The sequence below is a fragment of the Lissotriton vulgaris genome, unplaced genomic scaffold (genome assembly GCF_964263255.1).
Source record: "Lissotriton vulgaris unplaced genomic scaffold, aLisVul1.2 SCAFFOLD_720, whole genome shotgun sequence".
Classification (NCBI taxonomy): Eukaryota; Metazoa; Chordata; class Amphibia; order Caudata; family Salamandridae; genus Lissotriton; species Lissotriton vulgaris.
Window position 1 is genome coordinate 799,098 of NW_028252060.1, and position 144,179 is coordinate 943,276.

Genomic DNA, 144,179 nt, shown 5'->3' on the forward strand with positions numbered 1-144,179 from the left:
CCTGATTGAAATCCTGATTTGAATCCACCTCTGGAGAAAGAACCTCTGGAAATGCCAATACTACGGCCGGGGAATCGGCCCGCATCCTCCCGGCCGTGCCAAAAACCCGTTTGATGTCCTTTTGGACCTTCTGAATAGAATTGAAGGCCCCTGCGAATTTGGCCATCTCCTTTACAAACTCTTCCCCAAAGAGCATACCATCAGCCTTTTGACCTGATTCTTTAGAGGCTAACTCAGCTAGCTTGGGATCTATTTTCATTAATAAACTTTTCCTCCTCTCAACGCACAAGGAGGCATTGGCATTGCCTAATAAGCAAATGGCCCTCTGGATCCACTGTTGTAGATCCCCAGAATTAATGATACCATTCTGTAAGTATGCTTCCTCGAAAAGATCGAAAAACTTAGTTAAGGGACCAAATACATCCAAGAGGCGGTCTTGGAACCCCTTAAGGCCTTTATCGAGCCCCCTTCTAGCGTCTCTCCCCATCTTATTAAGGAAGGTCAACATTTTCGAGTTGAGTTCGGGGTAAGCCCAACTTTGTTAGCCAAAGAGAGCCTCGGACACTCAGATCTCATTCTGGTCCTCACCTCCTTAGGCATTTCCCTCCTGATCCAAAACTCAACATACTTGGCAACATGTTTTATGGGTTTCCACTGAGGGATAGAGAGGGTGTTGGATGGAATTTGGGTTGAACATCTGTTCCCCTAGAGGATCCAAAACCTGATCCGAGGTATCATCCGCCTCTCTCTTAGATCTTTTACCCTTAGTCTCCTCTTCCTCTTCCGGGGATTCAAAATCAGACGAACATGAAATGAGAATATCGCCACTACTTGAAGATTCGTCGCAGATAATCACCTTGCGATCACCCTTTTTGGCCTTTATAGCCTGTCCATTATTCTCTTTACAAGGAGATTTCTCCACGCCTTTCATTATAAAGGCCCCATTACCTTGACCTTCCCTTTCCATAGTCAGATATCTCCTCTTTCGACTGGCCTTTACGCCACTACCAAGGCTACGTTACCAACCGAGCCTTCGTCCACAGAGCAAAACTGTCCTTCAGCATTCTTATCCCTTGAAAACCTTTCCTCCATCCTATCAGTGTAGTCATTCAGTTTCGTACCAAGTTGAGAGGCCAGTGCTGAGACTGCCTTATCAACAGACTCCTTAATTCTGACGTCAACCGAATCCCCACTCAAAGTTATTTGGTCCATTCTTGGACTATCAGGGGATAAGTAAGTGTAACAGCGTAAGGCACTAGGGTACAGCAAGGAGCGTTTAACAGAGAGTCAAACAACGCAATTCTAAACAATGTATATACTGGGTCACACTCTTAAAAGTTAGCAGAGGAAAAAGCACTAAAGGGCAGATAACTTCCAGAAAAACATAAAACACCACTAAATTTCGTCAAAGACTCAAGTGACAGCAAAAAACACCACTAAAATTCGTCAAACACGGACCACTATCGAAATCCAAACGACCAATGTCTGTTGCCACATAGGGAAACTGTCAACCGGCTCTTTTGCGTGTCCAAAAGATGGCCCCCAGAAATCCCTTCAGTAAAAGCAAGGGAGACCAATTCAAGATGGCCGCCAGGTCACCTGATGTGAATACGGCGGCCTCAAGGGATGAAGAAACCCTCGACATAGTCGAAATCGATTCCCGGAACGAAGGGGGAATATAAGAGTCCCATTTGGAGGTAAGAGTAATTGTTAGTATTTGTCAAAGCAGCATTTATCAAAGCAGTGTGTCTAAGCGTGAGATCGGGTGGGCTCGGAGCGTTCGTGCTTGTGTGAGACAAAATTCAAACAAGCCCCAGGGTAGGAGCCGACAAAAGATAATTTAAAAAGAAAAGAATTTATGAAAAAAATGCGTGGGTAATCTCAGAGTTTGTCATGAGCACGTTACCAAGTCGCTTGCACAAACGTGAACACTCAGAAACAGGCTGGAATGTGAAAGTAACGGCCACAGCCGGTGCGTGTTTCAAATCCTGCCAGGGTTGGAGGAACGCACAGTTCGTGCGGGTAGAATCTAAATCTTTGGGGAAAGAGCTCGTGTGTGCCAGCAAGGGGGAGCATCAGAAAGCGTCCACAAATAAACATAACAGGGGCTCTTAGATACATCATGTAAATATAAATAACGATTTAAGGTGTCAAAAACGTACCAAAACAAACTAAGCATTCTTAAAACACATTCAACATACTCAAAATTCAAAACATAGCGCTTAACACCCTTATTCATGCAGTTCAATGGTAACTACAGACACACAGATAGTAAATGAACTTATCTTGGCTGTGAGCAGTAACAAAGAAGGAATATGGCTGCCTCTCACAGGATTTTGTTAAGATTATTTTCTAAATTCTTTACATTGTTCGGTGTTGCCGCTGTGAGCACAACATTTTTTTTAAAATACATTTTTAGCCAATTCTGCATTGGACAGCCACACAAGTGTGGTATCATTTTACTCGGGACACAAAGGAGAACGCTGTGGGGTAGGACATTTGTGCCCGCAAGGTGGTTCCACACAAACATATCTGAAAAATGTAGTTTTTTACAGATAAATTTGAGGTTTCCATGTCATTCTGGGTAGGAAATCGTTGGGGGATCCACGCAAGACATACCTCATTGGACTTCCCCGGGTGTCTAGTTTTCAAAAATGTTTGGGTTTGGCCGGGGGCCAACATCTCAGGTGCCCCTCCCAAAACCAGGTAGTTTTCTTATAGGTAATTTTGAAGTCTCCACAGTATGATTTGGGCCATTTCCTGTTGCAGCCACTATGCCTACCCACACAAGTGAGGTACCATTTTTATCGGGAGAGCTGGGGGAACGCTGTGTGGGAGGAAATTTGTGGATCCACGCAGATTCCAGAACCTTCCCACCCAGAAATTTGAGAACAAAGTGATTTTTTAAACGAAATTTGCGGTTTGCAGGGGATTCTGGGTAGGGAAATGTTTGGGGACCCATGCAAGCCATGCCTTGCTAGACTCCCCCGGGTGTCTAGTTTTCAGAAATGTGTGGGTTTGGTAGGTTTCCCAAGATGGCCGCCGAGCCTGGGGACAAAAACTCATGAGCCCCCTCGCGAAACCAGGTTGTTTTGTGATAGGTGATTTGTATGCTGTCTCAATACGTTTTGGGCGCTTGCCTGTTGCGGGTACTTGACCCACCCACGCGAGTGAGGTATCATTTTTATCGGGAGACCTGGTGGAACGCTGGGTGGTAGGAAATTTGTGGATCCACGAAGATTCCAGAACTTTCTCACACAGAAATTAGAGAAAAAGTGATTTTTTTAGCTACATTTGAAGTTTGCAAAGAGTTCTGAGTAGGGAAACATTGGGAGACCCACGCAAGTCATACCTTGCTGGACTCCCCTGTGTGTCTAGTTTTCAGAAATGTGTGGGTTTGGTAGGTTTCCCTAGATAGCCGCTGACCCCGGGGCCAAAAACTCATGGGACCCCTCTTGCAAAACAAGGTTGTTTTGTGATTGGTAATTTTGATGTTGTCTCAATACGTTTTGGGAGCTTACCTGTCGCAGGTACTTGACCCACCCACACAAGTGAGGTACCATTTTTCTCGGAAGACTTTGGGGAATGCGGGGTGGGTGGAATTTTGTGGATCCAATCAGATTCCAGAACTTTCCACCCAGTGCTTAATTTGTGCCGGTGCTTTCCGGTGCTTAGCACCGGCACTTATTTGACAGGGCCGGGTCTACAAATCACCACCACACGTCTGCAACTCTGCCTCCTCTGCACGTCATAATTGGTCATATCTGGAAGGCAATGTGAATGTCTGTCAGTATATACAATTAATTACCTAAGACTAGGCTCTTGGCATGCATCACATATGTAATTTATTAATATTACCGACTCCAGCGACGGTCCGTCCGACTCAATTTACTTATTGAAATGATGCAGATGATGACGCATTTCAAATTTCCTTTAGGCGCCGCGGCGCCGTGGCGAATGTGTTGCTGACTGTCAATGGGTGGGCCGCAAGCACAGGACACTGATTGGGCAGGGGGCTGAATTTGGTCATGTGGGGGTAGGGCTGTGCGTGTTTTTTTTCAGTATGCCACGCCCCAGCACACGCGCACGCACGTCCTCGCCATCACCCACCAGCACCCTTACAGCCCGCGATCGATGCACTTTCACTTTTTGACCCTGCTTTACGGTTTCATGCTCTTTGCAAACCTGCACCACAGTCCTAACTTGCTTTATCTTTCAATCAATTTAGTGGTATCACCTTCTTTACTATTAAACTTCCCCTCATTTACAAGCAGGCATGTGTGAGGCATTATGCGGCTCATCCCCTTCGCCAGTTAGAAATGTGTTCCGCTGGAACTGGAAGCTGTGGACAGAAACTTGCTCTTCGGAAATGAGGTAATTTCCAGTAGATCCCTTTGCATCTTGAGCGGTTATGACATCGAGTCATGTTCAAGGGCTGCTTGCAGGTCGTGTTTTAACTGTATTAGAACTTTCCTTTAATGTTACCACCAATTTTTCGGCAAGGAATGAGTGCAAGGTTGACAAGCTGTTTGAATCCCACCAAGGCTAACCCCGCACTTAAGCCGATCAACCGAGAGTCGATCAACCGAGCGCATTACCTGTGGTAGTAGTTCCACCTGTTTGCAGAGCTTTAACACCAAACCTGATCTTAAGCGCTTGTGGTTATTTGTTTTTCCACCGCACACAAATAGCCTATTGTTGGAGACACTTCTAAATGCTCGTGACCTTAATGCAGGCTCTTGTAATCTGCCCAGCAAAGCCCCGCCCTAGGGATGTGAGCAATGTTCGTCCTTGAGACCCCTGCAGATGCCCCCATCAGCCTCCACCCTCAATCCCCGTGTCCTCTTCCTATGACGTGGGGTCTGTAATTAAAGCCCATTGCGTTGCGCTCTACTCTCAAAGGCCCAGAGCAGGGGGTCTGTTGTTGTTATCATTTCCCAGTCCCTCTGCCCCCAGAACTCTTACACCCCACGCTCAGGGGCTATTTCCACGACCCCTTCATATGCAGATGTTTTATTTATTTATTTGGACAGTGCGGACTGCGGAGGCATGATTGCTCAGGGCAGGCCTTGGAGAGTGGACTTCACAATTCATGTCATGCGAGTCCAAGGCCTGCGCTTGAGCAATCATGCCTCCGGCGCAGCACTGTCCATGTTCAAGTACAATGTAAAGGTCTACTGTTGCGAGACCCATGGTAGTAGGGGCCCCCAGTAGTCCTATATATTCTAAAGTGTATGTTACAAAAGGGAAAATGCCGCGTTTGGATGATTTCCTCTGTAGTTATTTTTTTTCTGTCACTTTTTTCTTAATTTTTTTTTACCTAGAAATGAAAATCCCAACAATGCCTATAAAATATTGCCCACAAGAGTACAACACCTGTGTTTAATAAGTCAAAATATATAAAAAATAGTCTGAATTGTATCACTTTTAGGACTGAGATTGTATGTAGTTGTGCTGATACTATCACTGGCAGCGCTGGCAGGGGTAATGAGTGGTGTAGGCTGTAGTGATCTCCCAAAAAGGGCCCTGGCACTTATTTTTATTCACAAATTAAGCACTGGGGTGGCCCAACTAGAGTAAGTGGGTGGAGCCACTGATGGAAGTGGGTGGAGCTGAGGGAAGTGGGTGTGGCCTCCTAAAAAGAATTTGAGCACCTGCACTTCATATTTTACAAATTAAGCACTGTTTCCACCACAGAAATGTGAGGAAAATGTGTTTGAACCTGGTGAGAGCCAGACAAGTCACCCAATCCTGGATTTCCCTGGGTGTCTAGTTTTCAAAAATGTATAGGTTTGCTAGGTTTCCCTAGGTGCCGTCAGGGCTAGGGTTCAAAATCTACAGCAAGGCACTGTGCAAAAAAAGAGTCAGTTTTCACTGTGAAAATGTGGTGTGTCCAGGTTGCATTTTCGGCCGTTTCCTGTCACGGGCCTACCCACACAAGTGAGGTACCATTTTTATCAGAAGACTTTGGGGAATACGGGGTGAGTGGAATTTTGTGGATCCACACAGATTCCAGAACTTTCCACCACAGAAATGTTTGTCAATTGTTTAGGTTTGCAAAGAATTCTGGGTAACAGAACCTGGTGAGAGCCAGTCAAGTCACCCCATCCTGGATTTCCCTGGGTGTCTAGTTTAAACAAGCATTAGAAATGCAATAGGTCTCGCAGCATTAGAGTTAGTGCTTTTAGAATTGTTAATGGGTTTTTTTGTAAATCTTTAGCATGAGGTTGAGGGTGAGTGAGGGTGAGTGTGAGGGTGAGTGAGGGTGAGGGTGGGTGTGAGGGTGAGTGAGGGTGGGTGAGGGTGAGTGAGGGTGAGTGAGGGTGAGTGAGGGTGAGTGAGGGTGAGTGAGGGTGAGTGAGGGTGGGTGAGTGTGAGTGTGGGTGAGTGTGGGTGAGGGATTGAGGGTGAGGGGTTGAGGGTGAGGGAGGGTGAGGGGTTGAGGGTGAGTGAGGGTGAGGGGTTGAGGGTGAGTGAGGGTGAGGGGTTGAGGGTGAGTGAGGGTGAGGGGTTGAGGGTGAGTGAGGGTGAGTGGGGGTGGGGTGAGTGAGGGTGAGGGTGAGTGAGGGTGAGTGTGGGTGAGTGTGGGTGAGTGTGGGTGAGGGTGAGGGGTTGAGGGTGAGGGGTTTAGGGTGAGTGAAGGTGGGTGAGGGGTTGAGGGTGATTGAGGGTGAGGGGTTGAGGGTGAGTGAGGGTGAGGGGTTGAGGGTGAGTGAAGGTGAGGGGTTGAGGGTGAGTGAGGGTGAGGGGTTGAGGGTGAGTGAGGGTGAGGGGTTGAGGGTGAGTGAGGATGAGTGAGAGTGAGGGTGAGTGAGGGGTTGAGGGTGAGGGGTTGAGGGTGAGTGAGGGTGAGGGGTTGAGGGTGAGTGAGGGTGAGGTGTTGAGGGTGAGTGAGGGTGAGGGTAGGTGAGGGGTTGAGGGTGAGTGAGGGTGAGGGTGAGTGAGGGGTTGAGGGTGAGTGAGGGGTTGAGGGTGAGTGTGGGTGAGGGTGAGTGTGGGTGAGGGTGAGTGAGGGTGAGGGGTTGAGGGTGAGTGAGGGTGAGTGAGGGTGAGGGGGTGAGGGGTTGAGGGTGAGGGGTTGAGGGTGAGGGGTTGAGGGGTTGAGGGTGAGGGGTTGAGGGTGACATGGGCGTCCCAAAAGTGGGGACCCCGGTCAATTGCAGCCTCTTATGTGCCGTTGGAGGACGATGAAGGCATCCCACGGGACAGGTTGTTCAACGTCCTCAGCCCAAGAGGGTCAGCAGCTGTTTGCGCTCACACGTGGGAAATGGGGCCTCCTCTGCCACAAAACGCTTAGAAGATCAAACAAGCAGCTCAGCTAGTATTCTAGCACTGATCAGTACCTCATGTCAACACTTTGACTGCGGGTGACATGCCTGGCCGCCATCTTGAATTGTCGTGTATTCCGATGAGCTGCAATACAAGTACGCCTACTTCTCGGGTCTACATCACAAAAGCATAACGTTCGTACTATCGGCAGGGCTCGGCACTACGTAATACATATGAGGCGAAACCTACTATTTTAACATAATGTATTTACTGTTATACCTAACAATTATTAACTAAGATCTTAAGAGTAATTTCAATGATTTAGTAACGTTTGTAGTACTTTACGCTAATGTGCTCAAGAAGTACCCCATTCTAAAATGGCCGCTAGATTTGCAGTTTTCGGTCATCAAACCCACGATAACCAACATCAAATTGGTTTCTATCTCAGTTAAGGCTCATTGAAGTACAACCTTTGTATTCCTAGTTAATATATGTTTATGCAATCAAGAGCATTTCGAAGCGGCCGTCACAGGTTATCAACTTCAACTTTAGCCTCTCCTCAACCGCGCCTTCCCTCTATCTGCAATCCATTCAGATCGAGTAAGACACAATCCATGTGGCTCGGGGAGTACTATAAAACTGAAAGCGTTTGTGATTGGCTGTGGTAGAGCGAGCGCTCACTGTCCGGCTATCCGATTTGCTGGCATTGTGCGTAATTAAATATGCTTTGCTACTGTGTTTGTGACTGGCTCAATATTCCATGAGCAGCTGTGCCATTAATACAAAACTTTTGAGGAAGGACTGATGAGTAATGGAGCCTGCCGTTAATAATCGCGCTCCTAATTTTGAAGGGATGTCCTCCCCTATAGGGGGTGGCCCGTGTGCCCTGTGCATGACAGTCCCTTCGCGCTATACCTGCCCCCGATGTAACGTGTCTTACTGTGGCTTGAGCTGTTACCGTGGCGTGCGGCATCGTACTTGTTCCGAGGCTTTCTACCGGGATGAGGTGCTTCGGGGACTACAGGAGGCAGCTAGGAGCGAAGGGCGAAAAGGGGATATAGAAGGTATATTAACAAGGTGGAGATGAGGGTGAGCGAGGAGGGGACGGGGGGCGGGGGGGGGGAGGACTTTCACATCGAAGGGCGGTGGGGCCAGGGAGACGAGAAAGGAGCAGCGAATGGAAACTAGCGGCAGGCAGGCAGGGGAGGAGAGGAGGAGGGGGGAGGAGAGTAGGGGAGGCACGGCTCATGACCATAGCCGTGTTCGGGTAGTCAAGTAATGGCCGTCAGCCAGGCAGGATTAGATGAGGGCCGGGGGTGACATTCCTGTGCGGTTTGGGGTTTAATCGCGTCATTGTTGTCTCCATCGCGGCCATCAGAAGCACAGATATTTCTGCTCGCCATTGGAGCCGGCTCCGACATGGAGATCAAAGCAAGGTGGGGGGAGGAAGCAGAGGGGGCGCCCGAATGCAGCATTGTAACACGGCGGGCAGGGGAGGGGGCGGAGAGGGGAGAGGTGCGACACGGCAGGAAGACGGAAGGAAGAGAGGGGAGGGGGTGGAGAAATGTAAGTGCAGGGGAGAGTGGGTGTGGACGAATTTATTTGGCATGTCTGCAGAGCACATTACCTCCTGCACCTCGTGTATATGGAGAGTGCAATCTGTTGTCACTAAATGTGCTATTTGATGGTAAAAATGAAGTGTGCTGGGGAAACAAAAAAGAAGCCGGAGGGAAGAGAGGGGAGGGGGGAGGAGAGCGAAAGGATCGGAGACACGGCGGGTAAAATAAACAAAAAAAAAGCCGGAGGGGAGGGGGGAGGAGAAATGCGACACGGCGGGAAGGGGAGGGGGCGGAACGGGGGCGACACGATGGGTGATTGCCAGTGGTCCACAAAACCAGCCTCTCTTGAGTGGTAAAGATCTACGATGTCATACGATGTACCCCCCAGATAAATCTCACAGCTAACGCTAGTTAGTAAAGTCCTGCCGTGAGGGCTATTAAATGGTTCAGCATATTGGGTACTGTCCCAGGGCATCCTCTAACGTGAAATGTGCACAACTGCCTTCTTACTGGGATAATAAACATGGCCGACGCTTCTCACGTGCGCTTGGTGCCCTCAGCAACGTTACCCAAGGGCTCCTGCAACCAGCCGCATGCCAGAGACTGTTCGGTCGCGTTCATTAATTGGTGCGGGCGCAGTAGTATATTGCATGGCGGGATTACTGGCCGCTTTGTTTCCTGAGAGGTTGCGGCGGCTTTGTGTTGGAGGCCGCTCCATCGACGGGAGAAGGTATTTACCATGATTAGCAGTGTCTGAAGATTACAGGTTGGGCCCGTCGGTATCATGCTTTCGGGGCGAGCTTCAGTATGCCGTAAATGCAGGATCCAGCCAAAGTGTACGTCTTGGCAGAGAGCTTAAGAACAGTTGTTTGCCATGGAGCCTGAGTCAGACCTCGGGAGGAGGAGAGGAGACCTAGCTAATAAAATACAGGCTTTCAAATCAGAGTGCAGGCATGATCTGCCAAAGACAGTGCAGGCATCTGTTGTCACTAAATCGGCGGGTAAAATAAACAAAAAAAAAAAAAAAAGCCGGAGGGAAGAGAGGGGAGGGGGGAGGAGAAATGCGACACGGCGGGAAGGGGAGGGGGCGGAACGGGGGCGGAGAGGGGAGAGAGAGAGAGTAGGCAAGGGTAAACAAACACGGACGTGCACGCGCCCGTGACTTTTAAGGTCAATGCGCATGCGCATAAGCTTAATGCGCATGCGCATTGACCTTAAAAGTCACGGGCACTGCAAGGAATCGCCACGATTCCTTGCAGTTGGATAAAGAGTGGATGAGCCCCTATAGTCTCGCTTGCTCGATGCGCATGCGCATCGACAGGCGAGACCTAAAAAATGTATGGGTTTGCTAGGTTTCCCTAGTTGCAGGCAGAGCTAGGGTTCAAAAACTACAGGTAGGCACTTTGCAAAAAAAAGGGTAATTTTTCACTGTTGCGTTTTGCGCCGTTTCCTGTTGCGGGCACTAGGCCTACTCACACAGGTGAGGTACCATTTTTCTCGGAAGACTTTGGGAAACGCGGGGTGGGTAGAATTTTTTAGATCCACGCAGATTCCAGAACTTTCCACACACAGAAATGTGAAGAAATTGTGTTTTTTGACAATTTTTTAGGTTTTCATGGGATTGTGGGTAACTTGACTGGCTCTCACCAGGTACTGTCACCCCAGCCTGGATTGCCCTTGGTGTCTAGTTTTTTAAAATGTACAGGTTTGCTAGGTTTCCCTATGTGCCAGCTGCGCTAAGGCCCAAAATCCACATGTGGGCACATTGCCAAAAAAAAGTCGGTGCCTAGTGGGTTTTCTGACATCTTGGGGGGGAATGAGGGGAAGGAGGATTCGCCCTGATAGGCCTCTAGTTGGCAGAAAGACTGTGGCTATCTTTTTGTGGGGATGGGAGCATTGGTATGCCCATTTTGGGCAGCCCCCGCATAAAAAAAGCCAGCGTAATCGCTGGCGCCTAGTGGGCTTTCTGCCCCCCAGGGGGCAGATCAGGGGCCACTGCCCCCATCTGCCCTACGGGGGAAAAAAGACTGGAATTTCTTAGGGGGGTATTGTCATGCCCATTTTGGGCAGTCCCTACCCCTGCACGAATAAAAATAGAAATCCCTGGCGTCAAGTGGGGGGCTTTCTGCCTCCCTGGGGGGTGCAGATTGGGGGCTGCTGCCCCCATCTGTCCCCCAGGGGGGACAGAAAGGCTGTAATGGTAGCGGGGTGGGGGCATTGGGGTGCCCGTTTTGGGAAGCCCCCACCCAAAAAAAAAATGCGCCCAAAAATCACTGGTGTTTAGTGGCCTTTAGCTCCCCGGGGGGCAGGAATGCTGTAATGGTGGCCGGGGATAGGGGCATTGGTGTGCCCGTTTTGGGCAGCCCCCACACTCATTAAAATGACACACAAAAAAATCCCTGGCGTCCAGTGGGCTTCCTGCCCCCCGGGCGGATAGAATGGGGGCTTCTGCCCCCATCTGCCCCCTAGGGGGGCAGAAAGGCTGTAATGGTAGTGGGGGTGGGGGCATTGGGGATCCCGTTTCAGGCAGCCCTCACTCTAAAAACAAATGCACCCAAAAAAATCCCCGGTGTTTAGTGGGCTTTCTGCCCCCCGGGGGATAGAAAGGCTGTAATGGTGGCAGAGGTGTGGGGGCATTGGCATGCCCGTCTTGGGCAGCACCCACCCTCATTTTTATTTCTCAGAAATAATCCCTGGTGTCCAGTGGGCTTCCTGCCCCCGGGGGGGGGGGGGGGGCAGAAAGACTATGGCCCCCAAAAAATTGGGGGGAGCAAAGGCCTCCTGGGGCGATCCCCAAGCAGGGATCCACTGGGGAGAAGTACCATTGGAAAGGGGAGATTACCAGCTTTCTACGTGCTCAGGGGGCTGAGATAGCCCCCTGAGCACATAGAAAGTGAAACTGAAATGAGCCTAAAGGCTCATTTCAGTTTCGGTTTCAGTGAAATGACGTCAGCGCGACGTGCGCTCGGATCGTCATTTCACTGAAACGGGGGGTCTCAGGAGCTGGAAAAGCTCTTCCCCAGCTCCCGAGGTCACAGGGGAGAAATAGAAATCCCTCTTGTGCCTGAACCAGAAGGATTTCTGGGTCAGGAAGGCCAGGAGCCGCCATGAGCACACGCCCACTGTGTCTCATGATGGCTCCCGGCGGTCATGAGCACAGAAGGGGTTAAATGAGCAAACAGCCTAAAAGACTGCCTGATCTCGACACGCCCCAGACTGACTACAAAACCAAAAGATACATCAGTACTTAATGCGTGGGGCCTTCCCAGTGTCACAAGCCACTTCCTCTGTGGAGGCTGCTGCGTATGCCACCTAACTACAACCACTAAAACCCTGGAACTTGAACCAGGAAAGACCTGGTGCTTGAGGAAACACACAAATTGCAACTCTACACTTGTGGTATACATGATCGAGTGCCCATGTGGCCTAAGATGCATCTGCATGACAAGCAGGAAAGTAAAAATATGAATTGGTGAACACAGGAGCAATATTCGTTGCAACAGGAACACCACCAGAATGACTGCCCACTTCCTCAAATCAGGACACACACTGAATAACATGAAATGGGTCGTCATAGAACAGATCGATGTTACATTTGGAACAGTAGAGAACTTGTTACTAAAAAAGGAACAACGTTGGATCTACCGACTCTCGACCCACAAAAAGGGATTGAATGACAACATCACTTGGAAATCACTTCACGATACATAAAACTACGAAGAATGTCAAGAGAGACACACGTCCTCCTATGAGATCCTAGCCTTCTAGTTATCTAAATGCGCCTTCCATAACATTTTCTAACAAAAAACATCTGAGTAACATATAACATAAATTTAGCATCCAATTTCCATCATGCACAATCCAATGGGGTTCCACTACCCATAAATATATAACAAGCGAGCTACTTGTCCAGTTACAAGTTAGGCTTCTGGCAGAAAATATGGGTAATTGTTTAATATACTACTATGTATTTCTGGGGCACCATAAATCTAATCCCCACACATGAGAACATGTACCTGAGCAAAACAACCCGCTTGTGCATGTACCTGCTCACCCAGGCATGCCCCCGAAAGAAACATCCTATCCGAATATACTTCTTACTGTATAAAATTCCCGCTTTGCTCCCCTTCTTTATTAATTTGTATTCATTTTTTGCTCATTAATATTAGCCAGCATATTTAACCACTCACTTGACATTAAAAATAGTTGAGAGAATCCTTACAGTACAGACATATGTAAGACGGACCCTGATAGAGTCTTTTTTCTAGGTCCCACAACGAAACCACGCCCCACGTGATGGCATCACGACGCAGACACCGAGGACGGGTCCCTGGAAACTCAGCGTTAAATGCTGGTCTCCCATGCAGCCACACATCCTTAGGATCCCGAATGGAGGCCGCAACAGGTATAAGTGGAGGGCAGTGGACCTTGATGATGTAAGTAGAGCTCCGGGTCTCATCTACAGGGACCGCACCGCGCTGTGTGCACTAAGCACATACCGGAGTGCTAATCCTTTACCCTTGTGATTTCAGCTTGTGACTACAGGCATTGCCCCCGGCGGGATCCATGTCGTAAAATTTAAAAAACGCAGTTGTAAGCATGTAGCTACGTTTTTAAGCCAATCACACCACTCTGCTGTAGGCACAGGGTTCAGTCCTCACAGATAACAATACCAAAGCTTTCTTCTCCCCACATATTGCGATGCACACATGGGTGTACATTTTGTCACCACCTCATAAGAAAAATGCGTGCGACATACATGAGTGCATGCCTGTCTCTTGGTTTTTATTAGGTCTCGTAGAGAGACCTATTGCGGTGAAACCAGAAAATTAAACCAGGCGAATTGCGAGTGCGGATTTCCAACAGTTCACGTGAAATCACGAGACCACAAGCACGCGCATTTCCCCACCTCAAAGCCATCAGCCTCCCTCCCACAGGCTTCCCCAGCATGTGCAGTGCGTGCTGGCTTCCCTTCTCCTCCCCCTAATTGCTTGTTTTCACGGCCGCGCTACATCAAAGGGTTCGGCTCCCCGCCCCCTGCTTCACGGACGCTTCTCAGGCCATCTGTTTTTCTCCTCTAAGCAGGCTCGAGGCTTCATCCTGCCACTGATTACCCGTTCCCACCCAGGCAAGTCTTTTGTATCTCACTTCCGTTCCCTTTCTTTTGGAGGCATGACACCTTCTGGTAAAGTCCGCACTATATCAAAATGCATAAATAAACAAATCTCGGAATGGTAACAAAAAGTCCCTCCATTGCCCGCACCCATATGCTTATCTCTCTGCATTCATTGTCCTGGACGGACCCCTCCCCCAACTCTTCTCATCCCTCCTTTACCCTGCAATCCGACCCTATTATCCCTCCTCCATGGTCACCTAATTGGCGCCCTTTCTCTATCCTTAACGTGGCCTTGAGGGGACGTTCTCGCTCATCCCATATTCACTTGGCCGCACTAACCGAGCAAGTTACCTCTCTTTGTCCCTCGACCTCCCAGAACTATGAATGAAACAGTTACCACGTGAAGTTTCTTCTTTACCAGGAGTTCCTGCACTTTCCCTATTCTAATCGGCACTTGAATGGCGATCATCTTTAAGAGGTGAAATCGCCCTCTTACTCGCATGACGTTACCCCTCTGTGCAACAGCAACCAAGACCCCTCCCGCAGCTCTTGCATCACCATCCCTATTCTCCAAAACCGCACTTTTCGTCTAGAGCCCCCCACTGTTACCTTCCTCCACTGCCACGTGCTCCCGACCCGCACCCCCCCATCCATCCCTCCCTTTTCCTTGACCCCCGCAGTCCGGGACACCCTCCACCTCACCAGTGCCTGCCATGCAGCTATCCACCTTTTGTCTCCACCCCAGTCCTCCCTCCACAAACAGAGCCCCCCGCCGACCTTTGCGCACCTCTCAACACCTCTCCAGCAAACTTGACTCTCTCTGTGTCCCGCCTGCCCTGCAAACTTCCACCACCTGCCTGCATCACCATCCACCTCCTTATTGTCCTTGTCCTTATTGTCCTTGAGCCCCCACCCCAGCCCGCCCCGTGACAGAGCGCACCCCGACTCCTGGCCCACCTGCCCTTATCCACTTTCTTCCCCTTATTGTTGAGGGCAACTGTCTGCATGGCCCCCCCGCACACCTCACCACACCTTTCCCGCAAACCTGTCCCACTCCTTGGCAGCATGCCCCACTCGAATGCTGAACCAACTGACTTGCCTCCCCCCACCCCCTTGTCCTTGAGCCCCCACTGCGCCACCGCCACCCAGCCTGCCCTGTGACAGACCACCCTCCTACTCCTTGCCAACCCCTCTGCCCCGGCCTTTCTGCCCCTGGCTGAGCAGTGAGGCGGGCACTGCATAAGGCCGTGAAGCCGCTGCATTATTTGCCGCTTATGCTGAAAGCGTTCTTCCCTGGGGCATTTCTCTTCGTTGACGTCTCATGCTCTCTGAGCCCCCTGGTCCGGGCTGCAGGGAGGGGGCCAGGCGGGAGCAACAGGGGTCCCAGAGATGCCTTCGTACGTTGTCTCGGCCTCGCAGGGCCGGGCATCTTTCCAGACATCGAAAGTCGCTTACTCTGGCTTAAGCAGCGCTTAGTTATAATTTAATATTTTAATGGCGTTGCGTATTACCGACCCCCGAGCAGCTAATGAGGCCGGGATCGGAGATGTGTCTTTTTAACAGAAAGTAATGCAGAGCCTTTTATTCCAACAGAAGTTCTCTTACATTTAGAGACCGTTTCAAACTATCCCCCTCCCCCTGGGGAGTAGGGGGGCCTAACCAAGGGGCATAGTATTTATTTTCCATATTGTGGGTGGTGGGTTCCTGTTCCTTTCAGAAAAAGTAAGGAAATGCTACGGTAAAATTGGACCACGTTCGCAGTGTTTCTTTTTCCATTCTGTGCACGGTGGCGGCGCAAATGTCCGTTGTGTTTTATCTTTGACATCAACTTTAGATATCTGCTGTTGTTTGTTGTTTTACAGTGAAAATATTCCACTTCTATTATTAAACTTTAGATTTTTGTGATTGTTTTCTTAGGGAGCAAATGGACCAATATCAATGGACTCGCATTTTGTTTATTTAATTATGTGCGGTGCCTGCTTTACGGCTGTAGCACTGTATTTGTTTTCTTCCCATTGCCTCCTACTTTTTAGGGCTCGCTAGTGAAGACCTATTGCTGCCGCTTTGGTGGTGGAAGGGAGACAGAAGGTGGCACGCGCAGACAGGAGATGTGCACTCCGTACTCGTGCACATCTCCTGTCCGCCCGCGCGCTTTCACTTTCCCCGTCGGCTCCACGGAGACAGATTGTTGTCTGTTTTTTCAAGCCAAACTGCACTGGGAGGGATTAAGCTTTGTGAGTTTCATTTCCCACACCACTGTTTCGCCATGCAAGCAGCCAGGCATTCCCTGCCCTCGTCTCGACACTTGGCCTCTCGGTTGTCAGGGGCTGCAAGCTTGCACTGGTTGAGAGGGAGATCAGCTTGTAGTGGGCATGCATTTTATACATTGAATCTTCTGAAAGTGTTTAATGTTGGTGCCATTCATTGTTTTCAGTGAACGTCTTGTACCGAGAAAGTGCTGCTAGTGCTTCGCACAGTGTTCCGGCTAAATTTGTATACTACGTTGAACCGATGAGCATTTCTCCATAATCTAATGGTGGGTAGCGAATTACTCCTGTTGAGGGTAGTGTTCAATATTGGATGGGTGCAGGATTCATCACTGCTCTGATTGTTACGTAGTTAATGATGCTAACAATGCTGCTGAGGAACAGTGTTCGGTACTGGGCATTGCATTATCCTGCAGTGCTAGTATAAATGCTGCCTTGCACACTGCCTTTTAAAACTAACACCACCCTGCGTCTGTAGAAGTACTGTGACAATCCATTGCTTCTGATGTACTCTTCTCCTGTATTAGGGATAGCTCTCTGCTTTCGCTGTGCTTGTAGTCCGTGGTTGTGCAGTGTTCTTGGTGAGGAATGTCTTCGGTGTTCACGCCAGCTTTTATAATGAAAGCCTGAGTTGAGAGCGTCCCTCTTTATTAGTCTCCCTGTATTCCGTCACATGTCTTTAGGTGTTTCACTGTGCTTTAAGGTAGTCCTGATCCTTCCCCCACTCCATCCATTCATCCCACTCCATCCATCCATCCATCCTACTCCATCCATCCATCCATCCCACTCCATCCATCCATCCCCCCACTCCATCCATCCATCCCACTCCAGTGTAATTAGGGGCATGGCTTTAAAGCACTTACATTTAAAATCTGTGCTCAGCATAGTGTGCTGCCCGACTTGTATTTTGTTGTTTCTGTCATTGCATCCAGATATGTGATACAGCAAGTAACATACCTACAACAAGTCAGGACTATTGGCTTTTTGTGCCTTTCTGCCCCCTGTTAGACTCGTTTTTTGTGCCCTTCTGCCCTCTGTTAGACTCGTTTTCGCTTGTTTTTCTGCCCTTCTCCCCTCTGTTAGACTAGCTTTTTGTGCCTTTCTGCCCTCCGCATCACCACATCATCACTCAGCACCACTACAGCACCACTCAGCACCACCACAGCATCACTCAGCACCACCACTGCACCACTCAGCACCACTCAGCACCACCACAGCATCACTCAGCACCACCACAGCACCACTCAGCACCACCACAGCATCACTCAGCACCACCACATTATCACTCAGCACCACCACATTATCACTCAGCACCACTACAGCACCACTCAGCACCACCACAGCATCAATCAGCGCCACCACAGCACCAATACAGCACCACTCAGCACCAACACAGCACCACTCAGCACCGCCACAGCACCACTCAGCAGCACCACCACATTATCACTCAGCACCACCAATTATCACTCAGCACCACCACAGCACCACCACAGCACCACTCAGCACCACCACAGCACCACCACAGCACCACTCAGCACAACCACAGCATCACTCAGCAGAACCACAGCACCACTCAGCATAGTGTGCTGCCTGACTTGTATTTTGTTGTTTCTGTCATTGCATCCAGATATGTGATACAGCAAGTAACATACCTACAACAAGTCAGGACAATTGGCTTTTTGTGCCTTTCTTCCCCCTGTTAGACTCGTTTTTTGTGCCCTTCTGCCCTCTGTTAGACTCGTTGTTCCCTTGTTTTTCTGCCCTTCTGCCCTCTGTTAGACTAGCTTTTTGTGCCTTTCTGCCCTCCGCATCACCACATCATCACTCAGCACCACTACAGCACCACTCAGCACCACCACAGCATCACTCAGCACCACCACTGCACCACTCAGCACCACCACAGCATCACTCAGCACCACCACAGCATCACTCAGCACCACCACATTATCACTCAGCACCACCACATTATCACTCAGCACCACTACAGCACCATTCAGCACCACAACAGCATCAATCAGCGCCACCACAGCACCACTCAGCACCAATACAGCACCACTCAGCACCAACACAGCACCACTCAGCAGCACCACCACATTATCACTCAGCAGCACCACCACATTATCACTCAGCACCACCACATTATCACTCAGCACCACCAATTATCACTCAGCACCACCACAGCACCACTCAGCACCACCACAGCACCACTCAGCACCACCACAGCACCACTCAGCACAACCACAGCATCACTCAGCAGAACCACAGCACCACTCAGCACCACCACAGCATCACTCGGCGCAACCCCAGGTTATAGGTGTCACATTTGCGAAAGTTATAACTATCGATATTGTAAATGACAAAGCTATTAATTTAGCTATTTTCAAAATCAACACATCAATAAAAAAATTGTCATTTACAAGACTGTGGGCGTGGGAGGGGGTGTGGTAGTGGGCTCTGGTTCAGTAAGAGGCAGTACACCGGTATATCTCTTCAAGCTGGGTTTTATTGTTATGGTACGCTTTGTCCTGAAAGTTAGTCTTTCCCTTGCGAACTCCAGGTTGTTCGTGGTTGCGATGTCTTCGGCGTGTTGGATGTCCGGGCTGTCCTGGCAGGCGTCGGTTTCTTCCGCTTCAGTTCTCCGTTGCAGGCATACCGAGGGAAAAGGAGACCAACAGAGGGAGCCGTTAGAGTAAGGTTAGGATACGTCGTACTCTTCAGGGGCCGAGTGAAAGTGAAGGGACACCCGTGTTTCTCGTTAACTAGCTGTGCTCGTGAAAAGGGGAGGGGTAAACTCGTGAGGGTTACCGGACGGGTAGGGAGGGAAGACGGGTATCGGGGCACACACAGGAAAGGCACGCACAAGGATATCTACAAATTTACACAGGGGCGTTCTTCTTCCCCACCCAAGCCGCCCAACGTCTCTGTACCTGGGAAAGCCACACTCCTCCCTCGGGAGTGTGGCACGGCGGTGCACGGGGTCGTTGGCCTCCTGGCTTTCCCTCACTCTCGGTTCTCCCGTCCTCCTCGTCAGCTCCGCACTTCCTCTCTCGCTCGCCTTCTCCGCTTCCGACCTCCGGGGTGTGAACACACCCCCCATACAGGATTTCCTGCTCTTTGTCCAGTCCGTGATCACTGACGTCAGAGAGGGGCGGAGTCGCGTCCTGCTCAATGAAGGTCCAGTTAAAGGCGCCGCAATCTTTTTCCTCTTCCTGCTCCGAACACCAGTTAGTGCGTCTCTCCACCCCGACCTCGCTACAAAGACCAATAGCTCAAACTTTCCTAATGCGAGACCTATTGCATTGCAAATGCTTGTAGATGTTCCATGTGTGTCATGATGATAATTGAGTTTTTGTCCCTTTTCCTTTACAGAATTCATAAAGAAACAGTAGGAGGAAACAAGTAGTTTCTCTCCAGCTTATCGCACCTTAGCGCATGCACATTTTTTTCAACCCAGTCTTGGAAACCTCCCACTGACTGAGTCACCCACTTTCTTTATGCCTGGTCCTGACAAAAGCCAGCACAGGATATAGTCTGGCTGAAACATGTAGACCTATATTTAGGATACTTGGCACAAAACATAATACTCTACACGTAGTCGCCAATCTTTTTAACCCTGTCATAGGGCCCCACTATTAAAGCTGCTTCCACTTTCCGAACGGGACCCTATTGATAGTTTTAACATCACTAATCACTGCACCACTCACAAAACACACCAAAAAAACGGCTCCGCTGTAGTCCAGGCGTTGAAGCACACCCAGGGTGCACTCTGCACCTTGGGTGGGACCCGATGATGAAGCATGCCACAAACTAGGTTGGTGGGTGAGGGTTTTTTTAAGAAACATATCGGTTTCCCAAACACAAACTTCAGGCTTTTAGCTATGAGCCAGTTCTTCTTGATTACACGTTTATATGAGGAGGTCTTTATTCAACTACCACATTAATATAAGGTTCAAGGAAGTGCGATCACATCATTCCCATCATGTTGTCACTAAACAATTGAAGCAAGATTTATTCAGATACTGGCTTACATTATTCACAAATCCTTCACACAAAGATCCTTATTGATTTGTCTGTGAAACTGGTAATTTTGGGAGGTCAACGTATCCTTCGCACCAACACCCTCCTCTCGAACTTCCCTCCTGCCAAGGAAAAGGAACCCTTGTTCTCAGGGTGTGCTTCCAGGTTGTGGAACCCCATTCCATCAGTCGTCTCTTGAGACCTTCATGTTAGAGATGAAAACTCTACTCTTCTAACAATTCCTCGCTCCCAGTAACTTTCTGCATAGAGCTTACTTATCAGAGCAACTTGGGACATTCTCTACCTTAGTTCTTTTCTGTCACTCAAGCTGGATTTGTTAGGACCATGTCCTTACGTACGCCTCCTTTCATCTATTGATTTGGGAGAAGTTTCTGTGCATAATATTGTACATCCTATGCATGTTTCCTTTGTTAATTGATTGTTGTTACATCTTGCTTATGTCTTGCATTTCCCTTGCTTAGATTTCCCCATTGCCTAGCCACTGTATCTGGTAGAATGTTTGATGACACCTTAGAATGTTTGGTACCTGACTGATCTGTGGAGAGGCAGTTGATGGCAGGCAGGCTGAGCGACAGAACAACTGCTCCTGGTGGGGTCTACATTTACATCTTATGCTTCAATAAATGATACCTATTCATACATACTGGATTCAAGGAACTTTATTTACTACAATTGTCCTTTTCGCTCCCCTACTTGAACTGATGCGATTCACATTCTCTTCAGTTCAGTTGCATTTTGCATACAGTACATCATTCTTTCTAGTTATCTAATGTATGCTGCATATCATATGTTTTCTTTAGCTGTTGATCCCACAAAGCCTTGCACTGCTCCTCTCCTTGCTACCTGGCGAACAAACTGAAACTCTCTGGAGGCTCTAGACCATCACGTAATGCGGAAAATTTACTGCTTGAACTTCACACTTTCAAGAAGGAAAGATCGATGGCCCAATCCTTTGCAGGCAACGCGGTGAGAATCTGGAACTCACTTCCGCCTCAGCTCCGGACCACCACCTCCCCTAGGCCTTCAAAACTGACCTCAAAGTGCTCCTCCTTCAAAGACACTTCCAAATGTAATTCACACCCTTTCTATTATCTGAAGGAAGACCCTTCATTATAGAGAATCCTTTTCTCCATGACTATGGAAGTGCCTTCCCAGTGAGCTCTACCAGTTATCGCAGTATTATCCTTCTACCTGTGTTTGGTACTCGTTTGTAACATGCACACGTCACTTTTCTCTTGTAACACACTGTTTGCTACCTCTTACATTTTGTTTGCTTTAGATACTTGCACAAGTGCCACCATTGCCTACGTAACGTTTGTTCTTGTGCTTGAGTGTCTGCCATGTATTGCAGTATTATACCTCTATTTGTACTTTGTACGCTTTTGTAACCTGCACACGTCACTTTTTCCTCCTGTAATGCACCTTTTTTTTACCTCTTGCATTTTGTTTGCTCACAATTGTCATTTTTGCCTCATGTAACTTTCTTTTGTAATTTGTTCATTTGTAATGTTTCTCCTCATGTATCAGTTCTGTTCCTACTGTGACGCGCTCCAACACCTTAGGGTAAAGTCCGCGCTATATAAAAACGCATAAAATAAATAAATAAATAAATAAAGTGGTCTGTCAACCTTTAGAGTCGAGTTCCCCGCTCCATAAAACCCTCAATAAAAAAAAATTATAAGCACATCAAACTAAGTGATATGGGTGGCAATAATGAAACGTGTATGAAAGACATGAGACCTGTAATGTCTGTCAAAGTAGCAGCAGGATGCGAATAGAAGCACAGTCACACAACAAAGGGGCTATTCAAGTCAGTAAATGATAGATATGCCACGTGTGCCCACGACAGGCACCGTCCCGTATCCTACGGACCCCGGTCTCACCTAGAACGGCTACATTCCCAGCCTGAGCCGCAGGATCAAATGCCAAAAGTGCCTAACCAGCTGTGAGCAGAGAACAGACAGCACCAGGGTCGCACCATCGCTCACAACTATCATATTTGGCCAGTTCCACGTTGCTAACACTTACTTCCCTATCACCTACCCCGCCCCACTGTCGCGCCTGAATGAGCCAACAGTCAGCAACCTAGCCTGACTAAAAGAAGCTTCTGCTGAGCTGCACTACCTCGCTCCACCATGGGCGGCCCCCGCCGACTGTAATAATACAGGCCGCCGGTCGAAGGTACCTGTGGGCTACACAGCCAATCAGTACTTCGGATTATTTTAGAGCACACTGTGATTGGCTGAAGGCCCCTAACGCTCCAATCAGAGGTCCTTTTACACATTGTCAACACAGCACACTCTAGAGGACGCACCGAATTTGTTCAGCCGTGGGATTGGTTGTTATGTGACGCTAAAGTCCTAAATTACAGACGAATTATATCAGTTAAAAGAACAGCGACCTACAACGGATATGAGGCTGGGCAGACGGACGGTCCATGTAAGTAGAGTGCAGGTAGCCCACATAATGTAGAGTGTCATTCGCTATGTTGTGTTTTTGGGGATCTACTTACGAGCATGGCTTTCTAGTTCAAGCTGCCGCGCCTCTGTTGTATCGAGGCTGCTTTATCTTTTGTATTCTAGTGATAATAACAATAACAGCACCTTATTTTTATGTGGCCCTTCACGTCACTCTTCAGCCGTTTGTAAGCACTGTAAGTCCCTGGTGTCAATGTTACATAATTTACCGTACTGGTGTTGGGGACCCTTGTTGCTTTGCTTCTCCAATCGCCTAGAGCTGTAGTCGTAAACCCGGTAGCAGTGTAGGGATGCAGTCTCGAATATAGTACTTTGCTGACGTTTGACCGTAGATAGATCATGCTTGCTTTTTATTATCTATATGAACTCGTTTTTTCTGCTTCATGAAAATCTATCTGTTTTAACACAGAGCTCTCTGTGGCTCGCTTTATGGACCGCACGATGGCAACAGCTAGAGGTCTAGCTTGTACTGGTTTGGTGATGATGTGGCTTAGACTTGTTGGCAGCTAAGGTGTGTGCCTCTCCAAGTGAAGGCATGGAGATCTTGTTTCGGTTGTTCCACTCTGCACTGCAAATGTATAAGATGATCAAATTCACTTGATTTACATTTCTTTTCTTATGGATCATATAAGTATACCTACAAATTATATTCTGCGTCACAGCTGTGAAGCACGCAGTACGTATTTCCAACTTTAAATATTTTGCTGCTCGTGATAACAAAATGTTTTATTCAGTCACAGCATGTCATTAAATTACTTTTTGGAGAGGTCTATTGTGCTGTCACATGACACCACTCGAAGAGAGTTGCCAATAGTGTGATCACAGTGCAGCGTGGTATACGTAATCTTCACAATTGTATTTTTGTATTTGTTGCGTGGAATGGAGATAAGGGATCTACTGCCATGTTTCGCATTATTTTCTGATCACCATAGGAACTCTGAGTTAATTTTTCCAATTATGTTGCTGTGCTCCTTCATGATCCACTCGGACGTGGGGATGTGCGTGTGAAAGCGACTACTTAAAGACATTAGTTAATTATTAAAGCTTTGTATTTCGGTAGGTACACCCTACTCCAGGGTTAAGTAGAGCGGGTTATTATGGGTTATTATGCTTGCTTTTTTTGAAATGATTTGTATTTGTATTGCCTTAATTTTGTATATGGTATTTTAAACGCATTTGCAGTTTTGATGTTCTTATGGATACGCTGGGTTATGTATGTACATATGTATCCTATGTTATGTTTTATTGTCTCATTGTTTCTTTGTATGACTTGTAATAAGTCGAATAAAGATATCCTGACTGACAAAGTAGAGCGGGTCTTATGACTTTAAATGGGTCCTTTTATTCATGTCCTTAACTTTATATGCAAAACCACTATCAGATTTTTCAACTATGACTTGAAAAAAACCTAAATTAATTCAAGTAAATAATGCAGTCAAGTCAGTCCCTTTTTACATTTCACATGTTTTACTGCTTCTTGTTTTCCCTTAGTGCGTTTTGCTTTTCCCCAGAAGTTTTGCATGCGCATTGAGAAGAGCGAGACTATAGGGGCTTAAACAGACTTTACCCAACTGGCGATTTGGTATTGTGCCCATGCGCTTTTAGGTCAATGTGCAAGCGCATTGACCTAAAATGCGCGTGCACAGCATCAAATTGCCAGCCATCTGTTCCCCAGCACCTCTTCCCGCTCTGCCCCACAAGCTTCCCCCAGCGTGCGCTCTGCCTTAGCAGCACTCCTCCCACACCTTTGAAGTGCACTTCAAAGGCCGCTCTCCCTGCTCCGCCCCCTGCTGCGGCTGTGTCTCATTTCTACTCCCCCCCCCCCCCCCCTCCCCACAGCAATGCCCTCCGTCTTGTTTTGTTTTATCTCTCTCCATTGAGCGCTCTTCATGTGCTGGCACCCCTGCTGTGTATTTTCAACCCCTCTACATTTCTGTCTAATTTCTTTCCTTGTTTTTCTTTTCCATACGTTTGTATGCTACGTGTATACATTTTTCCATGTTAAATCTGTTCCAATAAAATTAGTTATAGGATTTGGGTTTGAACAGTAAACTTTGGTCAGTCTGCATCAATAGCATTTTTCTTTGTGCACAGTAAGACACTCCCGGAGTTTTAGCTTTTTACTTCGAAAGGCCTCATGAGAGCGCCCGGCTGGCAGCGATAATACTCACGGCGGTAATTAGATTACCACGTCGCTTCTGTGCGATTCTCTCCCCCATGCTCCGAGTGGCTCTTTCTCGCCCGTTTGCTTTCCCGCCGTACTTCGTTTTGCTCTCGCCCATGCTTTCACAACGCCCCTACAGCAGTGGTTCACCTCACTCCTTAGGCACATTCTTTTCCTTTTGAACAGCACAGTGTTGCTAACAATGCTGGTAAATGTTAGCACAGTTTGGATAAGATAAACAGGCATTTTACTGTCTAAAATTTGAAACGCAGTAAACTCCGACACCGCCCTTCATGTTTCGAGCAGCACAGTGCTAGCAATGCTTGTTTAATTTAGCACAGCTGATGACTTTTACTGGCTGTACCTTAAATCCTCATTATTTACAGCTAGCATACTCCACTGCATTCACTATTCAGGCTGGAAAAAGCTCGAGTTCGCAAAGCGCATTGCAGCCTTTTCATGGCAGCAGGAATCTGCTGGAACTCAACAGCTAGCAGAACTAAAATCACGTCTTTGCTATCAGGTAAGAAATGTGGAGTCCAGACCTATGTTGCCTCCACTTTGCAAAACTGGGATTATTTCTTGTGCAAAAAACGAAATCTTAAATTTCATTCCAGGTCCTTAAACGTGTGTTAATTCTTCCTGGGAGGTGTGAATAATCATCCCTCAACATGATATGCAATCCGCCACTTCACCGCCCCCAACATCATTTTTCTTTTCCATACGTTTGTATGCTACGTGTATACATTTTTCCATGTTAAATCGGTTCCAATAAAATGAGTTATAGGATTTGGGTTTGAACAGTAAACTTTGGTCAGTCAGCATCAATAGCATTTTTCTTTGTGCACAGTAAGACACTCCCGGAGTTTTTGCTTTTTACTTTGAAAGGCCACATGAGAGCGCCCGGCTGGCAGCGGTAATACCCACAGCGGTAATTAGATTACCACGAGGCGAATTATGACCCATGATTTATGCTATTTCACCCACAAATGGTAAAGTACCCGTGGTATGATTCTAATTGCTAGGCTCTGGCCTGTATCCGGGGCGCAGCTCAGAGAAGGGCTCCCACTTGACTGTCTTGACAGATTTGTGGGCTTTGCAGGAGGGCTTGTCAGGTGAGTGTTAACAACAAAATAAAAGCACTCCAGGCACCCCAAATGTCTATAGGCTGGAACAAGAGGGAGGGGACGGGCTTCCATGATGGTAAAAGCTTTACTGTTTACCTTGTGCAGTCTGATTTACCTCCAACCCCCTAATTAATAAAGACAGAAGAAGAATTCTGCACCACATTGGGTCTATTCTCTTAGGAGAACAAGGGTCTGAGTTTGGGTAATCCCCTTGTCCGGTCACTGGGCCTGCCGGGCTGCTGTGTGGATGCTCAAAAGTCTTGGAATTCAAAATCTCTCAACTCAAGGAGAGGATGTGGCACCAACCCCTCTTTACACCCCTCTCTCTCTCTACACCCCTCTCTCTCTCTACACCCCTCTCTCTCTACACCCCCTCTCTCTCGCCACACCCCCTCTCTCTCTACACCCCCTCTCTCTCGCCACACCCCCCCTCTCTCGCCACTCCCCCCTCTCTTGCCACCCCCCCTCTCGCCACACCCCCCCCTCTCGCCACACCCCCCCCTCTCGCCACACCCCCCCCTCTCGCCACACCCCCCTTTCTCGCCACACCCCCCTTTCTCTCTACACACCCCCCTTTCTCTCTACACACCCCCCTTTCTCTCTACATACCCCCTCTCTCTCTACATACCCCCTCTCTCTCTACATACCCCCTCTCTCTCTACATACCCCCTCTCTCTCTACATACCCCCTCTCTCTCTACATACCCTCCTCTCTCTCTACATACCCCCCTCTCTCTCTCTCTCTCTACATACCCCCCTCTCTCTCTACATACCCCTCTCTCTACCTCTATCGCCCTCTCTCTATCTGTCTATCGCATGACCACAGCATCACTCAGCACCACCACAGCATCACTATGCACTACCACAGCATCACTGAATGCCAGAGCATCACTCGTCGCCACCACAACATCACTCAGCGCCACCAGAGCACCAGTCTGTGCAACCATTCAACAACAACTGGTTCAAATATGTTCTCTCCATGTTTCAAGGTTTATTACAAATGTCACAGAAAGATGTTAATATTTCACTTCTGTTCTTGGATTTTCGTCACAATAAAATACACTGAACATAATCTTCACAAAAGTTATTTACAAAAGTTTAAGCTATTGCCATTATAAATTACAATAACTTTTTATTTAAGTATTAATTATAAAAAAAAAAGGCCATTGTTATTTGTAATATGAATACATCTAAGTCACGTAAATAAAACGTATTGCATTACAAATGCTATAGGTGTCACATTTGCAAAAGTTATAACTATTGGCATTGTAAATGACAAAGCTATCAATTTAGCTTTTTTAAAAACCAACACATAAATAAAATGTGCCATTTACAAGACCAATAGCTCCAACTTTTCTAATGCGAGACCTATTGCATTTCCAATGCTGGTTTGTATTTGTTTACTGATTTTGCCCCAGCCCTTCTGCTGAAAGTGGCTTACTGCCCTTTCTGTCAAACTGAACTCCTTTGTGTTCCTACTGGCAAGTTCTTTCATGAATCCTTTTCTAAAACCAAACCATCATACTATCTCTGAAACATGCTGTCTCCTTTCACTGGTGTATTTTTATGTTGTGTATTGCACATGCTACGCTCTAGGTCCTTGTACTCCTTACTTCGCATCTTTAAGCCTCTTGCATCTCTTGATACGATTTTTTGGTCCATGCCAACTCTCCTCTTGTTACCTCTTCTGCACAGTTTGAAATTTAGGGGTGTATTCTGAAGGGAGATGTCTCCAGAACTGTTCACCATAATTCCAACTAAGCCATAAGGAATTATTGCTACAGTGGTGAAAAACAAATTAACTTTTTCTGATTCTAAAAACATGTGCCTATTCTCCTTGCATTCCTTTCCACAATATTTGGAAATACAGAGGTTCTTTTATCAGCTTTACTAGGGCTCTCAGTAGCACCCCAGCCTCTAACTTATACACTCGTCCTTGATTTCTCTCTCTAAAATGTGCTCTTTATTTTGTACTTATCCAACCCTTGATATGGAAACACATAAACATAGTGGTCGCTACACAATCCTAGAGTAGCATCTTTGCTTCTAAAAGGTGCTGGTGCTATCTCATAATAAATATTGAACTCCTGCTGAGAAGTGCTGGCATTCTTCTTTACAGATTAATGAAGTGCTGGTACTCCGTTCCTGACAGAATCTGCCAATGTAAAAAGCTGCATTGTGTCCTAGATGACACCTCTCCAAACAATCTTCGTGTCTTTTCCAGTCCTGCTTCAAGATTATTCACTATTGTTGCATTGTTTACTAATAATTTGTGGCTGCAGGCTTCATATAATAATATTATTAGTGCAGGAAATGAGGGACATCCAGGCCAGGCCAGCCCCAGGGGAATATGCAGATTTTCTTCTGGTATTATTTGCAGAAACTGGGGCTTTTCTTCTGTAGCACCTGCACGTGGTCTGCTTCCATTGGGGCTGCCACCCACAAGGAGTACGCAGGGTTTCTTATTTTTTTTTCAGCTGGGTACAACAGAAAGGCCTTTCTTATATGGCCCTCAGCCCTCCTTTTGTGGAAGTCTTATCCTGGTTTGATGCTGTCTGGAGCCAAACACCTAGATGCCAATGCAATGGAGGGAAAGAAAGACACTCTACTTGTTATTACTTCACAAGTGCTTAAGAGAAGCTACAATTTGGATGCACGTTTTTGTTCACCCGCCCCCCTCAAATGTGATGTAGCTATATTAGCAGATTTAGGACTTATGAACTGCAGGGAACAAATGTAGTAGTATTATAATTTGAATTTGTAATGCGCACAGCTACCCCAAGGGGTTTCCCGGCCCACATCAGGTAGGGGGATTCCTAAGTTCAACAGGCTAAAGGAGCCAAGTTTTTAAACCTCTGCGAAAAGCAAGACGGTCTCGCACACCTACACAGTGACTCTGGAAGGGAATTCTGAAGTTTTAGGCCTAAATATGTAAAGGAGCACCCTTTCTTACCAGTCACGCGGAACCTAGGCACACTAAACAAGGTGGGATTCATAGAACTCCGAGATCGAGAAGGATGATGGGATGACACCAAATCCTGAGTTTCTGCTATACCCTTGAACGGATGTATGACGTTAGAACGCATACATTGACAACGGGTACCTTTACAACACGTTCGTAACAACGAAAGTTGTTACCACGCGTTGCGCTGGGGGGAGCAAAATTGATTAATTTAATTTACTATTCCAACACCAGTCCCCGTGGATAGTAGGGAAGGTGTTGGGATAGTAAATTAAATCATTTACTATCCTTGAGCGCCCCCCAGTGCAATGCGTGGTAACAACTTTCGTTGTTACGCCCGCGTTGTAAAGGTATTCCGTGGTAATGCTTGCGTTCTAAACGCTGCATACCCCCTTGAACATATAGCTTAAAGCTTTGAACTTGTTGTGGGTAGGAATCGTGAGCTAGTCAGACCCTCCAGGATTTCGCGATTTGCCGCAAAATCGGCACCTTTGTAAAAATGCCGCGATTTTTGCAAAAGTGCCTGCGAAATCGGCACTTTTGTAGAAATCGCGGCATTTTGACAAAAGCCGCTATATCCTGGGGGGTCTGACTAGTGTTCCATTTTTGGGGTTGCTCTACAAAGTCATATAACATCACCCCTCTTGAAGCTCAGGGGTTTGGTGGGGGTGAAGTGTGTGTATGGCTGTGCGGCTAGCCATAGCTGCTTCCTTCATCTGCCCTAGTGTGCCCTAATGAAAACTATTAGCAGCTTTGTCCCCTCCTGCCCTCTTCTCCTCACCTGCCCGTGCTGTCACACGGCAGTAAACTGTACTACATGTGCCCCAATAATCACCATGGTCTTTCTCCGACTCCTTGCATCCTGTCTGCAAAAATAAAGGGTCACTCTGTTACAGTACAAGATATTTTCTGGATGTTGGAGTCTGGCAAGTGCCGATATCCTGCATAATGTTAGTGTGGAAAAAGGGCATTAATCAATTACAATTACCGTGCCCATCGTAACTGTGGGCATAGATTCCTCATCAGCCTGAGCAGTTTCAAGCATAGGGGCGCAAGCATGCAGAGACTGTTCGAGGGGAAGCCATATCTTTAGGTAGAGACCGTAGAGACCGGAGTTCCCAAAAGGCAGGTCACAAGAGGCAGGGTGCGGCCGCCACACCGCATCGCGACTCTACGTTTTGTGAGCAGGACAGGAGTAGATTGCCATTGGCTTGTGCACCTCAGCAGGTACCTCTCTCTTTAACGTAGCCCAACAGCGCAACTCCGGGGGAGTGCTTAAGACGATGTCCTGAAAGGATAACGGATCTGAGCAACGCAGTTCTGTCATTTTTCATCAGACAAGGAGATTGGGGGGCCGTATGTCCATATCCTAAGCGCTTTTGCTAGTTGGTCTGTATGGGCGCTGAAGAATGCATTCCTGTGTATAACGGAGTTCTAAGTTTAGGTGAGGGGGTAGTTAGAAAAGATTCAAGCACAGGAGATGTGGGTGGTGCATCTGGGAAGATGTATGCAATGCTCGGGTCGCGGCACGTAGTTGGTAGTACGTAAAAGAATCGATGCACTATCAGTTTATTGGGGCGGGCAGGAAGGACACAGAAGCACTAAAGAAACACTGTCCGGGCATAATGGGGCATTAGCAGCTCACTGTGACGGGCTTTGAAGTGCCTCTGGCTCCCCGCTGGTTTCTCTCCCGGTGACTGGGGCGAGGCGCCGCCCTCTCCCCTGGAGCCGAGGGTCATACAACATGTGCAGCCAACATTCCAAAGGGGAAAATCTACATGGCAATCGCATTTCAATCAGTCACAGGCCTGCTCTTTACATGAGTCCGGGCCTAAATTTGCCCAAATCACTCCTGACCAGCCACATTCCGCAAGGAAAAAATCATACCAAATAGAACAAACCGAGTCCGATTACTAAATGTCCAGGAAAGAAGATCAAGGCAGATGTAGTGCAGACTTTCTACTTATTTAGAAGCATAACATTTCAATATAAAATGGTGTACATAACGCCTGTGACAGCACATGAGAAAGGAAAGTTAGCTTATTTTTTTTTTTTTTACAAATATCCAGAACGTACCTCAATGGATATGATAAACATGCCATCCTGACCCTTGTTGAGTGTACCAGCGCTGAGACTGAGATTTTGTTCTACAATGCTACTCCTGCGAGATCCCGACAGACACTTTCCTCATAGTAAAGCTGAGGGAACAGACAAACTACTGCTACATGCATCGTTCAAAAAAAGATAAAGTGCATGGTTAACGAAAAGCTCATGTGCAGAGGTTATTGAGAGAATGCATGCATGACTATTAGAGAAGTGGAGAAGTGTGGCTCAGGGGTTAGAGGCGGCAGACCCGGAAGCTGAGATCGGCCCTGGACCAGGGTTCAATTCCCCGCCCCGACGGGGGTTGGGCTCAATAATTCCACGGACTCGATAATTCTCACTCCGGTGCCTACTCGACTCACGGGTTCACACTCTGCGACTCTGGGCAATAGCTTGCTTAATCTCCACAACGGCCCCTCGCGGCGGGATGCCTGGCTTTCACCTTGTGGATACCCTGCTGGGGTATCTCACAGGGGAATACCAGGACGGGTTCCCTAAGCAAGCGCATAGATGACTGCGATGTGGGCGATTTGCGCTATATAAATACATGTACATTTACATTTAGAGAGAACAAGCAATTGATTGACAGATGCATGCTGCCAAGACATAACAGGTGTGCAGAGTGATGTCATCATGTGGCCTAAGTTTAAATCAAGAGGCGGCAAGCAAATTAAACATAGCCACAGGTTCACAAGTGGGCTGTTATCTTTAAGCATGTGAATTACTTAAACCTACAATCAAGAGTGTTTCTATGGAGGAATGCTTACATTAGTATACATACACAGCTTCATGTTGTTAAATAACTAAAAAAATGAAGATATCTGTGTTTGGTGTAGGAAAAATGGCCAAATAAAATGCCGCAAAATTGCCGCTAAATTTCCATATTTGTGCCGCTAAATTTCCATTTTTGTGCCGCTAAATTTGCTAATCCATGCCGCTATATCCTGGGGGGTCTGGCTAGTGAAGGTCGCAAAGAAGGTTGGAGGCTGAAGACGTCTTTGGAAGCTGGTAGAGTAACTTTGCAGCTGCGTTCTGCACTAGTTGCAGCCAGGGGGTTGTAGCTTTATCAACTACCAGATATAGCACACTGCCATAGTCCAATCTGGGTATAATTAAAGCCTGGATAAAAGTCCTTTGAGCGGGAGTAGGGATCATCCAAATGATATTTTTTAGCTATTTAAGTACTGTATAACAAGTGGCAGTAACCATAGCCACTTGATGCTTCATAGTTTGTCATCCAGGAGGAATCCCTGATTTTTAACTTTCTGAGATGGAGTGGGCAGAGTCTCTAGAGAGTCGGGCCAGTGAAATGAGCCTCAGAGAGAAGAGTTCCCCCCCCCCCCCCCCCCAAACTTGACCTGAGCTTTGTCGCCATTGAGCCTGAGATCTGTGATCATCCCTAAAACAGTTATCTTTCTGTTACTATCTCCCCATGAAAAATGCTGGGTACGCAAAGATCTCTGCAGCAGGTGCATTCATTCCATAAGATATTTTAAAATCCAGCCCTTTAGGACCACGTAGCCAGAACAGATTTTACTTTCGCATTTGTCCTTCGTGCCAATTTCTTTAACGCAGAGTTCTTAAAAAAATAAAAATATATATTTGCTACTGTCGAATTCCGTTTTTTATGTCTCTGCTCGTGACTTCACCTCCTTCATGTTGCCACGCGTTTGCGACCAATTTATGATACCCCGGAGTGAATAAAATGTTTCAATTTCCAATACTAATTTTTGTATAATATTTGTTATCCATGGAATGTGTGTCCAAGGTTTGGATGCAAGCGTCTTACTGTTACTGGTACTATCCTTTTGCGAGTCTTGCCGCGTTGAGAGCTTTTTTTACCCTGAATACAGCCAGCCCAGGTTTGAAGGTGGCAGTAACATTCTTCTCTCACGCGCCCTTAAGATTAGATGTCACTGTGGTTTCATGGTATGCCCTGTAAGAGGTGAGGTTTGTGTTGCCTTAAATAAAATATAACGTGCACTCAGTTGCGGAAAACTCTCTCTAGTTCGGACATCCGAGCATTCCAACCTTTTTGGTATTTTTCAGTTTTTGAATTTTTTTTAGAATAGCTTGTAAAAGAGATCAGACAGTTTTGCGCGACATTGTGCCTATTCACTTTTATCATGTACTGTGTGAAGAGGGCTTTATTTTGAGAAGTGCATGACGGTTGAGTGCACACAATAAAAAAGCAGTATCTGTTAAAGTACACCCGACATTTACTGCAGGAATGATACGGGTGGAGGAGTTAAACCGGTTACTAAATGTTGGTGACTCCGATAAACCTGTATGTACCTCAGCCAGGACATTGTTCTGATGTTTGCTTTGGTTTACAGCGAACAATAAGATGGTAACTCAAAGCGCGTTGAAGATATACTAATTAAATCAGCAAGAACTAATCGCCCACTCTGTGGTATAGCTCAGTGTGACTTTGACCTGTAGTTGGTGTAGTCTGGGTCTCCTGGTAACGCGGCCTTCGCTTTATTTGTGCTTGTGTGTATATACACTTACCTTGCAAACATTTCTAGGTGATTGATGCAGACTAACTGCGCAAAAGTGTAACTCTTGCAGGACCACAAGGCTGAATTTAACATCCGTAGTTGCCAAGTAAGCTTTTATCTTGTGTCATCTATTCAACCAATAGTGCTTTACGTTCTGGTGCTTTTTCTCTCTTTTTTTGTTTCAAAGCTTTATTTCATGCTTCTAAAGATTTACTGTTTCAAAAGTGTTAAAGACACTGGAATCGAGAAGGTGAAGTGGGAATAGACATAGCTGAGTCATGTTGTTGGTATGGAGGCTCTACTTTGGTGAGGTGCTGGGCCAATAGTGTATCATAGCAACAGTTTTTCTGTCGGGGTTCTCGATGTTTGTTAATAACCTTTCATTAAGTCTCAAGAAATCTTCAAGTCCAAGTTGTGGGTGGTGGGAATATTCCTAGGAAAGAACCTTGGAGATAAATGGTCCTTCCTTCAAACATTTAGTATTTTGGCAGGTAAGGTGGCAAGCTTTTTAATGGATGGTGATCTCTCGAATGTGGGTGTTTATTTTATTTTTTTTTCTTCTTTTTTTTTTTGTAAGTCCTTGTGTTGGTGATCCAGGTGTCGCCTATTCAAAGGTCCTGATGGACAATGTAAAAATTTGAACACTGCTTACCTTTATCGATAGCCTGTGCAGGGCCTTCAAAGCTAGGGCCATGTGGCTCAGGGAGCACATTGTGAGGCTCGGCAATGTGTCATGGTAGTGAGGCTTAATTCGTTTGCTGACTGACTTAACCGAGAGTCCTAATTAAATGGCTTTGTAGGAGTCCACTCTGGATGCAGTTGCCACAAGGAACATTGCAATATGGTGAGTGGGGGTGTGTGAGACACTAATGCCCCATAGATCATGCAGCTGGTGGAAGATTCACTTATCTGCCTTGTGTTTTTTTCTTCCTTTTAAAAAAAAAAAAAAACCTTTATTTTCGGATTGCACAGTACACAGCGTCTGCCTACAACCCAATTGGGCCGGCCGCTATGACAAGAAACATCTGGATACCAGACAGCGAGGCATTACAATGAAACCATAAGTAGCAACGTATTGGTGCACCGGCATCAAAACCCAATAAAGAAAGGATAAACCAGGTTTCGTTTTTATGATTTTGGTGAAAACGAATAACAAACATCACATACACTCACATGGTAGGAGTAATACCTAGGGTTCGGGGTGGAGAGGAGGAGGAAGCCAGACTCTAAAGAATTTAGCGACTCATATCTAGGGGCGGGGAAATGGTGAAAAGGATTACAAAGAGGTTTTATTTGCCAGTCTTCAGGAACGTCAATTACGGGGAGGAGAGAACATCAATGGTATAATCGAGTGGAGGGGTGCAAATATCTCCAACTTATCTGCCTTGTTGACATTGATAATGGTTGTCCGATTAGAGTAAAATGTAACTCATAGGTGTACTTGCTGTACATATTTATTTAGTTTCTTGAATGAGTGGGGCAGGCGGTTTGTTTTGGTTCATCGAGATTTAGTTCCTCATTAGGCAAGTGCCAGTGTGGTTTCCGTCACAGGAGACTTCCTGGAACTTAAGGTCTATGTGCATGTCCTCTGCTTGTAAGTGAAACTGAATATAAGAGTCTAGTATCTTGACCAATGGGAACCGATACTGTAGGAAAGTGGATATTATGTAGTGATGCTGGTTAGGCTTCATGTAACACTCTCAAAACCCCTTGGATTTACAATAATACATGTTTTGCTCAGTCCTGGTAGCGTGGCAAAGAGTAGTCAGATGTTACTAGAAGAACATGTGTTAAACATTTCAGAGTATTACAATGGACGAAAAGTAATTGACATAATTCGAAAGAAATCCGACACTAATTTATCAGAATAAAGCTGATTTTTATATAAATTTAGACACCCAAACGAAGACAATCTGATACATATAATGGAAGTTATGGATTTTAGAAGGAAAAATAAATCAGTGCAATTCAGTACTGCAGAATTTCTGCATTGTGGTCCATGGTAAAAAGCACTTGTGACAATCTGTCATTTGAAGGCCGAGTTGTGTGGAACCCACTGGAGGTTAAGGTGTTGCGGGTCCCAGGCCATGACAGTCAGTTTGTTTTAACCTGGCTCGTAGGACCTGGGCGCAGTGTTGCTCTGGGTGTCCCAGGTGCTGAAGCAAGAGCCACGGAGGAGCTGGTTTTATCGCTTACGTGGTGCTGGTAAGGAAACTGGTGCAAAAAGTCTACAACAGGACCACGGGTGTAGTTTGGTTGAAGGTACTGCGGAGTTCCCTCTGATTATAGTGTAGAGTGTGGTTGCCGGACTAGTCACTACCAAGCCTTGTCAGCAGTAAGGTCAGTTAGAAGTTGTTTCAATGTTCGGGGGAAAGTTGTAGCCACCTGAAACTTGCTGGTCAGGACTATTCAGGTAATAGAGGATGATGTGGAGGGATAGGTGTCGGGGATCGCCTTCTGAGTCTAGTTATCAAAAAGTGATACAAGCCATTTTATGGCAGTGCTTATGATACTGTACCAGGTGAGGAAAGCTCCAATAGACAGTACGAGGGCACATGCATGGCTTAAGCCATTAAAGCAAATATTTCTTCCCTTATGTTGATAGTATAGTCTCCTTTACCCTTTGAAAGTATGGATGTAATACTCTCACCATGCAACATTTAATGTGCTAAAATGTTGGTAAAAGATCAAGGTTTTGTACATAGCATGAACAGACTTGGCAGTTATGGACAACTTTTAATTAATTGTTTATGAAGAATAAACAGCATTAGGCTTTTGGTAACATTGTCTTGGTGATAAGTGAACTGTTTCAATCTTGTGTTGTGCTCTCATTATTGGTTGAGACCTGCATTTGTCATTGTCCAAAAAGCATTGTTTTGTTTGCCTCTTGCCTCCACATTGAAAGAGAGCTTGCAACAGTCAATTCGCCATTACCAATTGAAGCTTCTTCTTCCTCTATCTCCAGGGGATCGTCTTTAGTAGTTTACCAAACTGTTGCTTCCTCCCTGCCTCTCCCCTCCACTGCCTTCTTGACCACAGAATGAATCCTTCCCCCATCTTTAGGATGAGGACGTCTCTGGTTGCGGGAGGGTCTTGGTATCCAGGGTTGATTGGTAGAGCTCCAGGAGCCAAGGTCCTTGAATCCTTATAAAAATCAATAGTAAGGCCATCTGACCTAGGCGCCATGCTGCTTGAGAAGCTAAGCTAAGCTATCTATGGCCTGAAGAATGTCCTTTAGTGTAATTGTAGAAACTAGAAGAAACTCCATCACCCCGCCCTCCACCTACACCAAAGTAATGTCTTCAAGGAACATCTATATTCGATCAGTGGGGTGTGATGGCTTCGATGTATAGAAAGCATGAAATGTCTGCGAAGTGGGCTCCACGCCCGCAACCAGGACCAGCATTCCTAGGCTAGCACCCCACAAAAGCCAGGCAAGGGTCCCGCTGGGCTTCTCCACCGCACCAAACACCTGTGCCCGAGCATGTGCCCCAGATAGAGCGGCAGAATGGTTAGAGCGGCAGACCCTGATGCAGAGGTCTAGCCCGGGACCAGGGTTCAATTCCCCGGCCCGGCGGGTCTTGGGCTCAAAAATTCCACGGACCTGATAATTCTCACCTCGTGCCTATTCCAATCATGGAGACCCACTCTGCAACTCTGGGCAATAGCTTGCTTAATCTCCACAACGGCCCCACAACGCTAAGGATGCCTGGCTTCCTCCTTGGGGGTGCCCAGGAGTGGACGCCTCACAGGGAAAGCCAGGATGGGTTCCACAGCGGTATTCGTACAAGTGCTTTGAGACCCTTGCGGGTGAGTAGTGCGCTATACAAGTATCAATTTACATAGGCCGTTTTACGATATGCAGTCTCTTAATACTAGGGCTAGTAATCCATCAGTAACTGCCAGCAAAGCAGCATCTCTGGAGGATTCATATTGTCATTGAGTCTCTATAGAGTGAAGCTGTATTCAGAGGGACCTAAGAACACCGAATTGCTTGGCAAGGGCACTTTGTACTTTTGAAGGTCTCCCAAACTGTCAAGTAGGAGGGGACCGATCGAAAAATTCCTCAGTTGCCCTTTCCATTTATGACTTAAAGACATGTTTATAGAAGAGCAGCTGATGGAAAACACCACGGTTTAAGGAATGTCCACAGGGCATGGGATCTCAAGCTGGAGTAGCACTGAGGAATGGTCGCCGAGAGTGTGTCACTGGTAGGTAATCTACACATGATGAGTGTATCAGGGGAGAGCAGTTACAGATTCAGTTGGGAGTGTGATTTGTTTGCAGTGGAATAGAAAGAAAAGGCAGGATTACTGTCCCTCAGTGTCCGCCACCCATCTGCCGTGCCACCTGAGGACATCAATTGTTTTAAGGCACACTCTGTGTTCGGTTAACCACCCTCTGAGTATTAGTGGAGCCAGGGAGACGACCTATGCGGGTGTCATTTCTTGGGGCTCCACAGGATGCCGATTATTTCAAGTAATCAAGTTTACTTAGAAGGGCCTATTAGGCATGAGGTGGAGTGGGTCAGGTGCCAGTGTCCCGATGGGCCGTAGGCATCTAGAGTGAGTGTGTACATAGACTAATTTAAATCTAAAGCCTAATGCAAGGAGGATACCAACACCAGGACAGATCATGAACCGAATCAAACCTATCTATTCCCCCTTCCCCTCCCCGCTACTCTCCCACAATGATTTCCTCAACAATCAGTGAATGAATCCAACTAACTAAGCTTACCCAAATTAGTGCAAACCACGCAAGAAACATTAAAAAGTGCCATCCAGCCCACCAGCAACATCAAAATGGCAGCCAGGGGGCATAAACTACCGAATACCTCGAGTGGAGTCTCATTTGGCCACACTGACATTAGCACAAGGCAGCAGGTGCTTAAAGTTTCAACTGTGAAAGATGCAAGGGAAGTAGGAGGCATATGAAATGCAAATGGAGAGGAGATGGGGGCGGGGGGGGCGGGGAATGGGAAGCAGGCCAACCGGACCAACTCCAAAGGAGCTGAAGAGAGGTGGGGAGGCAACATGCAAAAAGAAATGAAAGACCCTAGTTACTAAACATCATTGTACAGTTCTCTGGAGGATGCATCCATGTCAGTGGAGTGGTTCGCTGAGCAATGCTGTTTCCTCCCCTGCACCCCAGGTGGACTGGAACTGCCCTTGCGGCCTTCTTGGGCGGTGTGAAAAACAGTGCGACTACTCATCTGGGGCCTCAGTTTGGTAGGGAAAACATGGGATGGGGGATCTTGTTGGCCCAAAGTAACTTCTTAAACTCTGTGAAGGCCTGTCTGGCCTCCTGCACTGTCACAGAAAAATCCAGGTAGCTGTTGATGTCCATGACCTGGTGAGAGTGGCGACCCTTCTACCGGGCTAGACTAAAATCTGCATCCCTGTTTGGATAATTGAGGCGGGGGGAATTGAGGAGCTCCGGCAGTAGGACAGGGACCCAATGACACAATGAAGCAGGAAGAGAAGCTTTTCCCACCAAAGATCTTTCGGAAGCTGCTTGTCGTGGGTTTCCATCATGTTGGTGTTGATAGTGTTAGCTATTCCAAGGAGGCAAAGGTTGTTGATCCTGGAGCGGGATTTTAAATCTTCGGTTTTGACTACAACTTTTGATATGTCAAGTGTTAGGTTGGTGATCTTAGCAGTGAAGTCGGTAGTGTTCTACTCGATGGTGGCAATCCTGCCCTCCGCCTCCTTAAAGCCATTGTCAAGCTTGTCAATGCAGGCCTGCATGCGGTAAAGGCTTGTAGTGAGCGTATTCAGTTTACCGTCCATTTGATGCAAGCTGGCGTTCATCTGGAGTATTAAGTCCGGGCTCTATATCCCCTCAGCAGTATTGTGGGGGCGGGGGCCTAGTCTCTGTATTTAGTTCCACTCTGACCTGGACCCCTCTCGAGTATTGAAGGTCAGCCACGGCTGCTTGGGGTCATTCTTACCCATGGTAGATAGGGTGGTGGAGGCAGTCCAGGGCTGCTGCACTCAGAATCCGCCAGAATTTGTGCCAAGCTAAAGGACACAGCAGGCGGTGGTGGTGGCAATTAGTAACCCCCTCACCCGCAGCAGAGAGGGAGTGGACCAGTACTTGCTGTGTCTGGTGAGGAATAGAGGTGCCCCCCACCAATGGTTCAAAAGTTCCTCCCATCACCAGAGGGCACAGACAGGTCTAGTAGGCAGCGGTCTCCGGAGCACCTGCCAAGCAGCTCTGTAAGTTATGGAAGGGGCAGCTAAAATGGACACAGGCAGATAGTCAAATGGTGGCAGTCACCACCTCCAGGTGGAAACCAAGGCACACGGTATGGTGCAATCACTATCCCTACCTACCCATCCACCTCCTGACGAAGTGCCCTGCGGATGAGAGAGGGAGGAAGGCATGCTTGTCCAGGCCACCATGCCCCGGAAAGGGGGAGGACTTCTGGACAAGTGGCACAGATCAGGAGTGTGATGGGCTGGGCACCCCCTCTGTTTCGTTGCTACGACACTGCACCAGTCACTGGTACTCCACATCCAGTCACAGCTCAGAGAAGGCCGCACAGTGCATGCTGCGGGTAGGTTGCTTCCTGGCCGCATGCCTCGCAGATGACAGCAAGCCTCTCTGAGACAGAGCAAGGACAGCTTTGGCCCCATTGATGTCCAGGAGGGGCAGTGACTCCCTCGATTGCTGGAGATGGGCTGCCAGGGGGAGAGAGGATGAAATGTGCAGTGTTATCCGGCTGGGGAGACATTCCCAGACAGCAATCTAGGTTAGCAGCCGACCATGCACATTTTGAGGGAAAAAACACACTGTCTTCCACAGCACATTTGCCCCCTCCTCCCTTTAAAAAAAATAATTAAATCCAACCGTTTACCTAAAATTTGGTTCCTTTTTGAGCTCCAGCTCCTTCCAGAGTAACCCGTGGGTATCCTTGGAATACCTAACGTGGGGTAGAGGAAGGATGCAGATTTGCCGTGGATACCTATTGTGGGGGGAAACGTTACGAAGACTAAAAGCTCATACCCAAACATCAAAAAAGGGCTCCACATTGGTAAGAAAATGCCTCAACACTCAAGGGGTTAAAGTGTGCAGTACCTTTATTTGTATTGAGACATCCTTGGGACCGCTGAAGGGTTTTGTCTAGGTTACTGACGAAAATGGAAGACTAATTTAGGCACACTGAACCTGAAGTGGCTAATAAACTGTTTTTGAAAGCGACCCTAACGCTGAAAATAGTCCAGAGTGCAGAAAAACCGGGAAGGCTGGCCTAGCACAACTGCGAATACGTTTCTAGGCTGCATTCAGGAGCTGATAAAGCTGGCAGGTTGCCAACTTGGGTACCTGAAATTGTAGAAACCCCTTCGAATAATAATCTACGATCACCAAGGATTCAGATTGAAATCAACAATATACTTACTACGTTTTCTATAATGAGCTATACTGTCTTCCGTTTGCTTATGAGGTAACCCACACTACTGAGTATCTGCAAGCCCTAGATCTGAATCCATTAACCCCCAAGCAAAGTAAAGCCCGTGCCAATCCAATCACATCAGAAATTAAATTTGTGATATCCTGACTGGAATCAAACTAGAGTCCCAGCAGAGATGGTTTGCACTTATTTTACATCACCTTTCATGAACAGCTGGTGAAACCTTTACCAAATATGTATTAAGTTACTAAAGATGTTGGCTACTTACCTCAAATATTGATGGTCTAAATCGGTCCTTCTATTATTCCCTTTCTATGATCAATCTACAATTGCAAATTTCGCAAGAAAGTTCTGGCCAGAAAACGTTTGATGTACCAGAGTCTTCTGAATTAAGGTCAATTTGTACCTGGTGGAAGCACTTCCCTGAACATCAAAAACTTTTCCATGTCATGATCTGGATGAGTGAGTAGTCCATTGAATCAGCGGTAGACTCCATAAACCGAGGAGGTGTTTGATATGCTAAACTGGGAATAACTTTTCTGGGATTTGTAGCAGATAGGATTTGGCAAAGGAATACCGGACTGGCTACCGTACCCCTTCACTACGGCACACTTTAAAAATTGAGATTATTTCAGATCACATAGTAACGTAACACTGTACACAAACTTGCTCTTCTTTGTCCTCACTTTTATGTACCTTTGTTGTGAAGCTATTGGCAAATCAAATTGGACAGACTTTGGAATCCAACATCAAAGGGGTCTCGTGTGGCATCTCCCTGTATGTGAACAATGCTCTTCTTTATTTGCACAACTTTAATGTAGTCTTTGAGCTAACACTAGAAAACCTACACATTTTTGGGATTGTTCCAGAACTAGTAAGTAAAGAAAAGTCTTGTTTAGTTATCCGCAAGTAACCTAGTGCTGCGGCCCCCTAAACAACAAGCCCTATATTACAATGGAAAGTCTCTGCCTATATGTACATAATTGTAATGGTCTATAGGGGACTGAAGGAGATCATATATGGCTCCATTGTTAGGGCTGTTGTGGCTGCTGGCTGCCCATGCCTCGATGGCCTTTTGGAAACCTTTCCCTTTATCCACCCTTGGCAGTCACCATATCTAAAATGCCCTCCTCCCCTGCACACTTGTTACTGTATTATTTACCCTCTGTTCATGCAATCTTAAGCAGCAGTCATTTCAAGAACTCAGTTCAGTGCTGGCCAAACTCTATTGCGGACCAGGTTAGATGTAGAGTTCGATTACGTACATGACATTAGCCCATGTTGGGGTAATTTATTTTGAGGCCTTTTACTTGACTGCACAGCTTCAGTGAGCAGCTCAGTAGTTGCAACCTGGAGGTAAGATTGAAGAGGGCTACTAAATACATATTTTAAAATGACCTTGATAGCACAGGAGTTCTTTCATGGTCTAAGTCCCTTGTGCCCTATACTGCTGAGTGTGACAATCCACTGTTGGAATCCGTAACTAACAAAAAATAAGTTCTCACTAGCGTTTTTTTAAACTGCTCCTCTGTGGATTCTTTGGGATTGCCACATAGGAGCACTTGGTCATGAATTGATGCCAATTTAACCAAAGTAGGCGATTGATTATGTCTAATTGATAAAGGTGATTATCTTTGTGCACTGAAGGCCACATCAGTCTATTGGCTGGGGAAGAGGCAACTTTCTTGCGTGTGGGCTGGACTTGCCCTGTCTTGCAATGGTTCTAGGTTACAGTGGTAAATGAGTTCAAGGCCTTCACATGTGAACACATTCCAAACAACTCAAGGGTCTTCCCTTTGGTCTAATGCCTTGACCCAAGACTGAGAAGATGACTTCTAAAGTCATTGACTTAGCGATGCTCCTGGTCAAGCATTCTATAGCTTTGGCCTGCTTATCTCCATGTGCTCCCAGTATACCTGAGTCTCGATCAGAATTGTACAAATGCCCAACTGTCGAAATGAGGTATTTATCACACATCGCAGGAGACCCGGTAGAGACTCAGTGAATCTGGACTCGGATACCCTCCTGCTTGAGTTTACCCTGAAAAACCTCCATGGTGTGCTAATATTCAATTTTGTACCTCTGTTTCTACCCCATGGCATGTCACAGTAACATCAATTAACCCCCATTCATTGTCCTAGTGTCACATGAGTAATACAACCTAGTAGTACGAGCTCATGTAAATTGTTAAATAAATTACCACTATTTATTGAAATTATGGACTTCATTATCTCCCTACACGCAAATTCTCTTTGTAACCTAATCTGGAAGCTTTGACTAGTTAGATCTTGTCGCCTTTTAATTTAATTTCCAGTATTCTGTCAACATCTACATCCGCAAAATGATGTGGTAACCTGTACGGGAGCATTTAAAGATTTTCAAATGCCTCTCTAAAGATTGTCTGCCTGCTACTACTTTCCTACTCTGAATCCTGGTAATTCCAAGAATTGGACGAGGTCGGTTCACTCGCGTAATGTGATATGCTAAGGAGTGAGAAACCTTGGATCGTGTGTCCCGAAGCCATTTTCAAGCTTGTGAAAAGAGGTCATTGTAATCGCACTCCTGGACTATTTTAGTAAGCCTTGCAGGCCAATTTGTGGAATCCGAATTCGACTTTTAGATTTCACACCTATTTAACCCATGACACTCTGGTTTTTCAAGTCACATGTGCGGACGTTTCACTTCTAATGAGTCAGGTAGGCTGTAATGAATTGTCTGAAGTTGGCACAAAGTGACGTTTGGCGTGTGTTAACCAATGGTTTTATTTAGATGTCCTGTGGGGAACTACAGTTGCAGATGATTAAAAATACTCGTTTTGCAGACGCACTAAGATAGAAGTTTGGGTGTCAAAGTAATGAATAAGTCAGGTGAACCTGGCTCAAAGTACGGGTTCGGCCACACCTATGTGCATTTTGTTCCTAAACCATTAGAACAGCCATTGGACGTCAGCCAGCTGTTGTGAATAGTCGTGTTGTTTGCTTAGTGCCTGAGCTTCATATTCTGTTACAGACCATGCTGAATAAGATTCACGTGGACTTTCTGTGTAATAGTTATTAGGTAGGTTATGCCTTTGTCACCCATTGTAGTCCCTGCTTGATACTGAGGTATAGAGGCTTGCTTCGCACAGCAGAAATTCGTGCTTGGATTTACTACCAAGTTATTCCTTTGCAGGAACCTTTGTGGAAAGGACGTTTTTAATAAAGAAGGAAAAGCTTCAATTGCCAGCTTCCAAGGGACTGCCTTTGTCCTATCCTACTCCTACTGTTTCATACACTGCAAAGCAGTTGTAGCACTATCCTGAATGTGGCTTTTTGGGCTGGAAAGGGCTATAGGTCAGAACTCTTACTGCAGCATTTGATACCCTGTCCCCTTCAATCCTGGTAGATCGGCTGAAGGGGATAGGGGTGGGGGGGGGAAGTGCCCTGAGTCTCCTATCCTCCTTCCTCAGTCAGAGACCGCAAAGGGTCAAGCTCGGTAGCTTTCTATCTCCCTTTCAGGCCATGCAATGTGGGGTCCCTCAGGGCTCCTCCCTGAGTCCTCTGTTATTCAACGTCTATGTAATCCCACTTGCCGAGGTAATAAGATCTTTTGGGTATCAAATACTGTCCTATGCAGACGATACCCAAATTATCATTTCCACCACCTCTCCGACCAAAGAGGCTGCCTTCAAATTTCGAACGTGCATGGAAGCAGTCTCGCAATTGATGGTGCGTAACTACCTAAAGCTCAACTGGGAGAAGACTGAGGTCCTAATCTTTGGAGGAAACCACAACATCTGGTCGGAAGATTGGTGGCCCCCCTCTTTGGAAGACTGCCCTCAACCTACCAACTCGGCTAGGAACCTTGGCGTCCTTATAGATTCTGCCCTCTCCTTTGACCTTCAGGTAAACAGAACAGTATCCACCTGCTGTAACACCATCCGGATGCTGAAAAAGATCGCCCCCTACCTGTCACCTGACGCCCGCAAGCAGTCAACAGTTGCCCTGATATCTTGCAGGCTTGACTATTGCAACGCGCTTTATGGGGGCATAAATAAGTAATCTCTCCATCGCCTCCAGATGGTAAAAAATTCTGCAGCTAGGAAGGTCCTAAATCTACCCAGGTTATCATCTGCAACTCGGGCTAGGAAGGATCTCCATTGGCTATCTATACATGCCAGGATGTCCTTCAAGCTCATCTGTTTGGCTCACAGGGCTATGTTTGGACCTGGTCCTGAAGGTATAAAGACTCTTCTTAGTTCCTATTCTCCCAAGAGAACCCTCCGTTCGTCCTCAAGTAATCTGTTTGCCATGCCCAGATTTAACAAACATTTACAATGCAATGGTTTCGCCTTTGTAAAAGTTAGAGCTATTGGCATTGTAAATGACAAATTTTTTATGTATGTGTTGGTTTTGAAAACCGATAAATGGCATTGCCATTTACAATGCCAATAGCTTAATCTCTCGCAAACAGTAAAAATGATTAATAATAACTAACCTCCTTCTTATCAAAGGACCAGAAACCCTGCCTTAAGTTGCAGTCATTAAAGAGCTTGCTGACAATTAGGAGCTCCCTGAGTGATGGTGTGTGTTTGTGTGTGTGTGTGTGTGTGTGTGCACACGTGTGTATTGCTGACATGCAATGCTCACATTCAATTAGGAGCTCCCTGAGTGATGGTGTGTGTGTTTGTAGGTGTGTGTGTGCACGTGAGTATGCACATGTACACGGGTGTGTGTGCATGATCATTGTGTGAATGAACGTTCACGAGTGTATGAATGTGCGCATGTGAGTGAGTGTGCATATGCATAGATCCACAAGGCATGAAAATGTATGTGCCACTCTAGTTCGTTGGTCTGCAAGGATTTTTTCATCATGCCCTCTAAGGCAATCGTGGACCAGAAACAATGTTTACTGCATGTGTGAGTGAAAGCAAATGAATGTCAGAATGCATATGTTTGTATCTGTGGTAATGTGTTGAAAGTGGTGCGTGCAGGTGTGAGGGTAAGTGTGTGAAAGAGAGAGATAGTGTGCAAAAGGCCTTGAAAGGCTGGTGTTAATATGCAACAAACGTCCGCAACTCATTCTCCTGCTCATCTATGCAATCATAAACCAAAATGTACGTGTGTGTTACTGCATGTGCACTCGTGTAAGTGTGTGTTTGTGCTCCTTTGTGGAAGAATGCACAAGTGTATTAGAGTTTGAATGTGTGAATAATGCGTACACCACTCTAGCTAGGTGGTCTGGCATATTCGGCCTCCCATTAACATACTCACTGAAGCAAACCTAAACTAAACCAAATCTTGTGTGTGAGCTGTAGGGTCTGTTTCCCTTGTGAAAGTAAGAGGTGTGAAGCAAATTACCACATGGGAGTCAACCCCGAGCTCCCAAAGTGTCATTGCCTGCTGTGGAATGAAATCAAATCGTGATGCTTATTACCCCTGTCCCTAATCTTAACATTCCCTGGTCCACTCCATAAGCAATCCATTGTGTCCTTGTTATCGCGTTTCCTTAAACCAATTGAGATGGACCGAGCAAACCCAATTACACAGATAATGCCTGCGGTAATGTCAGCTCTGGGGTGGTGTCAAGGGTTTGCAGGGCCAGAAACCAGGCCAGCTCTGCTGCCCCTGGGCCGAGGCACACCTCATCCCTGCTCCCGCGTCACTTTCTCTGCCACATACACACACACGCACACACAAACAGGGCCACAGAAGCAAGGCGCTCAAACAGCACAACCCCAGCATGAACACCCAACATTCACGCAAACACGTACACCCACTCAAAAGGACGTGTGCGCCCAAAACACAATTACTGGAATACTTCACCGAAGCACACACATACAGCAATCAAACCATGCACGCCTATAACAATACAAACTCCTGTGCATTTGGGGTAGGCACACAACCACAAAACACAAACAAAAACTTAGAAACATATGTAACACAAATCACAGCGATAGAAGCACAACCAATCACTCGTACATAATGCATACATTCGACACACACGGAACACTCATGTCACATAGACATGTACATATCAAAACGACATGTGCACATACCCAAAACATACATTGAACACAAAAGGCGCACCAATGCAGTTTAGCATACAAGACATATATGGCAAAATACCAAATGCAAACTAAACACACGCACCAAACACACACACATATCTACCAAAAGTAACAAACAGGTAACACAAAACCACTGGCCCAGAGCACACTGCGCCCCTCCAGCTTATGGCTTTGCAACGGACAGGATCGACTTCCGCAGGTACTAGGGGAGGGGCAGCGGGGTCGGAGATCCGAAAGGACCAGCACAGCAGTATTTATTTATTTTTATTTAGGGCATTTTTATATAGCGCGGACATTACCCAAAGGAACATTAAAAAAGCAATGGAGGGGGGTTGGGAACAGAGACACGGACAGCGGGAGGGGGGCGGGGGAAGGCAGGACAGCAAGCACGAACAGGGGGGGGGGGGCAGGACAGCAGCAAGCACTCACCAGAGGACGACTTCTTCCGGCGGCGGTCGGGGCAAGTGACAAAATAAAAGGCTGCGCAAAAAAAAAAAGTAAACGCCCACCCCTGCATGACGTTTTAAAGGGGCGGAGAGGGAAAAAATGTACGGAACGCCCACGAATCGCCTCGGACAATGACGGACCGATCTCTCTTCCAATGGCTAGCCTCCATTTATGGAGCTAGCCAATGGAAGAGAGGCGGGACAAAGCCACATATGTTCTAACATAAGATTTCGCCTGCGCGAACGCTGCTGCGCAGCTGACGCCAGGCGAAACCTAAAAAGGCGAAATGGGGAGGAAGAGCCTTCTCTACTCTGGCCCCTAAACTGAAGAACAACCTCCCCCCTGAACTCTCCAGCCAACCCTCTTAGGTGATTTTCCGGAAGCTCCTGAAGACTTGGCTCTTGTCTCAGGCTTATTAATTCATCCTTTTCTTTTATTCTCATATACTTTTATGTGTGGACTGCGCCTTGATGCCCTTTGGGTTAAGTTTGCGCAATATAAATAAACTTTCATTCATTCATATCATCCTCCCACTCGGTTTGTAAGGGTGCTGGGTCTTAGGGAGGTTCTGGTGCGACTTCAGATTGCCCTATAGAGCCATGTAATCAAACGACCGCCCTCTTCCCATGGTGAGGAGCATCTGTAATACAGCTTGTGTAGGAGGTTCTTCATCTCTCTTCAACTATGTCTGACAAATGTTATGCAGTTGGTGGCCGGTGAGGAACTTCCCAGCCGGAAGGTCATAGTCCGTCTGGAGCTGTTCAAAGGAGATATGACCAGGTGATGGTACTAGAAAACATGAAATGGGATTGCACCATGTTCTGCATGCAAGATCCAGTTGTCCTCATTTGCAGTGCTATACCAAAATTGCACATGAGGAGTTATTAAAGCAAATATGGTGTCCATGACTAGTGACATGGAAGTCAAACCTCTCCCATCCTTTTTTTTCCCCACGACCTTCAATCAGCTGCCATGTGCCAACTGCCCTGCGCTTGTTACTGATTTGGAAGAGCTTAAGTACTTGCACGGGACTTCACATTGCAAGTCTGTTATCTGATCGTGAATGAATACCAAAACCAGTGAAGCACGGAGAAACAGTTAACAAGTCAGGAAGTACAGTACAGTGGAACCCAAAACATGAGCAGAAATGCCAAATAATACAAACTAGCATTGGCAAAGCCAATAGGCCAGGCTTGCTTTTTGTTGAATCTTGACTAATGTTTTTTGAAAGCCTGATGTACAGACTGCTTTTTGTATTTGATGCATCCATAAGATAAATACATGTAAATAATATCCGTTGATTAGGGGACTTCTGAGATCTAAAATTGTCCTAAATGCTTTTAGTGGTTGCCATCATAGGAGAGACTAAATGAGGCACTAAACAGCCAATAAATAACACGTTACGAGAAAGAAAAAAAACACAGGCTATTCAAATCCTGTAATAAAAGTACCTGGCAATGAAAGCCTCTTACTTTCGGTGCCGTACAGACTGTCCCCAGACTGCTTATAGAGCATGGAGGACAACAAAAAAATATGGGTAGGTACACATGGGCTTAATTATTGTATCTTGCAACGGTATAACAGCTTGAAGACTCGACAAGGAACGCCTATCCGGACATAGTTCAACCCCTCTGTAAATTTCTGATGGAATGATGCATGCTGCTCTTGTGTTTGTGTTATCTGTATTGCCATGGCTCCTGGAAGATACATAGGTACACAGACCGGAATCTCTTAATAGCAGTGCTCCAAAAACAAATGAAAGGTTAAAAAAAATGAAGAGTTTGTACGAAAAAGAGCAGGGGTATACATATGCACGTCTACATTGGAAGGCGCTTATCAGAGGACGGACTTTTTTTTCCTGAAGGAGGAAACGGATAGTTTTCGTCTTTGGTTAAAACGTGGTAATGGAAGAGTAAATGCAGGTTTTTTTTGTGTTTTTTTGCGGAAGTATTTTTAGTTTGAAATTTACAAAATGTGTAAATTCGGAGCTGCTTCGGTCACTAACCCTGTATTGCGGGGTCTTTGAACGGTTCCGTTAAGAAGTGCAGCCTTGTGAGCGGGTAGGAGTGATCGAGAAGTAACCGATGCGGTTAATGTTACAGGTTGCGCGGCTGTAGTTATACGATTTACAGAGCCCCTTTCATGCGTCTGCCATTCCGTGACTCAGCAGTTTCAATGAAACTGTAATTTCTTTGTGTTTACATGTGCACTCACGCCTCTCCTCTTAATATCACGTATTAAGTGGAGGCATCTAGAATGTCGTTGAAAAGAAAGTTCCTTGTCGGTTCCACCTTGTAACAAGTAAAACCGGCTAATGCAATTTTTGTGAGGTTGTGTAATTACTTTTTTGTAATGCTTGTTTCTCAACATGGGCAATCCAACTGTCTTGGCAAAGATGAAATGGGGGACTATGCAATGTACATACATAGGAAATTTAGATATTAGTAGTATTAAGAACCTGCACAAACCGCTTTGTATCCTGTTTCACCGCTCCAAGAGGACTAACTGGGTCGCCTTTTGTTTACGCCTAGAAATGTCTGTTACTACTATCAAGCCTGGGGGTTTGCTGTGCCCTAACTCAGTATTTCAGCAAAGCATAATGATTACATTTTAATTGTAGCACATTGGGCCGCAAATCGGGTTTTACGAACTTTAATTTAGAAATCTGCCGTCCACCACTTTCTTTTGTAACAACCATAGGCTTGTATATTCCAAGAGTAATTTAAATATTGGAAAATATAGTGTCAATCCAGTCACCTTGTCAATGCCTTGTCGTCTGTTAGAGGCAGCTGCTCCTTTCCTGACTCGGATAAGGCCTTCCTTGCACTTCCTTCACTTCCCCCGAGATTCCAGATTAAGAAAAAACAACGAAACAACAAGCCATTGCCGCACTTTAAGAATCTCCGACCAGGAAGTTATATCCTACCTGAAACTGACGACTCTGTACCCCTGAGTAAAATTGATCGTGGAATATGCTGAGGTGATAGTAAGTGCTTTATAGATTTCATATTACCATCATGCCCTCTAGAACTGTCCACTTTAGTTTCAATGTTGCACTTGGTTGGTGCCTTGGGCCTATAGGTGCACGTTGAAGTTCAGGGTCTGCTTAGTCAATAGGAACCTTGTCTGCGGCATGGCTACTGTGTAGTGCTTGATAGTTGTCCAACTGGCCAGTTCTTGCTCAAAATGTCTCATTTCAAACACACAAAACAGACCAGATGCTTTATTTTTTATTGCTCACTTGGTCTCCAAAGCAGTTATATATACAACGAAAAAGCCATTTTGTATGCAGCTTATTTGGTAAACACATTAAAAGCTATTTGAATGTTTCAGACAAGTTAGTCCCGTCCATATGCCCATTTTGCAGTATGCAAATTGTGGGCGATGACAGTAAGACTTTCCTGGTTCGAAGAAATTGCCTTCCACCTCTAAAAAAATGTTATGCTCTACAATTTTACAGAAAGATCTTGTAAATTACTCTAGAAGTAAATTGTAGATGGATTGGAGGGTAAAAAAATTAACAAAAAACCTTCCAGCCACTTCAGGCTACTAACCAGACGAACATCAAAGCTATTCTATGGGACGACGTCAAAAACCATTCTCAAACAAATCTACAGAGAGAGCAAGGAGCCAAACAAGTAAAAATTGCCAAGCAACGTGAATCCAGATAAGTCTACTTTTGTACTGTTAGTTCAGGAATTGACTCCCTACTTACAGTTTTGGAATAAAACCTGGAATTGATTATTTGCTAAAACAGAATTGCTAAAGCAAATAAACTTTTACTTAAAAAAAAAAGTGCTCCTAAGTACCAGTGATAGTACACAGATGACAAAGGTACCAAATTGCTATAATTACTTACCGGTAATCCCCATTACTCTTAGTCCTACTTGTCCTCAATCCAGTCCTCACAAATGAGGTATTCCAATTGACGCAAAACACTTTTAGGCTCCACCCACCCTTTTGCCAGGGACTATAAGTACCTAGCCAACAGAAAGCCCTTCCTGACCTACCCAGCAACAAAGGCCTGAACAGGGAGGGTGGGTGGGAAGTATGACGGGGTCGAAGATGAGTAGGACTAAGAGTAATGGGATTACCAGTAAGTAATCATAGCATTACCTCTACGTCCCTCGACCCAGTCATCATGAATGAGGCATACCAAAGCAACCACACAAGCAGGCCGTTGGCAAACCACACAGAAAACGCAGACCGATCACAAAAGTGGAGTGCAGCTAGTGAAAAACGTTAATAAACACAAAGAATCAGGGGGCAGGGGAACAACCACCACAGCACGTAACACATCACAACTGCAGGCCATTTTCAGACGTCACACGGGGAAAAAGCCAGAGCACACATGGGGCTGGTGGTACGGATGGGTGTGATCTGACTGGCTTAATTTGGCGAACAGGCGGTTGCTCGAGAGGAACACTTGTCATAGAAGGAGGAGTTGGCCTAACGGCTACAGCGGTTGACCTAAAATCTGGGGAACCTGGTTCGAGTCTCGTCAAGGACGCGCGACATCCTGTGATTCTGGGCAAATCACTTAATCTCCCCGTGTCTAACCAAAAAATGAATGTGTCCTCCTGTAACACAACTGGTGCTTGTGTAAATCTCACTGATACCAAATACCTTCTGGTCCAGTTTGCGCTATATAAAACTTTGTTAAAAAAATTTAAATGTCACGTCATTGCTAGTGCTGCCTGTAATTCATTCGGTCCAAGCAGGAGGACAGCATCTGTGTCCACTGCTCAGATTGCTCTACCCCTTCCTGTGACAGCACATGCATTGTCCCCAGCCGTAATGCTGCCAATGCCAGTGAGTGCGGCTGTTGCGGCTTGCTTGACCTACCAATGCTTCGCAGTTGGTTTGCTAGGAGGCAGCATACTGTTACAAACAGTGACTCTATGGAGCATTAAAGTTGCAGTGGGCCACATCCGCATTGAGTTTGTTGAGGATAGTACCAATACAGGCTATACTGGTTTGGCTAGGTAGCAAGTGCACATTCTGCACTTTCCTTTATTCTGCCTCATGTGCCTTAACCAAGTTCGGCCTGTCTCCCAGCCTGCCTTGCCCCAACTCTGCTATGAGCCAGCTACAATTATCTAATGGGAAGGCTTAGGTTCAGGCAGGGGTAGGGTGTAGCAAATTCGTTATGGGGGCTGGGGGAGGGTGAATAACGATACAAGTCATTGATTGATGACTTATTGGAATCATGACAGGCAAGATGACCTCATTACTAACATGACGATACGTGTTCATGCCTGCTTGGATTGGGTGGTCCAGCCTGTGAAGATATATTAGGAAGTCACCCTGCGAGGTATAGAATTCTTTTTATTTTGAAGTTGAGTGATTAATATTGAAACCACCACCTGCAGGGTCAGAAATCGTAGTCTAGGCCCTGTGAAATAAGTGCTGAGACCGAGCGCCAGATACCACAGGCTCAAATTAAGCAGTGGTCGTCACGGTGCTACGGGTCTTGCTTAATCGGGCACCTATTCATTACAATACAAAGTCAGATAGCTCTCAGCACGAAACGGGCCACTGTAGAAATCACTGCCTCACCACTCAACATACCTCTCAGCTTACATTCCATCCATACATCTGTGCACCCCATCTACAGTATCTTGGAAGTTTTGAAGCTTTTTTATGCTTCATCCTGTGCCTGCAATTTATTCAGTCCATCTCCGCCGGAGCTTACTTACAACACACCCAAGAGCAGTTATTTTCCTTTCTGTCTTCATGGCTTTTTTTGAAAGTCCATCTCTTTCAATGCGACCAACAATATGGGTATAAACTCTGCACACTTAACCTATACTAGGAAGCATGTACTTCTACTACCGCCTTCTTGGGGCTTATCATGAAAGCGAGGAACGTTTGTTACTGCTTGGCATAATGTGTGCCAGCGAATATCGAAAAAACGCATTGGAATAGTTTTTATAGATCTCCATTTTTGTGCAATAAATAGTAATATTTTTATGCTGAGCTAATACGCAAATGACTAATGTTTTTCGAGTTGAAACGATTTTAGTATGATGAGTGTTTATTAATAATATTTATTTATGCCACATCTATGTGACACCATCTTGGATCACATGGATGCTGTTTCTGTCATTCTCTTCTGTATTCACACCCCCTTCATCTTTCCCCCTGTGTATCTCCTCTCCTCCCAAACCCATCAGAACTAAGACTGCTAATGCAAAGGTTTATTCCTGGAATTACGAATACAAAGCTGTCAATTCATTTTCTAGTGTTCCTGATATGTTGCAACTTCCAATGTCCTTCCGCTGGAGTTACATTGCTTAGATGGGTCTTATTCACCAGTGTGAAGAGCTATTGTTGAAATGTTTGAGCAAAATATGAAACCTTCCCGGATGGCAGTAACACGGAAAATGCTGGATCCTTTCTAAAAATTGTATATTGTTTATATGTTAAGGTAATGATGTTTACGTCTCTGATTTGCTACAGAGTTGTTACTTAGGATCCTGCCTTAATCAATTGCTATTTAACTAATTTGTTATGCAAGAATGGTGTAGAAGAACCCCTTGATTCTGGAGTGAGCCAGAAGATCTTTGAATACCTTCCTATTCTACTAGGGATGCGATCCAATTTCTTTCTGATTTTACTGCTCATCTGAGAAAAATTCTGACTTTACTTGCTCTGTATGACTTTCCAGTTGAGCCCCATTATGGCATTATTTCTGTACTGCCTATGAATTTTGTAAGAACTTTTCCCTGATATTGAACTCCCATTATTGTGTAGTCCCTGTTAATTGTCTTTGCTACTCTGCTAAATTGATGTTGGGGAGGGTGCTTTTTTGCGCAATTATTTCAAGTGAGAGAACCATATGAGGTAACCTGTTGGAGTTCCTAAATTTTTGAGTAATTAGAATATTGGGGTACGGTTTTGCTCTCGCGTCTAAAACTATTGTTTTTCTTGCTGCAGTTTTTTTTCCCTCTCAGAATGTTGAAATGCGTTTTGCTCCCAGAGTGGGGTTATTTGCGTATCGTGTGCTTATTTGTATGTTCAATACTACCAGTTTTTTGTGTACTTAGGGGCCGATTAGGATTGCAGTGAATCCGCATCCTCCGGGCTGGCGGAAGCCACCGCCGGCCCGGAGGATGCGGATTCACCGCTGCGGTGATTGAAAAGACCCCCCCGCTAGATTAGGATGACAGGGGGGTCGGGAAGACCGTCCGCAGCTTTTCCGCCGTGGTCCTGCGGGGGAAAAGCTCTAATATGGTGGCGGTGTCTATCCGACACCGCCAGCCATATTTGGATGCATGCGTAAACATGCTTTTCAACTGCAGCTTTTCCGCTGTGGAAAAGCATGTGGTCTTTTCAGTTTGGGGGCCCGTTGCGGGCCCCCAGGGTGTCAGGGGGTGGGGGGTGCACATGAGGGGTACCTATGGTACCCCCCCTGCATTTACATGAACAAAGCGTCAGGCACCGCGCTGTGCCTGCCACTTTGTGCATGTAAATGCTATACATGCATTTTTAACCTTGTGGCTGGTGCTGCTTCAAGCAGCACCCGCCACAAGGTTAAAAATATGGGATGTGACCGCCAGGGTGGCGGACACATCCTAATTTGCTTGGAGGGACCGCCGCTGCCCATGCAGGCGGTCCCTCTACCTCGGGGGTGGCGGACGGACGCAGGTCCGTCCGCCATCCTAATGACCCCCTTAATTTGGGTTCCATCTACTATTTTCCTTTTTTTTTTTTTTGCTCCAAAGTTAGTGTTAGTTTTTGTTTGAAATTGAGGATGGTAAATTTTTTTGTTTTCAGTGCCTGTTTGATTTTAGTGCAGCAAAGTTGTTTTATTTGATTTTTAGGTTTCGCCTATTATCATTCGCTCGCGAATGTAATAGGCGAAAATTCAAGTGCTTGATCGACTCGTGAAACCACTGCGGTTTTTCCACAGTGCATGTGAGTCACGTGACCACAAAAGCGGGTCACGTGACCACAGAAGCACGCGCATCTCCCTAATCCGCCTGCCACACTTCTCCTCCCCTCGCTCGCATTCCCGCCCCCCCCCCCCCCCCACCAGGCTCTCCCGCCCCCATCCGGCTTCCCTCCGGCCATTTGCCAGGAGCTCTCTCCCGCCCGCAGCTTGTTGTATTGTTGGAGGGCTGAGCGATGGAACCGGTGCCATGCTAATTACCCACTGACTCCTGTGATTACGCCGTTTCAAACTTCCTCATGTTATTCTGTATTTTGGACTCCACCACTGAGTGTGCATATTTTCTGAACCGCAACTCTTGAGGCTTGAAATGCTACTGCTGATATAAAAATGTGCTCTGTGTGGCAATCTGCGTTTCCTTTAGTTACGTTTTATTTGAAATCGAACATACTTAATAAAAAATAGGAACAGCCTTGAAATTGTACACACGTACATGTGTGCACCAACACATGTACGGGTGCATACACATAGACTCACTGATACACGCATTAGCCCCCCCGAGATCCCTCACTGCCTTAAAAACGATTACCTTAAATTGTTACACACCAATTACTTTAGTAGATTCTCAGTCTTCATCATTATGAGGGGAAACTGTAAACTGCGTTCGAAAGTTACCAGAGATTGTGTCTAACTCTCCAATCTTCAGCCAGCTGTTAAGCTCATCCAATAAAGCATGCAATAGTTATAATGACTTGAAGGGCTTTGAAGAAATGTCATTACTTTTTAGAGTATCACCCTCCCTGTCTTTGACACCCTTACCAGCCAAATCTTACCTTACCGTCCCAATACTTTCCATTCAGCTCTGCAAACCCTGCCTGATGCCGCCATCTTTTCTCGTTGGGTGTACTATGGTACTATCGAGATTGTTGGGAATTTTCAGGTTCACACCGCCTGAATTTCAGGGACTAAGTAAGCTATGCCCCTGCTTGCACATATGTTAAGTGAAGTGCGTAACAAGCAAAAAGTCAGGTCTGCAGTCACAGCCCTCCTGCCCCCTGTTAACGTCTACTTTCACTTTCCTTGTGACAGTGGCATACTCACATCTGCATAGTACAAAGAGCCAGCATGTTAACTAGCCTCTATTTTCACAAGTTTCCCTCTACGAGCGTGTAAATTGCAGGGCTACGGCCGCTTTCCCTCCAGACAAAATGATCGGGGTAGGCCATTGTATGCTTCTCTTAACCACCACACCCTCAGGCTCTCCATCACTCCTATACCATGTGATTCTGTGCACTCGTTGCTGCACAACGTCGTCTTTCCTGTGTGACTGTTCCTCACCTGTATTGCTGTCTCTGCAGAGACCACATACAAATAACACCACCCACTCTCAACACACACACACACACTCCTCAGCAGAAGACTCACAAAACGCATCACTGTGATAGAAGACCAGACACAGACATGCAAGCACACAGACTTGAGCATCACTCTTCCGGGGGCATGCACGCGCTACCACAGCGGGAGGCACAGGACCAGCATAGGTGCTCGCACCAATCACTGCATGAGGCGCACACTCCTCTGCAGGATGCGCCAGCGCCGCTTCCAGAGGCGGCTCAGGGGACAGCACCAGTTTTAGGGGGCAGCCCGTAGTATCAGGTCGTGGTGTTGGCTGTAACTAGGTAGCAGCACTGTTATAAGCTCTGTGGTGTATGTCGCCGTAACTGAGTGTGATTGTAAAAAGGTAAGAATTCTGCCACCTACTATGGGGTGCAACGCACTGCTCTCTGTGCTGCTGCATGTTGTGTTGCAGTCCATATCATTTGTTTTCTAACAGTACATACCTCGGTCATTCGGATACCGGGACTCCTAGGCCTTAGCTTTGCAGCTGTCTGTTTGTGCCCTACTGCTGCTATTTGTTGTGTTGCTCTCTGTGTGTGCCCTGCAGCTGTCTGTATTTGCTGTGTTGCTCTCTGCGTGCGACGTGCTGATAAATGTATTTGTTGTGTTGCTCTCTGTGTGTGACCTGCTGCTATCTGTATTTGTTGTGTTGCTATCTGCATGTGCCCTGCTGTTGCCTGTATTTGTTATGTTGTTCTTTGTGTGTGCATGACACCTGTCTGTATGTGTCTAGCTGCTATCTGAATCTGTTGTGGTGCTCTCTGTATGTGCCCTAATGTTGTCTGCATTTGCCTTGCTGCCACATATTTTTGCTGTGCTACTCGGTTTGTGCCCTGCAGCTGTCTATATTTTTTGTTTGTATGTTCGCTGTTGCTGACTTTATGTGCCCTGCTGACTGTAGTTGTTGTGTTGCTGTCTCTGTGAGTCCTGCTGCTACCTTTCTTTTGTTGTGTTACTGTCTTTATGTCCTCTGCTGCTGTCTGTGTGCACCCTGCTGCTGCCTGTATTTGTCTTGCTACTGTCTGTAGTGGCCTGCTGCTAACTGTATTTGTTGTGTTGCTGTCTGTGTGCGTCCCACTGGTATTTATATATTTACGCAGCCTGACACAAAATGGATTTCGGGATTTACTAAACCATGCAAAACTCAATTTGCGGGGCTTAGTGAAAAAAATGTACCTGCCTAATGGGGGGAAAAAAGTACCACGTCCATAGGTCTGCCTAAAATTACCTTGCATTGGGGTAGTATTCCATCAGTGGACCATGGGCGTTCCTTTTCCTCCACACATGAATTTTGACACAAACCCAGATTTACTAGAGTCTGTAAACCTAGCGTAGCAAAGGGAAACATCTTTATTTCTCCTTGTCGCCTCTTTGTACATGGCTGCATTTTGCAGCACACATGCAAAGAGGAATAAGCGTCAGTTTTTGTGGAGGAAGGAATCCCTTCCTGCACAAAAACTATTCTGACCACAACGCAGGCACTCTTGCATCATGGTGCAAGGGTGCCTGCATTGTCGCTATGCTCCCACAAGTGCGCCTGCGCAAGGTATTCACGGGCGGGGCCTTGTAGTACGCTTTACACACTAGATACACCACTCCCCTCGGCCCCTCCCCTACAGGAAGGCTCTGACACGCGCCACACCCCCTCCCGGGAGCTCCTGCCCGGCCTGTGGTGTAGGCGAGAGGCAGTCTTGACTTCTTCGCCAGTCTCTGGGCCACTTAGATTTCTGTGGGAATCCAAAAAGGCCTTAAGCAAAACGAGCACTGCCGTTGCCAATAGGTTTTGCATTTGGAAAGTTGGAGCTATTGGTTTTGTAAATGACATTTTATATTTATATATCGTTATTGGCATTGTCAATAATAATATATAAATATAAAATGTCATTTACAAAACCAATAGCTCCAACTTTCCAAATGCGAAACCTATTGGCAACGCCAGTGCTTGTTTTTTCTGCCTCCTCCACATATGGTCTACTTTTTAGCTAAAAGTTATTTTTTTTTGTGCACAGTAGTGTGGTATGTTTGGATGCTTTTAGGTTGTTGTTGTTTTTTTTCTTTTTTTTCACCATTTTATTAGGGTTTTGACATGTATACAGTCTGATATTACATACATCAATTCGGGCCCCCACCACCCACCCTCAGTACCCCACCCACAACTCTACCCTCCCCACTAACCCATAACCATAACCATAAACTTAGCCGCTGCTGCTGCCCTCCAGACAGTCTCGTCGGGATAGGCTCCTGAGGATCAATACAGGTCACACTCTGCTAGTGTGACCCAGGTTGGGGTGGATGGTCCGGGGGGGGGGAGGGGGACAAAAAGAGGAGGGCCCCTCCCAATCCCACCTGCCCATAATGTATGGATCCAGTAGTTGTTTCTAAGGTAACAGTGGGTCCCGGGCGTCCATGACATCTTTGTCTGTTTCCGCTTTGAACTTCTCCAGTACTTGGGCCCATTCTAGGGAAATTGGTATTTTCCTTATTCTCCTATATTCTTCACGACTGAGCGCCTCCCCCTCTGCCACTGCCCATCTAATGACCTCCTCTCTCCATTTGCCCTCACGTGGTGCAGTGCGAAATTTCCAACGCTGCTTTATTAATCGTTTGGCAAGCATCAAAGCTACCTCTGTAAAGCGACGTAGCAGTTTTGCCTTCTTCGGGAGTGGAAAGAGACCCAACAGGCACACCTCCATGGTATCCCAACAGGTGTGTCCTCCAAGTCCAGAGAGTCCTTGGGTAACCTCCAAACAAAACCTCCCCAAGGTATGGCATGATCACAGCATATAAGGGAGTCGGCAGTGTGATGGACACATCTGGGACATTGTGCAGAGGACGGGGGATACATGTCGTGAATAGCCTGCAGTGTAAGATAAGCCCTGTGGAATATTAGTAACTGTATTGTCTTCAGTCCAAAATTACGAGACACTCGTCGGGGATGTTCTAGGGCTGCGTCCCATTCCCTATCATCAAACTCCCTTGACAGTGCTAGTTGCCACTTCTGACGGAGAGGCAATAGTGATACTTGTAGATGTTCCAGCAGTCCGCGGTACAACCAGCGTACAAGGTGGCGTCCATGGCCCATAATGTGGAGAGACCGCAGTAATTGAAATGTAGGGGGTTCGTTCTGTGCCGCCAACCAGTACCTCCGGACATAGTGCACCACTGCTGCATGCGTGAGAAACCGAGTGTCTGGCACCGCATTAGTGCGGACAAAGGTGTTATTCAGAATTAACGTACCATCAAGGAAGAAAGCCCCAATCGTGGACGTGCCCGCCTGCATCCAGTCTCCTACCCTAGCAGCAGATAAAACACCACAGCGGATAGGTAGATCACAGAGGGGGGATGATGGGTGCGTACAGACTCAATACCTTTGCGGATATCTGGGCTTACTTCCAGTAGTGTATGCGTAGAAAGGGAGGGTCTCGTGCCTTGTCAGCCCTGGGACACAGCAGTGCCTGCAACCTCCCCCTGCGCAGGTGTGTTGAGGTGTATCCTAGTTCGAACAACTTGTGTCCCGCCAACCAATATGCCAGCTGTTAGAACTGGCTATTTCTTGTTGGCTAAGGCTGACGCCAAAGCTAGGCAGAAACCACCATTCTAGTCAGGGCAAGGGAGTCCCACGCCAAGATAACCCTTGCTCACCCCCTGGTAGCTTGGCACGAGCAGTAAGGCTAAACTCGGAGGCAATGTGTAAAGCATTTGCGCCAGCACACAACAGCAACAACATACTAGGCACACCACAAAAGGAACTCCACACAAGGTTATTATAAAATAACTTTTGTATTGTAAAAACACATCAGATAGTATCACACAAAATACATGGTGCCAACTGGCACGGGCAATATTCACAAGGGATTATGTACAGGACAGGACCACATGGGCCACTGTCCGAATCAGAAATAGCACTTTTAGAATAAAGAATAATAAAGAATAAAAATCATAGTAGCACAAATTAACAACTATGGCACACAACCAGTAACCACTGGTAACAGGTACCAGGACCTCACTAGGACCACCTGTACTAACAGAACAACCACCTAAGAATAAAATACATTTAGGGGTATAAACAAGAACACATTACCCATGATGCATGAAACACATTCAGAGGAGTAGTAAAGGAAAAACACATTACCCATGATGCATAAATATACATTCAGAGGAGTAGTAAAGAGAAACACATGATGCATAAACCTACACATCCAGCAGTGTTAAGAACAAGCACATCATGCAATAAAATATATTCAGAGGTGCAGCGCAAGAAGACACATGATGCCTAAAAACATTCAGAGGTGCCAGAACAATACAATAGCGCAAAAACACACAGTAGGCAATTACCATCCTAAACATAGCAGGTAACCACATTGCGCAAAACTCACATTAGCAATTACTATTAAAAACCTAGAAATCACATTGCGCAGAAATCACATACCAGCCCCCATCTATTAAAGGGACTAAAAGAGCCCTGTGTCCAGAATGTCAGGGCGCGCTGCCATGCAGCGCCAGTCAGGGGTGCGCCACTGGCGCAAAACCTAAACGTAGCAGGTGCCCACTACTTGCTGGGCACCTGGGAACCACACCAGACCTAAACGGTGCAGCTGCCCACTAATTGCTGGGCAGCTGGGAACTTCAAACTGCGACAGGGTCCTCACTGACCCTTAGGTGCGAACTGCGCCCACTGCTGGAGCCACACAGGCTCTGAAAACACACGTTGGAGCCACACAGGCTCTTAAACAATTATGGCCCCGTCGTTGGAGCCATCTGGGCTCGGGAAACGCAGCTTCCCTCAGGGAGCCTCTCGGGGCTCTAGCCAACATGCCCCCAGGGAGCCTTCTCAGGGCTCTCCAACGTTGGGGCGACCCGCTGCCAATCGGGGCCGCCCTGGCTCTGTGCCTCTCAACCGGCACCCCAAGGCTTTCTCTGCTCCCATGGGGAGCGAAAACAGATATGCCCCTTCAGAGCCTCTCTGGGCTCTACCTCCACGTTGGGGCGACCCTCTGCCAACCGGGGCCGCCCTTGAAGCCCTAGTGGCTTCATACTGACAATCGTGAGCTCGCGCTACTGGGGGGGCGGACACCGACAATGTGTCCCGGCGCCCCTCCCTTCTCTTCTGCCCCACTCACCGGTTCTCTGGCGCGCTGCGGCTCTCCTCACTCTGGGCTTCCTCAGCACACGGGAGCCCCAGCAGCAGGCCACGCTTCTTCTCTCGGGGATCCCTCTCGGTCACGGAAGCCCCGCAGCGGCCACCGCCATCTTCCTCTCTCTCCCCGGTCCGGCAGCCAATCACGGTGCGGCCCGGGGACGCGTCCTAGGGAATCCCGGGCCGGTCAGCCAATCACGGCGCGGCAAGTCTACTTGGGGCCAGCGAATGGCAGCGCGGCCCTCCTGACGAGCCCACTGGCTCTGGTCGCGCTGTCGAGGCCAAAAATGCGGCGATTTCTGCGCCAAAGCACGGGGTGAGCTCCCGTTGTATATTACCTAATCAAGCGATGCGGGACTCGCTCGGGGGCACAACACGCAGGGTGGGCACCTGCTAAAGCACATGAAGCGCTCCCAAGCGCTAGAGACCCAAAAACGAGCTCCAGCGCTAGCGGACAGAAAAACAGAGCTTCCCGGCATTAGAGGAACCAAAGTAAAGTGCTATTAAGCGCTGGGGGCCAAAGTCAAGCACTCCATGGCGCTAGAGCACAAGTAAAGGCCCATAAATCTAGCAAAGTCCTCCAGGGGATGCAGCAAAGTCCTTCCAGGGACTTTAGGCTATAATAAGCCTTGGCAAAAGCAAGAGAAAGTTCCCAGAAGTCTGCAGCAGGGGACCACAGGCAAAGGTCCCCAGGGAAAGTCCATCAGGTGTCCAGGGGCTGGGCAGGGCCCAGGGATTCCCCTGGGCCCAAGCAGCAGCACGCCCCTGGCAGGATTCAAGTCAAAAACAAGAACAAATTGGAAGGGGACACAGTCCCTTCTTATACAGAGAAAAGTCTTTGGAGTCTTTGTGCAGGCAGTGTGAGAACCAGCTAGAACTTGTTTTAGGGAACTCTCTTCAGTGTCCGGGAAAGAGGTGACAGTCGCCCAGCGGGAGGCGGAGCCAGCATTGTGGTCAGGCAGGCACAGCCCTAGTCACTCCCAGGTGCCATCTCCTCCCACTTCCCTGGCAGCAGATGCAGCCTTTCATCCACGGGCTGACTCAGACAACCTCCTGGGGCTCCCCAGCCCCTGCCATCCTCAAACCAGACAGTCAATACACAAGCAGGCCCAGGCACTCCTGGGCCAGGCTCACCAGCCAATCGCACGCCAGACAATCGCACGCCAGACACAAATTACACAAATATGCCAACCTCTAAAAGTGGCACTTCTACACTAGACAGTCATGTCGCATATATCATTTCGCAGCATTCAATCTCACGAGTTCGTACATATCAAACTCGACCCTGCACTCCCCACACATCAGGATCTACCATGGGCATACATATTCCCCATTCATTCCTATGGGAGGGCAGGTCACTCACCACACATACACAGAGAGCTCAAGCACTTTACACTGTACCACAGTGAAAAAGTGCGCAGAGGCCTAAAATCACCAACACCAGGTCACAGAAACAGGCTAGGAAAAAGCAAAAAGTCTCGGGGTGAACCTGCCAAAAATGCCGGGTCCAACACCAGCTATTGCAGCTGCCCAACAATACAGTACGTTTTTAAATGGGGTGCTCTCATTCCACCTGCAGTGCTCGGCAGCTGCATCTTGGATAGTGCTAGTCTATGTCTCCTCTTACCCATAACTGAATTGAAATACATTTGGACATTAGTAATGTGTTTAGTGTCCGAAAGATCCGGGCCGGCAGGGCCACAGGGATATTCACCAAATGGAATAAGAGTCTAGGTAACATGACCATTTAGGACACTGCTAGACGGCCCGCCAGTGAGAACAGTAGGGTGTTCCAAAATGACACTTGCGAACTGAGCGAGTTTATGTTTTGCACCACATTCCCGTCAATAGTGTCAGCGTGGGACCTATAAATATGTATCCAGAGATATCTGAATGTTGTAGGTTCCAGTCTGAACTGTGCTGAACCAAACTGCAAGTGGGTACCCTCGTAAGTGCCGGAGAAGGAGTATGCTACTGACTTTGTGGCATTCAGATGCAGCCCAGAAATATCCACAAACTGCGAGAACACTGCGGCAAGGGGTTGCATGTTCATGCCAAGATCTTTAAAAAATAACAGCATATCTTCCACGTAAAGCGAGCCTGAGTGCATCACTGGTGGTAATGGTATGCCATAGGGGGCCATCTCAGATCGCAATCGCTGGGCCATAGGTTCTAACGCCAACACAAATAAAAGGGGTGACCGAGGGCAACCTTGATGTGTCCCACTAAAAATATGATATGCAGGCGATATATCTGGTCCCGACTTGGCGTGGACTGTGAGATCAGTATAGAGTAATTGAATCCATTTGCAGTATTCGGGGGGGGGGTACACCAAACTTTACCAACACTGCAAGCATGTATGACCAGCTTAATGTATCAAACACTTGCCTTATATCTAGGGATAAACATCCAGCCAACGGTAATGACCCCATCACTGGATGCATCAGGATGTGTAACCGACAAATATTAAGAGAAGTACTACGCTTGGGGATAAAACCGCACTGTTCTGTATGTGTTCATTTAGGCAACAGAGGAAGTAATCTGGATGCCAAAAGTTTACTTAGGATTTTATATTCCATATTAAGGATGGATAACAGACGGTACGACGCCAAGTCAGTGTGGGTCTTAATTGGTTTTAGTAAGGACTTAATTATGGCCTCCCCAGTAGTGGGGGCAGCGTACCTTTCTCTAGGGAGTTGATGTATAATTGAAGCAGCTTCGGGGCCAATACGTCCACGTAGGTGGAGTAAAATTCCACAGGCAGGCCGTCGGACCCTGGGGTCTTATTACGTGGCAGTGCTTGTATTGCAAATCTGATTTCCGCTATGGTGATAGGTGCCGCCAATAGCTCAGCCGATGCGTCCGTCAAATGGGAAGGTCTATGCCCGCTAGGAATTGAATCGTCTCTTCCAACCTCTCTAAAGGATGTGCACTATACAGATTAGCATAATGTTGCAAAGTTTTATTGATGTCGCTCTGGGAAGTCGGCAACGAATGGTGGGCGTCATAGAGCACCAAACTGGGAGTGGGACAATGAGGGAGCAATCGGGCGTGCCAGTAACGTGCTTGCCCAATCCGCTGCGGCGTGAGTACGCAATGTGTACGCATGTAAGTAGACTGTCCGGAGCCGTTCTAATCACTCGGCTTGCCGAATCCTTGCCTTCTGTAATTGTTCAACTCCCACCACCTGTCCCTTAGCTCCCACCTCCAGCGCCTGTAGTTTGTCCTTCAAGACCACCCTGGTCACCAGACATCTGACCTCAACCAAGCTTCCCATAGCAGCCCCCATACTGTGACCTTAAATGCCTCCCACTCAACCGATCTAGTCGAAGCAGTGCCTTCGTTGTCAGTAAAATATGTAGTGATAGTGTTAGCTAGTTTAGCACGAAATACTTGATCTTCCATGGTCACGGGTTGCAGCCACCAGGTTGGTATAGGCATAGGGACCCTACTCCAATGTAATGTCAATTCTATAGTGTTACGTTCAGAGATGGTTTTACCAAGGAATGCACTTTGATGTACGGCAGAGCACAGATCTATGTTTCAAAGAGAATAATCCAATCGAGTGTGTAGGTTATGTGGGTGGGAGTAAAAGGAATATTCCAGCATATTTGTGTGTTGGGACCTCTAGACGTCTAAAAGGTTCCACCCATGCCCATCTAATGAAAGCAGCAGCTTGAGCCACAGCGCTGGTATTCAGTGAGGGGGGGTGAGAGCGGTCCCAGTGCGTATCAAACACAGCATTGAACTCCCCACCTAACTACCATGGGTATTGTAACCAATCCGAAAGTGCCTGTATTAACCTGGAGAGAGAGGCATCCTGATTCACATTTGGAGCATAAATGGAGCCCAGCACTACCTGCCTACCATTTAGGGTCCCGTGAATCAGGACATACCTGCCTTAGTCGACTATTCGGGACTCACAATGAGCAAAGGGGATTCCCGTCCGTAACCATATTGCAGCCCCTCTAGAAAAGGCGGAGTACGTTGTTGCATTAAATTGGCCCCTCCACCTCCTCTGAAGCTTACTGAATTTTGTCTGCACGAGGTGCGTCTCTTGGAGACACACTATTTGAGCCTTGCGACAAAGTAGTTGAGCTACAATTCTGTTGTTTCACGGCCGACCCATCCCCCTAACTTTCCAGGATATGACTGTATACAGTTTCTCAACCGACATCAGTAGGTGTAAAAACCCAAACCCCCCTTACCCTCTGCCCCCCCGCCACTCCCATCCCCGGAACCCCCAATCCAAATATGCGGCAACCATTAAACTAACATAAACAATCTCCAGTACTGGATCCAACGACAGAACCTCGTTCGACCAAACTGTGCTAAAAAAAAAAAGGTGTTAACAACCTACACTTAGAACTCTTGCTTTCCCTTGTGGGTGTGGGCTACGTGTGTAAATCTCAAAGTACCCAGACACTAGTAGAAATACATGCCCAAGTCGGGCTGGGGCAACATGTTAGTATACCATCCCCTTGTAACCCCCCCCCCCCCATGTGTAAGTAGGGGCACCACCTATACATTGTATAATAAAGATCAGTGAAAAAACTGAGTTAAACATAACAATTATTAATTTGCTAGAGTGGGTGGGCATGGCTCCAGCAGCTCAGCATCAGTCCTCTTTGAAAAGACCCTCCTAGCTCAGCCCAATTGGTCCTAACTGAGCTGAGTAGATATGGACGGGAACAAGGCCATGCTACCCCCGAGTCGGGTCTGAGTTGGCCATCTCAGAAGGTCTAGTGCTGATTGCCGGTCTTGGAAGTTTGACCGCCTGGGCTGTCCGGAGGGCCTTTCGCCTCCCCTCCATCACCTGCTGGTGGAGCGGGGAGGAAGTTCCCGCGCGTTGTGTGACCATGCCCTTCCTACACCGACGAGGGCCTCTTTGAGATTTCAGCTGCGTAGAATCCATTCTCCGCTCTGGTAGTACATCCGGAAATTTCTGTCCAGCCATTCCCACGCACTCTCGGGGGTGTCGAAGAACAAAGATCGTTGGTTATGGTTGATCTTGAGTTTGCCTGGGAAAAGCAATGCAAATGTCAAGCCCGTCGCACGGACTCTTGCTTTGACTTCCAGAAACGAGGAGCGTTTTCGTTGAACAGCCAACGTACAGTCCGGGAATATGGACACCTTCACATGCTCCACTTGTAGCGGAGCTTGCTCCTTTGCCGCCTGCAGCACTCGGTCCCGACAGTTCTGTATTCTCGCCAACACTGGACGCGGGTTTGAGACGGATATGGGGCGTCTCGTAGGCACTCGGTGAGCTTGCTCCACAGTAAAATGCGGAGATAGGCACATGGGTGCTACCACAGTTTTCAACCATTCCTCGATATAGTCCGTCGATTGGGCCCCTTCATACCTTCAGGCAGACCCACCAATCTGAGATTATTTCCCTCGCCTGCCCTTCCGCATCATCAGTACGGGTGTGCAAGGCCTCCATCTGCTGTCACATTTCCTTCAACTGGCCATCATGATCAATGATTTGAGGCCCCATTGTGTCCAGCAGGTGTTCAGTATTCTTAACCTTATCTGCTAACTTACGGTGGTCATCTTTGAGTAAGTTCAAGTACACTGAGAGTCTGCACAGCTGACTCGAGTGCAGAGCGTGATTCACGAATTTTCCTCAGGATCACGTCTAGTTTATCCCTCACAGGGGTGGGTGTTTGTGCTGCCTCCATCCGTGGAGATCTGCCGGATGAGGATTCTGAGGGCGGCGAGTGAGAACCCCGTCTGCTCTACTTCGATGCAGTCCGAGGCTTTCCCCTGCCCATGGTCCACTGCAGCCCAGACGGATTCTGTACCCAGCAGGACGGTGTTCCTTGTGTTCAGTGATCTTGAGCCAGTAGGCAGTTATGGGGGGGGGGGTTTTAACTCCTCTTAGAGCGTCCTCACTATGCGTGTAGCTCACCCCTTGCAGGACCCGGTCAATTCCTGGGCCCTTATCCGTCACCTCCCTCATGCAACCAGGCCAGTCAAGCAGAGAAAGCCATACAGTCACAGGCACACTCCCAGCTCATCAGATGATAGCAGCCACACCCTGTGCACATTGAGTAAATGCTCACCATGCATGCTGGATATCAGGCGCATTCCCTCTGGCTCCTCTCAGGGGGGAAAAAAGCTTTTGCTGCAGTTCTCATTGAACACTCGCCGTCGTGTGGGAGGAAGGAACCGAAAGAAGGGCACCAGAGGTACCTCCATTCCAGCTCAGTCCACTATCCCAACGGGGCCACTCCGGCGGCAGAGGTGCCACGCACGTAAGCCAGCCCAGGTGAAAGAAACACCGCCACTCATCACCAGATCGCAGGTCAGCTCACCAGTCTCCGGAGTCACAGCAGGGGCGCCCGATGTACCTCAGACCTCACTAAATGCAGGTTATAATGAGTAAACGATGCGGACAGCAGGTGGAGGGTCCGGTACCCAGTTCCAGCCCGGGAGGCAGAGCGAGGCCAACAGTGCAGGAGGAGGAAAAATAGTCCCGTTGTTGCCGTGCCAGGCCTCAGGTCAGAAACTGCTCATCTGCTTCCGACGTCGCTGCTGGGGCACACCGGCACGTCCCAAGCCTCATGCGATGTAGCTGCTGGCCATGTGGGAGTGCGGGTGGCGAGTGGAATCACCAGGCGCTTGGTCTCAGTCCAGGGACTCGAGCCGCAGCGGCAGCCCCTCTGGCAGCAGAGTCTGGTGCGCCTGCACGCAAGAGCGGTGCATTGCAGGCCCCTCCTCCAGACCCAGAGAGGCGCCGCACCAGAGATCCACTCTCCACCAAGCGCGGGTCAGAAGGCCCCACCACGGCCCGGAGACATGTGCAACGGGAGCGCACTGCAGGCAGGCAGCGCCCTGCGTAATCTCAGCTCTGTCAGTTGGCAGGGGATGCCGGATAGTGCACGAATCGAGTGTCCCGGCCCGGAGCACGTCGCTTATGCGACCACCATCTTGGGCTGCAAGCCATGGCCCCATAGGTTTTTGTTTTGTCTTGATGATGCTTTTCGCGGCATTGGTGACTAATAAGAGGTTAATGAAATGGGGTAGCCGAAGGACATTATTTTTAGAGTTAACTCGCATAGTATCCAGATTGTAACCGAAGGAGGCTGGCATTCAGAAAGTGAGCATACTCTAGGGGTGACTTGTATGTATTAGAAAGGAAGGTTTAGACCTGGCAAAAGGTTTATTTTTCCAGCTCGAAATGGCAGTTTAAAACTGCTCGCACAGGCTGTTTTGGCAAGCCTGAGTCGTGTTTAAAAGACTACTCAATAAATGCTGCGTGCCATCTAATAGTATTTAGTTTACAGGCCCAGGGCACATTAAGTTTGACTGTAATGGGGACTTACAAGTAAATTTTAAATGTGCCAGTTGGGTGTAAGTCAATGTAACTTTGTTGAAAGGTGGGAGCACAAGCACTTCACACTTTACCACTGTTACCAGTTCTAGAGTCCCAAAGCCAGCAAAAACAAAGTTTGCAATCTTTGGAGTGGAAAGAGGATGAGAGGCAAAAAGTTGGGGGTGGGGGGACCAAGCCATGGATGTCAGGTCCAATAGTTGCCAACATGCTCTGTTGAGGAGAAAAAACAAATATCAGGAGAGGGCTCGCAGCCAGCAGTCCCAGTGTGTTGCTTACTATACATGTGGTGATGTAGTAGCTGCTAGAGGGAGGCTAACATTGCAGTTAGGCGACACTCTTATTGTAGCACTTCCACAAAAGTGATTTCATTGGGAACGGTATAGGAAAAGATTTGTGGCAAAAGTTTATAAGGTGAAAGATGGAATGTGGTCTTAAAACTCGTACCGTGTGTTGAAAAAGGTGGAGCCTCTTTCTGAATTAGACCATTGATGACCTGACTTGGCTATAGATTAGACTTGAGTAGGTTCATTAAGCTTCTCTTTTTGTAGTGTAAGCGACAGGGGCCTTATGGCCTCCTCTGAAGTGGATGAGTTTCCTGCAGAAGTGACTCATTTCGGAAGAGTCTCTGGGCAGAGAAGGAGGGGCAAAACGGAAAGTTTTGCTCTAATTGCGGAACACATAGACAGTTTTTTTTATTTTTTATTTCTGGGCAACAGGAGGCCACAATACGACGAGCCATAGCAGCTGCATTGACATATCTGTTTTGCTTGCCAGATTTAACCAAGGCAGAGCCAGCTTTTGAAAAGTTTTAACAGTTTGTTCCCTGGAGTCCAGAATGGGATGCGTGCCTGCTTTATTTTGCATTATTTTTGTATATCCCAGAATAACAAAAAACAATTAACGTGTGATCTCTAAAGACGATGTAGAAGAGTATCTTAAAGCACAAAAAAGTACCATTCTGTAGTTGTATTTTGGAGAACATATATAACCGAGCCGAAACCCAGACAAGCCAGACAAAAAGGGCTCCTATTTAGCAATTGTGGCAAGCAGTGCTTCATTTGTGACAGTGGTTGCAGTTGGAGGGTGCCACAACTTATTTTTATTGTAAGACTCGAGCAAAAGGGAGAAGGTAGGTATAAACAAGGATCTACATCAGTTAGTTTTAAGAGACAGGAAGTGTAGGGTGGTTGGAGAAAGTTGTGTGGCTTAAGGAATCGACAACTCTGGAATTCATCTGCGTGGTCAACGGCCCATCAGTGAATGTCTCAACAGATTACAAAATCCATGCGGATTTGATGAAAAAGTAATAATCATATTCTGGAATGCTTTTCGAAAGCGATTGTTGGGTTAACCAACTTGAGGCTTTGTTGTACTCTGTGTGTCCCCCTTTAAGAAAACCTTTGGGCTCCTGAGCTCTTTTTTTTGCACATTAAGCACTGGCGATAAGCCATCCATGTACGTATTCTGCATTATTACCATTATACCTGTATTGCCCAGCAAAATTGCTAAAAGGAAAATGAACATCGTTCTGCCTATTTTTTTTTTTTTTTCTTTTCACTAGCCTGTTTCGAATCCTCCGTTTGGACGCCTTGCATATGGCTGCTTTTGGTTTTGTTCTGTATGGCGTACTTAATTTAGCGGTTCCTTGTTGTTGTGGAGGACGTAGCTAATAGTTTTCAAAGGGGCTCGTCATTTCCTTCGCGGTGAATAAGAAGCTTGTCTTGGAAGCAGTTAAATGCAGGTTCACTGTTGCCATTTTTGGTAAGGACACTTTATTCCCTTCTGTAAAATGACTAAATACGGGTAAATGATTACGTGGCTTCTCTTCATCTAGCATATGGCAGAGATAAATGCGTCTCTTAATTAGTTTGATTTTTGGGAGTACATTGTTTTAGTTAAGACACAAACCGGAATTGACATCCGATTTCGAAACTTATCTCTCCCTTTGTCGTTCCATGACCGAGTTTATTTACAAATGGCAAACATGTTGCAACACCACAGGCTCCTGGGAAAGCAAGTGTTAGAGGTCAGATTGCACAAGAAAAATCAGGGAGGGGTTAACGTACCTATGTTTACATCAGGAAGCCTTTTCCCTCCACACATACACTAGAAGTCATTGCTGTGAATGTTTGTTTGCTTGTCACGGTTGTTTATTTTGTGGTGTGTAAATGTAATCTCGCCGCATAGCCTGTAGAACTCCATTGAGGTCTGCTCCCGTCCCCTTGCTTGTCCACGAACGCCTCGCCCCTCACTCTTATTTGTGGTCATGGTTTTCTGGGTAATATTTTTGGAATAATGGCCTTGAAAGTTTCACACGATAATTTCAGCACATTAGAGAAAGAAACTGTCAATAAGCAGATAAACAAGCCAAGGGAATTACAGTTAAAGGTAGAAGTGTGACAGGAGCGTTGTGAACGTGTAAAAAGTTATATTGATGAGAAGTGAGGGAGATGCTTGGAGTCCAGAACAACCCCAGATGCACCTTGGGCAATAGAGAAGACAAAAGTAGTGGGGTACAAAAACAGCCAGATAGTTGCTTTGAGTGGGTTGAAGGGGAATTCAGTGGCGTCTGGGATTAATTTTTAAGGAGAACACCAAGACAACTAAGTGAGAAGGTAGTGTAAGAGTGAGAACTGGATAGTGTGGGATGTTTCATTAAGGTTGATACTCTGCAAGTCAGAAGAAAGCCGATCAGACCATGAGGTGTCAAGTCCATGTGAGAGACTCCTCATTTACATGTAAGAAGGTATATCCGAATAAAATGAGGGTTCAAAGCTAGGAATCGTAAGCTGGCATGTCACATGACCACTCTTCTTTCATAGGTGACTTGCCTTCTGATCCAAACAAAGCTTCTGCCTGCCATTGTTTGGAGTGTGCCTGAGTGATTATCTCTGTCTAAGCTTTCGAAGCTACTGCAATATCCTCCCCTGTACCATTGCTTTGGGCCTTTTCACTGTGGTGTTGGTGTACTATAAATGATCTCGAAGTTAACCTGAAAACCGTGTACAGGAAATCTGTTCTACATGAAAGATGATAAAATACCTTGTAAATATTGCACTTGTATAATGTCGTACAAAATGTTCATTTCCTGCTATTCATCTTACAGTCCATCAAAAACAGCAACTCCAGAGACGTTTTTCAATTTCTGTTCATCAGACCTCAAGAATTCATAACGGTCCTTAGAAGCTACTTTTTATTCTGTGGTGGTGGAAGTGTCTTCTATTGAAGCTCTGACAATTTAAGCAATATAATGACAGTTATACATGGAGCCCAATGTAAGATTAGTTACTTCTATTTCTTTAGTTCCAAACGCGCAGCTCGCCTTTTAAGGTACATTTTTACTTCTCCAGCAATAGCTCTGTCATAATGAGATGCTTTGAATACTTTATTACAGGCTGCGAATCCTGGATACATGTAACAGCGGTACTAAAGGCTTGCATTTTGATAGAAAAGTGTTTAGTCAGTCTACTATATTGTTTGGGTGTTATGGGTAGCCATTTTGGGGGAGGAACTTAAGCCCTGCTTCCTTTCCTTGCACGTTGTTAGAAGGTAGTCGTTGGAGGGAGCACTTCATTTCCCAAGCTGCACCACTACTTTTAAAATGACATTTTCATTTGCTGAAGTGAATATCCTGCCCGCTATACTTTTGAAAATAAACTTTGTGGGATTCTTTCTCCTGAGGATTTTCCCACTTGTCTCCTTTTTTTAAGATTTTATTTTTCTTACTTAAAAGGGTCTCCGGGGTGATGGGCCTCTAGAATATTTTACTTCGTACATCTTGTCGTTAATATTACTGAACGGGGTTGTAAAACAATTTTATTTTTCATGAAATGTGTGACATGAAGAAGACTTTGACTACTCATGAGGATAGGATTGTGATGAAGGCAATAAATTCAATCACTGGATTGTGAGAATAGCCCATCCTATTGCAACAGTGCATACATGGATAGACTTTTTTTCTGTCTGAGGGAGTATAAAATTCCTTCAGGCAAGGTAAAGGTCCTTCAGAAATGCTTCTGCCCTCTTGCCTTTATTATTAGACACAACTTCAATCTTGATCACTTAAGGTCTGACTGACTTTATCTTTGCTTAGTGCCTCGGTGACTAGTTCCTTGATGGCAAACTCATTGATGAAGTGTGGCAGTCATTATACGAAATAATTTAGGCATTAAGCTATCAGACCGACTCTTCCGGGAGATGGTTGGTGGCCAACCTGAAGATACAGGGGATGCCAATAGTCTGCGCTAATTACTATGGTCCAAACGATGATGTTCCAGTTGCTTTATTTAAGTTTGAAGCATATCTAATACTGGCTAGTGCTCCGGTTATAATCTGGGGCGACTTTATTATAGTACAAAATAAGGATATGGATAGAACTTCCAAAATAAAATATGCCAGTTCCCCAAAACATTGGCAGTAGTTAAGACCATGATTCAAGAATGGAAAGGGGCGACCACTCGGTCCCCCCGAACGTATGGTTGGGGGCCCGGATCCTCCCAGGAGACCATTTTGGGCGGGGGGCGTGTCACGGCTGGTATGCCCGAAGCGGCGTAGCCGGGGCGCGCCTTTTCCCGCCCAAGAGGGGTTGTCCTAGACACCTACACCGATGGCCACGCCCAGTAGGCGTACCGGCGGAGGGTTCACGCCCTCCCGAAGAGGAATAAAGAGAGCGGGAATCCGAAGAAGCATCCTCTTGTTCCTGTGCTTGGAAGCTGCACCCACTCGTTGCACGTGAGCCCTCGACGGAACAAGGAGCAATTTTGAGAACTTGTAATTCTTGTGTTTCTCTTCCAGCGACTTCGAGGCTAAAGATCCAGGACCGTTTTGATCAACTGGGATCGAACATTCAAAAACGATGTCTGGCAAGAAGGCAGGAAAGAAGTCCGGGAATGACCAGATGCTTCGCATGCTGGTGAGCAGAATGGCGAAGATCGAACGAAACGTCGTTATGGTCCCGGCGCTTGGCCGAGATATGGCAAACATGAAGAAGCAGATGGCTGCAATGAACAATACGGGTAAACCAAAGAAGGTAATAGGCCCGGCATTGCCGGGAGTTGTCCCCGCGGGTAGGGGTAAACGGGTCAGGAATAGGGCGGCAGGGGGGAAGGTCCCGGTCCCCGAAGTACCCCCGGCAAGCCCGGCCATCCCAGTCGAGGCCCCGGTACCAATCCCGGACGCGGGTCAACCGATTCCGGTTGTTGTTACGCCCGCCAACGAGGAGGACATGCCTCCGGAATTAGCCGCCCAGTTGGCCGCATGGCTCGGCAGGAAAACAGGGGGTGCTACGGCACCTGAAGACACGGCCGAAGAGGCCAAGTTACTAATGCAGCAGTTGCGGAAGTCGCGAGATGCCGCAAAGGCGAATCTCCCTCTTGTCCCCCCACAGGTGACCGTGGAAGGACCGGCAGCTGGCGTCGAAAAAACAGCGGGAACGACAATGGAGCCGGGTAAGCAGCCATTACCAATGGCGAGGGAGGGCTCTTTGCCCTCAAGACGGGTGAGAGTGGTCCAACATATACCGTTGGCCACGAAAGAATTGATATGGGCTGATAAGTATGTAAATATGTTTTCTCTGCTGACTGACCATCGCGAGATGGAGTATGCTAAGACGCAGAAAGATTTGTGGCACCCGAGTGTATGGCGAGCAAAAATGGCGGGATTCAGGGTTGATGAGACAATCACAAATTGGGCCAAGGCCTTTGCGATGTTTACTGCAATTATTGGTGAACGTAAACCCGAGGTTTTGCCCGAATTGTCTTGCTATCAGGCACGAATAATGGATTTTTATGAAACGTATGAGGGCAATGAGTGGATGGGTTACGATATGAAGTTCCGTAAGGCCAAGGAGTACGATTCATCTCTGACGTGGGATTGTCTCGACTCGATTTCTTGGCAGAAGCAGCTCCTGCCGGGCGCGACGAAGTCGTCCTCGCTAGGCGGGAATGGGTCGGGGCCTTCCCGCCAACAGCCCGCGGTGCCCTTTCGAGCGGGCCCCGGTGGCGACCACCAAGCAAGGACTGGTGGGAATGGGGGAAAGAGAGGGGTCTGTTGGAATTTTAACAGGGGCAATTGCACCAGGCCACAAGGGACATGTAAGTTCAGACATGCGTGTGCAGGTTGCGGGAATTCCTCGCACCCCGAGAGTTCGTGCAGATCCAAGAATAGTGGGTCGGGTGGTAGAGGAGGGTCCAAACAAGACTGAGAGGGACCACTGTGTACCGCTACCTACCCCCGTTGATATCATGGCAATGATCCCCTGGCTAAACGAATACCCTGATCATGTCTCCGCTGGGGTGTTGAGGAATGGATTCTTATATGGTTTCCACATCCCGGCGGGGGATTTTTGTGGGGAGCCACTTTGTAGAAACCAACTATCGGCTCAGCATAATCCAGCGGTGGTGGAGAGGAAGATTGCAAAAGAGGTTGCCCTGGGCCGGGTTGCTGGCCCATATAGGCACCCGCCAGTAACTGATTTCATCTGTTCCCCGTTAGGAGTGGTTCCCAAGAAAGACCCAGGGGAATTTAGGCTGATCCATAACTTGTCGGCTCCGAGGGGTCTCTCGGTGAACGATGCGATTGACCCGGGAGTTTGTTCGGTGCGGTACGCATCCTTCGATGATGTCACCATGTTGAATCGCCTGGGGCCCGGAGCGCTGATGGCGAAGTCAGATATCGAGTCGGCGTTCCGGTTGCTCCCGGTACACCCACGGGATCAGCATCTGTTAGGCTTTGTGTTCCAGGGACGTTACTACATGGATAGATGTATGCCTATGGGTTGCTCCATCTCTTGTGCTTATTTTGAGAAATTCAGCTGTTTTTTGGAATGGGCATTCACCGAAGCCACTGGCCATAGCCATGTTATGCATTACTTAGATGATTTTCTGTTCTTGGGGGCAGCCGGCGACACAAAATGTGCGCAGGCGTTACAGGAGTTTTGCATCCTCATGAAGGAATTCGGAGTGCCATTGGCACCAGGTAAGACGGTGGGACCATCTACTTCACTGGAGTTTTTGGGAATTGAACTCGATTCTGTGGAGGGATGTTTCCGTTTGCCAGTAGGGAAAGTAGCGAAATTCAGGGCTTCCCTGGAACTGTGCCTTAGTAAGGAGAAAGTTACCCTCCATCAGTTACAACAAGCAGTGGGTCAGCTTAACTTTGCCCTAAGAGTGATACCAATGGCCCACCCCTTTTCCCGCTCTATTGCACAAGCTATGGTTGGTCTCAAGGAAGGACACCACAGCACGAGACTGTCTGCAGAGGTTCGCCAGGACATGCGCATATGGTTGGCATTTCTGGCGGACTTTAACGGTCGAGTGGTATGGAACAAGCCACCAGCGTCTTCGGACGAGCTAGGTTTGTGGACTGACTCGGCGGGGAGCGTGGGATTTGGCGCAATCTTTGGTAATCGATGGTCGGCGCAAACATGGCCGACGTGGTGGCACACCAGCGGTCTCACAAATAACATTGGGTTCCTCGAGCTATTCCCCATTTTTTGGCTCTGATGGCATGGCCGGACGAGTTCAGAGATCGCTCTGTGGTATTTTGGTCCGACAATATGACTGTTGTTGAATGTATAAATAATCAGGCAGCGCGCTGCAAGTGGATATTGAGATTGTTGAAGGAAATTGTACTACTTTGCATGAGACTGAATGTGCAATTCAGGGCGAAACATGTGCCGGGTGTACTGAATCAGGCTGCGGATGCGCTGTCTCGTTCACACATGCAGGCTTTCAGGGGTTATCTACCTTCTGCGGACCTAGCGGCGGCACCATTTCCCGAAGCTCTCTGGCTACTCGGTGCCCCGGATTACAAGACCTTGTGGCAGCAAGCTTAGCCCCCAGGACGAGGAAGGCATACGAAGGAGCGTTTCGTTCCTATTGTGCATTTTTGGGTCCGGCAGGGGAGGAGAAATGGGGTCAGGAGGATTGCTTCCTAAAGTTTCTGGTAGCATTTCACAGGGAAGGCCGATCAGTAGCAACGGCCAATAGGCACCGGGCTGCCATTTCATTCATGGCGCAGGCGCATGGCATCAAGGACCCGACATCGTCCTTTTTGGTAAAGAAAGCCCTTTGTGGCTGGCAACGCCTGGAAGGTCGTAGAGTAGACAAGAGGCGCCCGATTGGGTTAGAAAAGTTGTCCCTACTTATGTCGATACTACCTACGACATGTTCCTCCCATTTCGAAGCAGTTCTGTTCCGGGCCGCTTTCGCATTAGCGTTCCATGGGGCTATGCGGGTGAGCGAACTGGTCGCAAAGAATAAGAAAGATGTGGGGGGAGGTCTGTGTCGGGATCACATCCTAATTAGGGGTGATTCAATGGTAGTCACAATAGCCAAGTCCAAGACTGACCAGAGAGCTATGGGAGACAGTATTGTTGTCCAGCGCATGCGAGGGTCCCCCATGTGCCCGGTAAAGTGCGTTGAGGAATATTTGGCGCGAAGGGCGGATACATGGGGGGGGAGTCTGCTGAGACACATGGATGACACCCCACTGACGAGGTTTCAGTTTCAGGGGGTGCTAACAATGGCAATCGTGGCGGCGGGCTTGGACCCGTGCGATTTTGGGACCCACTCCTTTAGGATAGGGGCGGCTACTGAGGCTACAGCCAGGGGTCAGAGTGTTGAAGAGGTGAAACAGTTGGGACGATGGTCCTCGAATTGTTTTAAAAGGTATGTGCGGTTGCACATGTTGTGACGTCAAGTTACATGCACTCACGCTTCTTGTCTTCTGTTTGATTTACAGTTTCGCGAGCATGTCATGCGGGCGGAATTTGCAGTCGGCCCGGCACCAGGGGACCAGCAGTCAGAGATCACCGGCTGAAGAGAGAGTGGTGTGGGTCGTGGGCCACTCATACGTGAGGCGGGCCGGGGACGTATTCGAAGCAGGTGACGCGACTCACGCGGCTGGGGAATACAGGTACAGAGTGACCTTCCACGGAAGGGGCGGGCTCTGTATTGACCAGTTTGAATCTTTTGTCGAGGGACTCTTAGGGCGGCAGAGGTCACCGCCATCTGTAATCATAGTACACCTGGGGGGCAATGACCTGGTGACACTCGGTAGGCGAGTATTACTCGAGCGAGTTTTGTCTACCGTTAGCTGGCTGGCGAAAAGAATCCCGGGGTGCACGATTGCATGGTCCCACATGATTCCCAGGAAGGTATGGCGGGGGGGCCTTTCGGTATCAGCACTGAACCATTCAGTAAAGAAGGTCAACAACAAAATTGGTAGGTTGTTTCGCTCGGCGCAGTTGCACAATATTCCGCATGGGTGTATTCGGGGTGATCACATGTATCTAGAGGAGGGGGTTCACTTGTCCCGGGAGGGGAATGTCTTACTCATAGGAGACTTCATAGCTTGGCTAAGGGGTTTGAGGAAGCATGACCTTTAGGAGGAGTTGTGGGGGGGCCGGATAGCCGGTCAACTATCCGGCCTGTGGCGGTAAGGTCATGATCGGTGAGCAGTAATTTCAAGGTCCCTAGAGGGGGGCGCCACCCACTATGGATGGGAGCGCCCGGGGGGAGGCGGCCATTGGCCCCTCCCACGGGGAGGCGGCACCCACTAAGTATGGGTCGCCTAGGGGAAGACGGCCATAGGCCCCTTCCAGGGGAGGAGGCGGCTATATGCCCCTCCTACGAATTTCCCGGGGCCCGGATATCCGCGACGGCGGATGTGATAGACAGTGTGGGGTGGGGGGGGCTGGGGGGGGGAGTCCACGCTGCCTTCTTACAGACACCTCACACGGGTCCTCGGACGACCTTTAAGATGGCGTCGAGTTTAAATGGGGGGCCCCCAACAAGACAAGGGAAATTGGAGTTGGCACAGAGGGTACAGTCCTCTGCGCGGCCGCCACTCACACCGTGAGGGCGAGAGTTTTGGTAGTAGGGATCTGACACTGGTTGCGACCTTGCCGTTGGCCCGTAATGCTAGGATGTACAATTTTAATTTAGAAAGTATGCATTTGCAGGATGTTAGACTCGGCTAGGAAAACCTTTGTATTAGAGATTTGTTAAGGTTAGCCAATGGACATGTCTTCATCGAAATGTAATAAATGAAAATTGTACATGATATGAAACTTTTTATTTAATGTTTTAATTTTGTTTCATATTTTAATAAATATGGACGGGAGGGTAACTCCCTCCCGCCTTCCAAAAGTTCAGAACTGCGTCGGTCTTCCCATCCTTTGGGGATTGTGTTGGGAGGGGGTGACAGGCATCCCGGCCATATGGAAAGGGGCGACCACTCGGTCCCCCCGAACGTATGGTTGGGGGCCCGGATCCTCCCGGGAGACCATTTTGGGCGGGGGGGCGTGTCACGGCTGGTATGCCCGAAGCGGCGTAGCCGGGGCGCACCTTTTCCCGCCCAAGAGGGGTTGTCCTAGACACCTACACCGATGGCCACGCCCAGTAGGCGTACCGGCGGAGGGTTCACGCCCTCCCGAAGAGGAATAAAGAGAGTGGGAATCCGAAGAAGCATCCTCTTGTTCCTGTGCTTGGAAGCTGCACCCACTCGTTGCACGTGAGCCCTCGACGGAACAAGGAGCAATTTTGACCCACCCACCAGCCCCTTATGGCAATGTTAGTTCTGCAATAAAGTCTTTTTCTCTGATTAACATCTTCTTCCCTCTGTGTTGCGGTATATGAAGGTATAATTTAATGAGATGTTGTCTGTCTGAAGGTACTGTTTTCTCTTGCAGTATAGGCAAATATTTGCAAGTAGACAGGGTGATGTTTTTCCCTAGTAGGTAATCAAATGTCGTATTTATTTTTTGGTCGGGCGGTAAGGTCATGATCGGTGAGCAGTAATTTCAAGGTCCCTAGAGGGGGGCGCCACCCACTATGGATGGGAGCGCCCGGGGGTAGGCGGCCATTGGCCCCTCCCACGAGGAGGCGACACCCACTAAGTATGGGTCGCCTAGGGGAAGACGGCCATAGGCCCCTTCCAGGGGAGGAGGCGGCTATATGCCCCTCCTACAAATTTCCCGGGGCCCGGATATCCGCGACGGCGGATGTGATGGACAGTGGGGGGGGGGGGGGGGAGGTCAACGCTGCCTTCTTACAGACACCTCACACGGGTCCTCGGACGACCTTTAAGATGGCGTCGAGTTTAAATGGGGGGCCCCCAACAAGACAAGGGAAATTGGAGTTGGCACAGAGGGTACAGTCCTCTGCGCGGCCGCCACTCACACCGTGAGGGCGAGAGTTTTGGTAGTAGGGATCTGACACCGGTTGCGACCTTGCCGTTGGCCCGTAATGCTAGGATGTACAATTTTAATTTAGAAAGCATGCATTTGCAGGATGTTAGACTCGGCTAGAAAAACCTTTGTATTAGAGATTTGTTAAGGTTAGCCAATGGACATGTCTTCATCGAAATGTAATAAATGAAAATTGTACATGATATGAAACTTTTTATTTAATGTTTTAATTTTGTTTCATATTTTAATAAATACGTCCGGGAGGGTAACTCCCTCCCGCCTTCCAAAAGTTCAGAACTGCGTCCGTCTTCCCATCCTTTGGGGATTGTGTTGGGAGGGGGTGACAGGCATCCCGGCCATACTACATTTGGTAGACATTTGGAGAACTAAGAAGGGGGAGAAAAAAGATTTCACCTTTTACAGTAAAAAATATACCCACCACTCCCGTATCGATTTATTTTTTAGTAGATCGGGAGTTAACAGAGGTTGAAGAGGTTAAACATCTTCCTGCCATCCTCTCAGATCGTTCGGCTGTGTTCTTGTCCCTTAGGCATTACAATAAGTTTGGTATAAAAAGGTGGACCCTAGATAGGATTATTCTGCTAAATGGAAGGGTGGTATTGAGTATAAGAGATGAGGCCTCGTTTTTTTTTCCAAGCTAATCTGGGATTAGCAAAAATCCAAGTCATCTGGGACGTTTTTATAGCGTATCTAAGAGCTATAGCCACTTCTATAATGGTGGGAAAGAGGTGAGCTATGAAACAGCAAGAGGAGGAACTATCCAAAAAGATTAAATATAAGGAACAGGAGCTTCAAAAGGCATCATTGGAGGACTCCAGTAAAGTTTCTTTGTTGGGTAAAGAGTTAGAACAGCTCCAAGCGGAATATCAAGGGGATCTTGATAAAAGGCTATTAGATAGATGGAGGGTCAGCAATTTGCATCATGTTCCATATGGAGAGAAGAGTGGCTCGCTTCTGGCCTGGAAAGCCAAATCTGATAAATCTAGAAATGTAATTTGTAATCTAAGAGACGATGAAATGGGTGCCCTACTAGATACCAACTCAAAAATAGGCATGGAAGCTCGTAGATGCACGACTCTGTTATATAAAGACGATATTTCCACAGGGAGGGAGAATATAGAAGCCTGGCTGGGGAAGATTGAACTCCCTAGTTTAAATGATGATCAAAAGAGGGCCTTAATGGCCGAAATAACAGTGGAACAGCTGAGAAAGATGGCTAGGGGGTAAGGCGGCCGGCCCAGGCGGTCTGCCTGTTGAGATTTATTCCAACCTTCTTGATAGTATAGTACCAGTGCTGAAATGCCTATTTAACGCAATATTGCTGGAAGGGGAAAAAGCCCCGTTGTTTTGGGCTGAGACTACGGTAACGTTGATTCTGAAACCCAATAAAGACCCTTTGGCAGTAGATTCCTATAGGCCAATATCGCTTTTGAACATAGATAATAAGGTTTTTTCGGGGATATTGGCCTCTAAGGTTGCCCGGATTATTAAATGGCTTATTCATCAAGATCGGAGAGGATTTATCCCCGGGCGGCAGCTCAATGAGCTTACTTTCGGGATGCTTGGGGTGGTGTATTTGGCGAAAGCCCATAATCTACCTGTAGCTGTTGATGCCGCCAAGGCGTTTTCTCAAGTTCATTGGCCCTACCTCTGGGAGGTTTTAAAGATCTTGGGGTTCCCGAAGAATATAGTAAGGGCTGTCCAAAACCTGTACTGTTTCCCTAGAGCCCGGGTATTGTTGAACTGGGAGCTATCGGATTGGTTTAATATAACGCGGGTAACTTGACAGGGGTATCGCCTGTCCCTGCTTTTATTTAATCTCTATATTGAGCCATTCGGCTCCCTGATTAGAACGGATGTTACCATCTCTCCGTTTAAGTTTGCAGGTTTAGTAGCAAAGTTGGATTTGTATGCAGACGACCTTATACTTTATACGGTTAACCCTGAGGTGGATATCCCAAATTTAATGACTAAGTCAGAACGTTTTGGGAAGAGATCTGGGTATAAGGTAAACGGAGGGAAGACCGAAATTATGGAATGGGATCAACCTTGGCAAATTCTGGGGATCAAGTCGCAAATGCTCTACTTGGGTATTATAATTACGCAGAAATTAGTGGAAGTGCCTAGAGTCAATTGGAAGAACCCTGATGGGGTTTTGAGATGGTTTATTGGCGAGTAGCACGCTACTCTGGAACCCAATAAAGGATTAGTGGTGAATTAGTATAGTTGAATATGGAATTTGAGAAGTGAAAATTTTAGTCTGTTAATCTTGATTGAAAAGGATAGTGGAGGGATAAGAGTGATGGTTTTTTTTTTTTTTAGGTCTTAGCAGAAGGAGGAGGCTTTTGGAGGAGTAAAAAGGAGTTTTGGAGGGGAGGAGTCAGAGGGAAGAGTTTAGAAAGGTTTGTTTTTAGGGGATCAGTATAGTAAAAAGGTGTCCAATGATGCAAGGAGGGGTAGAGTAGGAGAGTCTAGAAGGGGTTATTTTGGCGATCATAGTAGTGGTATGGGGTTTGAGATAAATGAAGAGTGGATGTAGAGGATATATTGATAAATGTATAGGATGAGAGACAGGGTAGTGCATTGGAAAGAGTAGTAGAAAGAAGTTTGAGATGAGTCAGAAGGTTGGGCTAGAAGATATATTGAGCGAAGTATAGGCTGAGAAATAGGGTAGTGCATTGGAAATGCTAAATTAGAAAGAAGGTGATAAATATATAGATCCATAAGTACATTGAAACTATATAGATAAATTAAGGAGGTATGTTTATGTAGATTAAAGATATTGATAGGAGGCACAAGATGAGAAATAGGGTAGTGCATTGGATATGCTTTTTCAGGAGAAAAGTAACAGGCACACAGATCCAGGTACATGGAAGGTACATAGATGCACAATCGAAGTATGTACATGTAGACCAAAGATGATTTTTATTTATTTATTTATTATAATTTTTTTTCTATCAACATTATTTTACATGTTTATACAAAGAAATACACCAAGATAGGTACATATCTATAGTGAAAATAAATGCTTATATACGGAGGGATATGCTGTAAATTTCTGTTTGCGTGTGGTGCTTATATGGCATGAGTAGTTTTCTGAAGATAAGGTGGTTGTTGGACCTTATGTTGGGGGGGGGGGTAAAGAGTTCCATAGTTAGGCTGCTTGAACAGAGATGGATGTGCCACCCATGGTGTTTTTTTTTTTCTTGTATGGTGGGATTTTGAGGCGGGATGCTCCTTTAGAGTGGAGGTTCCTTTGTAGAATGTGTTTCGTGATTTTATTCCTGATGAAGTGGTCCCATTCCATGTATTGCTTTGTGGGTGATACAAAGCAGCTTGAACGTGGATCTCCTGGCAACCGGTAAACCAATGCACAGTTTCAAGGCAGGGGAGATGTGGTCCTGCGGTTTGATATGCAAGAGTAGTCTGGCAGCCGAGTTCTGAATCCGTTGTAGTCTTTTCATGGTCGTTAAAAGTGATCCTTGGTAGAGGCTATTGGCGTAATCGAGTTTGGACAGAACAAGGGAGATGGTAGCTTAGACCTTTTGTGGAAATCCCAAATGAGGGAAAATTAATTGCAGTGTTTTTATAGTGACAACGTTTGATCTTGCTAGTTTATACACTTGGGCATTCATCGACAGCTTGGAGTCCATGGTCATTCCGAGGTTTCTTACTTCCTTCGATACTTTAGGCAGTGATCCCAGTTCATTAGGCCATGCGGCAAGCGGGTTCTAATGTTTCCTATCGCCACACGTGAGTATTTCAGTTTTTGAAGCATTCAATTTGAGATGGCTCCAAGTCATCCACTGATCCACAGCCTGAGACAGCTGAAAATTGGTGATTTTCCAATGTCTTTGGGTCATTCAAGTTGAAGGAGTATTTGTGTGTCATCTGCGTAGTTATAGCATGTGAGGTGAAATATATTGATCAGTACAGGTAATGACTTCATGTAGATGTTGAAGAGCGTGGGCGAGATGATAGAACCTTGAAGGACCCCTGCTTTTGTGGAGAATGGTTTGGACGAGAAAGGTGGGGTATGGATGAAGGTAGGACGTGATCCAGTCTAGAGCAGTTCCCTCTATGCCGGCTTCATAAACTTCAAGATGTTCTGGTTTGTGCAAAAACCATCAAAACCACAAACCCTGTCTAGTGGACGAATGATCAGGAAGTATTCTTTGCAACAGAGAAGTCAAATATCAATTTCTACTGTTGCACTACCCCTTCCACTAATATTTTCTCTCTGGGGGTGGATTACCGCAACTCGTCCGATTTCCTTAAAAAACCTACGATCTTCAATTGACAGTCACATAGAACAAACAGGATGTCTGGACCAATAATTTTCACAGTACATCCACACACAAAATGAAGTGAAAAATGCAAAAAATGTGTGTAGAACAAAATGACCCCTCACAGGCGCACCACCATCGGGGTAACTGGTAGGTACTCACCAGATTCGTCCCCTTTTCTCATCATCGGTAGTCATTTAGTTCATAGAAAAGAAAAGTGTCCCAAACAAGGCAACTAAATTTGTGAATAGTGCAGTAGAGCAGAAATGTTCACTCTGCTCGTGACAAATGGAGATTAAAATCAACAGGCACACCTTTCTTTCAACTTTATTCCTAATTATCAGGCGTGATCTGTTGAATTAAAAAGGCTGGTAGCTACGAGATGATTGTGGGACAAAAGAAAAGCATACCAGTGTAAAGCTGTCAACCTACTAACTGAAAGAATGCAGATGTTATCATGGCACACGGAAACTCCAAGCCTAGTTCACCTTCTACACTGTCATCCATCCGCATTGCATTCTACATTAATCCGCTTTCATTCTCTGTCCCACATAGACCTCGCCAAAACAATGAACTCCCACAATAAAATGTCTTATCCTCACTCTTCATCAAAGGCTTCTCCAGAGAACCCTCTCATTCCTAATTGCTATTTTTCATGTTTCCCTCACTCGAAGAATCTTTCAAAAAGCTCTCCAGACATGCCAGATGCTCCCTCACCTGAGGAAACCCACACTAGACCCGGATTATGTTAGCTCATCACTCGTCTACCCTTCAACAGCAAGTTCATTGCAAAAGCAGTCTAGACTCAACTCTAATATCACATCAGCACCAACCATTTCCCGTTCTTATGCTAATTCTGCTTGAGATCGTGCTGAAGCACAGAAGCAGTTGCCTTATCAAACATGAACACCACCCTCCTGACCAAAGGTGGAGATGAACTACTTTTTGATAGTGCTGGATATAAGTCCCTTCTTTGATACAGTTGACCATCCTACCCTCATCCACACACTGAATTATTGAATGGAATTCATTCAGAAAATCCTCCCCCACCACCCCCCATCTTCAATGCCTACATGAAGCCTCTTGTTAACATTACTCAGTGATAATAGCATCAAAATCCATTCAGTTCGCCAATGTCAGAAATTTCATGTAGATCTGTCTGTTATCGACATATAGATGCCCTAGACATACGGTGCCCCAAGCAGCTTATCTCGTTGGATATCCTTCACATTCCTGAAATGTGACTCTGCATTATTAAACCTGTTTTGATTCTAACTTATCAGATCACTGAGAAAACCAAGATGGCTTGGTATCTGCTCTAGGAATGTGAAAACGTTCCTCCCGCATAGTGATTTCTGAGCTGCTGTTCAAGCTCTTGCAACCTGCCATCTGGATAATGATAACAACCTGCTCTGGAGCACTCCCACCTCTCTTTAAGGGCATAGTACACCCATGTCGCAGCACACCTCACCAATGGCCCAAAGAAATATGAACATCTCACTCCTCCACCGTGGAATAATTATGCCAACTTCTCTTAAAGCCTTCAGTACCTTCACTTCTAGCTGCATCATTTACAAAACGACCAACCACCCAACTTGGTTGACTGACAAGCTCACCACCATCAGCAGCTCTTGCTACACCTGCAGCCAGGACACTATTGGACTGGAGACCAAGACGTGAAAGAAAAAATACCAGGCAACGGGCCTTCTCCACCAGGCACTCATGTCCAGAATTACCACCCCTTGTCCATACGACCTCAGTCGTATTTTGTCAATTTAGGAAAGATCGGAGTGCACACCACTTTAAAGAAAACAGCATCCTGACTCAGTAGAAGATCCATCTCCCCTCTCAAAACCCAGTACCACCCCTGCCTAGAAATAGCTGCATGTTTTAAATGGAAAGTGTTTAAGTTCAGTTTTTCCTTAAATAACCTTGCTCATTCTCCAAAAGTGTATGAATTGCCTTTAACTCTTCCATCCAATTCTAATTTAATATGTAAAGTATTGTGCATTTTATTTCTTACCTGAACCATAACTTTAAAATTGTTATGCTATCGTATTTTCGGAACTTTACTCTGAACCCCCATTTATCCAATGTAGCTTTTTGTTGACGTTATCCTTGAATATCTGATAAATTTAATTAAGGTAAAGCACCTTCAGAGGATGATCAGGGGAGAGCGGGGCGAGGTTAGTTGGCCTCAATAATATATGAGGTAATAAGGCCGTAACACAGTCAAATTGTCAATAAAATAGATAGCATAATGAATTAAATAACTTTGTTTGAGACACGGTATAAATTCAAAATCATGAAGGTTTATTGAAATATTAAGGTGCATTATGGAAGGCAAAATATGGTTGGTCTAAATATCAGTCAAAATGCATAATATATCGGATATCGGCTTAAGGCTCAGTAAAATGTAGCAAAAGGTCTGACATCAGGTCAAGCCTCGGAGAGAATATAGAATGTATTAGTCCTAAGCTGGAGACGAACTGACAAGGGTCTGTTCTCTAACAGTTCGAAAGCAACTCCTGGTTCCCCTAAAAATTAACCCTTTTTAAACGAGAAAATACATATTAAAAAGTCAGTCTTCATTAAAAGAACCAAATGTTGCACTGCTCAGCCAATCCCAATACAGAATTAAGTGCAATAATACAAACGCCATCCCCTTAAAGTAGAAGGATTGGAGTCCTCTTGATTTAATGTCCTCGGATGTGACCATGCAAATCTAGTTGCATACCAAAAAAAATCGGGCTGCTATAATGAAAAGAGCTACTGAAATACAGATAGCAAAGACTGAAATAAAGACCTTTAAGAGTTACATTTGGCAAGAAAGCTTCCTCCTCTAGGAGTTTGAAAACCGCATATGAACAGAGAGCATTTCATTAACCTTTTAAGTGTGGGTGTCGGCTATTGGCTGACAATAGGGAGGTATTTAAAGGCCCCTCTGGTGCTCCTTTATTTTATTTTTGTTAGATCATCCTGCTCGGGAAGGGGTGTTCATTTAAAAACATGCAGCCATCTTAAATGGTCTAAAGGGTCTATCCATCAACAATGAAAAGTGTTGTGCAGGCTAAACCCAGCCAAAATACATCCTACTCAAGACCACAGGAGAATTCCCAAGGCATTCACTGGTTACAAGCAGTCACCATCCCAAGTTTAGATTTGGGTATGCAGGCCCTAAAAGAATCTAGATGGAGGAAGACAAACTGGTGTTACATTATCTAGGCGGCTGTGACCTAATCTTCTGCTCCTACGAAAACATTTATCCTGTTTTATTCAAGAATTTGCATATGCTGGATTTGTCACTCTTGGGTTGGCCACAGCAAACAGAGGGGCCACCCATGGCATGCCCTGATTACAGGCAACCTAGGTGCATGCTCTGTAGAATCTATTTCAGCTTGACCGAGGAGTATCTCGTTAGAGGTAGCTGGTTACATTCTCAGTTAGCTTGCACTGGCGAAACAGGAACAGACTATAGAATGCATTGGTTACCGACAGAGTAAATGACATGCTTGAGTTAATCTTCTACGTTTGCCTTTGTTGGGTGTAGCTATTCATCATGTAAAAAAGTGGATAGTGCGATTGTGCTTTCTTAGGTAACATAGAATGTGGTCTTTACTGCCTTCCTGAATTTCAGATGGTCTTGGATTTTACTCGTGCTTGCTGAATGTGAGGTCCATCATTTTGCCACTTGTACTGAAAATTGTTTAATTAATGCTATTTTTGTAAGGGAATGTGCAGGAAAAGGGTTATTGTTCCGTTCAGTTCTTTGTGTATTGTTAGCACTTAGCTTGGAAGAAGAACAGATCTTTGCCTTGGGTGGGCATGTGAACACTCCCTAGTGGCCTGGATGCCGAGCTTCTGGTTAGACGGAGTCAGTGAATCGCTTGGGTCACAAGCGTGATGATCCATGGGGAAACATGTAGGAGCTGTCTTGCTTCAGTGTTTTGAATACTTTCAATTTACAAAACTGGAAGATCTCTACTCCTAAAATAAGGGTGCAAGTGTCTTGTAACTTCTGGCTACAAGTGCGAGAAGATGAGTTGTAGTGTACACATGATGTAATGTGGGTGTAAAGGGGAATGTTACTAATTCTAGGTAGTTGTTCGGTATCTTTCCTCCTACGAAGGCAGCGGATATACTTAGTGAGATATCTTTGAAGATGTGTGTGCCACTGATCAATCTTAATCACACTTGCATGTCATCACCATATTGTAAGTGACTAAAAATTAAAAAGTTCTAATCCGGCGTCACCAAGGTCTAAAGTAAATGTCAAAAAGAATTGGTGACCAGCATGAGTCCTGTGGTACTCCACACAGGACTAGGAGCGATAAGGATCTGGTATAATAGGTTAGGAAAGACCCAGGCTGCCTCAGAGCTGCATTAGCGATATATTCCAAACATATTTCAACACACTCAATAACTGCAAGCCAGTTGATCAGGATCTTAAGTTTGGCCATGTTTAAAGCCGCAGATAGGTCGAATATAAGCCTTTTTTCATGGTTTATGGTTGGTTGCCTGCTTCTCATCAGCTGCAGACATTGGAGTGCCTTCAGTCCTGTACCCTGAACAAAACCCTAACTGGAACCAATTTAGATTGTTGTGAATGTCCAGGTGACTGGTTACCAGATAAATGTTGGTTTACGGGGCCTATTGCAAATTGCCTAGGAATTTGAAACCCTGCATTACAGCCTGTATAACCTGTGCGGATGATTGAGTTCCCTTGAGTTAAGGAAGTTTAGCCGATGAATATAGTTGAGTCTCAAAATATAAAATCACACAGTGCAATATAACAATTTACAGAGAACTGTTTATTATATTGCTATACTACTGTTGGGACTATCTGGTGGCATTCACAAACTAGTCCACTTCTGGCCCCATGTTTTATCATGTCACAGCAGCTCATGCTGACGTTGTATGATACAAATATGTATTGGTCATGTCTGTGTAGTAGGTTTTAGTGTTTCTCTGTAACTTTGGATAAGCAAAGCTCTCGAAGTACCACTTACGATTCTGTGTCTCTACTTTGTATGATGCCATTTTTTTAATTGACAGATTTAATTTCCTGTGTCTGAAATGCTTGGGCTTGGAAACGGGCGCCGAGGGATGAAGTCCCCTCCTCTCCTGGTGGCCGTGCTGCTGGCATGTGTGCTCGTTCTCGGAATCAATTACTGGATCTCAAGCTCTCGCAGTATTGAATTGCAGGTAGGAACACTACAATCTTTATACAGTCCGCTTTTGTGTGTCTATAATGCAGTTTCTCAAATCCACATTCAGCTTATTTTTGCATGCTTTTGCACTTTCGGTTTCTGTTGGGGCTGATTATGGGAAATACACGCAATATAACCTTGATTTTTACATGCCGATCTTTTTCTTACAATACAAACATGCAACAATGTTTCATATGGGGGAAAACAGTTTCAACACAGGCTAATAAAAAAGAAAAAAGATAGGTCAGTGTTTATTCTAAAATCTAACCCCAGCCCAAAAGTTACAGGTGTTCTAGTATTCTTCATAAACCAGGGCCACTGGAATTATGCCATTGTGTAGCCGCAGCGTTTTCATATAATTAAGAATGTTCCACATAATTAATCATCTGCTGTATCCTCTGCAGATTTTTAGCTCAAACGGTCCAAAAATGACTAAAAACGTAGCTGCGCACATTGTTACCTAGAGGACAGCTCGTTGCAAAGGTTGACTTGTCACATTTCTGTTGCTTATTACAGTCGGCACCTTGCCCCTCCCCCCCCCCCCATCCCCCCCAGCTTACCTAAATCACAGATAGCTTAGCTGCCTCACACTAATTATGTGTTTTTTATGTGGTCAGAAGGGGTGAGAGCTCATTTTCTACATTGATCAAGCCAGGGACCATCGGATGAAAGATAAACGTATTGTAGGCTTCTTGGGAGCAAAAGGAGGACAAAGCATTGCAGAAAAGACTATCTCTATATGGTTAGTCATCTGCATTCAAATATGCTGCATGCTAGCTAAAAAGCTGTCACATTAAGGATTAAGGGCTTGTTTTACTCAAGCCAAGACTCCTGCTACAGCTCTAGCACAAGGAGGCTTTTCCTGGATATCTGTCAGGCTGTTGCCTTGACTTTCACGTCTGCTGGTATTGTCATTTTGCCCATTTGGTCCTGCAGTACATTTGGGTCTGATCCGTTCCACAGACCCTCCTTCAGGTACTATTGAGATATCTATTCATGAGATAAGGAATCTGTGGTTAGACGTATCACAAATTACTTACCTTCAGCAACGCTCTTTCTGATGTATACCATATGAACAGATTCATCACCACCCTCCCACCTCTACGTTCAGTGAAATGGACTCTTCCATCTGAAAAGGTCCCTACCTGGAGATCTGCACAATGTTCAGGCCGATTTGCCAATGGCCTCTTCGTCTGAGGACACGTGGAAGCCTTCGAAAATAGCGGATGTTCGCTCCTCTGAGTGGTGTTGGAAGTGACCAGCAGGACCACATATAGAGTTGCATGACTCCACCTATGGCGAGCAGGCGCACTGCTTTTGAGTTTCTAGATCGAGTTGGACTCCTGGGGTAATATTCACAAGATGAGGAATCTGCGATTAGATGGAGTATCCACCAAAAAGAGTGTTAAAGAAGTTAAGTAATTGGTTCTTCTAAACACAATCTCCTATTAAGGCGTGAGGGCTTCCCAACAGTAGGCCACCTAACCCACTAAGAACAGACATTGAATGTTTGGAAACCGTTTTTGATAACTGAGGCAGATTTTTCGTGTGTCCTATTTGAAGTGCCTTGACAAGTACACCTTACTAGATTGTTAGTTTCATCTATTTATCATGGTGCTTTCCAATGATGTTCACTGATCGGTATTGAAAGGAAGCATTTCTCATTAAAGCAGCGTTCACTAAATATTTCAAAATAAATCTTTTACTGGTCAGTGGAAAATTCTGTTTTTGCTGGTAAAAGGGACACTGCAGGCTTCAGGATTTTATTCAGAGCCCACCCTAGTTGGTTGGAGTGCAACCAACAACTTTCTATGAAAACAAATAATTAAAAGAAAAGTAAAGGACTACAAATACAATATTTATGTAACTTAACGGGGAAAAAATGAGTGCGCTTTTGCATATTATTTCTTTTTTCATGTGAACTTCATCCTCTCGCCAAGCCAAAAACAAGAGAAATGCAAGATCACTCCAATAACAGCTGCAAACTTTGGCATTAAAGAACGTAGCTTAAACAGCTAATTGTTGTAATGATTTTCAAGAGGTTGGGGTGTAGATGGAGATGCGGCTAAGTTTTGGTAAGGTGGCACACAGGTAGGTAAGCCCCGTTGAAATAGTTAATTTTATGGTTTGACGGTCCGAAATTTCAGATTGTCTAACCTATAGGTATTCTTGCTTTATTTGCCTGAAAAGGACAGCTTGCAGCAAGAATCTTGTAGATTATATAGCATAGCCTAAACCAAATTCTATAGTGATAGGTAAGCTGGTGAAAATGGAACAAATGAGACTGATGTGGTAAGATTCTTCAGTGGCATGGCATAAGATGTGGGTTGCAGAATGGTGTTAAGCGAGGCAGTTTAGGAGGACAGTCCAAGGTCTTGCGTTCCACATCGCTTCTTCTCGTCTCTTGATTGTTTTCTCCTGTCTGCTTTCATCCTCGAGGAATAGTAGGCAGTCCCTTCCTCCCGGTCTGTTTCTAGATGTGTGATTGGTTAAGTTTATTTAGAGCAATTTTAATCCTGCATATTCTCTATTTTTTTTTTTTTAACTACTCTGGTTCCCAACAGGACTAGCGCCTCCTAGGGTGTGGTCCTTACCATGTACTGAAGTCTTTTTCATCTACCAAGGCATGTTAAGAGGAAGTATAATCCACATGAGCCACCGGTAGATCCAAGAAGACAAGGGTATAAAAATTAACATGCAAAAGTGTCCTATTAGGTATTGTCCGAGGACGTTCGCAAGTTGGTGAGTAGCATATGTGCATACCCCACTAAAAAAGCGACCAGATGTGTTCATCTGTAAGAAATTGCTTATATGATTGTACAGGGAATAGAACCATTCTAAAATAAGAGGCTTGTAAAGGTGACATTACTGTACTCATGATGTTTTTGTGCCAATAATTGATTTGACAACAAAGTAACCCAACCGAGCATGTGCATCCATTAGTCTTTTGTCATATTAAATGCCAACAACATTAGTTCTCCTTGTGAAGTTTTTGTAATGAACCGTGACATGTAGCACTGGAAAGATGCTGCTAGTGGCAATTAATTAGTTCCTATAAATAAACTAAACTGGCAACAGAATTAAAAAGCAAAGAACACATTTGTGATAGCTTTCAAATGTGGTTTCTACCAGTCTATTACAGAGAATTGACTTCATTCCTCCAGTGAAGTGGGCTAGCGTATTATAGGCGCATGTTACGAAACAAATACAATCTTGTGGATCCACATGGTGAGAATATCAGATATGGAAGACAAAGTTAATTGTATGTAGACAATAAATCAGAAGGCACAATGCAAGTACACCAGATGCAAAGAAACGTACCTGAACCAAAATGCCAAAGATAACTTTGTAATGGTTGGCAGACCTGCGCTACAAGAGTAAGAATATCAGAGCATACATTGTGATTTTTTTTCCCCAAAGTCAACCACTCGCCCCTCGCTAATCCTAGGGAACGATAATTGCCCCAGTGAGGGTTGGAGTTACAGTGAAGGTGATAATAGTCTATGGAAAGGTATGTTTTTTTTGTAGCTAGACCAAAAAAAAAAGTTGTAGACTTATCTGAAAATATGCTGACACATTTCCACTTATATTTGCTTCAAATACATAATGTATCAGTTTAAGGCATCATATGATTTTGCTGTCACACAAAATATATATATTTTTTTTAAAACCGATTTTATTGGTTGCATGATAGGAGTAAATCAAGTAATCCTCCAATATCCAGAGGTAGTCACCAGGATAAATTATCGCAAGCTTTGACATGCAGACAGTTACAAAAGCAATAGACAGTCAAAGTAATATCCAACGAAATGCAGTACTGTACAACCCCCCCGCCCATCCTACCCCCAACTCCCCCCCTCCCTCCCGCCCGTGCTGTTGCTCACATCGTCCGTGCCGGGCTGGGCGCAAGGCAATGTCCGCCATACCATAGGCCATCCGGCCGTTAGAGTAGTTGTGCTGCGTCCTCATCAGGAAGTGGGTCCAGGTCCAGGCCCCTATAGTACGCCCACCGCTTCCATATTTTGTAGTGCTTTAGTGGGCACCCCCTTGCAACATACACAGGCTGTTCCAGACCCATACAAAAGTCCATTCCATTCTACCAAGCTATGAAGGAAGGGGCACGGGGCGCCTTCCAAGATCTCACAATGTCCCTTTTGGCCAGGGTCAAACCCAACAATAGCAAGTGGCGCTTATAGCAATTGCCCCCGACCCCCGCCAGCACGTGGAGGAGAGCCAATTTGGGGTCTTTCTGTAGCTCCCAGGCCAGAACCTCATTCAAACATCGAAACACTCTGTCCCAGAATCTCTGAAGTACCCTGCAGTCCCACACCGTGTGCAGTAGCGTCCCCACCTCTCTGTGGCACCTAAGACAATCAGGGGAAGCTATCGAACCCGCCCTCCAAAAGCGCCGTCTAGTGTAGTAAGTGCGATGGAGGTACCTGAATTGTATCAGTCGCAAGCGCGTGGAGATGGCTGCTCCCCTAGGTCCCTCTAACGCCTCTACCCAATCTTCCTCATCTAGCTCCCCAACATCCTGCTCCCACTGGGTCCTAAGATGGGCAAGGTCCGAAGCGCTGTGTCGCTCAAGGGTTTGGTATATACGGGATATATTTTTATCTGGCAGTTCTCCCATAAAGACCTTGGCCTCAATAGGGCTGAATTCTGGGACGTCTTCCACTCCCTGAAGATACGGGGCCAGAGCATGGCGGAATTGGAGGTATCTGTAGAATTGTGAGTGTGGCATTTCGAACTCCTCCCGCAACATGGCCAAGGACTTGAGTGCTCCCCCCGACAAGACATCACCCAATGTTGAGATGCCTATCGCATCCCATCCCCGGAAGCCCACCAGGGCAGCCAGCTGAGGCAATCTACCATTTTGCCACAGGGGGGTCTTCCAGCGTCGGAACATTCCATCAGCCAATCCTGCGCAGGGCCTGTCGCCAAATCCGAAAGACCACCTGTGTGACAAGCGGCAGAGATCTTCGAAGTGAGGCAGAGTACAGCAGCGTGTGAAGGGAGGCAGAGCCCATGAGGACGCGCTCCACCGCGTATGCAGGATCTCTCCTGTCTGCGTACCACCAGTCATTCAACACTAAAAGGTGGGAAGCCTGGTAATAGGACAGTAGGTCCGACGTAGCCAGGCCTCCGGTGTAGGTGGAGCGAAAGCAGGTCCGCAACGCAACCCGCACCGCGCCCCCCTCCCACAGAAAGCCGCTCAGCGCCGCATTCAGGCGCCGGAACCAAGTTTGCGGAACTAGTGCCAGGTGATTCTGTAATTGATATAGCAAGCGCGGGAGCGCGACCATTTTAAAAATAGCAGAACGGCCCTGAATTGAGAGCGGCATCCTGGCCCATGCCTTCAGATCTTCCCGTGTGCGGTCCCAGACTGGGGTAATATTGCGCTCCATGGCCACGGATGCATCCTCCGAGAGGTACACCCCCAGATACATCACTCCGGTTACAGCCACTTGGAGTCCACCGGCCCACTCACCAAGCAATTGCGGGCCTCCCAAAGTCTAGAGGGTGGACTTCCCGGGGTTCATAAAATGCCCAGATGTTTCCCCAAAAATCTGGAGGATCCGCACAATGCGGGGCCCCGATCTATCCAAGTCAGTGAGAAAAAACAGGACATCATCGGCATAGAGGGCTATCCTATCTGCCACTCCAGTCGACCACTAAAAGCCCCTCAACTGGGCGTCAATTCGCACCCATGCACCGAGGGGTTCCATTGAGAGTGCGAATAAGTACGGGTAGAGGGGGCACCCCTGTCGAGTACCCCGCTGTATACTGAAGGATCGGGAGATTCCGCCGCCCACGCGCACCGCCGCCGTGAGATCTGTATACAGGAGCCGTATATACGCCAAGAAGCGGGGACCTAAGTTCAGACGGCTCAAAAGGGCAAATAAGTATGTCCAGCTCAGAGAGTCGACTCACTATCCATATCCGCCAACAGCAGCGCAGCCCGCTCTCCCAGACCCGCCAAGCCGAGATCGCTACTTGGGCTCGCCTAATGTTATGCCGGGTGGCTCGCTGGGGCATGAAGCCGGCCTGGTCCGGATGGACCAGGTCCGTGATATGGGGCTTGAGCCTGTTGGCGAGGGCCTTCGCCAGAATTTTGTCCTCGGTGTTGAGCAGTGAGATAGGTCGGTAGGAGTCATGAATCTCAGGGGGCCTCCCCGTCTTCAAAACAACCACCACCTCTGAGTGTCTCCAGTCAGGGGGGAGCGTACCCCTCTCGCGTGCCTCCTCGATAACAGGCTGAAAGTGTGGGGACAGCTGTGTCGCATAGTGGCGGAAGAATTCGCTCTGGAACACGTTTGGACCCGGTGCCTTGCCTGGGTTCAATTCACCCAGGGCCGTAGCCAGCTCGTCGTCCGTCAGTGGCCGGTCCAGCGTGTCGCGCACCTCATCCGATACGGCTCTTGGTGGGAGGTCGTCTATACACCGCTGTACCATTTCGGCATTCAGGCACTCTCGGGGCGCATATAGATCCTCATAGTAGGATGCAAAGCTACCTGCAATCTCGCCGGGTTCCAAAATCGGACCCCCATCCGGGGCAACTATCTGGGGTAGGGGCTGTGCGTGCATGATGCCCTGACACAGGCGATGGAGCATTTTACAGGACTTGTCGCCCCATTGGTATATGCGGCTTCGTGTGGCCAGCCAAGCCTGGCGGGCCTCGTCCAGCAGTATCGAGGTATATTGCTGTTGCGCCAACACTAGTTGACGTCTCTCTCGTTCGCCGTCCGCCCCCCCCCCGACTCCTACGTTCTAGATCCTCCAATTCTGCCTCCCGCCGCACCAGGTCTCTCCGCTTTTCCGCCACAGAGCACCACGAAATATCAATGCCCCGCATAGTGGGCTTCATGGCCTCCCATAGAATTGCCGGGGAAGCCACCGTTCCAACATTGGTGGAAAGAAAGTGCGCAAGTCCGCAGGCAATGTGGGCGCGATAGGAAGGCTGCGTTAATTGCCAAGGCGACAGGCGCCACCTAAACGGCTGCCTGGAGTGCCCCGTGTCGAGCAATACAGAGATCGGGGAGTGGTCTGACAGCGCCCGAGGCAGGATCTCAGCCATCAGGAGCCTGTGGGCCATCGCCCGCGGAAGGAAGATATAGTCCAGGCACGAGAACGAGTCCCGCGCGGAGGAAAAGTATGTGTATTCTCTGCACGCCCCTCGTTTGTATCTCCAGGAGTCAATCCAATCCAATCCCATGACCATGGCCTTCAGTCGGGACACCTGCCCCTCCCTCCCAGTCGCCTCGCCTGCAGCAGCCACCTATCATGCGAGACATCCATGACATCGTTCCAATCCCCCCCCACAATAGAGAGAACTGCAGGCATATCAACCCATAGAGACATCAGCTTCTCCACCAGGGCCCACTGCAGCGGGGGCAGCGCATAAACACTACCAATAATGACGACCTCGCCACCGATCTCCCCCTGCACGGACACATACCTGCCCTGCGCATCTAGCCACGTGCGTCTATGGGTAAATGGGACTCTACGATGTATCAAAATGGCCACTCCCCGCGATCCCCTCGTGAACCCTGGGTGGAAGGCCTGTGTGGAAGGCCTGTGTGAAGCCATTGCGCTGAAGACATAACGCTCTAGTGCCCAACAGGTGGGTTTCCTGGAGTAATAGTATGTCCGTTCCCCTTCTTTTAGCCCAGGTAAACACAGCCCCTCTCTTCACCTTGTCCAATATTCCACGTACATTCCAACTTAGGATACGTGTCCCACAGGGACCTATCCGTGAACCCCCCAACATCCGAAGACATTTATGTAAAAGCATATACCTCAGATATGTCGCGCCCCTGGTATCAAGCACAGCAATCAGCACGGATCGAAAACGGCACATCTAGCACAGACCCTTCCCCTGATCCAGAACATCCCCAACACCCAACAGTCCCCCCTCCTTTATTGACTTTTGTTGCAATTAGTGTTGCAATATTTAGCAATGCCAAATGCTCAAACTTAATTACTGGGAGACCTATTGCATTGCAAATGCTTGTTGTGTATTTAGTAGTGTTTTTGAGTAGAGATAGAAAGATGGGGAATGGGTTAGAAAAGGTAGAAGTAGGAAGCTCCGACATCGTGAACACTTTTCCACCAATACCCACTACTCAGCTGTTAGCTGTACAAACTGAAGAGAAATGGACCAACGCCCGCCTGGAGAAATTTGCAGCTATCCCCCTTGAAGACACTCACAAAGCCATTATGGCCATCAAATCCGGATCCCCCTTCGACCCATGTCCCCCTTCTGTGCTCCACACCTTAGTAGAGGTGGTCAATCCCATCATCAACAGGATTATCAACACCTCCTTGGCCACAGGAGATATACCTAGTGATTGGAAGCTGGCAGCGGTTAAGCCTCTACAGAAGAAGGTACTGGCTGACCCCACCACCCTTTCCAATCTGCGTCCTATCTCCCTGCTCCCAGTGCTGTTCAAACTGGCGGAAAATTTTGCCAACATTCAACTAACGAACTTCCTGGAGGGGAATAACATTCTACACCCCAACCAGTCAGGGTTTCGATCATATCACTCTACTGAGTCAGCCCTACTTTTCACAGCAGAGACCCTAAGAGCAGCCATGGACCAGGGAAAAGAGGCCGTCCTAATCCTACTTGACCTGTCGGCAGCCTTCGATACGGTTTCACACCATATCTTAGTGAACCGGTTGGCTGCCGCAGGGGTAGGGGGACAAGCCCTGGTATGGCTTAGGAATTTCCTCAGCAACAGACGTCAGGTCACTGTGCTGGGCCCTTTCCAGTCGGAAGCAAAGGTCGTCAGCTCTGGGGTACCACAGGGCTCTAGCTTAAGCCCTGTACTTTTTAATCTGTACATGGTCCCACTTATGGAACTGATCGCATCTTTTAAGATCAGTACAATTTCTTATGCTGACGACACCCAGCTAATCCTGGTGCTGGACAGGGACAGGCCAGGTGCTGAAGAAAATCTAAAGGAATGCCTAACAGCGACATTCAACTGGATGACCAACAACCATTTGAAATGTAATGCCGGGAAGACAGAGATCATGCCATTTGGGAAACACAATCTGTTCTCCCCAAAGAGGTGTTGGCCTGCTGAAGCAGAAGCGCCACCCAACACCATCACATCGGCTCGGAACTTGGGTATCAAGTTCGACGACCAACTGTCTTTTAAAAATCAAGCAGTAACTATAGCTGGGACCTGCTTTCAGATTATAAAGGCACTAAGGAAATTCTTCGATCTCCTCCCGCTGCCAGCCAGAAAAACGGTGGCAGTGGCTTTAATTAACTCCAGGTTGGACTACTGCAACGGCCTGTATGCTGGAGCTAACAAGTCAGTCCTGCACCGACTGCAGATGGTCCAACATGCCACTGCGCGCCTAGTACTACGCTGGCCACGTAGATCCTCGGCCTCAGCGGCCCTGAAGGCGCTACATTGGCTGCCTATTAGTAAAAGGATCTTATTTAAGATACTTGTCATCACGTTCAGGGCGTTCCAACAGCAAGGACCTAAATACCTCTGCAACGGGTTTAAGAAATATCACCCCACCCGCTGTCTGAGATCTGCGAGCCAGAACTTGCTTACCATTCCTCACTTTAAGCTGACTACAAGAGGTGGCAGATCCCTCTTCTTTCTGGGCGCCAAGGCCTGGAATCAGTTACCACCCTCCCTAAGAGCATTATCCCAGGAGACCCACTTCAGGAAAGCATTAAAAACTTGGGTCTTCTCTTTAACTGATGTAGCCTGCAGAGCCTTGATCTAATAGTGTGATGTAATAGGGCATTCATCATCTTGCCCCCTACCCGTCCACCTGGGTTGGTTAAGCGCCAAGATACTCCCTGGAGTGATAGGAGCGCTATAGAAATGTGCTTTACATTACATTACATTACATTACAAGTTGTTATTGGTAGTAATGGACATGTGCACCTGTTAGTTGAGTGGATTGGCTAAAAAGGAGCGGGATGTTTGAAAAGTATGTTTTGTTGTTCACACTAGACACAAGATATAGGTTCCGAGACAAGGGTCGGGACAAGTGTTGAAGGAGGTATTTTCTTTTCCCCCAAGACTGAAATGAACATACATATGTATGTATGTATGTATGTATGTATGTATGTATGACCATAAAGTTTCAGTAGCATTCACAAACCTCTCGATAAACGCACCCATATGTAAGCAGAAGCACCAATATTTACAAGGTTAGATATACACATATAGCTTGTGTAGTATACACATTTTTTCCCTTTATATTAATATATTTGCTTATAACTTGAAGCATATCTCAATATACAATGACACATGTATAACGCTGTGTGGGTGTGTACTACGTGTCTCCATTTCTACATATTTGTATGTGTGTACTAATACAATCGCACACACAAATATGTAGAAAGTGAGATATGTAGTATTTTTATCTAAATATATTTTAATTCTTTCTTACAATCAGGCTTAAATACTTTGACTATTTTTATAGAAAATAGGCCTAAAGCCGTAAACACACGCTCCTTCACTTATGTAAATACGATGTATTTATTATCTACTATGACATATACATGTCATGCAAAATATATATTTATTTTTATATATAGATTTTTAACTTATTTTTGCTAAAATTAAAATACAATGCATGTTTACTGACCTACTCACAACTAGATCGAAATATGTTTATGATCATATAAATAACACACCCACACATGATCATTATACATATTATTAGTGATGCACTTGGAATAAATCCTTATGTATCTGCATCCAATTCATATGTGCATACTTGTAATAATAGTTACATGTTCAAACATAACCAATGACTGTGAAGACTGTTTGTATGTATTTATTAATTAATTTTTTTCTAAATCAAAATATATTGTCCTACACTTCTATTATAGTTATTTTTTTCTCTAATCATATTCACATATTCCACTCTGACCTGAATGCATAGGTCCAGAAAGCAGCGGAAACTTATAATCGGAAACTCTTTTCCGTATATATTTCTGTATACATTGAGATACTAAAGGATGTGATGTACATACATAAAAATCTTGTTATATAAGAACTAGTTTAGATTTAATAAAATATATATATATGTGTGTGTGTAGGGATAACAAAAGTCTCTTGATAAATATCTATCTGCGTGCATGGGTGTAGATTTGTTGATATAACACACACTCTGCATACATCAGAGATTTTAATCTCTTGTACATACTGTTGTGAGTATAGTGGCCATTTGGGCAAGAGCCAGCTCTTGGCTAATCTTCTGAGCCTGAGATGATTGCCAGTAGGTCTTATGTTTATGGGTGATGAATTCTATAATTTGTCTACTTGAACAGAGAACGATGTTTCACCCATGTTTTTTAATTTTTTTGCATGGAGGATTTTTGAAGCTGGGAGCCATTCTTGAGCGTAGGTTCCTTTGTTGTATGTATTTGATTTTTCTTCCTGATGAAGAGTGGTCCCTCGCCATGCATTGCTTTGTGGGTAATAAAAAGCACCTTGAAGTTGGATCTTGTGACAACCAGTAACCATAAAAGGGCATTCAAGGCAGGGATATGTGTGCTTGTGACTTTACAAATAGGAGTAATATGCTTATGGTTGATAAAGGTGAGTGTGATGTAGACCATTCGCATAATCTAGTTTTGATGGGACAAGACAATCGAGATGGTGGTTTGAACCTTATGGGGATCCCTAGGTACAGGAAGTTAAGTTGTAGCGTTTTCATTGCAAGAAAGCATGATTTCGCTACATTATCCACTTGGGCATTTATTGATCACTTGGCGCCCATGGTGATTCAGAGATTGCTTACCTCCTTAGATACTTTTGACTTTAGTCCTAGATCATCAGGCCATGAGCATAAGGGCCATTTATTTTCCAGTTGTCGTCGGTTAGTATTTCAGCTTTGGACAAATTCAGTTTGAGGCGGCTCCATGTCAGCTATTGGTCAACCACTGGGGGATCATGGAAGAATTTGGCTGTTTCAATGTCCTTGGGCTTTCCAATTTTAGACGTATCTGCATGTCATGTACCTAAGTGCAGCCGGTGAAGTCAAAACCATTGATCAGATCTTGTACTGATTTCTTCTAGATGTTGAAAAGCAAGGGTGAGATGATGTGCCATGAGGGACTCCTGCTTTAATGCTGTACGGTTTAGAGGGGAACATGGGAGAGTGGGTAATATTCTATTTTGTAGGTATGGTGTGGTCCAAACGAGAACTTTGCCCTCTAGTCTGACTTCCTCAAGTTCTTGGATTAGTATCATGAGCCAATGTGTCGGATGCAATTGAAAGTCCAAGAGAAGGACAGCAACCCAGTGCAGGTCTACTGTGTTTTAAAGGTAATCCCAGATTGAGGTTAGAGCAGATTGAGTGCCTCTTCCTGGGCAGAATCCAGTTTAGAAGTCAAAGTATGGCGTTGACTACAGTGAATTGTGATATCTGGGCGACATCTGCTCTTCTGCAGGAATGGTCCATTTACTATTATTCCGTAGCTTTCGGACTCTTGATTGTCCAGATTAGATATATGATTAATAACTGGTGTATGTATGACTAGAATGGCCACTGAAGTTGTTAACATGTTTTTGAAGATTTTCGGTGGATAATTGTCAAAGGGGCAGCAAATTAGCTGGATGGCTCGCTTTTGACAAGATCCAGAAATTCAGTTGGTGATGTTTCTTAGGAGTGTAGAGGCTGTGTTTTGCCTTCCCTTTTATGGTTTTGTTGCAGCCTATTTGGGGCTGTTTATATCTGTTGGTTAAGTAGGAATCCAATAGGTTTGCTTTAATTGTGTAATGATTTACCAGTTTGTCACAAGTCTTGAATTGGGTTATTGTATTGGTACACTTTGTATTATGGATCCAGTTGGAGTAGCATTTTTTTTTTTTTTTTTATTGTTGACATATATTCTGTTGTGTCTATGTAGGCGTATCTTGTCTTGAGAGTTTTTTATGAGACTGTTGGGTTAAAGATCAAAAACAAATTGCTAAGCTTCAACTCTGCATTCATCCAGGGGGTGTTTTTTTTTTCTTTTGGTATATGTATGTTTTCCAAGGAATTGAGAGAGAACCTCTTCCTGGAGCTATCCATAAAGTGATTGTACAGAATTTATTGTGACCACATGTGCGTTAGTAGTAAGCACGTTTTCTAGTTCCTCCAAATCCAGCTTGTTCCAAGGCTGATATGTAAAAGTGGGTTAGATTACTTTAGTTGGGGTGAGTGGCCGTATCTTGTGTTGGAAGGCAAGATGGTAGTGGTCTGGCCAGGTGACCAGAGTAGTCCTTTAGAATGTGACTAGGTGCAGGGTGGCGAAGATGACATCTAATGTGTCCTGCGATGTGTGTGGGATTAGGAATGACCTGTTGTAGGTTGTGTCTCTAGGCCAGTGGGGATGGTACTGGGGTGTAGAATAGTAAGTTGGTCAAACCTTATATTGAGGTCACAAAGGATGCTTTTTAGTACTTTGTAAGAAGGTTAGAGATTGTGTCAGATGTGTGTCTCAGAATGTTGCATTGCTTTGTGGAGGTCTGTAGAGAAGTATACAGTTGGATGAAAAGGTTGCATCTGAAAAGGAGGACCTCACAACCTTGAAAAGAAACATCCTCTGTTTTGGTGATATTTTTTGTTTCCTTATACAGACCCTCCAGGAAATTGCGGCATAAATTCGCAAATTTTGCGACACAAACATTTAAATTTTGCGGCATTATTGCGGCACTATATTTTACGCGTAATCATTCTTAGCCTCAAATCAATGAATCCTGTCTTAGCAGAGTATTCCACTTTGAAATAGGCATGTTTTAAAGTTTCTGCAGCTTTATGGAAGCACAGCTCCAATCCTATCCTCGTGGAAGGGGCCGTATTTCTCTGTGGGATGTTCCTCAACCCTTGTATGCACCCCTGCTAGGGTACAGCTGCCGCCCGGGTACATGAGGCATAACACCTGTTCATCAGACACCCTAGGGCGCAGAATCCTAGTGGGTGGAGAACTTCGTGGTAGTGGAGTACGTTTTCCACAGTCACTTAGGCATGAGGTAAAATTATACAAATATTACTTAGCAATGGTCTGATCAGAAATCACAACTTTGCCCCAGTCATCACAAAAGAATGCATAATGATATCCCTGAAAGGAAACTCTCACATATCCAAATTTATGCTTATTTTCAGTAAAGTAGCTGAGAAATTACTCCTTAATGGGAGTCTTGCCGCCCGTTGGGTGAAATAGGCAAACCGTCTATAAAGCAAACTCTGGCAAAGTGGCACTGGTTTAAACTATGCCCCGACTGATGAAGAGCCAAACTAGTCTCATCCATCAACCCTTCTATCTCTGCCAAAGACTCCTAAGGCTAGATAAATTCATGAAACTCCAAAGAGGTTACATTTATTTGCATCGAATTCAACTCTTCGGAATGATGTTCAAGAGTTGGTAGGTGTTTTCAAGCCTTCGAGAAGTTTTTAGCAGCGGAACTGACATATAGGGAACTGTGCAGAGGAGAACACAATGATATAACTGAAAAATGTGTATAATAAACTTATCAGTAGATTTTGCTTACTTGCTCCTTACTCCTTAGTGCTTTGGTTGAGAGGCAGACTGAGTTTAAGTTCATGCAATCTATTGTCTCTTCCAGTGAAGAACAAATATTAATTGTTAAAGCTCCGCCCCCTTCTGACCTCTTCCTACTGGGGCTGAGTGTTTGACATTGTTCAGTATTCCATCCATCATTTGTTCTTTTTTGAAGGCAGAAAGTATGCCAGGCTTAAAGAGAGATAATGCGTGCTATGCAGAATGTAGTGTGGCAGGCATAAAGTGAGCAGCTAGACATAATGTCAACCAGGGAGAAGGTTTGTGACGCTTAAGGTGCACCAGACCGAATGCGTGACAGGCAGAAAGTGCGCCGGACATAAAGTGTGCCAGGCTAAAGTGCACCAGATATAAGCTGTGCCTCTTGGAAGAGTGTGAGACCCTGGAAGTGGGCCGAGGTGTGGTACAGTTTGTAGTGGTGCAAAGTGGTGCAATCTGATTTCTGGTAACTGTGGTCCTGGTTTTAAAAAGAACACAGCCACTCCCGAGGCTCTCCTGTCCCTGAGGCATCCATCTGTCCATACTTCCTCGAGGCTTCCTGTTCATACTTCCTCGTGCTCTTCGTGCGCCTCGTGCTCCTTGTCCTCCTCATCTCTGTACTCCTTGAGGCCTCTCTCTCTCTCTGGCCTACCTTCCTCCCTCCTGTCCCCTCGTGCCCACCTCTCTGTCCTCACTGAGGGAAACCAAACAATGGCGAGGAGATCGACACTGAGATTAGAATGAGGCAGCAGTACACTTCTTTTTTTTTTTTTACACGGAAATCCCTGTTCATTTGACATGCCAGGCGTCGTGCATGAGTTTGTGTGAACAGACAAAGCACTAGATAATGCAACGTGGACAAAGCAGTCTTCTAGAACACAAACCAATCTGATTATATTGACTGTAATGTTCATTTAAGCAATTTGCATTAATGCCTTTGTACCTAGAAGCAATTTCACGTTAATGTTTCGTGCAAAGCTGACTGTCCTGGTATTATATCCAAATGCCTTTTAAATCCCAGAGCGTAGTTTATTAAGCTTGAGAGTCATACCTCCTGAATCCCTTGGCACCTACCGCAGTGATTCCTTTCAGTTTCACTCGGTTGGTATTCGAGCAGCTGGCACTCGAGCTGCCCTCTGAGGGAGTGGCTTCGCTCTCACGGCCGAGGGGCAGGTATCCCTCACTCACCACACATCAATTAGGTTAACATGAGCCCGGGCGTGCGGGTGTTGCTGGCTCTCATAACTGACAGGCACTTCACACATTTTAGCGTTATTTCAAAAGAAGCTGCGACATGAAAAACATGTCCCTTTCAACCTTACAAAAAGACCGCATTCCCCAAATTTCGCGGGTAGGTTTGTAAAAAGTGCGGCCTTTATACAAAACTGCCAATTTCGCGATTTTTGGGGGAAATCGCGAAATCCTGGAGGGTTTGCTTATATATGACCGCTAAGCCGCCTCCTAGTTTGCGCAAGTGATTTTTTGTCAGTTTGATATCCTGGTAGGTAGCTTCATACAATAGCAGTGCTATTTCTTCCCCCAACCATGTTTCATTTAATGAAAGTATGTCCGGGTCTGTGTCCATCAGTAGGTCAAATATTGTATTGTATTGTAATTGCATTTTATAGGGCCTACCCCTGACGAGGTGTCGAGCACTTTTTCGGCGAGTAGCACGCTACTCCGGGACCCATAGAGGATTAGTGTTGAATTAGTACAGTGAAACAAGCAAGTACATTTTAAGTGGTGGATAGGTTAGTTTTTTGTTTTACTTTTTTTAGTTATTAGTGTTTTTATTAATAGGCAGTCTAAGAAATGTTTTTGGGAGAGGGTGTGAATTTGTGTTGGCGAGGTTAGCTGTTGCAGGATAGACTGTACAGGGCTCGACAAATCTAAAAAATCTTACTTGACCTGCAGGTCGAGTGAGTAGACTTTTCTACTCGACCTAACAGCAATGCACTCGACCCACAAACTGATTGCATATGACTTTTTTTCAAAACATTTGCAGCGCCAACAACCCAAGAAAACGCTGGCCAACCAAATTAACAGCAAATTTTATTAATTTATCACCCAGTTACCTCCCTATGTGTGTATCAAAGTGATATCAAAGTTTTTCTAATACTACCCTTCTGAATGGATGCAAAGCGGTGGTGCAAACCCTAAGCAAACACAAAAATTCTCAGTACAATTTTAAGATGGTCTAAGCATTGGCATAGGCAATAGGTCTCGCCTTTGGGACCTTATAAGTGTTTAACGAAATGCAACAGTTGATGTTGTTGCACCAAGGATATTTATTTGTGGTGCAATAAATACTTATATTAGGTTCCAAAGGGAAGACTATGCTTGTAGGCACGGTTTGTTGGCCAGTGGTCAGTCAGTGAGCAAGCTCAAACCATTCGGGGGTCTCTGCAAGAAAAACAGTAAAATAATGGGGCAAAATTGTGCATTTGCAGCCCTTTATGTCAGCGAAACGAACTAATTTCTGAACATCTGCTACTCATAAGTTGCTTTGTGCAAGCTCACTCCTCAGTTAAGTCATGGAAATTTCCCAACTTTCACAACAAAACTCACTCAGACTGCCCTCAGAATTGACTTGCACAAATAATACTGCATTTGCTCCTCAGTGCACGTGTGCCATTTTAACAGTTTGCTCTCTCATATGGGACAGCTTTCATTTTGGCACTGGACTAAGAACAAACCAGTTGTTCCGAATTCCCAAGACAGGATCAAGGTGGACTTACATCACAGCATTGCACCAACAAGATTAACAAAAGAAAAGGAGGCCAGGACCAAGGTCCACTTACCCACCACAGACACATGGGATCACCAGCGGGCCAGCTGCAACACTGCTAATCCAGGCAGGCACGCATATTACAGTTAAAAGTCTCCGGTCAGGCACAGTCACATAATGGAAAATCCTGCTCCCTAATAACCAGCATGCAGCAAAAATAAAAGCTACCAGATCTCTCTGATCTGGACACAACCGTAATAATTCCCAAAACGTCCTCCTGGCATTCAGAAATAGGCACTGACAATACAATATACTCTAGTTTTAATGTGACATTGGGGGTCTAGCCTGTGGATTCTAGCAGCACAGCTGAGGCTGTGTTCCCTGCAATTAATTGTGCCATCTTTTTACGGAAACAACATCTACGATCATGTCGCTGAAGCTCACTCCCCCCTCCCACAAAAACCAATAACTCTGGGCCTAAACTTACTTTTTGGGGGGGAAACTGGGGCTGTGGTAATTAGCGGTCACACAATCCGTGAACAATCCACACCTTAGAGGTGATGAGTGACACTTACTTGCAAGCAAAATCAAGCAATGAAGGTGAGGGAAACATACAAATATTCACAAATTACAACATAGTAAATTCACCACACAATGTTCTAATGCAACTTGCATATATCTGTTTAGATGCTTTGTGGGTAAAACAGATATACAAAACAAAGTCAGACAAATGTTGCAAATTAGAGACTCGATGTTAATAAGATTTCGAACACTGCCTTTGGAGACTGTCTTCTCTGCAATCTTGCTTTTTTTCCTGTCATCTTTGGTTACCCCTGTCCTATTCCCCACTACTTGCAAGTACTTCCCACATTATCAGTTTTACAGTTGTGACAGCATAATGGCTGGAAAGCGCAATGCAGTCTGTCGTTACTACAAGAGAATTGTTGCTTCTAGGAACAAAATCCTCTCTATACAATCTCCAAAATAAATACTAACTGATCTACAGAGGAAACTGAGGAGCTGCCTTGGAACTATTTATCTGCAAATCACGGTGGTAAAATCACTCTTAGAAATAACATTTTAATATTGGGGTGGTTGCAGTACTTATTCTGGGTCTATGCTTCCAAATCACACAACAGAAGTGCTTAACTAAGTCATCACATGCCCCCACTGTTACAATAGGGCAGCAGTCACTCTGCTCCTAAAGGGGTGCCTGAAGAGTAACTAGATGGAATTGTACAGCTCTGTGTCTGATAGAGGAATAAGCAACGCAGGGAAGGGAGACGCTGAAAAATATTTAAACAGGCATGCGAGAAGAGCAAATAAGGCCAACATTAAGTGTGTGCGTGGTACACTGTGCATGAATAGCTCTGCAAGACCACGCACAAGCTGATGCAAAGCCTAATCACAGTAAAATTCTATGCAAATAAGGACAGCCTAATACATTACACTGCGTTTGAACACATCAAAAAGAGAATTAAAAAAACTGATTATGGGTACAAATTAAAAGAGCAGTAACAGCGAGTCCTGGAGCGAACGGATATCATGCCTGTGTGTCACCCAACCCAGCACCGTCAAACGCCATAGCCAACTATACGTGCAGACACTTTATTAGTCAAAGTCCGAGGCAGTGATCTGGCAAGAAGCTATGGCGCCACAAAATTAATTAAAGAGCTTTGCATTTTTGAAGATCGAAGGATATTGTAAGTCAAAATGTTACTGAACCTACGTTTTTTGGGGGACAGAAACTGTTTAACTCGTGTGGTGTAATTAGTCAAGTAAGCTACTGAGGATTCCAGATTCTTTGCACTTTCACCCAAAATCTAAGCTTGTGCAGGGTAATGAAAAAGTCCGATGCCTCAATTCGGGTCGAGGTCCTAAAACTCGTCAGTGACTACTGCATTTTGATACACCTGAAGTTGAAAAATAAGCATGTTTCATAGAAGGCTAGGAGACTCCCTTCTCTTGACCTGACCTGGAAAATGTGCAATTGGATATTCAAATTAAACGGCCCACAAGAGGTTTCTGCACATAAGGCCTGCAGCAAAACAATGTATAAAAACAGACTCGCCTCCAAATCGCCCTGCACGCTGTCCCGAATCCCGGCTCTACCGAAGAGAGCGTGGGTGGAGGAGTGCTGCGTCACTGCTTCACTTTAAGCAGCACAGTTTCTGGGGCAGGCCAGGGCCGTCATTGGTAGCGCTTTCGCGCGCTACAAGATTGACGGCCTTGGGACCCACAGAAACAATAGGCAGTGCACCACACCATCACCACTAAGTTAGGTGGTGCGTGCATGCTGCCCCCTAGAGCCCTCACCGCGCACCGCGTGCACTTGATACTAGAATGCCGTTGTTGCTGCCACTGTAATGCTGCCCCCTAGAGCCTTCACCTGCTACTGCAGTGCCAGATAAGCACTCGCCAGGCCGGTCAAGTAGGCCTTGAAACTGACTCGCCCTTCAGGAAATTCACTCGCATTTGCGAGCGGGCGAGTACATTTTGCGACCCCTGACTGTATTGTTTTTGTTTGTCATTACCTCCCTCCAAAAGACATAGACATTTTTGGGGGGTCTGCAAATGTTTATGGTGGTGAGTCTTGTTGAAGGGCAAGGGTTGGAGTGTAGAGTTGTCTGAAAGGTAGACTTGTGCGATAGACCAGGGGAGACAGTGTTCTGAAGAGTGTTGTGGTGGTGTTTACTTTTATGCATGTTCACTACAGAAGGTGTATGGGTTAAGGGTGGAGTAGGATGGTCTTGTTGTATGTTTCTAAATTCAGCAATGGATGATAGACGTGTGCGTGTTCTCGTGTTTGTGAGTTAATTGGTGTAGTTGTTGCATGTAGGGTGATATAGAGATGGCTTTAAATGTGTCTCATTTATGTTAGTATTCGAGGAAAAGTGGATCCCTGTAGATATGTTTGGATGGTTGGGTGTTTTTGAATGTGTGAGATTTTGTTCAGGTAAATTTTGTGTGCCTATTTGTTTTGTGGGTAAGTAATAACTGTTATTTTGGTACTGACTTGGGTTTTAGGATTGGAGCGTGAAGGACTAGTTAGTTGAGTATGTTGAAGGAGGAGGGTGGTATTGGTTGTGAGTAGGGTCTCTCTTTAGTGTGAGATTAGGTAAGCAACAATTTTGAGAGATGGTTGTAGGCTGTGAAGGGGTGATTTTGTCTCATTGTTGGAGGAGAGTGTTGAAAGATTGTTCTTGGTCTTGTGTGAGAAAAAGAGAATCTTTGTGTAGTAAAGCAATGTGAGAGATGGTTGAAAAAAGGGTTCTGAGGAGTTGCGAGGGCAAGGAGTGGAGAGGAATAAAATTGGGGCTAGAAGCACTAACCTTTGGCTAATGGTGGGCAGAATTGCACACATTCCAAAACTTACAATTAACACAAATACTGCTAAATAGCTCTAACAATGTACTTTGATTGTAGTCTAACACATGGGTACTCTCAAACATTTCCTCGGAGGCCAAAAAGTATGGTCAGTGGCATGCCAGAGGGCTGCATTGAAGACTGCAGGTGTAAGGCGGGTGTGAGGGGAAGCAAGGTATGTACTTGGTGTGGACAGCAAACCAAGCCTTCACATGGCTTCTGTCTGCCGTCCATGCTCTAACATAATTCGCCAAGAATTAAAGATAAAATATTAACTTTTGACATAAAACGAAAGAGATACTCATTTAGATAATTGCACAATGTGAAACCAGAAACCTTTGCTCCACAAAACTTTGGTCCCCACTTGACCAAATTGTGTGATGCTCGTATTTGCTTTATTTTCGCTTTGCCTCCTCTTTCTTTATTACCACGTAAGAGATCACCTTCAAATACATAGGTTTAGGGTGCGTGCTGTAAAAGCCTTCCCTTGTGTTTTAATTCAAGAAATTAGAATGTAGTTCCAATTATACTAACTTAGACCACACTGAGGGCGCACCTGACAAATGACTTGCCTCTTGGTTCACTTAATGCCATTGTTGTCAGAAAGGGGGATCAGGGGGCTGGAATGTTTCTAAGTTCATGTTTGACAATTTTCACTTCTAATAAAATCCTCTCAGTGCAGTGATTTAACCTGATGTGCTAAAGTGAAACACTTTAGCATGGTAATGAAATTCACTTTTTTTAATTTTGAAGAACGTTTCTTCTATTTTAACATGATTCGTATGAGAATCTTTTATTCTTTAAAATGATGATCCTCCCCAGTTTCCTGTAGGTCATCCAAAATACCCTGTTCTACCTCCCTCGAAGCTGGTTAGGGAACTGCAAAGCATTGCCACAAGGTTCCTTTGTAGAAATGCGAGACCGTGAATGTCTCTCTCCCACTGCCGGATCCCACCCTTTGTCGGGGGCATGGGCATGACGAATCTTTATCTATATTACCTAGCAACCCAACTGCTCATTCTACATGACTGGTTCAACGGCGGCTGGTCAGATCCAGTATTTAGGATCGAACATTGCCTGAATTCCCACAAATTCAAGCAATGTTGTACGGAGGTGCGGATGCCCAGAGCTCTACCGACAGTGACTCAAGCGGTCCTGCTGGCCTGACGCGCTGCCTTAAGTAAGTGGGACAACAAATTGACACAGCAAACACCTCTCTGGCAGGGTGTCTGTTATCTAGCTTAAGGAGGTTGGAGCTTTCGAGGAGTTCAGAGGATGGGGCCTTATTGATATTTCGCAATTGGGAGATGTGTGTGTTGGGGATCACACACGCTCATTCCAAGACCTACAGACCCATTACACTCTTCACCCTTCACAATTTTGCAAATATCTACAGCTACACCACACTCTCACCACATATTTATCGACCAGCAAAACACTTCCAGAGTTTAGCCCAGTGGAAGCACAGATCATGATGGGGGACTTAGGGAAATGGGGTGTATCACGGATATACTGTTTCTTAACCAACAATGGACCAGCAACGCAAGACTTGCTCAGACACCGATGGGAGTCTTGGCTGTGTCCCCCTCGAAGACTGGGACTGGTGTGATGCCTTGACGGCCCCTAAAACCATTACTACCTCAGCCAGGCTTCGCCTGGTCCAGCTGTAGTATCTCCACAGTGCTTACCTCACCCCTGGTCGCCTCTACAGGGCGGGACTACAACCCAACCCATCTTGCATGCGCTGTGGACTAGAACCAGCACATTTTTACCATATGATGTGGACATGCCCCCAATCTCACCCCACACTGGGAAACACTTGAATCTGAGCTTACGGACGTCCTGGGCTGGGAAGTGCCACACAACCCTCTGAACCTACTCCTGGGAGTTATAGACGGGCTAGACGGATCCAGGGGAGACAAAATCCTCCTGGGCACTGCCATCATGGTGGCCAAATGAAACCTTACCTCTCCATGGAAAAATCCTGTCGCCTAGAGTGTATCCAAATGGCACAAAAGCGTAGACGGTGCGAGCACAAGAAAAGCCACTATACGAAGCCAGGGGATGTCCAGCCGAGCACCAAAGGGTCTCGGGCAAATGATTGGGCTAGCTGGGGCAACAAAGTTTCTTGTCCTTCCTTGGATTGATAAGACAATGTGGTAAGGTATGGGTCACAATGTATGCTCACGCACAACAGAAACTGTCAACCACTGTGCCCAATTGCTTATTTGTGCTGTATTGTTCTCCCTGTTTTCTCAAAACTCAATAAAATTGATTATCAAAAAAAAAAGTGAAGGTGCTATTGCATGCTCATTCAACCACTTTCTAAACTTGCGTGCTCTGTCAGGTAAACAGCAGCACAGTGCTGCTGTTTAACAGGGGGACACGTATCACTGCCAGGAGTGCCGAATACACCCCCTCCACCCCATGTACATGAGTATCCCTAGTCTATTGGGTGCTAACACCTCAAGAAGTCAGCAAGGTGATTGGGAGGGGGGGCCGTTATGCAGAGGGAAACCGAGGCGGATAAAAGGGGAAAGCACTGAAACGAAGGAGCGCAGAACCATTAAATGGAGTATATATGGGGCATTTTGACATCACACAGGTTAAAAGTACAGCGGTAGAGAGAGGGGGTGGAAAAGGAGGGCGCAGAGTGGAGAATAAAGAGAGGCATTTAGAGGCTGTTGGAAAGGGGTGTTTTCCAGACCTAGCACGAACAAAATCAGTTGTTTGTGCAACAAGAGATCATAAAGCTAGCATGCTCATTGGGATCTAAATAACAGATTGCCTTTTACAAAAGTATGAAATGTATCGATGTAAAGCAATTTTACATTTGCACAGTAAAATAAGTTAGATAAGAATCGCATTCTCGCATTTGCAATCTTTTTATGGAATGAACCAAGTCATTCATTCCTAATACACAACACACTATGCGGAAGCCGCTTTGCTGGCAGTGAATTTCACCCCTGGGAGTCCCAGAGGAGATTCGGTAAAACCTGCAGAAGAACTGCCTCTTTAGGCCTCTTTATGGACCCAAAACGGCCCAGATGGTGTCGATTTTCATAAATCCCAGATAGCTGGCTGTGAATCTGATACAAGTTTATCGATTTGTTGCATGTAAAGGCTTGCAGCGTGCATGGCTCTTTTTGAATGATTTGCATGTGCATGCCAACGGCGGTATAGGGTCTGCATTTCTGCACGGTGTGTAAGCCGTTGGCGGATAACAAGTTTGATATTACTGTCCATCGGCACTATACTCTGTTCGGAAATCTCCACATTTATTCGCGCTGCAGCATCGACGCCTCTTGCCTCGCTAGGTTTTCTGTCCGCTTTGTGAGTCCCGCGCTAGTCAGGCATTATTGCTTGCTGGAACTTGTTCACTACACTTATTTCAGAGTCGGGTCATGGAGCTGGAGGGACGAATGAGACGAGCGGCTGCCGAGCGCGGTGCAGTTGAAATTAAAAAGTCTGAATTTGAGGAGAAACTGGCAAAGCAGAAGGGGCAGATTGAAGAGATTCACAATCTCCACATGGCGCAGCTCGAGTCTTCCAATGCGAAGTGCACGATTGAAAAGGTAAGCGGCTCCTTGAGTCTAATCCACGCTTTCTATATTTCAGAGTACTCTTGCTGTTAACAGAATACCAAACTGGAAAACGAATTAACAGGTATCCTCTAACAATAATTCTGGTGTTACCTTTATAAGGAAGTGTTAGACCTGTCTGGCTTTTTGCGTAGTCCCTCCAATTTATTATTTATTTTGTCCCCTTTTTGCCCCTCATACCCTTGATAATTTTTGTCCACTGACTTTTTCTAGGTGTTGGCCCAGGGGATAGGTGTTCTTTTTCCCCTCATAGTTTTTCACCTCCGGCCCAGAGGCCTGTTCTGACAGGAAAAGTTGGAACCACACAAAATGGTGGCTACCAACTGCCCTAACTGTCAAACTCAGAACTTGCCCATAGCCTAGCATAGGGCGTTCCAGAACCTTCTGGTCCATTCTGGACCACTGAGGGTCAGCCTATATAAGGCGGAATGCGATGCAGCCATTTTGTCTACCTGAGAGAGTCAGCTGGAGGACAGGCTATCCTGGCAGGTGTGGGGAGACTAGTGTAAGGGTTGATCTCCTGGACTGGGAAGCAGCCTAATTATTCCACTTCTCTACCTCTCCTGTGGGTTTCTTGACTTGTCCCCGCTGTGGAAGATTAAGGGAGACCCTGGGCGCCTGACTAACCCCTAGCTTGGGAATAGCGGGGACAAAGGAGAAGGAGAAGGAGACTGTAGTGCTGCGGTGCGCAGTCCTCTGCCCAGCAGAGAGAGGCTCTTTTTGAGCAGTGTTCAGTAGAGGTAGGGGTAAATCTTGTGACCCCCCCCTCCTCAGGCAGTAGCCATCTGTATCCTGCTACTAGCTGCCGTGACTTTCCTTGGTGGCAATACCTTCCCACCCCCCCCCCTTCCCCCCCCCCCCCTCCTCCCGAGTTCATCACTTACTGGCTGGGGCAGGGTCCTGCTGTGGAGAGGAGCCATCCTTCGGAGGGGCGGAAGCAGAGAGAGGCTGTGTAAATTGACCCCCAAGCCAGCGCTTGTAGAGCAGTGCCGAAATAGCGCTGAGGTCGCTGGTAACGTGAGGGGAGGAAGCGAGGCTATCGCTGGATGTAGGCGCAGCCCTGTGGTGATTTTCCTGGTCCCAGCGGTTGAGGAGAGCGAGGGGAGGCGCTGACGCGAGTGCGCGACCTCTACTGAGGAGACCCTCTCCTTCGCGCAGGCCCCGTGGAACCGCCGGTCTTTGGGAGGCGGCGCCGGCTGAGAACGGCGTGTGGAGCGTCCTTTCTTCGAGGACGCGCAGTGGGCGGCGGCATCAGCGGGCGCTGTGTGAGGAAGTACCAGAGCGAGCGCTTCCGCGCATGCCCGCGGGAACAGTGGCCCCGCCGATCAACGATAAGGAGGAGCGCCGGCTACCGCTGCAGCCAGAGTGAGTGTCCCGCCTCTCCCCTCTGCTCGCGCGCCACACGGAGGAGCTGGCCGAGCAGAGAGGGGGAACTGAGGGGGCATTTTGTTATCGTTCCTTCCCTCCACTCAAGCGCCAAGCAAGAGGAGCTGGCCTGAGTGAGGAGGTGGGAGCAGGGGAGCTTTGTGAGGCGAGAGTCTTTACCACCCTCGTTTTCCCTGGCCATACCAGTGGTGGATTCCCCCTTGCTTCTGGCACAAGAAAAGGACCCAGCAACGAGGTATTTTCAAGTAAGGAGGTAAACTGAAGGGGTAAGTGGCGCTAGTGCCTACAGTGGAGCGAATTAGACACTGGTCATTCAATCCCTGCTCAACACAGGTTGGGGAGTAGCATAAAGGAACCTGTTGGTCATTTTGAAGGCATAAGTTCCTTACAAAGATTGCTGGTTACTAACTAAACTTCGGGGTAACCTGGAATTCCTCACTGAAACCAGATTTGGTCAATGTTGTGAACTGATTAAATGTATTATTAATGATAAATATTGAGATAAGTTGACATCCCTGAAAGTAGAGCTACTGATTACTTGTCATCTAAATGTAATGTGATGATAATTTAAGAGTACTGTGTTTTTTTGACATTATTTGGCAATTCTTAAAGTACTGGTTCTTTCCCTGACAGAATGCATTTCATTGAACTGTAAATTTTGGTACCAAGAGCGCAAAGAGTATATTATTTTTATAAACAAGTACTTATTTTCCTAACCAATTGGTGTAGCGTCCTTTTTAAGTGTTATTGCGTGGATTTACTGCTGGGTGGTCTGCAACCTTCACACTGTGCCTCTAGAAATTGTAGGTCTTGCCCCTAGGCCAGGCTACCCTAGGTGACCTGACATCCCAGGTTCTAACAGGAAGTGTTTAAAATTACTTCATGAAATCTGGTCACATTTTTGGACTATAATGTACACGAATAGGTTTCTTACCGTAAATAAGCACACAAATAGCAGACTTCTTCAGTAGTTTCAGTAATCTTTCATTCAGTATGCAACATTACAGACTTCCTATCAAAACATAGTAATATGTAAAAGAGCAGTTATTATCACAAATCAACATTTTCAGTAAGATAAACGAGCTGTACGATACAGGAAGGTTAATATACCAACTAAATGCAGACATAATCTCAAGACATAACGTTTTAATACAATCCATGAAATCAACAGCTACATAATCAACAACCACACGCCTAACCAGAGGGCGTTTCACAAAAATAAATTGGATAGACATTACCTTATGTCTAAGGAAAGCAATATCTTTTATTAAGTGATCAAAGAATGCCAGCTGCCTAAATCTGTTTGTAACAGTATGATTCTACAACGTATAGCTCAGAAGGAATAGGAAAACAAATCAGAAGTGGATAAAATTACCAGTTGTATCGAAGCAGCACTTTGGAGAGTAGGGGGGTTGTATAATAAGGAAAATCTGTGAGATCGAAATTGTCATTAATGAGTTTCTGAGGACCTAATCAAAAGGAAAAATCGAAAATCTAGAAGGGACCAACTAGACTGTCAACTTGGCAGAGTACCATTGCACACAATATGACCGCCTAATCCAAACTAAACATACTACAGACCAGCGGTAACCCAGATCGGAAGTTGCATTGACACCATATACCCATTTACCAGGAACAGATGTGGAAGCATTGACGACAAGGGTTGGAGTAGATATTTTAGAAGAAACTTGAAGACACTACATAGGGGTAACATTCCCACCATACACAAGGAAAAGCCAAGGACCACAACAAGGTGGTGCCAATCAACAAGTGACAACAGTGTTGACCACAAGATAATGTATGAGTAACACATGGATCAAGAAACCAAAATAACTCATTCTCAATCTTTTCAACACTAGCCTTTCTCAAACGCAAACAAAAATTCTGAACAAAGGGCTTAAAAGGTGATCTTTCAATCTAACAGCCTTTCTAGTCCGTACAGATTTGAAAGTATCCATTTTTGTTTGGAGATTGAAATTAAACGCCCTTTTCCTTAATAATGCTGCAGCAACAAATGATGGACAGAATGCTGAAAAAAATCAAACACTCACCCCCAGTCAAGAGATCTGGGTTAAATCCATCTTTCTTTTGCTCACTACGCCACCCCAGTTTAGACCCATCCATATGCAAATCAGTCTTGACCCTGCTCCTCATGGAGAAAAGTACAGCCCAAATTGCCAAGCTGGGTCCTCCCTGGACCAGAAACCGGCATCAGGGGTCCAGTTTCAGGGTATATCACCCTCATCAGAAATAGGCCACGCTGCAACACATGTGATACATCGCATGCCATTAAAACACGTCATTACAACTACCACCTTGTTAAATCACATACCATTACAACGCAAGTCGTTATAGCAAATTGCAGTAGGGGGGGTGCTGGATTTTGCAATAGCATAATTTTCTATTCCAACTCTAATCTTTGCAACAGTAGAGAAGGTGTTGGATTTTAAATCCAACAACTTTTGCCCCCTACAGCAAGTCGTTGTAATGGTATGCAATCTTACAACGCGGTCGTTGTAATGACCGAGTTGTAATGGCATGTGATGTATCGCATGTTTTGTAAACGATGTTTCCCCCTCATCAGCTATGCTAGCTTGAAACCAGTGGTACAGCGAGCAAGGGACCCACATCTGGGCATACCCATCCCACGTAGAGCATAAAATGCTGCAACAACAATTGATGGACGGAATACGGAATAAACCAAACACTCACCCCTAGTCGAGAGATCCATCGTTCTTTTGCTCACCACTTCACCACAGTTTGGGCCCAGCCATATGCAAAGCAGTCTTGTTCCTGCTCCTCTTGGGAACAGTCCAGCCCGAACTGCCAAGCTGGGTCCTCCCTGAACCGGAAGCAAGCATCCTGAAACTTGTGAAGGCAACAGTGTGAACTTGACTATAGAAAAAGGCAATCTGTGGATCCTAGCAAAAGCTGATTAATTGTAAATCTCCACGTCTCACACTACCACTAGCAACTTGAAACTCAAATCAACTATTTTTTTTAGACCGTTATCACCTGGTAACATCATAGATGTAATAGGAAAAGCTGTCATTAACCATCTGGGAAAAATGTTTCAGAAATATCAACTGATTAAAAACATTCATGCCAAATAAAAGGACTAGATTATAAAAAACAGAACTTATCAACCTATGCAACATACCAAACATAGACCTAAAGTAAGCAGACAAAGGAGAGAACATAGTTACCTTACACCAGGTTGACTATATAATGGAAGCATTCTAACAACTCAATGACAAGTACTGTTACAAACAAGCACTGGCAAAGCCAATCTGTCTTGGCTTTGGCACATATTCAAATCCCTCGGGATATTGCGGTATGAAATGGTCAATTCTGCAACAAAAGAGAGACGACTTTTTTTTTTTTTTTTTTTTTTCTTTTTTTTTTTGCACCATTGTCTAAGCTTCTAAATACATTAGTGCCTCTTGTACATACACACTTATGGTTCTAATATGACTCATGTCCCCTTTGCACCAAGTTTGCAGTCCTGGGCATTTCTGTAACAATTGGCAGCTTTGTTGGTCCTTTTCGTTGCATCAAACTGAACCAATACTGCAACTACCATAAGCAGTGAGTTCACACCTAAAAGGAGAGGACTGAAAACATAGGTTCCTAGTGATATTGAACCATCTGTTAATTTAAACTCTTTCCACCACAGCAAAAACATGCCAGAGGTGGCAATCTCCATCACTTAAAAATATTTACGAGGTTCTGCCCCTATCTCCAAAGAAAACCCTAAACCAGGTATCCTGGTCCTCTCCCAGCTCCCACGACACATACATTTTGCCCATTACCAATAAATATGGTCACCAAAGTACTGTCATAAGGACATATTTATTCAGTCTATGCCTTTACTGTTACAAGTAATTGTTTTCCACATGGTTAGTCCAACCAAAATGAACAGAGCATTGACTACAACTCCCATATGTTAAACTAAAACCCAAGAATGAAGCACTGCAACATTGGTGACATGGGGTAATTTAATAACCTTCTAAATAAATATTTAATACAAATGAAAATGACATTCTTTATGTAAATGTTTTTTGGCTCATAACAGTTAGAGGGCTGAGACCTCACCAGTGTAATAAAACAAAGGCACCGTATTTTGTACTATACAAAATGTGTTTCCTACTCACGTGGACTGTTTATAGATTCTAGCCTGGTAGCTGAAGTACTTTGAACCCTCCCCACCCCGAATCATAGCCTGCACTACACACTCTGATGAACACTGTGTAATGGGCACGAGGCATGAATAATTAGCCCCAAAATGCGAGATGTTGAAATGCAGCTTTCACTAAAGTTTTTAAGCTTAGATTTGCATTAATCTGAAATCTGAGGTCCTGCATTGATACCTTAATAATTATGACTTCAAGTGCCAGAATGCAATGATAAAAACCGAGACTGGGTGAGCTGCTCGTGGTTGGTCCAGGGAAACCTGTGAAACCTAAAATGTTTGAGCCCATATTTACAATTTGAAATGAAACTACAAGTCTTGTTTTGTAAGCTACACAGACACCATTAGGTAAAAGTGTCTTTTGTGATATAGGGCTAGTTGGCAGCTATTGTAGACGCTTGTGACTCGATGCAGGGTCATACTTTATATAATCAGATTTCAAATGATCTTGAACACTCACTCTACATGACTTTTTTGCTTCTTCTGCTGCGTTGCGTTTCCCCCATAATTATTTATTTATTGCACAAGACATATAATCTATGATATTGTGCATGTTAACATGTCAAATTAGTGAGATAATGCTCCAACAGAATGTGACTGTAGCTGATGCTTAACTTACTTTCACTTGCGGCATAATTTATTTATCTGTTGCCACATGATTCTGGTGGCAGTGGGTAGCCGCTGTACCTGGCCTCCTTACTTCCTGGAAAGGGGACAGGGGGTTAAACGGTGGGGAGGGTACACACTTGGTGTTCCTGATAAATAGCACATTTAGATCCGATTCTGGATGCTCTGTTGGAGAGTCCGCTGTGAAATACTCAGTAATGGTGGCGTATGAAGTCTTAATGTCCATATGCTTACTCCATGGAAAGGAAGAAGTGCTGGCCTCTTTGAGGCCCTACAGAGGGTTTCTGACATCAGAGGAAAGCTTATGAGTTCATTATTCAATTATCAGAAGATCAAAGAGTAGGGACAAAGGTCCTTTGATGTTCATTCTTTGGTAGGGGTTCCTCCAAATGCTATCATGGTACAGGGCTGTGGCGCCTACACTCCTATGAATGAAGAGGGACTTGTGTAGGTGATATCAAGTGAGTCACAGGGAATCCCATGTGAGTATGGACCCACTGAATACCAGGTGTGTTGTTGCAAATTCATGTGCGATGTCTATCGGAGTGCAGATTCACAGTTAATGATTTCAAGTCTCTCTCTGAGCACAGGTTCCCAGGTGGTGTCAAGGGAGTGAACAGTTTCCATTAAATTCCGGCTAAAAGATGGCTATTAGTCACTAAGAGCACGTTGCTCCAGTCCTGAATTTCCATTTAACAATTTAATGCATCCGGGGAGTTGTTCCAGTTGAGAATACACATGAGCAAGAGCTGTAGAATAAACCATTGCAGTGGGATATCTCTCTGCACAAGAACATGGCAGGTACGTTAGAGAAATGCTGATTGTGAAATGCATTTAAACTTTCTCACAAATATACTGCAGCACCTCTCCTGGCAGCAAAACTCTTCGAAGTAATTAGCCTCGAGATACTCAGGCCTACCTTAGTATACAAGAACATTCACTTAATGTGCAGAGCCTGCCGTTTGACATATGCCCGGATCAAATAACGCATGCATAATTTTATTGCATGATTGAGGTAAAGTATGCTTAAATTATATAGTATAAGCTAGCATTCTAAGACATAGCTAGCAATCCCAGAGGACATCTGGGCCGTACTGGCCCAGACAATTCAGGGCGGCCAGGATATGGCAAAATGGGTACTCCAGGCCAGCCTGGATGCCGCTGACTTAATTGGCAGAGCTATTGGCACCAATTTCCAAGATTTGGTCAACCAGGATTTCTGGTGGTGTAAAACATTTCTAATGGATATGCCCTTCGATTCCAGGCTGTTCAGAGAAAAGGCTCATTCGATGCTAGAACAATTCAGACTGTTGCGTCCCTGCATGAGCTTTGGAATTTTTGACACCAGCAAAGCAATTTCCCCACCAGTTCAGAAAATTCAGAAGCTGTTCCGGGGGGCTAGCTTACAGGCAATGCTAGCCTTCACTACTGGTTGACCAGCAGTCAGTCCAGTCCTTTAGAGGCTGTGGGCGAAGCACCAGCAAGAGTAGTACAAGCCAGTATCAACTGAAATATTCAGATTCATCCGCCCCTGATGCTACCAACCTGCTTTAGTTTGCCCTCAGTGACTCCTACCAAGCTTTAGGAGACAGGGTCCAACATTTTCTCCCTGGCTGGAGATCCATCACGTAAAGCTAATTGGTCTAACAGACTGTTCAAGAGGGTAAGGCCCTACCCATTGATACCTCCATATGCCACATTCTCCCACACATTACAAACTCTGATGCATGATGTCTGTTTTGTCCTCTCCAAGGGAGCCGTTGAATGGGAACCAGACTCTTAGAAAGGAGAAGGGTTTCAATTCGTACTATTTCTCATTTTGTAGAAGGATAGGGGCCTCTGGCCTATTCTGGACCTTTGCCGATTTAATAAATACATTCAAACTGCCAGACTGGATCAAATCCTCTTTGCTCAGAAGAGTTGATGGTCTCCTTGGCCCTGCAGGACATATATTCTCATATAGGAGTTAAACATTCATATAGAAGATATAAAGTGACCTACCGTCACCACTTTATTACAAGTTTGAGCAGCGTTAAAGCTGGAACAAAGAGTGAACATTTCCATACATGTCAAGGGCCATTTACTGGACCCAGTGTTTGCAAATCTTCCTATAATCTGTCAAGCATCCTCAGCCTGTTATTTGGTCTAATCATTTTATGATCCCGATATTGGTATCTAGATAGGAGGAGAGTAACCCTGCTCCGGTGCTTCCTGGATTTGATTACGGCTGGTCTAATTTAGGCCTCGTTAAATTTGAAGGATTTCTTCTAGATACTAAACTAAAGGTTGAGGATAATATGCAGGATGCAGCATAGAATTTCGATGAGTGGGCCAATTCCTATTCCAATTAAGACTAAGGGGCTAAGACTACACCGTCATGCAGTAAGAGCACCTTGGTTCAAATCTCTGTTGCAAGAACTTAAAAGGAGTGTATAAAGACTGGCGAGGGATTGGAGGAAAAGGTATGATCCTAACAGCAATAAGATTATAGACGGTCCAAGAATAATTACCATTACACTATAAGAAGAATCCAGGCAGAATATTATGCCCAAAACATTTATTCTGCAGAAAATTCCTCCAGAGTTGTATGCAGTGGTCAAATCTTTAACTAATTTAGATAGCAACGGGTCTTCTTTGAGGCCCTTACTAGCTCATTGTAATGAATTAGCCATCTTATTTTTTTTAAACACAATCTCCATAATCTATGCATCATTTAGTTCCAGTGAAGTTTGGAGACTTTTATCTTTTTGCGAGATTGAGGAAAAATACGTTCCTGCCTTGATAAATAAGCTATAATCGGGCTTCGCTTTGGACCCTGCAACGCCTCATATTCTTTAGCAGAAGACGGAGGATTATTTTCGCCCCCTGCTTAAGTTACTTACCTCTCCCTACAATTGGGTATAGTACAACACATTTGCAAGAATGCAGTAGTAAAGTCTGTCTTAAATAAAGTTCACCTTTGATCTTTGACAAGTAAAAACTTTAGGCCTATATCTCTGCTACCCATAATAGGTATGGTTCTGGAAAAACATGTAAATCAACATCTCTCTACCTTTCTAGAACAAATCAACATGCTTCATCATATGCAAATGGGGTTTCCATTGGGCCATAGCTGAGAAACAGGGCTGTTAGCTGTGGTAAAGGAATTGAAAATGAACCTAGATCTAGGAGGTACCGCAGCAATGATCCTGTTAGATATTAGTGCTGCATTTATACTCACGCGGAAGATAAGTTATGTATGGCACATGCTAGCAACTGCAGGAATTTGCAGAAAAGCACTCCACTGGCTTTCCTCATACCTTGATGATAGAACATTTCAGATTTATGACAATCCAGTTTATTCTGATACCTTCCCTCTTAAGTTTGGAATGCCTAAGGGTTCCTCACTTAGTCCTAAATTTTTAATCTTTATGCCAATCCTTTAGCAGAGATTGTTCAATCCTATGGCCTCTCAATCATTGCAAATGCAGATGATTCCCAGATCATCTCCATCACAAAAGACAATCATCATTTGTCTGAAACCCAATGGTGACAAAACTGAGCTGTTGGTGGTCGATAATATTAACAGCTGGATGTTATTCTGTTGACCAGAATCCATAGGTATTTGTCCCCAGCCAAAGTCTATAATTAAGAATCTGGGCTTCTGGCTGGACGAGAACCTCAACTTTGAGACCCAAGTTTGTAAATTGGCATCCTCCTGTTATGGTATCATGAGAGTACTCATTAAAGATATTAGACTTCTTTCCACTCCCCTCTGCTAGAATAATGGTGCGCAGTTATTGATTCTTTCCGATTTAGATTATGGAAATTCCCTTTACCGTGGCTGTCCACTTTACGTATTAAAAAGACTTCCGGCTATTCAGAACACAGGAGTAAAACTGCTACTTAAGATACTGAGGCACCAATCTGTATCTGGATCCCTTGCTGCTTTGTACTGACTCAGTCCGACAAATAATTCAGTTTAGGTCTCTATTTTTCCCTCATAGAACATACCATAAAAATGCCCTTAAATACTTTTTTTCACGATTCGTCCTTATGTGCACAGGAGACCGCTGAGATCATCCTCCCTGAAGTTAGCTGAAATATGAAGAGTGTAGAAAGGGGCGGCTGATCGTCTTCTCTTTCCAAGTTGCAAAACTCTGGAATGATTTGCACACCAGCTTGAGGAATACAGAGGGTGAAGGTTATTTTAGGAAATTATGAAATCCTTTACTGTTTGAGTAATTTGGACTTAATAGGCTCCTTGGAGGGTACCAATGTGCCATACAAGCATATTTGAATTGTATTGGATTGAAAACCCATCCTGCAGTCCCACAGACCTTACCTGCAGCTTAAGGTGGGCCAAGACCACTTTCAGTTTTCCGTGCTCCCCTCCACACTCACCTCAGCCATTCTGGTGGCTCAATGATGTTCAATCCCAATAACGTCAGAAGTTTGGCTGTCATCAGGAGTTAGTCCATGACTGACGGCAGTAAGCCCGCTTTCAGTAGTTAGTCGTCCAGGTACATGTAAACAAAAACTCCCCCTACCATCCCTTTTGTGAAGTTTGGGAGTATATCTTTTCCTGTACCTTGACAACTGGGAGCTGAAGGCAGTCTCACTGCAGTCCGTCATGGACCACCTCCTGGTGACGTGCAAACTCCTGACAATTTTGGGATTCACAGTCAACAAGCTTAAGTCACACACCTGCCTCAGGCAAAGAAACCAATCGACCTGGACAAACCTGAACACTGATGTTTATAAGGCCTTTCTTCCTCTGCAACAAGTCCGGTACATTCACCATTTAATCCCGATATTTTAGGATCAGTCCTGTGTCTGTGAGGATTGCTCTGAGGAATTTGGTCTTCCAGCTTCGTGCATTCTCATTTCGGACGTGGACATCTGTGCATAATTTCACAAAACTTCGAACACTACTGCTTCAACAGTCTGGTCAAGGAGGAATGCCACTTTGTGCTTGGTTCAGCAGGACTTTTTGATCTGAGTCCACTACCCAGCCCCACCCCCCCCCCTACATTTGGGAGCTATTTTTATGGTAGATGTTCCAAAAGTGATAAATGTCGCAGGTTATCCTAGTGGTTTTACGGTACTACTAAATCCATTTTTTTTTAAAATTAGTAGTATCTTTTTTAATCATAGACTTTTGGGCCTAGTGCTGAACTTGGTTGCGGCAGAGTCTTTCTCCTGCCAGAATGCCAACATTCATTTTCAGTTGTTCAAGTGATGTGATTTCAGCATCTTTGAATGGGTCATGTATCTTGGTACATTTTGTTTTGTTGTTCTGTCAAGCGTCAAAGCCTTTAATATAGGACACTGGAGTTGACTGAAGAAATTGTATTGGCATGTTTTTTTTTTTGTTAGCCTATCCTATCCCAAGTATCTAATGTCACCTGAGTAATTAGAGAGATTTGTACCCCTTTTGGCTTGGAGCGCTTTGGGCACCAGACATATATTTTAATTGAGCCACCTGGTAGCAGCCGTTATGGTATATGATTCCTACTCCTCTATGTATATGTAGGATTACCAGAGGCCTCAAGACTATCCTTGCAGGTTTCCTCTACCAGATGAACACATTTAAGGCTTTTTCAAAAGCTTTCAGAAGTTTAGGTGATGTGGATTGGCAGCACCTGAAAGAGATAAAAAAAAAAATCCCAGTAGAGCTGTCATTTGGAGGACTTCTACCCTGCTTAACCAGGAGCAATCGGTGACAAGCCAACTCTTTTGTTCGAGGCATGTGGGCTGCTGAATTTATATCTTGTGCATAGATCGCCGCCTAGTGTTGGGTCCGGATGATTGCACTTGTTGTCTTGGAAGAGTTTTCGAAGTATCACGAGATAGGTGACTCCTCCCTTGGACTACAGTGCGCATGGGCATCCTCTCCATCCTCAGATTGTTTTTTTCCGCCATTGGGTTTGGATGCAAACTCCTATACTCCAACTTCGAAGCGAAAACAACATTTTCTAAAGGCCAAAAGGCCTTCGATTCGACGGTATTGTTCTCGATCGGTACCTCTCTACTCGATCCGGCCTTCCATCTCCAAGCGGTCGTCGACGCGGGCCGTTGGGCCTTTTCGACGCCACGTGAGCCGACCGTCGAGGGAAAGAAGCCCATTTAAAAGGTGCCACGCCAAGTTCCCACATACTGATAAGCACTCAGTATGCAACATGTGCCTTTCCCCAGACCATAAGGAGGAAAGCTGTCCAGCCTGTGCAAAGTTTCGATCCAAGAAAACTATTCAGAACCGACGTGCAGCCAGGCAAGAAATCCAGCGACAGGCACCGGACCCGGACAACATCTTCGATGACGACCAGGAACTCCAAGAGGCGCCGGACTCGGACCTAGAGAACGTCACCGTGGACGACTACTCGGACTCCGATGACGAGATCACACCGGGGCAAATCGTGAGTACCCTGCCCCCGACACCATCTACCCCAATAACAACGGCTCCGGTCAAGGCATCGTCGAAAGGCCTTAGCCAAGATCATAAAGTTTTGATTGCCCCGCCATCCAGCTCTGAAACCAAAACCTTCAGAAACCCCAGGACCCAGTAACATCGTCCCGAAGAAGGTTCCAGAGACAAAGAAGGTCGCCGACCCGAAGGGCGTCGAGCCGAAAGCGGCTGTACAGCCAAAGAGCGTCGAGCCGAAAAAGACTGTTGACCCCAAGAAGGCCGCACAGCCCAAAATTGTCGACCCAAAACACGTTGTCGATCCGAACAAGGCCGCACAACCCAAGGGCGCCGAACCAAAGCAGGTCGTCGACCCAAAAAAGCCTTTGGCACTGAAAAACGTCGACCCAACAAAAGGCGCTGTACCGAAGCACGCGTCCAAGCCAGAACATCCTCTCGGCCAAAATCACCGGATCCGAAGACACAAGTCGATCAAAAAAAAGCCGGAAAAGACGCTCAGCCGAAAAAACAAAAGACTCCAGTCGATACCAACAAAAACATTGACTCGAGAGACAAGACTTCTCCAAAGAAGCCTACGGAGCACAAAAAACGCGTAGACTCTAAAGACACAGTCGACCCGAAAAAAGGCCCCGAACCGAAAAAGCTGGTTCCGAAACCTAAAGTCGCCTACAAACCAAAGCCTAAGGCTGAACCCAGGACTATTGAGGAAGAACTCTTCCACCCAGATCCCTCTGACGACCAGGCAAACATTTTTATTGACCCACAGACTGGTAAAGTTACCATACTGCATAAGAAAAAGAGGCCTTTGGACTTTGAACCTCAATCCCGTATACCAATGAAGAAAAAGAACTTTGGGACTTCTCCCTCTAGACCCTTCATTCCTTTTCAACCCTTCATGCCTACTACTCCTTACAATCCATAGACTCCTTATTCTCCTTCTCAACATGGGGACAATGAAGGTGACACAGGGGATGAGCCACAGCCTCAATATGACTTCCCACAGGATCCTGACCAACAAGAGGAACCATGGGAAGAGCCAACTGACCCTTATAACACCCATCCCATCCCATCCCATCCCCGACATGTCCTCTTATCCTACTAAACCGTCTCCTGCTGACGACACAGTAGTGTTTAATCAGCTCATAGACAGGGCTGCACAGTTCCACAACGTGGATATGCATAATGACCCCGTTGAGGAAGACTTCTTATTTGACACCTTCCCTACATCAGAAAAAAGTGTCAAAACACTTCCCATGTTAAAGGGAGTTCTGAAACATGCACCTGACATATTTAAGGACACAGCCAGGGCACGGGTAATCAACCCCAGAATAGAGAAAAAGTATAGGGCGGCCTCTACAGACCCTACTTACATCAAAGGGCAGTTACCACTTGATTCACTGGTAGTGGCCAACGCACGTAAAAGGGCCAACTCCCAAACAACCGGGGCGGCACCTCCCCCAGACAAAGAGTCAAAGATACTGGAGGCATCAGGGAAAGAGTAGCGGCACAAGCCTCCAACTCGTGGAGGATAGCTAATACACAAGCTCTTCTGGCTCGGTACGACGGGGCGCATTACGACCAGCTAGAGACCCTAATGCAACACCTACCTGAGCCTTTCAAAGCACAAGCCCAAGATCTTATACAGGAGGGAAAATTCATAACAAACGCCTCCATCAAATGCCCGCTTGACGCAGCAGACACTGCAGCTAGGTCAATCAACACTAGCATTCTACTCCGCAGACATGCATGGCTGCGTATTTCTGGTTTTAAAAATGAGGTACAGTCCACTATCCTTAACCAGCCTTTTAACCAGGACTTTCTGTTTGGCCCTGCTGTCGACACCATTTTGGATAAAATGAAAAAGGACACAGAGACCTCAAAATCTATGGGGGCATTGCAATTTCAGCAACAAAGAGGCTCCTTTCGTCGCTCCTCATACAAGGCAAACACACACGGACATACCTCACAAGCAGCGGCCTCATATAAAAGTAACACACAAAGTTCCTTTGCTAAAAACGCCACCAGAGGAAGCTACAGAGGTAACAATACCAAGGGAAGAGGACGTGGAGGCAATAACACCAGAGCCTCCACTGCCTCAAAACAGTGACTCTATCACACCACCTGTAGACCACATAACACTGGTCGGAGGCAGACTACAACAGTTCCTACCCGTCTGGAACACAATTACTACAGACAGGTGGTTGAAAGAAATTATCCAGTCTGGCTACTGCCTAGAACTGACTTCTACACCACCAAACATACCTCCAAAACATCGTCCAATGTCCACAGAACACATCACCCTGTTACAACAAGAGGTGAACTGCATGTTAGAAAAGGGAGCCATAGAGCAAGTCCCTTTCAAACAGCAAGGGAAGGGAGTGTACTCCCTATATTTCCTTATTCCCAAGAAGGACAGCTCTCTCAGGCCAATATTGGACCTCAGACCCCTAAATTAATACATACTGTCGGAGCACTTTCATATGATCACATTACATCAAGTGCTCCCGTTGCTACAACAGGGGGATTTCCTAGCAACACTAGACCTCAAAGATGCGTATTTCCACATACCCATCCATCCAGCCCACAGAAAATACCTCAGGTTCACAATAGGTCAACACTACCAATTCCAGGTTTTGCCATTCGGGGTTACCACGGCTCCAAGAGTGTTTACAAAATGCTTAGCGACCGTGGCAGCACATCTCAGGAGGCAGCACGTCCATGTGTACCCTTACCTGGACGATTGGCTTATACAAGCAAAATCGTACCAACAATGCGCAGCACACACGTCTCCAACAATCCAGCTGTTACACAGCTTGGGATTCTCAATCAACTACACAAAATCAGATCTGCAACCGTCCCACATACAGCAGTACCTGGGAGCCACCATAAACACCTCGGTGGCAAAGGCATATCCAAACTCAACAAGGATAGCTAGTATGCAGACACTAATTCGCAAATTCCAGCCGCAACACTCTCTGCCAGTTTAAGTCTTTATGCAGCTCATAGGCATGATGGCCTCCTGCATATTCATTGCCCCCCATGCCAGACTACAAATGCGTCCATTACAGGAATGCCTAGCACGGCAATGGTACCAGGCTCAGGGACAACTAAAAGACCTAGTGTTGGTAGACAGTCGCACTCACACCTCTCTGCAGTGGTGGAACCCACAAAACCTTTCCAAGGGGCGACTGTTCCAAGAGCAGGTTCCACAACTAGTACTAACAGCGGACACATCACTGACAGGCTGGGGAGCCCATCTCCTTCAATACACAGTACAAGGGCTCTGGACAAACAAGCAGAAAAGGCTGCATATCAACCAACTAGAGCTGCTAGCGATATTCCTAGCTCTGAAAGCATTTCAGAAATACTTGTACAGCAAGACGGTGTTGATCCGGACGGACAACATGACCGCAATGTACTATATCCAGAAACAGGGCGGAAGGCACTCTCCACAGCTGTCCCATCTGACATAGAGCATCTGGAAGTGGGCGATTCCAAAAAACATTTTTCTCCTAGCAGAACACCTTCCAGGGAGGGACAACCAAGTTGCCGACCTGCTCAGCAGGCACAGCCAGCAATTACCCCAATGGGAGATTCACCCCCAGGTCCTCCAACCATTCTTCGAGGAGTGGGGTCACCCAGAAATAGACCTGTTCGCCACAAAACAAAACTCAAAATGCCAATACTTTGCCGCCAGGTTCCCACATCCATTGTCGCAGGGCAATGCGATGTGGATGAACTGGTCAGGCAGATTTGCGTACGCTTTTCCCCCAGCACCACTGATCCCGCTGGTAGCACACAAACTGCGGCAACACTCCCTCACACTAATCCTAGTTGCTCCCACATGGGCGAGACAACCTTGGTACACGACGTTCCTCAAACTCTCAGTAGTACCCCATCAAAGACTGCACCTTGCACCTCATCTTTTAACTCAGAACCGTGGAGAAATCCGACACCCAGATCCCAACCAAATTAACCTAGCGATCTGGCCCCATGAGGTTTTAGAGTTTGGATATCTTAACTTGCCACCAGATTGCATGAATATCATTAAGGAGGCAAGAAGACCAACCACACGAGCGTGCTATGCAGCTAAATGGAAAAGATTTGTTATTTATTGCAACAATAACCAAATCAATCCATTAGACCTATCAATACAGAACATTATATGTTACCTGCTGCACCTACAAAGATGTAACTTAGCATACTCTTCAATACGGCTACACCTTGCTGCCATTGAAGCATACCTTCAAAACAGACTACACCTTTCACTATTTTGAATACCAGCAATCAAAGCTTTCATGGAGGGTCTAAAAAGGGTGATCCCTCCTAGGCACCCCCCTTCCACAGTCTGGAATCTCAATATAGTGCTTACCAGACTCATGGGCCCTCCTTTCGAACCTTTACATTCTTGCGAAATACAATTCCTAACGTGGAAAGTTGCCTTTCTAGTGGCCATCACCTCACTCAAGAGTAAGTGAATTACAAGCGCTTACAATTCAAGAACCTTTCATGCAGGTACACACCAACAGGGTGGTTCTTAGAACAAACCCTAAATGTATGCCTAAGGTTGTATCCAATTTCCATATCAACCAATCAATAGAACTGCCAGTGTTCTTTCAAAATCCACAGTCGGTAGCTGAGAGAGCCCTGCACACACTAGACTTAAATAGAGCTCTACTTTACTATGTGGACAGATCTGAATCCTTTCGGAAAACAAACCAACTGTTCGTTGCATTTGCACCACAGCACAAGGGGAATCCAATTTCAAAATCAGGAATAGCCAGATGGATAGTTAAATGCATTCAGATATGCTATCAAAAGGCAAAACGCACTTTAACCGTCGCCCCCAAGAGCACACTCGACTAGGAAAATGGGGGCATCCATGGCTTTCCCAGGAAATATTCCTCTTGAAGACATCTGTAAGGCAGCCACATGGTCCACCATACACACTTTCACAAAACATTACTGTGTAGATGTACAAACGAAACAGCAAGCTGCTGTAGGCCAGGCTGTCCTCAAAACTCTTTTTCAAACTGCTGCAGCTGGCACAGGTAGCCACCACTAGAGAAGATACTGCTATACAGTCTATGCTCAAGATATGAATTCAGCAGCCCACATGCCTCGAACGGAATATGCTACTTACCAGTATGCATCTGTTCTTGGCATGTAGGGCTGCTGACATTCATATCGCCCGCCCTCCTCCCCGGTGCCTGTAGCAGCTGCAGCATTCTCTCTGGCATGGCCCTCTCTTACTTTGCTATCTCCATCTCTGCCACAATGGCGAAAAACAATCTAAGGATGGAGAGGATGCCCATGCGCACTGTAGTCCAAGGGAGGAGTCACCTATCTTGTGATACTTTGAAAACTCTTCCAAGACAACAAGTGCAATCATCCGGACCCAACACTAGGCGGCGATCTATGCACAAGATATGAATGTCAGCAGCCCTACATGCCAAGAACAGATGCATACTGGTAAGTAGCATATTCCTTAATTACCGAGTATGTTGGGGAATTCAATAGATTGTGCAGGTTATTGAAGTCCGCTTGGATCACAGATGAGTGACAGAGTGCAAGAAGACAAAAGACTCACAATTGATGGACGGAATGTAGAACAAATCAAAACATTCACCCCCCAGTCAAGAGATCTGGGTTAGATCCATCATTCTTTTGCTCACCATGCCACCCCAGTTTAGACCTGGCCATATGCAAATCAGTCTTGACCCTGTGCCTCATGGGAACAGTCCAGCCCGAAGTGCCAAGCCAGGTCCTCCCTGGACCAGAAACAAGCATCCTAGGACCAGTTTCGGGTTTCAAACTGGAATGGCATGGTGAGAAAAAAAACAATGGATTTAGGCCCAGATCTTTGTACTGGGGTGAATGTATGACATTTTTCTGCATTCTGTCCATCCATTGTTGTTTTTGCATTTGTCACACCGAGTGGGACGGGTATGCCCAGACGTGGGTCCTGTGCTCGCCAGGCCACTGGAGTCAAGCTATCCTGGCTGATGAGGGCTGAAAGCCCCAAACCGGTCCTAGGATGCTCGATTCCAGTCCAGGGAGGACCGGTCTTGGCAGTTCGGGCTGGACTGTTCCTATTTGGAGCAGGGTCAAGACTGATTTGCATATGGCTGGGTCCAAACTGGAATGGCATGGTGAGCAAACATAACAATGGATTTAGGCCCAGATCTCTGTACTGGGGTGAATGTATGACATTGTTCGGCATTCTGTCCATCAATTGTTCTTTTTGCAGAGTGCAAGAAGAGGCAGACTTTATTACCCCTTTAGATGGCGATGGGCAGTGCTTAATTTGTAAAAGAATGAGTGCCTTTTACCAAAGCTCTACTCAGAAGCCCACGTCCAGCGCAATTAAATGTCTGCACACAAAAAACAATGCTGTGTAGTCTAAAATTCACCTTGGGCCTTTTTTATTCACCACCAGACACCCTATTCCCCTCTATCTCACTCTTGTAGATTCCAGCCTTTTCCCTTTTATACGTTTCTTTCCATGTTTCTCTATCCCCTTCTTGTGCTCTGTGTTTTACTCTCTGTTGCTCTCAGAAAATGTTCGATCAGAAAAAATAAGTGTTGGTCCCCAAAAATGAGTGCCTCCACCAGGACCCGCCAGCTCAAATTGAGCACTGGTGGTAGGTTAAGAGCCTCTTACTTTGAAGCAAAAGTTTTTTAAAATACATTTTGTAGTTCCTCAAACAAATCGCTCACATAAGACTAAGGTTCTGAAACTAAAGCTAGGGCGTAATCTGTCAAAAACTGTTTAAATTTAACCTGCACACTAGTGGCCCATGGCTCTATAGATATAGCAAAATGTTAGGGGCGCATTTTCGGCAGCTCTATCTGGCTTCTCCTTCTGCAACAGAGTGTCTGTAGATAAGGCTGTTCACGCTGACCCATGCTTTGGGAGTACTTGCCTTTATTTAGAAATGAATGCATTCAGAGTGATGCTTCAAATTATGCCAAGATGGATATTTTGCAGTGTTTCACTGAAAAATCCCAAAACAAGTATTGACAAGAACCAATAGGTCTGGTGATTGCTTAAGGCTTTTTGGCTTTCATTGCTTGATTTGCTTTGTCACGGTTTTTGTAAAACTTTATTGTTGGGAAAGCTGTTAAGCCCTTGCTTTAAAAAAGCATTAACAAAGCTAATAGAGGGTGCCATTGGGATCTATTGGCTTTGCCAGTGGTTTTAACCATGCTGAACCGCATCCCTGATGAAGTGCAGTATGGATAATGAACAGGAAAAAAGCGTACACGGCTGGATGGGTTGTTTTTTAAACCTGTGCATAAATGATGCATGTGCCTTCAAATGACACTAGCTGAAAGCCCCTGTAAATAAGCATATAATGTATATTTTTATGAAATGAAAAGGTCCTTGCTAACGCCAAAACTAATAATTGAAATCTCTCTTCCTCGTATGACCATTTGTGATTTATTCACTTCTCTCCAATGGCTAAAGCATTAAATCTGAAAGAAACACGCAAGTGATAGATTCCTTATCTTAGAATTACCCCCTGGCGCCCGACTGGATCCGGAAAGCTTTTGTCAGCAGTACCCCTGCGTGTCGGAAGGCATGCGGCTTCGCTTCCGTCGTTGGCGTCTTGCTCGCCGGGATGATGATGCGGCAGTTACTTAGACGCTGCCTTCGCGCACTGACGTTAGTTCTTTCTTTTTCCGTGACAGGAAGCGCAGATCCGGGAAGAGCAAGTACCCCCAATCGCTTTTTGACCGAGTTAAAAAATGTCTCTATTTTTCGAGTCTATGACTCCTGGTGATGAGTAGGGATGCCCGGTTTTAAGTCCTGTGGGGCCTGTCGCCGCATGACGTTGGTGACCGACCCCCACGATGTGTATCTCTACTGCCTCGAGCGCCACCATGACCCCAGGTCGTGCTCTGTCGGGCCATGGCAACGAAAACTTTGCGGGATAGGTCCTGAAAGTTACTGGAAGCCCGGCAGTCGGTTCCGCGCCGTTCGAGGTCCCGGTCAAGGAGGAAGTCGAGGGACCGGTCGTGGAGCCATCATCACCACGCTTCGGGTTCCAAGTCCTTGCACTCTGGGTCGGGTAAGTCGAGGCATTTGAAGAAGTTGAAGAAGCGTTGTTATTCTCCGATTTAGCCTCGCCGGTCATGCGACGCGGCTGAGGGTGCGTGCGGTACCACCCCGTGGCTCCGGCGGAGCCTGTGCAGTCGCCCCCCCGACCTACCCACCCTTTCCTGGTCCGGGATTGACTCCGGCCTAGGTGCAAGAATTTCTTGCAGCCATGGCTGCCCTTTTTGGGCCGTCGGTCCCTGCTTGTGCACCTACGGGCCCGACAGGGGGTTCTTGCCCTGTGCTGCCAGCTGCTTTGGCCTTGGTGCTGACGCCAACTTCAGTCCCGGCGTTGTAGGACCCCCTTGGATCCAGGCCTGGATCCCGGTCTGGATCGCGATCGACGCTGGTTGACCTTACGACTCCTCCGCCGGCGTCGACTCCCCAGGTACTGCCTGTGACGTCGTCCAGTCCTTCGGACGATGTTGGCCCCGGTTTCAGTCCCAAACTGAACACAGCGCTGGTCCAGCTTCGTTTGACGCCGATTCAGACGCAGATGGGGGATTTCTATCCCTATGTTCAGCCCCCATCCTTTTAACCTGTTCCTCAGGCCATGGAGGAAGGAGAGGACTGGGAGGGGTCTGAGGACCCTCTCACACAGCAGTGTGAGTTGGATCAGGACAGGGCAGAAGAGTTGGGGGATGCCAGTGGTCTTGACCAATCGCCTGTCGGAGGAGGGCGTGACTTTTAGTGTGGTGTTGCGTAGGGCAGCCAAGGCCCTTGACCTCAAACTCCCTACGGTGGCCCTGAGGACTAACCTCCTCACTGAAGTGCTCCAGCTGGCAGGAAGCTCTTCGGAGCCTCTACTGCCGTTCAATGAAGCACTGACTGACCTTCTTATGGGCACTTGGTCCAGGCCCACCACAGGGGCGCCTGTGGATAGGAACGTGCCCAGACGCCACCGCCCGGCTCCGGGCGACCCTGCTTTTTTGTCCACCCACCCCAGAGAGTCTGGTTATCCAGGCCTCTACTTCCCGCACATTCTCTACCGACCCTTCAAATAGGGAATCCAAGAAGCTGAAGAAGTTTAGTAAGTTGGTAAGAAACTATTTTCATCTGCCAGCTTAGCGCTGCGGTTGATAAACACTGCATGCCTCTTGGGCCGTTATTCCCACTCTGTGTGGGATACCGGTGCGCAAGGGCTGCCTCAGTGTCGGGAGGAGGCCCGGACACTGCTCTCCCAGACTGTTACTGAGGGGAAGGATGCAGCAAAGTTCATCATACGGTGTGGACTGGATACTGCGGACTCACTAGGCAGAGCGATTTCCACGACTGTGGCGCTCCACTGCCACGCCTGGCTGTGGTGCTCCACCGCCACGCCTGGCCGTGGTCCACTGGCTTTTTGGGTGATGTCCAAAACTCCCTTATGGACATGCCTTTTGATGGCAGTCGCCTTTTTGGAGACAAAGCAGATCATGTGCTGGAGCGCTTAAAGGACTCTTGGGCTACGACCAAGTACTTAGGCCTTTCCACCACACGCACAGCCACTTCTGCTTTTCGTCCGTTTCGTGGCCATGGAAGGGGTGCCCAACACGTTCGTTCAGCCACAAGTCGCAGAACCAACCTAGAGGCGGCTGCAGATGTGGGCCCTGCCGTATCGGAGCAGGGGGAGGGTCAGTCCACCTCTACCCCCGCAGCATCCGCCTCAAAGCCTTCCTAGTCTGAGTTTTCAGGCCCATCAAAAGCCAGTGGGCGGCAGGATTTGCCATCACCTCCCCCACTGGCACACCATCACAATCGGACAGGTCAGTGCTGCAAATTGTCCGATGGGGCTTCTCCCTCCCCTTCGAGACTACCCCTCCAGCCATGCCACCCCAGTACCACCGCATGTCGGGGGATCATCTGCAAATTCTGCAAGAGGAAGTTACCGCCCTCTTGGGCAAGGGGGCCATCGAGCACGTTCCTGTGCCAGAAGTAGGTTGTGGTTGCTATTCCTACTACTTTCTGGTACCCAAGAAAGAAAAGGGTCTGCGTCTATCTTGGACCTCAGGAACGTCAACCGCTTCCTCCGGAAGGAGAAGTTCAAGATATAGACGCCGGCTCTGGTCTTATCTGCTCTCGACCCTGGAGACTAGATGGTATCGTTGGACTTGCAGGACGCATATTTCCACATCCCCGTCCTGCCTGCCCACCGGCGTTACCTGCGGTTCACAGTAGGCCACGAGCATTTTCAGTTCACTGTGCTCCCTTTTGGCCTTACCAGTGCCCCTCGGGAGTTCACGAAGGTGATGACGGCGGTCGCAGCCCATCTGCGCAGATCAGGGGTTCCAGCCTTCTCCATCAACGTGCCGAAGTCGCACCTGGTTCCCTCCCAGAAGCTTGCTTTCATCAGGCGGTTCTGGACTCGACACAGTTTCGGGTTTATCCTCCTGAGCAGCGAGTACGGGAATTTCAGGCTATAATTCCGATCTTCAGGTTATGATTCAGATCTTCAGCCTCTATCCCGGGTTTTGGTCAGGCTGCCCCTCCGGCTACAGGGCCTGATGGCCTCCTGCATCCTGTATCCTGTTCGTAGATCATGCCAGGTGGCATATGCGGGCTGTGCAGTGGGACCTGAAGCCCCAGTGAGCACAGCATCAGGGTAACCTGTTCGATCACGTCCAGATCTCGGAGGGCACTGCACGACAATTGCAGTGGTGGCTCACTAATCGCGATTGGGTCAATGGCAGATCGCTCTCCCTTCCCCAACCGGAGCACACAGTGGAGATGGATGCGACCCTCCTGGGATGGGGTGGCCACAAGGGAGAGGCGGAGATCAGAGGACTCTGGTCTCTGGCGGAGTACGGGTTCCACATCTACCTTCTGGAGTTTCGGGCTATCCGACTTGCATTGAAGGCATTCCTTCCCTCTGTCCGGGGAAGTGTGGTGCAGGTGTTCACGGACACCACCACCGTCATGTGGTACTGCTACAAACAGGGCGGGGTGGGGTCGTGGATGCTATGTGAGGAGGCTCTGCGCCTCTGGACATGGCTTGAACATCAGGGCATTTCCTTGGTGGTTTAACACCTGGCATGTTCTTTGTATTCCACGGTGGAAGAACTCTGCCGTCTGTGCATGAAGGATCTCGAATCGCGTCTGAACTCTGACGTGGCGCAAGGTCTCTTTCCACAGTGGGGAGAGTCTTGGTTAGATCTATTCGCCACTGAAGAGAATGCGCAATGTCAGCAGTTCTGTGCGTTGGAGTTTCCATTGCGGCACTCGCTCGGCGACGCTTTTCGTCACGAGTGGAGTTGCGGTCGGTTGTACGCCTTTCCGCCTACACCACTTCTGCCCAGAGTGCTGAAGAAGATCCGGCGCGACCGGGCCCAAGTCATCCTTGTGGTTCCGGATTGGGTACGAAGATACTGGTATCCCGAGCTACTCACCATCGATCCCCAGATACGACTGCCTCTTCGGGAGGATCTTCTGTCACCGCATATGGGGACGGTCCTCCACCCGAACCTGTCCAGCCTCCACCTCCATGCGTGGAGATTTAGCGTCGACAGTTGACAGCTTTCGACCTTGCTTCCAAAGTCTGTGATGTCATCTTGGCAGCCAGGCGTCCCTCCACTAAGACGGTATACGCCTGCAGGTGGAATACATTTGGGGCATGGTGCACAGCAAAGGCTGTGGATCCCCTTTCTGCCCCTCTTTCGGAGGTTCTTCTGTTGCTTCTTTCTTTGGCCCGATTCAGAAAAGGGGGTGGTAATGAACATAGTGTCTAAATTAAGCAGACCACTCTTACCCAGTCCAAAGATCAGGGCTTGATCCATCATCGTTTTTTAGCTCACTGCACCATCCCAGCTTAGAACCTGGCTACATGCAAATTAGTCTGTCTCTGGCCCAGTGCATCATGGGAACAGGGCAGACCAGACTACCAAGCCAATTCTTCACTGGAAAGGAGACAAGCTTCCGGGGACCGGTTTCTGGCATTTCAGCCGTCGTCAGCCCGGCTTGCTTGAATCCTGATGGTGCAGTGAGCAAGGGACTCATGTCTGAGTATACCCTGCCACACCTATAGTGGCCAAAAGCGATTCAGAAAAGGGGGTGGTGATGAACAGAGTGTCTGAATTAAGCAGACCACTCTTAGCCAGTCCAAAGATCAGGGCTTGATCCATCACCACCCCCTTTTCTGAATTGTTTTGTCCACCATAAGCGTGGAAGGGTATACTCAGATGTGAGTCCCTTGCTCATTGCACCATCAGGATTCAAGCAAGCCGGGCCGAAGACGGCTGTAATGCCAGAAACCGGTCCCCGGAAGCTTGTTTCCTTCCCAGTATAAGAATTGGCTTGGTAGTTTGGTCTGCCCTGTTCCCATGATGCACTGGGCCAGGGACAGACTAATTTGCATATAGCCAGGTTCTGAGCTGGGATGGTGCAGTGAGCAAAAAAACGGTGATGGATCAAGCCCTGATCTGTTGACTGGGTATGAGTGTTCTGTTTAATTCAGATACTCTGTCCATCACCACCCCCTTTTCTGAATCGTTTTGTCCACCATAAGCATGGAAGGGTATACTCAGATGTGAGTCCCTTGCTCATTTCACCATCAGGATTCAAGCAAGCCGGGCCGAAGACGGCTGTAATGCCAGAAACCGGTCCCCGGAAGCTTGTTTCCTTCCCAGTATAAGAATTGGCTTGGTAGTTTGGTCTGCCCTGTTCCCATGATGCACTGGGCCAGGGACAGACTAATTTGCATATAGCCAGGTTCTGAGCTGGGATGGTGCAGTGAGCTAAAAAACGTTGTGATGGATCAAGCCCTGATCTGTTGACTGGGTATGAGTGTTCTGTTTAATTCAGATACTCTGTCCATCACCACCCCCTTTTCTGAATCTTTCTTTGGCCCAGCAGGGATCTGCTCTGGGCACTATCAAGGGCTAACTTTCTCCTATTTCGGGCTTTCTCAGGCTCCCAGTTCAGCCCTCTCTACTTAAGTCCCCTGTTGTAAATAGATTCCTTAAAGGCATTACGCACATGTTTCCTCCTGTTCCTTTCGTGATGCCTCAGTGGGACTTGAATCTTGTTTTGACCTATTTGATGTGTGCTCCTTTTGAGCCACTTCACAACTGTCCTCTTTGTCTTCTAACTTTAAAGACTGCCTTCCTGGTTGCCGTCACCTCTGCCAGAGGAGTGAGTGAGCTCCAGGCTCTTACTTATAAACCTCCTTTTCTGTCTGTCCATCCGAAACAGTTGTCCTACGAACACGTCCCTCTTTTTTGCCAAAGGTTGTTATTGACTTTCACATCAGGCAAACCATCACTTTGCCCACCTTCTTTCCTTCTCTGCATCCTTCTAGAGAGGAAGAGTGGCTCGACCGCCGGGACCCAAAACGTGCGCTCTCATACTGTCTGAACCGCAGACGACAGTTCCAGGTGGATGACCAGCTCTTTGTTGGCTACGTAGGCGCCAAGAAATGTTGGGCTGTGCACAAGCGGACCATCTCTTCGTGGGTCGTTCTGTGCATCAAAGCTTGCTATTCTTTGGCTAAAAAGGAGGCTCCAGTGGGGCTACGCTCCCATTCTACCAGGGCAACGGCAGCCACTACAGCATTGGGGCGCGGTGTACCCCTGCAAGACATCTGTCTGGCAGCATCATGGGCCTAGCTGCACACTTTTACTAAACGCTACTGCCTGGACAAAGAAGTCCGGAGTAACCGCTTCTTTGTCTGTTCTGTTCTCCGGGACTTTCTGGTGTGATCTTGGTTCCCAGAACCTCAACCGGGGTTGGTATTGCTGGAGTATTTATTCTAAGGTAAGGAATATATCACTAACGTGTTTCTTTCAGATGCACAAGTTACCGACCATCGGTAACAATATATCTGTAAGAAACATTAGTTAGTGATCGATTCCTTACCGCCCTACCCATCCTCCCCATTCTGCAAACTGATTTCTAGGGTTGAGGTCATCCCTTTACAAGGCCCTAGTTTCATTGCACCAGTGGTCCGTTTCTTGCATGGCTTTGTGTTCCTGCAGCGGAAAGTAGTGTACAGAACTGACGTAAGCGCGCGAGGGCGGCATCTAATTAGCTGCCCCGAGGTAATCCCGGTGACTACAACGCCAACGACTGACGTGGAGCCCCACAACGGCACCTTCTGACGTGCAGGGGTACTGCTGACAAACTTTCTGGATCCAGTCTGACGCCTGGCAGTAATTCTAAGGTACAGAATCCATCACTAACTAATGTTTCTTACAGATATATTGTTACAGAAGGTAAGTAACTTGTGCGATTATCCTTTAAGGCACTTGTTGGAAGGACACATTTTTGAAAAATATCTTGATATTGGCTAAGATCTATTTCGAGAATATTATTTTTTCAATGCAAAGTGTGTATTACCAGAGCTTTCATTGGGGTGAAATTTCCAATATAGTGATGTTCTGTTTTTTAATCGCTGAACCTCTGATGCTGCTTGTAGGCGGTAAAGAATTTAGTGGCTGGTTTAAGCTATATGGGTAGTAATTCCAAACGAAGTTGAGGACAGTTTTCTTTTCATCCATACAATATTGAACCTAGAATACAGTTACTTAGGACTACGGAGCTCTTGCATACTATAAGATTGTTGATCTAACTTACCTGAGGGAACTATGGGCAATGAACCTAGAAGAACAGTTCAAGAACAATCATGACTGTATAATTTAAAGTCTCGAGGAGCTCTTGATCAAACGCATGCAATATAATGATACCAACGTGACCTTTCTAACGCGAGCGATATTAAAGAAAATGAATAAGAAAATGCACAAATATCAATTAACTTGAGCGGATCTCTTCCATTTAATTTGGTCCTGCAAGGTGGCCCAGAAATTTAGGAATCTGGTCATTAATAGATTAACCAATCTGACAGAATCTTTTTAGACTCACTTAAAAGTATGTTTTCTTTATAGAAGTTAGAACTGTAGACCATGTGTTTCTCATTCGAGCCTAGCTAGTGGTAAAAATGAAATTAGTCAGGTTGTGGAAGTCAGCTGACTGCTCCTTTTAAACATAGTAGTTCTCGGGAATATGTAAATGTACCCTTGTAGAATATGAGACCTAATTAAAGTGAAAAACATTGCTGGTAACCAGATATCTGTGATAATTTGGGACTCGATAGCAGAGGATTTGCCTCTACATTCCCATGAAAGGTCTCCCGGACATTGATGTGAGGGCGACACTTAGTTGTGTTGGCAAGCATTGTTTGGACTGATCCCAGTCCGTTGTCAGTACAGAAATCATAATTGCCAAACCATTCAGTGTCAAAATGTTGATTAATGAACTAATTGGTAAAACTGATTAGTTCACAGAGGAAAACTACGCTTGATATGTGTTGTTCCTAATACTTTTCTCCAGAGTAAGATTAGTCCCTGTATGGAAACCATGTCCTTGATCAGGAAGAATTAAAGGAGAGTGAGACCGCACTGTTGAGGAACCGAGAGGCTCTTAAAATCTGACTAGGACCGAGAATCAAATTCCTCATTCATACCAGTCCCAGTGACCCCTCACACATGGTTGAAAATCTGCAGAGTGCATACTAACTGTCTACTGAAAGCGCTTTGGTGCCTCGCCAGGGTTATGAATCATTTTATAAAGGCAACAACAAACTATTTGTTTTGCGGCCTATCTTTCTAAGCCACCATTGCAGTGATGAATTCATAAGCCAAAGTACAAAGTAATTTATTGTGATGATTATTTAAAATCTTACAACATAACACTAAAAAAAAAAAAAAAATTCAAGCATATATTCCAAGATAAAATCACATAAAATGTCATTTCGTGACCTTACAAACAGTTAAGAATTTGCGATGATTACGTCTCCGAGTTTCCTTTTAACTAACAATAGGAATTTTACAAAGGAAGCGTTTAAAACAATATAATTTGAGGCCATACACTTAATCACGGCCTGCCTGCATGTCCGTATGCCGCGTGATTTGAGCGGAACCTTAAGCAATGTTTTTCTCTCTTGGAGAAGTTCGGGGCAAGTACACAGAAGATGTTGGATGTTTTCCTCTCCCATATTACATAGTCTACATTTCGTTTGGGTTTCTTGGAATTCCCATGGGGGGAGATGACAGAGCCCTGGCATGGATCCAAATCTCGCTTTAAGGAGCACCTGCTTGTTTTTTTCCGTCCACGGTGTTTTCAGATACTGTTGTATCTCCTTCTTTTTATAGCCATTTAGCACCGTCCAGGCATGTTTTCTCTTGGTAAGGGTAGCCTTGTCGTTTAGAATGGATAGATGGTCTGCGGTTTTATTAATGATTTTCTTAAAAGATGATTTAGTTATATTTGTTTCCCATATAGACATGACCCCAAACTCATTAATTGCATCTCTAAGGTAAAGAGCAGCACTAGAGTTAGTGTCCTTCTTTAATTCTCTCCATAGGAGGAACGATATCTCATTTTGATGGTCACTTTTTATCTGGTTCCAGACTTTAATAAAATGGCCTTGCCTTGCGAAATGTTGATTTGTTAGGCCAAACTCCAACCTTAGTTGCGCCGGGGAAGCGTTCACTGGGAGATGGAAAAGCACTCGGTATACTCTGGTTATGATTTTGTTCAAAGTATCACTGTCTTTACCCATTAGTGCTTCACTGCCATATGTAACAGTGGGTAAGAGTTTTGCACCAACGATGCTCAGGAGGGGACCATAGGTCAGGCTGGGAAGAGACTTTTGCACAGTTCAAAATGCAGCAGCTAGTTCGTTCCCCTTTCTTTGAGCATCAGTTTTTTGTACATGGTAATTGCCCTTTGCATCGAATAATACGCCTAGATATTTGTAGACCTCAACTTGTTCAAGTTCAATTTTATCCATGAACCATTTACTTTTGTCTTTCATCTTAGAGTTTTTGGCAACTACCATAATCTTAGTTTTGGTCTCATTTATAACCATTCCATTCTCTTTCGAATAGGTATAGGTCCTTCTCATTAACCGTTGGAGGCCCACTTTTGTGTTGCTCATAAGTATGACGTCGTCCGCATACATCAAGCTTGTGAGCCGTTTGTCAGCTAATTTCGGAGGGTGTGCGTTTTCTTTGTCCAATATTTCTGGGAGATCAGCAAGAAACAAATTAAAAAGAAGAGGGGCTAAAACGCAACCCTGCTTCAAGCCTTCGTTTGCTGGAATCTCGCCGGATAATGTGTGCCAATCACCCATCCTCACCCTCACCCATGTTTCTGAGTATAGAAGGCGAATTAGCTTAAGTAGGGGAACTGGAATTCTCATTTTTTCTAACTTTTTCCAGAGTAGTTTTCGGTTGACGCAGTCAAAAGCAGATTTAAAATCTATAAAACAAAGATACAAAGATTGCTTTAATCTAAGCG

General features: G+C 46.4%; 1 long non-coding RNA gene across 1 annotated transcript; it reads left to right on the plus strand.

Moving 5' to 3' along the window:
- Positions 1-22,563: 22,563 nt before the first annotated feature.
- Positions 22,564-114,171, plus strand: LOC147662688 (uncharacterized). Its single transcript, XR_015305509.1, has 3 exons — positions 22,564-22,688; positions 89,814-89,963; positions 113,991-114,171. It is a non-coding gene; the product is annotated as an uncharacterized LOC147662688 (long non-coding RNA).
- Positions 114,172-144,179: the final 30,008 nt, after the last annotated feature.